Source organism: Magallana gigas, chromosome 3 (genome assembly GCF_963853765.1).
Source record: "Magallana gigas chromosome 3, xbMagGiga1.1, whole genome shotgun sequence".
Lineage (NCBI taxonomy): Eukaryota > Metazoa > Mollusca > Bivalvia > Ostreida > Ostreidae > Magallana > Magallana gigas.
In genome coordinates this window covers 12,012,740-12,143,826 of record NC_088855.1, presented here as the reverse complement: position 1 = coordinate 12,143,826, position 131,087 = coordinate 12,012,740, and the positions used below count along the sequence as shown (strand labels likewise).

General features: G+C 33.3%; 11 protein-coding genes across 15 annotated transcripts in view; 8 read left to right on the top strand and 3 right to left on the bottom strand.

The window, feature by feature from the left end:
- The window catches only part of LOC105332290 (uncharacterized), an 8,019-nt gene extending 895 nt beyond the window's left edge, over positions 1-7,124 (top strand). Inside the window, exons 2-7 of the mRNA XM_011434835.4 lie at positions 28-280; positions 626-885; positions 1,791-2,803; positions 2,982-3,104; positions 3,200-3,411; positions 3,755-7,124. Of these exons, the coding sequence (XP_011433137.2) occupies positions 160-280; positions 626-885; positions 1,791-2,803; positions 2,982-3,104; positions 3,200-3,411; positions 3,755-3,801 (1,776 nt within the window). The 5' untranslated portion in view covers positions 28-159 and the 3' untranslated portion in view covers positions 3,802-7,124. The remainder of the gene's footprint in view (positions 1-27; positions 281-625; positions 886-1,790; positions 2,804-2,981; positions 3,105-3,199; positions 3,412-3,754) is intronic.
- Positions 7,125-9,453: 2,329 nt separating this feature from the next.
- On the bottom strand, positions 9,454-23,433 carry LOC105332289 (twisted gastrulation protein homolog 1-B). 2 transcript variants are annotated; one of them, XM_066078510.1, is made up of 6 exons: positions 23,242-23,433; positions 22,119-22,343; positions 20,929-21,129; positions 12,898-13,093; positions 11,781-12,002; positions 9,454-10,633 (listed from the first exon to the last, which is right to left on the bottom strand). In XM_066078510.1, the coding sequence occupies exons 2-5, from the start codon at positions 22,333-22,335 to the stop codon at positions 11,804-11,806; spliced, it is 813 nt and encodes a 270-aa protein (XP_065934582.1). In that variant the 5' UTR covers positions 22,336-22,343; positions 23,242-23,433; the 3' UTR covers positions 9,454-10,633; positions 11,781-11,803. The 2 variants fall into 2 exon arrangements, with proteins under 2 accessions (XP_065934582.1, XP_065934583.1); XM_066078511.1 differs by lacking the exon at positions 23,242-23,433 and adding an exon at positions 22,910-23,066.
- Positions 23,434-26,039: 2,606 nt separating this feature from the next.
- On the top strand, positions 26,040-30,669 carry LOC105332288 (uncharacterized). The gene is made up of 4 exons (XM_011434833.3): positions 26,040-26,254; positions 27,973-28,041; positions 28,370-28,468; positions 29,161-30,669. The coding sequence occupies exons 1-4, from the start codon at positions 26,141-26,143 to the stop codon at positions 29,278-29,280; spliced, it is 402 nt and encodes a 133-aa protein (XP_011433135.1). The 5' UTR covers positions 26,040-26,140; the 3' UTR covers positions 29,281-30,669.
- Positions 30,670-35,526: 4,857 nt separating this feature from the next.
- Positions 35,527-37,700, bottom strand: LOC105332287 (glucose-fructose oxidoreductase domain-containing protein 1). Its single transcript, XM_011434832.4, has 3 exons — positions 37,390-37,700; positions 36,975-37,056; positions 35,527-36,842 (listed from the first exon to the last, which is right to left on the bottom strand). Exons 1-3 carry the CDS (start codon positions 37,567-37,569, stop codon positions 35,917-35,919), a joined length of 1,188 nt encoding a protein of 395 aa, XP_011433134.1. The 5' UTR covers positions 37,570-37,700; the 3' UTR covers positions 35,527-35,916.
- A 4-nt stretch (positions 37,701-37,704) lies between these two features.
- On the top strand, positions 37,705-40,763 carry LOC105332286 (peptide methionine sulfoxide reductase). The gene is made up of 5 exons (XM_066078509.1): positions 37,705-37,832; positions 37,966-38,148; positions 38,610-38,861; positions 39,324-39,468; positions 40,620-40,763. The coding sequence occupies exons 3-5, from the start codon at positions 38,728-38,730 to the stop codon at positions 40,695-40,697; spliced, it is 357 nt and encodes a 118-aa protein (XP_065934581.1). The 5' UTR covers positions 37,705-37,832; positions 37,966-38,148; positions 38,610-38,727; the 3' UTR covers positions 40,698-40,763.
- Positions 40,764-44,217: 3,454 nt separating this feature from the next.
- Positions 44,218-51,485, bottom strand: LOC105325356 (putative tyrosine carboxypeptidase MATCAP2). The gene is made up of 5 exons (XM_011424875.4): positions 51,378-51,485; positions 48,176-48,816; positions 47,770-48,046; positions 46,893-47,198; positions 44,218-45,546 (listed from the first exon to the last, which is right to left on the bottom strand). Exons 2-5 carry the CDS (start codon positions 48,692-48,694, stop codon positions 45,293-45,295), a joined length of 1,356 nt encoding a protein of 451 aa, XP_011423177.3. The 5' UTR covers positions 48,695-48,816; positions 51,378-51,485; the 3' UTR covers positions 44,218-45,292.
- Positions 51,486-51,667: 182 nt separating this feature from the next.
- LOC105325357 (metallophosphoesterase 1) lies at positions 51,668-55,792 on the top strand. Its single transcript, XM_011424876.4, has 8 exons — positions 51,668-52,265; positions 52,953-53,023; positions 53,165-53,306; positions 53,504-53,690; positions 53,897-53,983; positions 54,321-54,443; positions 54,974-55,114; positions 55,456-55,792. Exons 1-8 carry the CDS (start codon positions 51,997-51,999, stop codon positions 55,624-55,626), a joined length of 1,191 nt encoding a protein of 396 aa, XP_011423178.3. The 5' UTR covers positions 51,668-51,996; the 3' UTR covers positions 55,627-55,792.
- A 1,719-nt stretch (positions 55,793-57,511) lies between these two features.
- LOC105325358 (uncharacterized) lies at positions 57,512-64,366 on the top strand. 3 transcript variants are annotated; one of them, XM_011424879.4, is made up of 3 exons: positions 57,512-57,655; positions 58,001-58,056; positions 58,288-64,366. In XM_011424879.4, the coding sequence occupies exon 3, from the start codon at positions 58,290-58,292 to the stop codon at positions 63,426-63,428; it is 5,139 nt and encodes a 1,712-aa protein (XP_011423181.3). In that variant the 5' UTR covers positions 57,512-57,655; positions 58,001-58,056; positions 58,288-58,289; the 3' UTR covers positions 63,429-64,366. The 3 variants fall into 3 exon arrangements, with proteins under 3 accessions (XP_011423181.3, XP_011423179.3, XP_011423180.3); XM_011424877.4 differs by having other exon boundaries at positions 58,233-64,366; XM_011424878.4 differs by having other exon boundaries at positions 57,578-57,633; positions 58,233-64,366.
- Positions 64,367-71,387: 7,021 nt separating this feature from the next.
- On the top strand, positions 71,388-90,472 carry LOC105344246 (uncharacterized). The gene is made up of 3 exons (XM_011451966.4): positions 71,388-71,600; positions 75,651-75,724; positions 82,048-90,472. The coding sequence occupies exon 3, from the start codon at positions 82,060-82,062 to the stop codon at positions 90,097-90,099; it is 8,040 nt and encodes a 2,679-aa protein (XP_011450268.3). The 5' UTR covers positions 71,388-71,600; positions 75,651-75,724; positions 82,048-82,059; the 3' UTR covers positions 90,100-90,472.
- Positions 90,473-98,344: 7,872 nt separating this feature from the next.
- On the top strand, positions 98,345-110,108 carry LOC109617603 (uncharacterized). The gene is made up of 2 exons (XM_034482261.2): positions 98,345-98,491; positions 101,867-110,108. Exon 2 carries the CDS (start codon positions 103,444-103,446, stop codon positions 109,687-109,689), a length of 6,246 nt encoding a protein of 2,081 aa, XP_034338152.2. The 5' UTR covers positions 98,345-98,491; positions 101,867-103,443; the 3' UTR covers positions 109,690-110,108.
- Positions 110,109-123,865: 13,757 nt separating this feature from the next.
- The window catches only part of LOC105320011 (putative tyrosinase-like protein tyr-1), a 10,672-nt gene continuing 3,450 nt past the window's right edge, over positions 123,866-131,087 (top strand). The window contains exons 1-3 of one of the 2 annotated variants that reach the window (XM_011417765.4): positions 123,866-124,076; positions 130,178-130,423; positions 130,671-130,783. In XM_011417765.4, coding sequence (XP_011416067.1) covers positions 130,187-130,423; positions 130,671-130,783 — 350 coding nt within the window. In that variant the 5' untranslated portion in view covers positions 123,866-124,076; positions 130,178-130,186. Of the gene's footprint in view, positions 124,077-130,035; positions 130,075-130,177; positions 130,424-130,670; positions 130,784-131,087 lie in introns of those variants that run through there. The other variant, XM_066078508.1, reaches the window with a different exon arrangement.

Here is a 131,087-nt window from a genome sequence, read left to right as displayed (position 1 = left end):
TAATCATGCATTTGTCTTATTTTGTAGGAGTGCTGTTGTCTACACAACAGAGAATTGTTTTAATGCAGATGGTCTTACAGTTGGATTGAAAGTGATGAGTTTACGGGGAAATGAGGCCAAGGTTTTTCTATGCCCAGATTTTAGCAGAAAATCCTGAAGATGGACAGTCATAAAAGAAGTCTAAGAAATGGACGTAATTTCTCAGGAGACAACCAACCAAAATTACTTATGCAAAACCCAATGAAAACCATTTTGGAAACTGTGCAAAATTGCTATGAAGGTACAACATTAATTTAACACAAAATAGATTTCTGAGGGCTATACTAAAGGCATTGTGTTGCTCTACTTTACTTTAATGCTTTACTCCCACAACACCATTTAAACGATATTTTAATTTAAATTTACACAAAATTATCACGTATGGCTATTTGATCTACTCCACTCACTTTATATGTATGCAGAAGTGACACTGCCACTACAACTCGAGTGCAATATTGCCAATATTCTTTATGGAAATTTGGGATTAATCTTTCATGTAGGACTTTCTTATCTTTGTAAACTCTTATGCCATCTGGGCCCATACTATGAATGAAATTATTGTACATGTACCTGTACTGTCTTTTAGGGGTGGTGGAGTACATGGATGTGTGGAAGAAGTTTGATGGGGCCGGCACCCATCTAGTGGACTCCCTCTGTAACAGTCTGTGTGGCTCGGACTATCAGCATCTGGGGCTGGAGACCAGTCAAGCTTTCAATGTCATTTATGCCAGTAGCAATGGGATTGATCCATCAGGAAAACTTAGGGAAATAGAGAAGCTTTTAATTGGCCTCAGAAGTCATTTAGAGTCAGTGGAAAATGTTGAGAAAACGAATTCACATTTACAGGTAAATTTTGACTTCACTTTAACTCATGTTTTACAGTTATGCAAAAAATGTTATTATTTACATTTCTTTTCATATTATTTATCATGCTTATTGATTTAAAGTCTGGAACACTTTAATGAGTAATACTGACTACAGAAGTTTGTATGGACAAGAAATAAAATTATTCTAGAGTTGTCATACTTTCATTGATTTTTATTAACAGAAGAATCGGGATATTGTTATATTTTTGCTAAGCAAGTTAAGAATTCATAATGAGATATTTACTCTTGGGTTTAAAAAGGCATGGTCACGACTTTGGTCAAAAATTATTTTTCTGATTTTAATATTTACAATGCTTCAGAAAGGCATTTTTAATTGGCAACCAAAATTTGGTTTTCATTCATTAAGTTATAAGCAAGTTACAGAGCTTGCAATTCTTTGCATTGTAAACAAAGCTTTTTTTTTTTACATTTTGACTGTTGAAGTGAAAATTCCAATTTCAGACATAAAATGAATGTGTTAAATGTTAGGAACTGTTTATTTATGCTTAAAATGAATAAGAAGATAGACTAATCAGCTTGAAAAAGATTTTTAGTGGTATATTGAACCTATGTAAACAAAAACAGGGCACGAGCCTTGTTTACATGACAAAGAATTGTAAACCCTGTGTATTGTTTATAACTTTACGACTGACTCTCAAATTACATTTGATCATTAGAAATGCTTTCCTAAAGCACTGTAAATAATAAAAACAGAGAAATAAAATTTGACCAAAATCGTGACCATGCCCCTTTAACTGGTTTAGTTAGGGGAGATCTAGAGATGAAGTGATAGGAACATATCATGATCATTAACTGTAATAAAATAGGGACATTTGAAGTGTCTTTCATGTTGTAAGAAGTGGTACCATTATTTTTCTTTTACAGGTGCTATGCCAGTGTGTTCTCTTGTTCCTGAAGGTGCAGTCTGATTACCATCAGCTGTGTTCTGTAACCATCTCGTCCTTGCTCAGCAAACTAGTCCAAAATTACAAAACCACAGAAACCAAAGATGTTCTTCAGCAAATGACCGATCTCAACTTGGTGGTCAGAGAATCGCCTCCAAACCTGAATTTTTCACCCCAGAAGAGGAGTCCTTCTGCATCCCCAAAGCTTCAAGCAAAGCAAAATTTGAAATCCTCATTTTTGTCTTTGTTTGATAGAAAGAGCGCAGAAAATGACAGTAACAGTGCCTTCTATGTAGACTTAGATAAACCTAACTTAAAGGCTCCCCAAGGAGATGTTCATGTGCTAAACAAACCAGAAATTCTTGTACACATCGGTCTAGATCCTGTACAAGAAAATGAAAAACCAGACTGTATGCCAGCATCTATAGATGATAGTATTCTCTTGCCAGAAATCACCACACAAAACGTGATAGAAAGAAATCCACTTGCCACGGAAGAAGAGCTGGACTCTGTCGTGAACTTACTTTCAGGGATTGTTGCTCCCGGGACCGGTTCTCAGATGCAGACAATCCATGAAAATCACCTGACTGTGCCTTCTCTGTATTCCTCCAGGAACTCCTCGCCTGGACTCAGTCTCTCCTCTCGGTTTTCATCGCGCACTCCTTCCCCAGGCGGGAGCGATGACAGCACCAGACTCGGCCAGGTAGTGAAAGGACAGCGAAGGTCAGATGGAGCTTTGGATTTTTCTGGGATTCTGCGAGGAAACACTTGGCCTCACCGATCCAGTCTTCCGTCTAGTCAGTTCACTAGTTCCCATGAGTTAGGGGGTCAAAGTGCCACCATTCCTAGGCAGTATACAAAGGATGGAACCATGGGTGGTGGAAGACAATTGATGAACATGCATGCAGGCCATCCATCTTCAGGATATCCCTGGGGATACCCTGAACCTAAATATAGACCTTGGGTTACCAAGAGTTTGCCGTCCTCTCAAGGGTAAGTTTAAATATGACTCGATGATTTATAAGTTTTGATATGAAAGTTCTTTCCCCAAAAAAGCAAAATTTTCAAGTACATGTAGATTCCCTCAATTATCAAATTTCAATGTGATTTCAATTTTTCCTTTTGTTTAATGATATCTGAATATATTCATTTTTTTTTAATTTGTTAACAGCTCAGACATTTTACACAGCAGCTGGTCTGCCCTTCAGGACTCGGACGATCTTTCTGATGATTCATCTGGTGGGGAGCCATTCTTTGCCATGGGGCTGGACCTTGTGAATGCTTTAGAAGCAAAGTAACTACCATCTTCAACTCTTTATTCATTGCATTTACTGGATAAAATATAATTATAGCTTCTATGATATGCGCACATTTTTTTCCATTAAATAGTCCAGGAGGGAGCAGTGATGAGGAGACAGACAGTCAGAAAGATTCGAGTAAGTCTGACAAGCATTCAACAAATACTTGGCCCCCAAAACAGACGTGGTCACAAACAGCCCAGGGAGTGAAGCCTCACCCACAACCCCCAGAGAAGGTCCCTGTTCACCGCCCTGTATCCATGCAGTGGAGTGATCCTCTGGCCAACCGCTCACCTTGGTCTGGTTAGTATTGTTGTAATTCTTATTAACACATTAATATTCAAGAGAATTGATTTTTCGGAATGAGTAAAATTCATAGCTTCAAAGATGCATACCGGTAAATTTATGGGGAAAATGGTCTTAGCAGGGTATAGTGTCACATACCTGGTATATTTGATGAAAATTATTTTTTTTTGATTAAACCAAAAACAAAATTATCATTGAAAATTGGTGTTATATTTATTGAATTTATGGAGATCAATGCAAATCCAACAAGTTACTTACAGGACCAGTATTTGTAGTTTTGGCTTTTTAAAATATTTTTTATGCATGCCAAAATTTTTAACATTACATTTGTTTATTCCAGGTCTTGGGCCTTCACAAAGCTTGCATGGATTTGGTTCATCTAAGTGACAGGAGATCAATCTTGAGATGTCAGATGAGTGCATGAGTAAGAATTTGAACTATTGGGGGAAAACAGTCCATTTTTTTAAAAAATCCATTTCTAAGAAAACATTTGGATATACCCCTGGTACCAGAAATAACTTCAAACTGTCTTTAATCTTATGTGATTATCAGTATTATTTCAAATGCAGCAGGCAAGTGTATTCTGTTTACAAATGTGTCTTTACAAGTGATGTTTTTGCTGATATTAATTTGTTCAAATACAATGCAGGGCATTTTTTTTATGATTTTTAATGTTCTCCTGAGGGAGAATAACTGCAAGTCAGTGTTGTTCCGGTAAACCAAGATGTAAAAACCCAAAAACCAAGAAAAAGCTTGAATGAGAGAATGCCTTTGCTTTTGCCACATACTAAGCCATGAAAATATTTTATATTGCCTCATTATTTGCTCCTGAAATTTTGTTAGCTCAAAGGTCACACAGCTTACTTTTTGAACCATATTCAAAAAGTAAAAATTCTTCTTCAAATATTATTCTTGTATATCATGTATATGCAAATTTATTATAAATAAATTTCCTTCTACAGTTGTTTTTAAGAGAAAATATTGAAAGAAATTTTTAGTAGGTTTGTAAACCTAGAAAACTTTGTTTATTCGTATTAGCAGCAAATGCATTGTTCTTGCCAGTCATGCAGTGGTTAGCTAAGTAACTACAAACATTGTGCTTCAGGACTTTGATTATACATTGTGAAAAAGTGTACAATCATGTTGTTATATTTGGTAACAATCGACAATTCTTTTTAAAAGCTTCAGATTAGATAATTATGTACCATATGTTGAAAATAGTCCTTTAAATATGATATACAAATAGAGATCTACATGTATATGTATATAATTTCTGTGAATATAAAATACATTTCATTCATTGTCAAGAACAAAACATGTAAACCATAGTTTACAAAAAAAAAAAAGTACGTTCATTACCTAACATTTAAAAAGTTTAGGTTGACTTTGTAGTGTAATTAAACATTTAAGTAACTTAACAGTTATAATACATGTATATGAAGTTATTTTGAAATGTTAGTTTATCACTTCCAAAAAGTAGTGTATAGATGGAATATTGCATCCAAATCTATGTGATACTTTGGTATAATGTCTGGTAAACCTTGAATTGTATCTGTGATTTTTGATTTGTGAAAAAACCATTGGTTGTGTGCATTTGGGGCTATAGATTTATTTTTACTCTTTTCTCATTTAATTTAAAAGATTTATCTGTATCCATCACAATTCTATGTAGGTACTTGTATTTCTATTTGTAGTGGAAAAATATTGATATAAACAGATTTGAACATTGTGTTTGAGAGTATGCATCAAATTGAAACTGGTTAGTAGGATGCAGATATGAATATATCTTGGTAGGAAAATTTGGGTGGTCAGGACTGTCAACCTAAATGAAATGCATAAGCCAAAGACTGGTACAAGAGAGTTTTTGTTAGTGAATTATTTTTAGTTTATATACATGTTTATCATTATACATGGGTTGTATTATAAAATATATGCACATTTAATTTGATAGATAATGTATTGTAGTACAATTAGATATAGTTTCCTAAATTTATAAAATTAAAAGTTATCAAGTTATCTCTCTCTCTCTCTCTCTCTCTCTCTCTCTCTCTCTCTCTCTCTCTCTCTCTCTCTCTCTCTCAAGGTCTTTGCTATTTAAATCTTCACATAAAATATGTTGACTCATAAATTCTATTATACATCATTAATTGCCCATATAGATTCAATGGATATTTCGTTTTGAAATTTCCTGTGTATGAATGAACATAAATAAAATAATGAAGTCCATAAATTTTCTCGAGCATTGCAAAGGGGAGAAAAGGGTAATTTTTCCAAACTATTTACTTATGCTATTTAAATTGATGTAGCAATAAACTAACTCCAGAAAGTGATTTACATAAATTAATGCATCATGAATTTTAAGAGTACAAAGAAAGTGCTATAGTTAAGAATGCGGTGCATTAAAGTATTTTATTTATAAATAGGTCTTTTTTTAAATGAAAGGGTATAAATATGAAATTTTCATATTACCGGTATTCAGTCTCTAAATCAGTCACATTCACATTATGTATTAATTTTTTTTTTTTTATAATCCTTAAACATGATTCAGTTTTTTGTTTAAATATACATTTATACAATGTTAATGATAGTTTATTTGATTTTACTTTATAGTATCAGGATCAAATTCCATCACTTAATAGTCAATGCAAAACATTTTTTTCCAGTTTTCTATTTATGCCATGTTTATGTCATTGATTTTTTTAATCCAGGTAAATATAAGTCAAAAGACAGAGTGGTCGGCTGTCATTGGTTTGAATTTTTTAAGGTGCTCATAAAATCAGCTGTCTCAAACGTTTATATGTATATTGATATTTTTACAAATGTAGCTTCAGCTATATCCAATTAGTTCACACCAAGGTGCTGTACACATTCAAATGTTAACACAACTGGTGCCTTTTTGAGTTTCATTTTTCATTGTATTTTGTGACATATTCAGGGTGTATGTACCGGGTGCATGTACAAAGCTTTGCAGTTTCTGTGCATGATATGTACCAAGGGTATTGAATTCTGCCACAAGTGTCAGAGAGTAAAACCTTGTCTTCAGTTTGTGGCTTAGAATAAATCCACAGAACTTATCAATGGTGTATCATTTGAAACCAGATTTTCACAGGTATCAAAATGTAAACTTAATTTAGATTGATATCTTTAGTCAGGTATCTTTAAACCGTGGGCTGATTTGCAGAAGCTTTTACTAAGATGCACGGTGCCATGATTATTGGGTAATTTTTATGCAATCAATCTCTGCTATAGGAGGTAAACCAGGTTGTACCATTTAAAAAGCAATATATGATGTGTCAGTGTGTCATTTAATTAATGTATGTTGAAACCATATGGATATTAATTTTGTAACTCTAACACATTTGATATATGATGCAAGATTAATTTTTATATAATTATGTTATAAGCATTCATTTTTTTTCCCATTAAGATTGTCTCTTCAAAACCACTCAAGAAAGTGGTTTGTGTTATGTTGTGTTTTTTTTAAGGTCTAGATGACTCCACGTTTTTTTTCATTTTTTATTCAAAGATTTGAAAGATCGTCAAAACCTTATTGCTGGTACTTTACTGTCGAGCAAGATCATCTCGATTTTTTTTTTTATGTTTATACAGTTATAACATATGCAGGTCATAAGGTCATCATTTTATTTAAGGAGAGTTGAATATACATGTCATTATAAAAATATTAATAAAGTTGCTGTGCAAAACAAGAATGTAATGTTTTTCTTGTTCTTAAACAAACATGATTTTTAGAGAATTTATGAGAGTGAAACTGCTTTCTATTTCCTTTCATCAGACATAATAAACCTACAAGGTTTCTGGGCATTATCAATGCTTAAATTGGAGTTGGCTGCACTGGGAATTGTCAAAACTTCAAAGGGGTAAAAGGAACATATCATTTCAAAAGGAAACTAGTAACAAATGGAGGGAAAAATTCATTAAACATGCCCTTGAGTTAACCTGACACTGACATTAGAGATGGGCAGACAGACTACTCCGACTTTTGTTTCTATATAAACAATATTACATGTATAATGATATCACAAGGCATCTAACTCCTATTTATGTAAAGTAAGTTCCTTCAGTGAATTTCAATTATTGCGTGGACCTTGAGGTCCACGCAGAAAATATATAAGCGAGGTTAAACCGGATGCTATGGGGAAAATTCAGCCTGCGCATGAGTTAGCCTGGTTCCTTTGCGTAATGGGTAGCTCAGGGAACCAGGCTAGAACACGTTTATCTGAATCGGGATCGGAATTCCATGCCATTTGCACACATAAGTTCAAAGGCGCCGTAATTGTAAAGTTGTCGGTAAACAGTACAGAAACAAAGATTTCCTATTAAAGAAATGATCGGCATGTGATATGAACTCTCAGTATTATGAAATAAGGTAATATTATGCCGAAACTACAACTGGCTTCAAATAGCATAATTTGTTTTGTTGTTTTCCGAATACACATGTAGCTTAACTTTACTTTTACAGTAGGCGAAGCTAGAGTACTTAAACATTTTTAAGCTTGAGTTATTTTGTGACTGTATATGATAGATGATTGAATAATTATGTAACTGTATAAAAATTAAAATCTCAAGAAAAATGCATCAAAATAGGAAATTAATTTACACAAAGCTGTCACTGCATAGTTAACAAAGTAATGCGAAGCGTACTGTGTGCGCAAATAGTAGAATTCGCCGAATGCCTGATACTATACATGCAATCTTCATTTATATAGATTATAATTATTTTAGAAGTATAAACCCTTTAAACTCTTGAGATAAAAAGTCAGGGCTATACATGATACAACGTACAAATTAAGTGGTTAAAAGCAGGGGGTTAGAGTCGATGGAATCTCTGATAATCTTACGGCTTTCACGTTTTCGTTGGAAACACATATGCACATAGTCCACGTATTGTAGTCCTTTTTAAAGGGCAGCAACTTGTTTTCATATCAGAGGAGATATAGCGGAGGCACAGTATCATTCACCAACCAGTAGTGCATATTCTAATTGGTCCTTCTAATAGCCACAACGAAGCTTTGGTTTTACATAACTGCATTGTATTGTGAATTACAACATAATTTTGGAATAATTTTCAGTTGTGGATATCTTTTAAATACTAATTGCAGGCATCTTTGCAAGCCAAGTGTTTATGATCTATTCAGAATTCATACAAACAAAATTGATTGGCTGAAAGTGATGTTGTTCACATGTACCTAGAATCCCCAATCAAGAGGAGCAGAGCAAGTTTAGCTCTTGGCTAGCAAAGATGTATTGCCTGCTGAACAGGCTGTAAAATGATACAATTAAGGTCTGTCCATGCACCACACAACCAATACATGTATTAATTGTTAAACTTTGTCGTGATGAAACATGGAGAAAGGTGTTGCAGACAAAAATGCTGGTGAAAACGGCCTCACTCTTGAAATAACTTGGTTGTAATATACATGTATCATCCAAAACACTACTCCAAACCATGAGTAAGTTCCAGTGAACTATCTTAAACTGTGTTCATTTTCATTTAAAAAAATGAAATCCCTCTCTTCAATTTAACAAGGTCACATTATCAAATTTACTTCCAAAGTTTTTAAAATTATTGATTTAATATTGTAACAATAGGAACCTTTTAAATGAGTTCATGATACCAAAAAATATGTCCAGGTACATATCATATCAAGGACATGGTCAGAGCAATTGTTTAGGTATACTGTAGTTCCATTAATATTCAAGGGTATCAGTTTTCATGGATTAAGTGAAAATCACAGTTTCAAGAATATATAAATTCATGCTCATTGACCCTACCAATACAAAATGTTAATAGAAATTGCAGTTCGATGAACATGGATCAACTTAACAAAATCCAAGAAAATTGCTTTTCATGAATATTGATAACACCACAGTATACATGTACATAATTTTCTTTCTCTGCTCACTATTGATTTGCTTCTTGTTTTGATATATGTTTGTCTGACCTCATTAAGAAGAATTCTATCCCCTTAACTGTATGGTGCTTTATCCTATTCATTTAAAAAAGCAACTCAAGACTCGTTTAATGTTATTGCAAATTTACTTGGTCTTTGGTCCAATTTAAGCACTATCATTCATTTTACAAGAAGGAAATGCCCTGACAAATGGTCAATACAAAATAATAGTTAAATAATAAACCTAATGAATGACCATTGAGTCCAAGAACATTCCACTTATAATACGTAAAAAAAATCATTATAACATGTACAAAACTGTTTCGGCGGAGGTTAAATAAATGTTTCATAAAAAGGTGGGAAGGATTGTAGTTTCACTGACTAAATAAAAAAAATCATGTATAAATAAAACAACGGAAGAATGATAAATTGAACTCTATGAAAGTTATCAAAATGACAAGAGCATTGATACAATAATAAAACCCAAAACACATTTGTATAAGATCTGTAAATGGCCTTGGCGACTTTTAAAAGTCATAAAATACTTAATACCAACAAAACAACCTACCCATTTATCTTGAAAAAGTGTGTTATTATTACATGTCAACTTGCTGGAAGTGTAAGAATAATACACAAGTTATCTTAACAAAGAACTATTTCAAAAATAGCTTGCCGCTTTATTGAAGGTTCTTCAAAAGAAAAAAATGTGCCATCTGGCTTGGTCTGCTTCACTTAAACCTAATCAACCAAATATTTTCTTTGCTTTGAAATACAAAACATGCTTGTATTTTCATTTCTCTTGTATTTTAAATATTTTCACTTTTAAGTATCACTTTAACATTATTTAAAAAAAAACCTTTTTGGATAGTTAATTGACTTATTCATGAGATTAACAAATTAATTTTCAGACTCGACTAAGAACGCAATTGAATTCCATAACTCTGTTTTCTTAACATGATTAAAAAGCTACAGAGCTGAATATTTCATGGAATAAATATTGACAGAAGACATGTTTTTAGCATGATTCAGCATCAGTACATACCGGTATGTACTAATAGAAGACTATGAACAATCAACATCACTGTAGGCAATACTGTATTCATCTAATATAGGTTACAAAAACATTTTATATCGTGATAAATTAACAAAAATCATGTACAAAACATTCTTCAAAACATCATTTAACATAAAAATAATCAATAAGTCTATAAAATGAACAAAGTTCTGTCAAAATTGACAAGTTATGTCTCTTCAATAACAACCAATATCTATGACGATCGATGTATCACCCATATTCCCCTATCATACCGTAATGTCGCGTGTATAACACGCACTTTTTTTCAGCCAAAATTTGATAAAAAGTGGGGGGTGCGTGTTATACATAGGACCAAAATTGTACCCCATTTTTTCAAGCCGTGATTCTTGATACCACGGGAGTAGTGACTGCCGATATAGCGTGTTATGCAAATTGAATGAGTGTATACTAAATTTACTGCATCAGAAATACCTTATTCTTAATTTTTTTCCCCATGTATTGAAATATTTATCCTCTCTTAACACTATTTCTTGCATCAAACAAGTTTAAATATCGCCAGTGTATTCGCCATTACGTAAGCAGCCACCTGTTGACTCGGCGCGTGGTCAATGTTTGTTTAACAATTTCCGGTGTCAGAAGCATGCACCTCTCTGGTGTCGGACTTCACAGGGTGTTTTCAAGTGCATGTAGATAAGCAATTATTCTGATTTTATTAAACTTAATTACTTTGTGTCCCGTTATGCAGTTAAACGTTATTGCTTTACATAGACACTGCTAAAATTACATCGATCATTTGTACGACTTGATAATGACGATATACGACATACGAACGTTTCTTCACAATGTTTATTTAAACAACAATCATAGGGTTTGACTATAATTAATCAATTAAATAATTTCTGGTTTATGTCTGCAAACATTATTACTTTTAAGCACTAAGCTCGGTTGCCGTTCTTCTCTACGTATGATGATCTTCTACTTCTCCGATGTTGTAAGAAACTCTTTACGAAGTGTCAAATGATATTTGATACCGCCCATGTAAATCGTACCGTCCTTTTTAATTAAAAGTGTAAGAACTTTGACTCTAATTTCGCTTAGGCCATGTTCCGATCACGAAATTACAGTAATTACGCTTGGGTTAAAAAATCATCATTAAACATCGATAGTTATTTGGGAAAATGGCGGCCGTCGATTTTCATCGTCTGTGCTATGTTCCGATCTCAAAATGAAAGAAATTGCGCATGGATTATAAAATTAACATGAAACATCGATAGTTTGGGGGAAAATGGCGGCCGTTGATTTTACCATTTTTTGGGTGCGTGTTATACATAGGACCTGCTGTTTTTTCGCCATTTTTTGGTCAACTTTGGGGGTGCGTATTATACACGAGTGCGTATTATACACGAGACATTACGGTATGTCTGACTATCATTTCTGGTCATTAACCAACTGATTTCAATTCATTAATTCCCCTGTCCTCTTCTTCCTCCTCCTCCTCCTCATCCAATTCATCTTCATCTTCATCAAATTCTTCATCAAGGTCTTCTTCCTCATCAACAGTATTTTCAATTAACTTGTTCACTTCTTCCAGTTGGTTTTCTGCCTCATCCTCTTGGGGTGGACATTGCAAACATTTGGGACTAAAAAAATACCAGCAATATTTTAATAAGGTTTTGTGCCTGCATAGAACTTTAAAGGAGATATGCTAATGAAAGTGCACAGGTGCACGTCTGCAAAAGTGATAACAGCATCCACATGATTTGGAGCCAGAATGTTCCCAAGAAGATAAGCAATTAATCTCGTAATGGCATAAAGAATTTGCCAGACAAACCAACAGATGAACCATCCCTTCACATAAATATCTTCCTTTGTTTTAATTATACAATGTTGTAAGCATTTATCAGACAAAAGCTATAGGGCACTGTAACAAAACTGAATTATGGCTACGACATCATGATCACAATAACAATCTCTCTTTTTTTGGGATGAGTAAGCTAAGTTCAATTGTTCCATTAGCCAACTTTTTCCAATATTCAAAATCCCTACAAAACTCAGTCATGTCTGTGTAATCCAAGTTTCTTGAAATGAAAAAAAAAATCGAAGGGCCATTAAAAGATTTCTATTTCCTTTTGATTGTGGCTTGATTGAAAATCATTTACTGGCCACAAAGAAGCAAGGTGTAGCTAACACATTTCCTTTCAAACAAAATGAATCAGAATAGTGTCTACTTTACTGACAGAAGTCAAAACTGCCATACTAAGCAAGTGTTCACCTGAATAAGCCAAAAAAAATAATGGAACAAGTAACATGCTTTTTTATCATCTATTCTAAGTCTCCTAGTTCAAAAGAAATGACACGCAATTTATCGATAACTCTTAATCAATTATACAACTACATTTTTGTTAAAACAAAAACATAAAACTGTATACATTATTTGGAGTTTTTTTTTTTTTTTACTAAAAAAAAAGAAATAAAAATCATGCTTCTTGTCATTTCACAAAAATCCTCTGAAACACAAAATGCTTGCAATCCTACCTGTTGAGTCCGTAGCTAATGCAGGTGTCCCCGATACACTGACAGCAGCCCTGCTCATGGAACCAGCGGTAGCGGGCGGCCCCCATAGACTTGCACGACTCTTTACATTTCCGTAGGGAGTAACACTGTGACATGAAGGCCACCGTACAGTTAAGGTCGGCCCCATATGTGTCCTTGGTCACTTCCTGTCGCTTGTCTGTAAAACAAATAAAACACTTTGTGATACTGTATACAGAAAAATATTCGTCCCAGTTTTCTTTTCACCCATTTCACCCTCGTTGTCAGCGGGCGAATTTAAGACTGGGCGATCTCCCATGTCTCAAATTATTTCTCTCAAAACTCAACTGTGTTTGAGCGAATTCAAGACAGAGTGAAACTATTTGCAAGAGTAGAAGGGTGAAAATTACTCTGAGCAAAAATAACCCTATATACAGTACAGAGGTTTTCAAAATAAGATGGTACTTCATGCGCAAGGGGGGTACTTGGGATATTTCCGACAGCCAGCCGTCCAAACAATCCACCCCCACCCCTCTAAAATCTACGCATTTTCCTTATTTCTAGTAAATTATTAAATTAAAGTAACATTTCCTTCCAGCATTAATGCCTCTCAAAACCCCATATAGTTTGGAACAATGTATGGTACTGTGTTTGCAAATGTTTTCAGTTCATAATGTTGCCAAAGAAGTGATAAATCATTGATGACAGCTTCTCAATTTTCTATAATCAGTCAGTACATGCACTGAATGTTAATGCATACTGAACACAAATCAATGTCTGAAAGTACAAAGATCATATCAGACAGGAGGAAGTAGGGCAGAGGGGTTACGTTTGGGTGAAATATATCCACCTTATAAATACATAATTACTCATATCATTAAATGTTTAAAGTCTGGCAACACTTAACGTAAACAATAAAAATTTTTTTTTTACCAATGATAATGAATCTTTGAGAAGCCTTATGTGAAGATTTTTCTCAGATTATGTCACTGTAACACCTGTGTGAAATGCACCAGCTTGCTAATTACCATAATAAATAGATTATTTACATTTTTCCTTATTTCCGTGATGGCTAGATCGATGCAACCTTCCATCATTCTTGTATTAGAGCCTTGATATTTACATTTTTTAATATTTCATCCCTGATTTGTCAATTTTGATTCACTGCATTTCGAAAAATTGTCCCAAAACAAATGAAAGTCTAGCTGAAATTTTTGAAGTGACAGCATATGATTTATGGCTTGTCTTCTTATTATAGCCACAAAAAAATAATTATGGAGTCTTTAAATTTGGAATGACAATATGTCTTCCTGATGGGATCCTCCCTACAACATGATACTGTCATGGGGCATGTTTTAGAAATATTTAGTGTGAAAAGTCGTGTCAAAAAGCTTTTTCTCTCTTCATACTCAAGACCTCTTACTTGTGAGGTGAGAAATTCGGAGAATAATATACGCGACACCTGCATATTGTTATATGCTTTTAACACCCTCTTATGGTAAAGCATTATACAAGACTAGTGATTAATTATCCAGTTTTCAGTGAAAACTAAATCTTGCATATTTCAATTAAAAGCTTTGTACTGGTTTTGTACACATACTATGAATGTTGCACAATCGTAAATTATGAAGGTCTGCAGGGTGGGGGTAAAGGTTTAACTTTCCTACACAATAAAGGTTTTACATAGGCAAACAAAAAAGAAAAAATTTATCAGATATTGATCTGTAGGTATTTAATATGATCTAACACATAACTGCATGCTATACTATGATTCTTTAAAATTTGTATTTGTCTTTTATTCAATTGGATAATCCATGAAAATAACACAAACAATCCCAATTAAGTGTTGGAGAAAAAAAGAAAGAAAGAAAGAGAGAAAGAGTTATTCGTGTCTTGTGGCTTAAAATTGTGCAAATAATTTCCCTATCTGTGCAGGCACAAGGCCAAATCACTTTTACATGTGTGTTCCCTTTTTCACGGATATCAGAAAAAAAGCTGGCCTGTAATGAATAGAACTGAGAGATCATAATACAATGCAGAGAATTCCTTTCTGCTATCATGTTTAGATGTGAGTCAATCACTTCACTCCAAGATTAAACCAGAAGACTCCACAAAAGTCCAATAAAAAATCAACAAAATCCCCTGTCGAACACCTGTGATTCAGAATTTTCTCTCTGGTGTAAGATTTAGGTAAATACCTCCAGCACACCTGCACGATCTTTAAATCTCGAGATCTTTATCCACCTTTGAAAGCAGTGTTTGACAGAACTACAAACACTGAAGAATACCATTTCCTCTACAACCCCCTGAAAGCGATGTTACCATTTACATTGGGAGATCAGCACTGTACTACTCCCCAGGAATCTTGGCCAATCACGATGATCTTTTCTAAATTTACACAAATGCTACCTCTGCCCTTGCGATCAATCAAAAAATTAATCTTAATGTCACGAAAAAACCCAGATCTGTTGTTTTTATTCCACACTGTGATAAGAATATCAGGCTTGATTCGCCTCTAAACCTTAAAAACATTTTTGGTTAATTCTATCAATGTCAATATAAATGCATTTAAGGTACAAAGATTAAAAGCTAAAATTATCTTTTGCCACTTTAATCATCCTCCACCTTAAATTAAAAACTACCAGTAAATTGGGAAAATAATGCTTTGGCAAAAGGAGCATAAAAGACACCAAAGTCAAGATAATGGCAAAATTTCACAATAATTCATAGAAAAGCCTGCAGCCTTCATCTAAAATGCTGCTTAATGGGGATAAAGGTTGTTTTATGTTTGAGATGTTGGCAAATTAAGATTTCCTGCCTTGGCAAGTTATTTACAATTAATCCTTCATGTTTAGTCCTGAACCTTATTTCTGAGGAGGAGAGGGAGGATAAGAACATGGACGGAATCCAGAGAACCACTCATGTACACAATCAGCAACATAATTACACCCAAAGATCAAACCAGGCAGCTTAATCAGGTGTTCTGGCCTATCTCTCATTAAACGTGTCTATAATCTACAAGAGGATTGCACAGAGTCTTCAGGGTTCACAGCCTTGTTTTAACATGGAACCTACACAGTCTGAATCATGTCACTGGTGGCAAACTTTTTGAACAATTCAGATTTCTTATGGTTAAAATGGTGTCATGTCCATAGGTGTCTGAGCTATCTTAGAATGTTCTATTGTTAAAATAATACTGTCCTATAGACCTCATTTAGTAACGAGGGCTTGTTCCGGGACACAGATTATTTTAACTAGAGCAATCTCTAAGATAGTAAATTGCAGATATTTCATATTCATACTGTACTGTTATAATTTTTTTTTTTTTAAATTTAATTAAGCTTATTGATAGTTTCAATTATGTCATATGTATTATATTTAACTTAAAAATTAATCCTCAGAATTAGTATGGGAATGAAAAATTAAATTCCTTTTTTTCTTAAACAAATGCAACATTGAGTCATTGACTTTCCTTTGATCGATAATATGCCTCTTTGCATTATAAACATTGGATGTGAAATGTCAAAAAAATCCCAAAAGATCTATTATAATCATTTCATTATAACATGCAGTATGAGAGTTATATCTAAGTTACTACACCAATAAAGGAAATTTATACATGCATGTATTTACAATGGTTCAAATAGAGCAGACGTACACAGACCTAGAAGAATCGGAATTATTTGAACCATACACTGTAAGTAGAATTAATGACAAGTCACTCAGCTCAAGAAATCAGGAGGAACAAATAAAACTGACAACTAAACCTAATGAAAAAATAACAAACCATGTCTCTGCCACAAAAGGATACCACAAAAACATGATATATATCTAGGACCCACCAGACCGAAGCCTAAATCAAGTGTTTATCCTGGATCAAATTAGCAGCATGTGATTCATCAGGCAATCCTTAATAAGACAGCTAGGACTTCATTTACTAATGGACAAAGAAGAGCACTAATATACCACAGGTAACCTTTGCTGTTGGAAAAAGAGGAGAAGTTATATCGCGGTACCTCAAGTAGCCTTTTCCCGCTGGTGGTCTGCATAGCCCACATATTTAATATCATAGCTCATTCAAAGCTAATTGGAAAATCTTGATGTACAAAAATAATTGAAGTCAAAAAAGGCAGTAGGATATCATGGCTTTTTACTTTGAATTCAACATGAAAATGGTCATGTGGATCAAAATCTATATGTGTGGTCCTCATGGATAATGAATAATCTGAATGATTCAATCATGTAATTATGTAAAGCTCATATTCCAATGCTTTTAATTGCAGTAAAAATTTTAGTCAAAGGGAACTGAAAGTATATGCGTATCCCTTTGAAATTAATCGTTGATCAAAGAGATTGTCAGCTTTTGTGAAAGCTCAACCAAGAATAATACTTTTTTAAAATAGCTGCATAAACAGATGAACAGTACAATCATGTATAATAGCTGCAAGTTAACTTAATCATTGGTGAGAAATTTTCCTTCCATGCTATTTTCATTCAGTAAGAAAATTCATGCTTTTGTCCTATGTGACATGTAACAAGTAAGGACAATTCAACACCACAATTTAAACAGAGCAATAAACAACAGATTACCAGTACACACCCTCACCCTAGCTGTTTGGTTGGTTGCATTGCAATATCTTGATTACTATCAAAAGCTGCAATTGTATATCTTTAGAGATGAAACAATTAGATTGTTAAAAGAGGCACTTGGTCTTTGACCATGCAATACACAATATTTAGAGAGCTCTGACCTGATATGGGAGTCTATACTTATCTTAATACTGCGTCGCGCCGCGCGGTATTCAAAAATTACTGTAATTCCACCCTCTTTCTCAATTTTATAAAACTCCAAATAACTTCTATGGTAACTTATACTAATTATTGATCAATGTTGCAGAGAATATCAACAAATTTGCTCCCTATAATCTTTAAAAGAAGCATACAAAATATGCATACCATAAAAATTACTCCATCAAAATTCTCACAATGTGAAGGTTTATGGCTATGTAACATGCATGTGTAATATGGGTTGTGACAATCACTGTAAAACTGATAGGTTACTTGTCAGTACCTGGAGAATAGAAAAAGACGGCCACAGAGCATGAAGCAAATGTTCTCAAAAATCGTAACGGAAGTGTCATCCTTAACCCTGGATCAAGGAATATAGACCGCAACAATACGTTTTACCTTGTTATTAAGTTAATGTGGTTATCTGATGACAGGTACATCTTGTTTCAATAAAATAGCAATAAGATTTGTTTCAGCTGAATCACACATCAGAAAAAATGCCCTACAACAAATTTTCAGTTATTCTGACTCATTTGTTCCAAAATTTATGAATTTCTCTTTTTTAGTAAAATATTTGTGGTCTAGCTTACTTATCCTTGATTTAGTTATGTCTTTTGAAAGGCAAACAGAACAGTAAAAACCATTCATTTTGTCTATCCATGTTTGATAAACTGTGCTTATGTTTCTTTTCTATGCAGACACATTCGTTTCATTGGTGTCAGGTACGAAAATAAATTTTAAAACAACGGAGAAAACTTCCAAAATTCTGGGACAAGAGCCGGAAACCAACAAAGGCTTGATAAATTAGCGGGTGGAAACACATTAAAAACTGTGCTGACCTTCAAGTAATTTGGCATGCCACTGAAAGCTTTAAACTCATCTAGAATGTCCGCTTAATTTGGTTCTCTTAAGATATCGTTTTCAATGTTTGACATGCTGCACAACACTGCTGATTGTTCGAAATTGTGCAGATCACGACACAAGGCCTTGTAATACGTAAAAAGATAAGGAGTTACTCAAACAGTATACAGCACATTGTGCTCTGCTTCTGTATGTCAAAACCTCCTTTGTCTTTTTGTCACTCAGAGCTGTCGAATGCATTTCATGAAAAGTTGGACCCCTTTATTTTTTGGCCATATTTTTTCCCACAGTCACTCTTTTTTGACAAGAACGTAAAAAAATTCTGATATATAGAAAAACAACCATTATAATAGTTGATTTAAAAGTACACCAATTGTGGGCAATTCATTTTATGTATTATAGTTTGCTTCTATAAAAAGTATAATTATAGGAGGCCTCACAGGAACATTTAATTGCCTGTTTTTCTAATAGTCCATGAAATATTTCACGACTTTATTCTCTACAGTTGTCTTTGAACTTATAATCATAAATGAACAAATCAAAATAGCTCAAATCTGCAAAATCACACATCACAATGGTTGTTCGTAAATAAATTTTCAATCTACGTAGACCTCAATAAGACATTAAATTTCCAATCTATAAGCTATATCACTTCTTACCCACAAAAAAAAAATTCTCACTTTGCCTGTGGTGAAGAAGTAACGCTCAACCCATTCCTTAATTTTTGGCTTCAAAAGAGATATGTCTGGGAGAAGCAACAATGACTGTCCAATATTAGAAAATTCCACACAGTGATAAATACAGTCTAAAGAGTTTATATCTAACATAACACAACTGGCGACACTGGTACTTCCAGAATGTCGCCAATAGGACAATATCTCTGAATCCAACAAAAGAACTGCACCAGTCGACATTGGATGTCCTGCCATCTCGAGATATCAGTTATTTTGATATAAATGACATGTGGTTATACAATTGTAAGATTTTAAATAATTTGTTTGATATAGTATCTTTCCTTGACAATTGAATCATGGAATTATATTAATGAAAAGTCATTCAACAGCAATAGATTTGTACTCTTAAAGCATGTTACGGTAAGTGGGAGTTATTTGACAACACACAGCTAAATTAGTAACCTTTTACTTTATGCGAGTTTATGCGAGAAAATGTGGTAACATGATCTAAATGTATTTAAAGAGGAGATTTCTTTTTTAATTAAATATCAATGATTTATTACCTTTCATATGATATGTAATGAAATAGAAAAATATAATGTATATAGAAAGTGCGGTTTCATATTCAATCTTGCATTGCATTTTATTTTCGGTCTATAGGTGTTTCAAGAGGAAACCTTTAAAATTCAAGTCAGTTACAAGAACCAAACAGACTTAAGGAAAAATCAAATATTCAAGATTCTGCTATAGGCTGATGTCGCTCTTCTGACTAAAATGACCCATCCATCATACAAATTGTATAACATAAAAAGTTCCTTAAGTTTCTCAATTTCTGAAAAATGAGTCATATTGTCCATACATAAACTGACTGAGTGGTCATGTGATGCATAGATAATGATTTTTGTAAAACTTGCCAAAAATCAATTTCTTTACACAAATTAAATTTTTCACATCTAAAAGCTTGAACCTGTATTTAAATGCTGCTCTAACGATTTTCATGAATCTAATATTGCTTTTTAAAGTTTATGCACTGCTGAATTGAGCGTGTGTGGTTTTTCAAAAGGAGAGAGTCTTCTTACTAATTTATAGCCACAGGATTTGAAATTAATGAAAAACTGATAGCTTTGTGAAAACATTTTTGATTACTTGATTTCTTGTAATGTAAAACAATTGACATGGATAAGCAACTACAGATTTTTTTTTAATTAATGTGTAAGTGACACCCAACTCCACTACAATTTCACTAAAACATCTAAGAACACTAAATCATTTATTAACAAGTAATCTCATCACAGCAATATAAATAGTTAATGTATTCTTGATCCAATTAATAAGCTGTCATTCAAGATTAATGTATGAATGTGTTTTCATATTTGCTACAAAGGAATGTCTACCGGTATTTCTAAAGACTGCACAGTACAGATGTCAACATGGTACAATATCCCCTTACCATATTCAACTTTATCTAACTACCGTCTATTTAAAAAGCAATCCCCTCATCCCGATAACGTACTGATTCCCCGATAACGCAAAATCTCTCGTGAAAAATTTACAACCATCTCCTTGAACTTCTACATATAGCCATTTCACGGATACCTGGGTATTTGCGAAATCTTCCAACGAGATATATGGACCAAGAATCTTGAGCCTTGTTTATAAATCAGCTGTTATCTTCAACACTGATGGATGGCCATTATGTGACACACCTTACCTTTGGAGAGATCAAGAATTCCATGATTAGATTTGTGTGCGAGGACATCAAAGTGCACAGGCAATATGAATGTTGTCCATCTCTTTTCTATATCCTCTTGTTCTGTTAACACATTAAAGAGTTCTGGAATAGGGTCGTGTAAGTCCTCTATCGTGCTGCCATCTTGTAAATCGTCATCTGGATCTGGCTTTGGACACAAACCTATTATTTTCAACAAAAATTCAATTCCTGTTAGATGAACAATATCGTAGGTCTTAGAGAATTTGTTTTGACACAAATGTATATACAAATACTTGACATAATTGATATCTGTGTAACATGCATTTTATACAGTAAATGATTACCCCCGTAGTACTTGGTTGTATGAACATCCTAGCCAGTAAATAACTAAATTAACTGGTATATGTATAACTATAACTGCTGGGGCTTGTGCTCTGCATAGAATCTGACACCCAGTTTAAGACCTCTGTCAGAGATTTTAAGATTCTCTTACAACTTAAAGAGTTTTGCAGAAAATGTTAGAGAAATAAATTATTTTCAAGGTTGATTTCCTCCCAGAAAGCATCCACTCCCAAAATCTCACAATAATGTTGATTTCCTCCAACAAAACACACACTCCCCAAAATCCCACAACACTCTATCCCACCTCAAAAATTTTACTGCATGCTAATCCTTTGTAAATTTGGGTGTGTGTTTTTTTTAATCCTAGAACATGTATTTATTGACAAGGTTTGGTGTGTCTGTACTGGTAAGTCCTGGCTAACAATGCTTGCTCCGTGCTGCTAGTTATGTAACGTGGGGGATCAAAGGCAGAGAGCATGCCAGTTTCCTCCCCTGGAATGCTCACATGTGCAAGATGTCAAAAGATCTCATCTATAACCATTCACAACATAATGACAAAGATTCTTTTCGTTTTTACTACACTAACCATATCACCATTATAATTATGATTTTCTTCAAGCTATGTGGCTTTTAATATTCATCAAAATTGGTAAAATCTTTTACTATGTACAGTTAAATCTAATGGTGTATCTGAGGGAAAATTAGTTCATGTGTAATGATTTACATGTACCAAGAAACAATCGATTTGATATTAAATAAGAAAGGGTTAATCATTTAATGATTCAATAAACAGAATAAAAGAATATGCGCACTATGAAGCAGCATAAAGAAAAAGTGAAAATACCAACCGACACAGGAACAGCATTCCGTGTATAACTTGGACAAGCACAGTTGACAGTCTTTACAACACGTACAGTTCTTTAGACTGGTCATATCACAGTCACATGATTTGATTAAAAGACATTTGCTGACGATACTAACACATACGCCTTCATCACAACACACGGCCCACGAAACACACACCACAAGCACTATTGCACAGGCCAAGAATATTTTATTCCTCATCGTGGGATCTGAAATATTAAAATACACAAGATGTTATTATGCGAAAACAAGTAGAAATATTCGCACTTTGAAAGATGCTACAGTCTAGACTTTGTCATAATTATATACATGGATTGTCAAATTTAATTCATAATTATGCTGATGGTGTTAAAATGATATGAACGCTTATGAATTTTTTGTTTGCTGTGTCTGAAAAATAATAATCATACTTATGTATTCTTAAAAAAAAAATATTAATGTGTATGTATAATTTTTTTTAAAAATCACTTAAAATATTCAAATTTTGAAATAAAAGGTCTTCATGCTGATTTTTATTCATTTAATGATTAAAAATATAGTTATTTAACTATTTTGAGGACATTTAGTTATCAATGTTTTTTTTTTTAATTCAGTATCATACATTTCAATAAAAATGAATTTATAAACTTGATACAATCATTTTATAAATTTGAAGGAATAAAGATAAACATGTTTGAAAAACGACAAGATTGTCAGTATTTGTTGAGATTAATTCATTAGTAGGGTGATAAACATTGACACGAGGTTTTTTAATCTGGTGCACTAAAATACGTACATGTTCTGAAATGTTTGTAAACATTTAAAAAAAGTAGATCGGCTTTGTCAACTTCGAAGTTTTCCAGAGATTTGTGATGGGTATGTATTAATCTCCATTCCCAATCTTCAATTAAAGAGACCCCATTGTTAAGGTGTGAACAGTAAACACACCCTAAACTTTTCTTTGTATCAAGCCACAACAGAGATATTTACTACTATAAAAAAAAAGTTTCACATAACTCCAAAATCGAAGCTGCTCGGCAGTGCTTACATTTATCAACTACATGATCAACTTAATTATAAATGCTGCGGTGCCAATTTCAAGTGAATTATGAAGCCATAATTACATACCTGTGGCGTTTAAAATCTACATCACACACGCATGTAAAACATATCCCTCCTCGTAGCTCCACTAACAACAAATGTCCCGCACCTGTATCCCTTCCACTTCCGATTAGGCGCACGCAGTTATCTCCCGTACACGCTAAAGACTTTCCCACCTGCGCTGGCCAGCGAGAATAGTTATACGCCTTATCAGTTTCGTCATTACTCGTCCTAATCCTTGTTTATTGTCAGCGGAAAGATTTTTAATAGATTACCTGTGTGTCTCTTTTGAAAAGAACAAAATAGTGTTTTGTGTCCCTTTTATAAAGAGTCAGATAGACGATAAGATATGTGCAACAAAATTAATCTAACGTACCATCACTGCAGACATTTAAAAAAAAATGCTAGTTCTAATTAAAAAATAATGCCAGAACTTATTCTAAGAAATTATAGAAAGAAAAAAAAACATTTGAGTGTTGCTTTTTTCTTCCATAAAGCGTTGGCGCTACATGAATTTGTGCTCAGTAACCGCTTGGGGGGGGGGGGGGGGGGGGGGGGGATTCACGTGTCTAAAACGCACGCAAAAAAATTAATAATATTTTTTTAAGTCACTTTTTGATCCAGCAGTATGAATGATCATAGACTTTAAAAGTAAAAAATTCAGTCATACATCAAATTTTTATTATTAATCGTAATATATTAGATTGCCACTTAAACAGTTAAATTAGTTTTGTAATGTGTACACAAAGGTAGAAACAAGACAGGGCAATATATATTTAATATTTCTTGATAGCGTTTTACAAAAGAACTTGCGACTTACAATTGTACGACCAAATTTACACATGTATATGTATATGCTTATTCTTAAAAAGGTACCAACTATTTGAACTCGTCTTAACCCTAGTAAAACATTCTTACACTAATTGAAATTGTTTGCATAGTCTGACCTAAACCTACTAATTGAGACAACTTCACTAGCATGCATGGAATTTGATGACGATCGAGCAAAAAATTAACGAAAAGCTCACATTAAAAAAAGTGGGAAAAGGCACAAACAAACTCTTACCCCTTCCGCCACCAAATCTTGAGGTTGATTTTACATTTTTGAAACGTTGATTCTTTAAATTTGATCTGTTTCACCCAAGAGATGTTTTCTTTGTTGAGTTTCCCTTGTAAAAAAAAAGAAGAGAAGAAAAATTCCACAATCTGCATCAATAAATGCATATATAGAGTTGGCGGTTGATGTATAGTCCATGCGCCAACATATTCCAACATCTCCACCAAGAAATTATATATAGAATTTTTTTTAGATATGAACCTCTTATCAACTCATAATTTTTTTTATTTATCAATGATATGTTTGATTTAGAAGTATATTCATATATGATAATTATTGACGATATTGTTTAAACTAAAATTAAATCGATGAAGAAAAGTGATTATGTACATTTGTCAAACAAATCTATTATGGCATACTTTAATGTTCTTACAAAAATTAATACACACAACCTTCATATTCAAATAATGTTGATATTCAAAGAGAGAAAAAAAAAATCATATTACGTATATTTCTACATTTTTACAAAATATTTCAGTCTTTAAAGTGTGTATATATCATTTGTGAAATTGTACACGGGCGTCTGAAAGTATTTGGACAAGCGAGAGAAATGTTATACATGTAGGTTGAATCCCTTTTGGTCTGGGGAGGAAGGGGGTCTAAAAGGATGGCTCCCCCAATTTTTATGAATAGGGGAGGGGGACTAGTACTCTTTGCTTATTTTTTTAAAAAGGCTTTCTTTTTACCTAGACAAGGCTTCCACTCTGCAAAATGTTAAGAGTTTTCCCACAACCATATAAAGCGAAATAAAGCTTCAAACGCGTTCTCCGAAATAAATCAAGATTTATTTTTAGCATGAATAATTTAAGAAATGGTGTGAATGCGTTCCCTGTCTATTACATCTTTTTTGATTGATATATTTAACTTAACTTCTGACACGTTTTAGAGGCTAGCTTTCTACCGATTAAATAAAATATATATATATTTATTATTTCGATAGGGAGCCAATCTACAGTCCCTTTCCCCAAAATTTATCATCTTGGAGACTAAAAAAAGAAGAATAAGAAATCCGAAATTAAGGGGGGGGGGGGGGTAGAACTCTATCATTTGATATATCGTTTAATATAGATGAACATTTAAAAAATTATACCGATAAAAATATGAATAAAACATCAAAGGAACCTACCCCTACTTTCACCATACAATTCTGATTTTTTTTTTGGAGAGAGAGAGAGAGAGAGAGAGAGAGAGAGAGAGAGAGAGAGAGAGTTACTTTTCAGAGTCTTTGATGAATATCAGAGGTGCAAGTATTTCTTCATATGTGTTGATTTAACATCTGCTGGGTTAAGAACCTGCGTTATTCAAAAGTGAACGATATTCACTTCGTAGTTGTTAATAAAGAGGACACACAACATAAAGAGGACATACACTGGCATGTACAAATAAAAAATGATGTTCATCTTCAACATCAGTATTACAGAAATGAAGCTTATTGGAAATGGAAAAATTTAAGCATGTTGAATTTCAAATTTGTTAAAATTTTTGTTAACTTATTAATTGGCTGTAGAAAGAAATTTTTTACTTTACCTTTTTTCTTTAATATTTTTGATGAATATGTCCCTGAAAACCATATTTTCAAAATCATAAATAGATACTGTATTAATCAGCACGTGAACCAATAAGCCCCAAAATAACAAAGAATTGCATTCAGCCTAAAAAAAAAAAAGTCGCATTATCTTTTACTATGAATTGTTTATTGTACAACTTAACAAGTAACTGCACTTCCGGACTAGAACGCGCCATCTAGGATATTATCCAAAATTTCTCCAAGAGTCCTCTGGAAAAGGTGCTTTAGGCACAATATACAGCATGAACCCAAATTTTCAAAACATAGGAACAGCTTTTGTTACAGCCTACTATCAGGCTTTTGACAGTTGTGCTAACGGAGATGAAAGGGGAGCCAAAATTTCACAGTTTTATCATGTGAGCACGCACTTCTGTAAAGGATTTATATTTGTGGAACCTATACTTCTTTGGGCTATACGGATGGTTTTTATGTAGTTTTATATATAACGTGGAAATATTTCGTACCAGATGATATTTAGTTTTGTAATCAATAATGATTTTAAAGTTACTCCTTTTCCATTTCTTTTTTTGAATTATCTTCTTTCAATGACAACTTCTCTTAAAAAAAGATTGCATTCGCAATTATTTTCATCATATTAACATACAATATTCACAATAACTCAAGTGGTTTTGGTATGTCATATCTTTAGAGAATTCATTGTGGTATTGGTTTGTAAGTATTCAACTTTAACTTTTCAATCCACTTGCTCTTTGGGCAAGGGAACTCAAATTCTGACTTGTCTGAATGCAAAAAAATTGGTAGTCAGATAATAATTAAGAAGATCACCATATTAATTCATTTTATGGAGTTAATCACAATATGTCGACCAAATACTTTCTATATGGTAGGCTGAGTTTCTGATTAAAACATGGATGGACAGTGGTCAACAATTTTAGCATACAGTGCCCATGTCAATTATTTCTTTAAACTTGGGAGGACTATTAAACCTTATTGTACTCAATTATAAATGTCTTCCTAAATTTCAAAAAGCCGAAATCTCCACTTTAGAAGACTCAAGAGAGACCTAAACCTCTTTGCAAAACTGCATATTGTAGCCCTCAGATTCCCCCCCCCCCCCCCCTCCCCCCTTTACCCACACATACACCCACTTACACGAAAAGGAGAGGGCTCTTATTGGATAGAATTGGTAAAATTGTAAAATGAATTTAGGAAAAATAATAATATAATTAAATCTATGCTACTGATAGATTGTTTCATAAAATCAATTGCTACAGACATTTTTAAGTCTCCCAAACATAGTTTTGAATTTATCTACTGGTTCTTTCTATGAAAATTATTCTGCCTTTTCACCTTGACATCTCATGTTTACTTACAATTAATCTAGATAACAGTGACTTTATATTCCTGTGGAAAATTAAACATTGAATAAACTGGGTACTATAATTATTATTATTTAAGAATGATGAGAGTGTTAATGAGAAAGGCTGAGATTATAGTAAACAGATATAATTATTACGATATATTCAGAGGTATAATATGTTATGAGTTGTTTCCACAGATTGTGTTAAGAAATGAGGTTAACAAGCCCAAATGTAAAATTTTTGCAGATATAATTATTACGATATATTCAGAGGTATAATATGTTATGAGTTGTTTCCACAGATTGTGTTAAGAAATGAGGTTAACAAGCCCAAATCTAAAATTTTTGCAAGTTATTTGCTTGTACGAAACAGTATCTAAATGGGCTTTAATGGTGTATCAACTCATATTTTCACTGTTCTGCAGCAACAGCTCTAGCAATTATGTTTTGATCTTGAAGATTACTTTCACAACTGTGAAAATGCAGTTATAAACTACTATAGCAGAGGATAAATCTTTTGGATTGATATTTGGTTTTGGATTTGTTTAGTGCCTTTATTCAAAGTTGATAATTTGATAATTTTTTTTTTGGTTCAAGCATTGATTACTTCATGTATTGTAAGAATGGGGGACTTATGAAATATATTTCCTTTGATGTTTTCTTGAGTATTGTAAAATTGAATCTTTAAAACATAATTCTTTAGTCTATTGGTTACTGCTCTATAACACTGTTGATCTCGATTTTTGTTTCCAGCCTGATGCTCTATTAATATTTGAAGATGACCAGAAGCAAGGCAAAGATGCAATTTGTGAAAAAATCAGGGTATATAAATTATGCAATTTTAGATACATGTATTTTATAAGATAACTCAGAATTGTAAACCAGTGACTTGGTATTAGGTTATAAAAAACTGTATCAAACTTAATTTTTTAAATGCGTACCTTGTGTAAAAAACTGCAAAAATGGTCAGCGTATTAATTTCAATAACATGTTCTTCATTAGTGTGATTGAATATCTGCAAAGCTTCTTTTGTTATCTTATTAGAATATAATATTCATCATGTCATACATGATATGATAATTAATAAAAATCTTGATTCCTTGCTAATGTTGGTCACACTGTACTCAGTTTTCTCTGTCTTTTCTTGCAGAATTTACCTTTCCAACAGGTTCAGCATGTGATAACGAAAACAGATTGCCAACCAACATTGGATGGGGGAGTTTTAATAATGGTCTTAGGACAACTTCAGGTTAGCTTATGTTTGAATTTAGTGGACTGATTAAGATGATAGATACCAGTAGAAAGCTTTTTATCTTTAAAGGAAAAAAACCCACATGGATTTTGCATTATTTTTAATATTGACAAGAACGTATCAAAATCTGATGCATCTTGGGGGATATATGGTATGTCATGACCTAAAAGTAGGTCATTTCCATATTTTATGGCTAGTACCAGTACATATATTCAGATCTCAAAATATGTCAGGATTTCATCTTGTTCTCTGTTAGTAGATGGTGTTTAATAGTGAAAAAAATTTAAAATAGCAACTGTTGACTGTGACAAACCTTGTTATTATTATAGTAGAGGAAATAATCTCTCAATAAAAAGAAATATTTGTAATGTTAGTTGCCTGTGCATCAAACTTGGTACATATATATATGTATCCTTTAAGTAGTTGAGCACCTATATTGATTATGATTTCAGAAGGTCATAGGTTAAAGGTCAAATATCTAGACTTAGATTATTTCTTTCGTTAAGTATAAGACCTGTTTCAATATTGCCTCCTATCTTGTTTTAATGAATCAGATGTATAAGCTAAAGTATGATTTTAGTTAATACTACAGTTTATGCATGTACATGCACAAGTATTTATTAGTTTATGCATGTTTTAATTTAATTATCTAGATAAAAAATGTTAATACATATGTGTTATATTTACAGGCGGATCAAGACAAACCCTTAGGATTTTCTCATGTTTTTCAACTTCGTCCAGAAGCGGGAGGAGCGTTTTTTATCATGCATGAAATTTTCAGGCTAGCGGTCTTCAACTTTGCAGCTTAGAAAATGTAGATAGTAAAAGTAAGAAAAAATCCCAATCAAGTGTAAATGTACCAATTGCAAGAGTGACTTTGTGTATCCATACAGCCTTTGATACCAGTTTTCTTGGTATTCCTGCTTGTATTAGATTGTTTCTATTGTCCACCTTTTTTTTGTTGTTGAAAAACTATGAATGCAGAACTTTTGATTAATTTTTGCAAGAGAAAAAAATTGGAATGATTTTCTTTTATATTTATGGAAAGGTGTATAATTTTGTTAGTCATTGAATAAGATAATATAATGTTTCCTGTCGTTGGCTGTTTTACATGCCTTCTTCAATTCACAATGTGTCCAATTTGTCAATACACATGTGCTACAATGTGAGTTTGCACATACCAATGCACCACTCAATTTTCTAGACTCAAGATAGTTATATGGAGCGCTTGTACAGAAAACTAGTAACCAATTCCTTAATTTTACTCATGTGTGTTATAGATTATCAGAAACCCAAATTTAGCAAGGTGCCGCTTATGATAGAGACTTGTCGTGCTTCATGGATGATAATTTTTTTTATTTGAATGATAATTTAAATATATGTTCCAAGCTTACGTTAATGGGCTGTTTAAGAAATTTAAAATGCTTGCATGATCCTACTTTGTGTTTAGCATCCTATAGAGAGTTTCTAACTGAAAGTATTTTTGTCATGATTATTTGTCCAGTTGGCTGTAACAAATGTCCTTAATCCAGTGCTACAACAGGTGCAAGATATTGGTGCAAAGTAAGCTATGAATGAAAAATATCTGCAAGAAATATGTACATGTTCTTTGGTACCAGTTCTCATGTTAATTTTGTTGTTATTTTGTGTTGTATTCTGTTTCTGTAATAATAATTGTAGATAAAGATAAAATTTTACTAAAACTATTTTTTAAAGATACTAAACCCCAAAAGTAAGAAGTAAATGCTGAAAATTTCTTTAGGTAAACTTTCTTTCAAATTCTTCAAAAAACTAAATATGTAAATATTAGAAACCAAATTTACAACAACATCTCATTGGAAAGAAAAATATTAATTACTATGTTTTACTTTCTCTTTTTAAGTTGATATAATTTCATAAGTCATATTTGTCAAATAGGCCAATGTTTTCAAGGTAATATAAAATTGTTTAAAAAATTATAGGTTGTACTTTGGCAATTACTATTTTTTTGGTAAATTAACACTTTGACCTTTGCACTGGTTGTTGATGTATCATTGCTTCCGTTTCATGTTTATTTTAAAAATTAAGAGTAGCTGGGTCATTGATTTTGTACATCTTGTTCTGTAGATGATAACATTGTAATATAGATCGAATGTTTCTGGTACAAGTTCTATATGTATTGAGTGCACAGCTAAGTTAATAAACTGTACTAAAGTACCGCTCTGTGTTAGTAATGTATACATTTATGTGTTAAAACTCATATTATGATTCCACAAAATGAAATATTCATTGGTGGTTTCCTCATTGTTGCATTGAACACTAAATTTTAGATACTTTATGGAGGAGTCGATCCATGAAATTGACACAATTTTCATTAGATTTTAGCTCACCAAGACAAAGTCGGGAAAGCTTATGCTATGACCACAGCATCAGTGTTCGGACCAGGTTAAAGTTTTTGGAGCAGGTCTGAATCTAAGTTATTACTTATCCCACCTTCACCAAACTTGCATGGATGGTGCATCTGTAGGAGTTACTTATGGATTTAAAAGACTTGGATGCTGAATCTATGGCCTGAATTTCAGATGCTGGAGGAGGTTCAGTTTTTTGGAGCTGGTTAAAGTTTTTAAAGCAGGTGCCCTTTGATAGCCATATCTTAGTTACTGCTCGTCCTATCTTAAATAAACTTAAACGGATGGTGCATATGATACTTAGATTCATTTTAACAAAAGCTTGGACTTTGTGTAGTTGTGTCAAATAGCAATGCGATGTAGGCTTGTCTATTCCATTGCTGGCCACTCAGCTATGGCTCTTTGAAATCAACAAGATTTGTCTGGCTTCTGAGCTAAGACTACCAATCTCTGCATATTTTACTCGAAATTAACATCATTGTAACTTGTTTTGATGCAAGAAAAAGATAGTTAATCCTTCCAAAAGTTTAAGGTCTTGTTATTAATAAAATGGTTTTATGCACTTGACAGGCTTGAATCTAAGCCATAGGTGTCGGATGCTTGAGGAGGTTAAGGTTTTTGGAGCTGGTTAAAGTTTGCCCTTTGATGACTTCATGTATATCTTGCTTAGTATTATCTTCACCAAACTTACATGGATGGTGTGTTCTTGACAGGCTTGAATGCTGAATCTGAGCCATAGGTTTCGAATGCTGGAGGAGGTAAAGGTTTTTGGAGCACTGGTTCCCTTTGATGACTATATCTGCCTACTGGTCCTTACTTCAACTTGCATGGATGATGCATCTTATGAATCACTTATGCACCTGACAGCTTGAATGCTGAATCAGAGCCATAGATTTTGGATGCTGAATGAGATTAAGGGTTTTGGAGCTGGTTACAGTTTTTAGAGCAGGTGGTATTTCATTTTGCGTGCCTCGCATATGTTTATACTTGTGTTCAATACTGATGAGCTTTAAATGCTCAAAGTTGAAATAAATGATAATAAATAATTAGATAAAAAATGTTAATTATTATTAGATAAATTTTTACAAAATTTGGATTATGAATTAAGCATCTTGTGATATTGATGCATCACATATGATGGGAAGCTGAATCTAAGCCATAGGTTTCAGATGCTAGAGAGGTAAATGCAGGTTTGAATATTGGTAAAAATGCTGTCCTGACCAACTTTCATTCATGGTTCATGTAACTTTAATTTGGTTTTGAAACACAAGGCTAGCTTCAGATACTGAGCCTAATCTCCATTATCAAGGATGCTAAGAAAAAATGTCCTACCTCACTCAAACTTGCTTGATACATGTAGATGTGATTTTTGATATAACAATTCCTATTAATATTCCTATGGTATTGAATCATATGATTAATAATATTGTTTAAAATGATATTGTATTGTACAATACGATACTTCAGCATTGTATAATATTGCATTGTATTATATGATATTGTATCATGTTATTATTAAATATTTAATATGATATTATATAAAATCATGATATAATATTGTATTATATGAGGTGATATTTTTATATGAAATTGTATCACATGATAGGATTTAAATTGTATGATAAAATATTGTTTGATGTAATACAATATCATTTAACACAATACCATATGATACAATATCATATTACATGGTACAATATTGTATCATATAACATGGTACAGTATTTTATCATGTCTTATAATACATTATTGTATCATATTATATAAATAGTGCCTGTTTGGGAGGGTAACAGTTGAAATTGACACCCCGAGAAAACCGCTTCGCGTCGGTTGACAATGGTTTTCGAGGGGTGTCAATTTCAACTGTTATCCTCCCAAACAGGCACTATTTATTTTGTTATACTGAATGTTTTAATTTTTAAGAAAATTTTACTGCTTTTATATAGGAATAACGTAAATTCTACAGCAAACCGTACGCGCATAATTTTCGTGCATGTAACATTTTTTAATGTTACCCATTGCTAAGTGCGTTGCTAACGCTGAGGGTAATAGAAAATATTATTAACTGCGTCTTAACCAATCAGATTTCAGTATTTAACATGAAAGTATAACAAAAAACAATATCTTACCATATGATGCAATATCATATAAGATACGATTTCAAGTATTATACAATGTCATGACATATGCAATAATCATATATCATGACACTATATGATATTGGATTAAACCACAATGCAATATACATGTACAAAATGGTAATAAAGATCAGGAACTATGATTACCATAAAATATGAAAAAATCAACATAAATTGATGCCAACAAATATTGATGAAACCACAGTATGTCCAAACGCATATACACTGACCAGATAGTTTGATAACATATCATTAACAAAAGATGAGGAAAGATGGGTAATGATTACTAAAGGTCATTAGAGTGAATGGTGACCTTTGTCCCAGTTCATGACCTGTTTACGATTTAAGATTTACTGCACCACAAGTCTATAATAGCTCCTCCAGTGGATCAAGAGGAAATTAAAAAACATCAAAGAAGATAAATTAATTTATTTTCATTTCTGGCCTGACAACATAAACAGGAAATCCGAATAAAACTATGAGATACAGTTATGAAACAAGAAATTTATGCTACAAAGTAAATGAAACAATTCCAGTGTCAGGAAAGAGATTCTTAAAATGTACAAATATTGAACCTTTAAAAGTTATACAAAATTGAAAATTCCTCATATTTGAAAAATTTAAATTTAATGCAACAATTTTGGGATGTATATTAATTTGAACAAAATATTCGATTGGATCTACTGGTAAAGTTGAATAAGACTTACAGATATAATGTGTATATTTCTTCATTTTAATCATACAATTAACTACATTTTAGATCTTGAATAAATAAATAGCAAAGTTTTGTAAAATATCTAAAATAATGTGAACGATACATGATATTTACATGCTGGTATGTGTATACATGCTGTGCAACCTACAATATATATATTTCAGTAAAATTAACTGACAATTCAATATGGCAGCTACTGTGGGTTTCCTAAGTTAGCTGACAGAGGTTTTTGTGTCTATTTTGAGAAGTTCAAGATGTTCTGCATTTTTTTGTGTCATTGGTGTAAATTTAGTATCAATTGTCCATATGTAATTGTTAAGATTATTCCAAGTTCATACATAAAATTCTTTTGTATAATATTGTAGGCATTACACTTTTTTATCCAGGTACTTTAAGATTCAAACTGCTGAAAACGGTGAAATAAAAAGAACGGAAAACACAAACATGGCATATTTTTAATATATGCCATTCACAAACTATCGGCAGTAAAATTCAGATCTACAAAGCCATTAAATTATCCTTGTTGCCTCTGATTTGAGTAGATTTTTAAATAGGATATGATTGTACAATGTACACAGATTGCATCCTGCAGAGAAAAAATAGCCATTTATTCATGATAATGTCTCAATGACATATTTGTATGTACAACAATTAAAATTTCGGTATTGCCTTGGCAAAAAAAATGGATATATCACATTTGTCAAAAGAATGTACAGAGATTGTAAAGGTATATATGGGTGTCAATTAATGATTCTGATTTGAGAGAAACATGGAGAATATCATATTGTAGGGAACATGACAATACACTTGTAAATGGTCTACTTTGAGTTGTTACATTTGGTGAGGTACATATGATTATTGGCAGTGCTTGGTAAAGCTGTATATTATTACACATAAATACATCAAAAATATCATGCACACAAATTTGTGTGAGCACAAACTTTCTAAAAACCACATCTATTTTGCTCTAACGTGAAAAAAACCCACCAACACTGTGTGTGCATGTTTGTATGCATTAGCGGTGTCAAAGAGTCACCAGTTTTTCAAGTGCAAGTTAAGGTGGTACAAACCGTGGTATGGTACACCTGTCAATATTAATGTGGCTAAAAGAATCCGATAATCAAAATACCGGTACTTTCACCGTTTTAGAATATTTAAATCACAATAGCTAATGAAAAAATCAGTTTTGAAAATTTTTGGAAAGGTAAAAATTGTAAGAGCCCCTTGGATTCCTAATTTGACTCTTAGCTGATTTTACATGTTTTTTGATTTATATCCCAAATTACATGTCAGAACCACAAAGTACACTTTACGATTGTGATGATTGAAAAGTTTAGAATTTTTACTTTTTCTTGAATTACCAGGTTTTGGATAAAAAAGACTGGTGAATAACCATTTACTAAATATCAATCAATGTAAAAAAATACAGAAATTTTTTGTTCAGTTCTATTCACAGATTAACATATAACTACTATCTTTGACTTCAAAATCAAAGCTACAATTTCAGACAGTTTACAAATTAAACAAATATGAATAGCCAGGCATCATGATTATTTTGGTAGCTATGTTGTGATCAAGCTCTGTGTTGGCCGGGACGGTAAATAAATAAAGACTTATACAATAATGAGTACACAAACCGAGTAACACAATTGATACATGTATTATCACAGATTTTGACTAGACTAAACATACATGGACTACTGTAACAGTGAAGAGGAATAAAACAGTAATACAGTTAATGTGTGTAAATATGATTGACCAGTGTTCAGTAAATTAATACAAACAAAACAAACCAAAAAAGTCAAAATACTGCTTTGGAAAAAACACTCTATTAAAATAAAAATCAATGATGGGTCAAATCTAATGAAATTTAATATCATGTAGTCCTTAAGTTTGTTTCCCCATTAGAAATTGGTAAAAAGAGGAGAAATACTTTTTAAACACATGCATATGGAATGCAGGGTGAAGGAAGATGAGGGCATCAACTATCCCTCCTTCCATTTTGGTCAGACGAGAGAAATTATAGCCATTTTGACAGTAATAAGTATGGAACAAAAAGACAAATCACGCTAACATCTGAACTCTTGTTAAAAAAATTACTTTTTAAACCTGAGCTAATTTTTCAGTATTTTGCGTAGTTTCCATAAGTTGCTCATTGAACTGTGTAAACATTTTTCAGTATTTTGCGTAGTTTCCATAAGTTGCTCATTGAACTGTGTAAGCGCTACGTCGGAGAGAAGGCGACATAAAGTTGTTGGGATCAGGCTCTTCCTGTAAAACTTCCACCTTGATCCACTGTTTGGTTTTACTGGACTTGCGGATGGCTTCAACCACAGACTGCACATAGAGAGCATCTTCGAATGACGCTGCAGGTCTTACTGGGTCGGTGCAGTAGCTCTGTCTTTCTTCTTCTTTGTCAAATGCATCTTTTACGGCTTCGATGAACTTTATAATTCCCTTTAGGTAGGGAGTAGGAATAAAAGTGCGTGTTTTTTCAGACACTCCATGTCGCTCCTCCTCTTTAAAGTTTATAGGGTCAAAGTGCAACAACTCTTCTTTTGATTGGTCATTTTTTTGCCCATACAGATCAGCTCCTTTGACAGTCAGTCTGCCTTTATTCCCAATAACCATTATCTCTTGTTGAAATGGCCCTGCAATATGACCATTGATTGTTGCAGTTACACAGGACCCCTGGTCAAGTTCTATTTGGAAAGTACAAAAATCATCACTTGTTATCTCTCGAATTCCTTTTATTTTCTCAGTCTGCTTTGTGTATGTTTTCAGCATGCCATGTGCTTTTGTTGCCTTCTGTCCTGTTAGATAACCAATCACATCTATGATATCGCTGCCAATCTCATTCAAAAGACCGCCTCCCATGGTGCCATCACACATCCAATCAAACTGATCTCTTTTAATTTTTTCAAAGTGAACTTTGACCTCACAAATACTTATGTCTCCTACATAGCCATCCACAATCAGCTGCCTCATTTTGTCAATAGCAGGCAGGAATCGCAGTCCGTAGATTGTCAGGGACATCAGTCGTGGGTAGTATCTGGCTGCATTGACCATGCGGAGGGAGTCCACTTGGTTTGGCCCTGCTGGCGCACCACAGATAACATGTTTACCTATACCTATAAAAAAATAAAAATAAATCTTAAAAGATCATAGACATAATACATTTTTGATGGGAAGTCTGTATTTAAAATATGATGCGTATCTATTATATATGCTTGTCTGAAACTGAATTACATGTATTTGCATACCAAGGGCTTTGACTGCAATGGGAGCTTGCATATGTGGAGCACACGTCACTGCAACAATATCAACATCTTTGTTTAGCAAGACCTGAAATGATTCAAAGTTGATCACTGTTAATCACATTAAGCTCTAAACAGAAGTATTAAATGACAAAAATAGGGTTTCTTTATGTCCATATACCCCCTCCAATAAAAACGGTCATTTCAAAGTATTATTCAAGCATTTATTGCTTGTAATATGTTTTTTCCTTATTATTAGATCAGTAGTAAATAAAAGGTTCACCAATAAAGTTTAAAGAAAACCCCTGATCAGCAGTGATAAAAAATAAAATCAGAAACTAAAAGGTTACTGTGATCTGGTGATTTCAAGCATATGCGCAACTTGATCTGATTATACTATACCATAAAAAAGATTGTTTACCTCATCAACATTGCTGGAATGAAAAGGAATGTTGAGTTCCGCTGCAACTTTTGCAGCATCTTCTTTAGTTCTGCCCCAAAGAGCTACAACTTTAAAACCGTATGATCTCAAAAGTGGGACATACGCCCTGACCGAATTTGGAGTTCCCACGACACCAAAACCTGGCAGCATTTTCCTCATGTCTGCTGCTTACGCAGTGACCATCAAATCTTGTAGAAAAGACACATTAAAAAGGCCACCAAAATCCATAATATTCAAGGAAGTTTTTCTTAACTCAACGTTTTTAATGTTCTTGAATTTAAGAATGTTAATCGTGTCAGACACAAACGTTCTAGTGATAAAACTTCCGAATAGCTAAACTTTGTTCCGAATGTACTTTCGCTTTATCTTACATTACACAACACGGTCGGATTGCAGATAGAGCTCGAGTCAGTTTTGATTTGGTAAGATCTTTATAAAATACACGATTTATGCGTGAATTACAGCTTTGCGCATATAAGTACATTTTTATACTTATACATTATATATAGAGAGTGAGAATATATATTTTCATTGATCAAGTTTTAATCTTTATAGTACAGTCCCAAGGGAAAAAAAAAAGATGCCTGGAGGATCAGATATTGGCAGATTGTCAAGAGCGACTTTCGCCCTCAGCTGATTTTGGTTCCCAGAGTCCCAGTTTGGAGCTCTCCGTGGTGTTCTGAAAACTAGAGTGGGATTCAGTGGGGGAACCACCCAGAATCCTACTTATCGCACCATGTAAGCTATAATTGTTATTGTATAACCGATACTTTGTAAACATGGTACATGTAATAAATAAGGCAATAATCCTTACCTTAAGTTGTATATGGAACATGCATGATACATAGTACAAAGACAAGACAAGAACAGGTAGATGTGAACAGGTACGTGGTAGAGACTGGACTGACCACTCTGGAGTTCCAGTTGGGCATTGGACCAGGGTCAGAGGTCATTTACATATTTAACAGTACATGTATTAACAGAACAATGTAAAATTCATTACATTGATTTATTTAATGTTAAATGTCCACCTCAAGGAAGCACCTGTAATAATAAAAAAAATCTAAGTAATGAAAATTTTGAGATTTAAATAATTTGGTTTAAGGTGACCAAGCATCAGGGATGCATATATACTATATATATACTATGTTACATATGTCTCTGCCAAGCATAATTGATCTTTATTTGGTGATTTCTAGAGGGGATCATACAGAAACTGTGGACCTGGAATTTGACCCAAGTGTTGTTTCTTATGAGGAACTGTTAAACAAGTTCTGGAAAAGTCACAATCCTTGTTCCCAGCGTGGCACTCAGTATATGTCAGCCATCTTCTATCACAGTACCAAACAGAAAATGCTGGCTGAGCAGACTCGAGAGGAACAACAGAAAAACCATGTATCCCCCATTGTCACCAAAATTGTCCAGGCAGGACCTTTTTACAATGCTGAAAAGTGAGTCAATCTTTGATCATTCATGTAATATTAAGTGCAGTTTTACACATAATATATGTATAGTAGTTGGGGCTATATGGACAGCGGATATTGGCCTGGATAGCTAAGTGGTAGAGCTCCTGCTTAGAGTTGCAGGGGTCCTGGGTTCGATTCCCGGTCCAGCATAAGTTTTCAATGTATTTATATGCTCATTCCTCTTTTCCAATTACATATATGCTATATCAGTATCAATCAGCCTTTTTTATACTAGGACATTTCTTTCCCATTAATGAATTAGTTACATGTGATATCAAAAAAGCAGTGATTTATTTTAATCCATGTATTGAATTCATGTCATTGTAGAAAATATTGATGCCATTTGGAAAATTTATAACATGCACAGAAAGTTTGCATCTTTTGTCATTTAAAAAAGACAATATATACCTTCCTCGCATTGATATCACCAAATTTTCTTTTGAACAGTTACCACCAAAAATACATTCTGAGACAGCATAGGGATATTTTGGACACTTTGAACCTATCAGATGAAGAAATCATCTCCTCTGCACTAGCTTGCAAGTTGAATGGGTATCTCGGGGGCTATGGAGACTATGAAGATTTCCTAAAGGTAACAACTGGATTGTCTATCATTTTTATGAAATGGAAGTTGAAAATATACATTTGCCTACTTTAGGCTGACTTAAAGCGATACCCGGTGGATGAGTCTTAAGACATTGTATATGAATTGTTCATTAAAGAGATAATTATAATACATGTACACATAGGAATTAAATATTTAATAGTTTTTTAAGTAAAGTTTGATAGGAAAACGTAATCACTATGATTATTATCTCCCTCATGGCTCAAACTTTCGATGTACCAACTCTTTCTGCGGAGACACAGAGGACTATAGGGAGTATGCCTCATGCCATTGTTGAGATGTCTGATACCTCTTGTGCAGAGTTCATTCTTCTCCTGTTTTATTTTACTTGAACTTCACCCACAGATTTTCTTCATGTAAAGGGGTGTGCAGCAACCTCAAACAAATTTTCTGTATCAAATGACATTGTCAAAGATTACTGACAATTTTTAAGGGTGTGCATTGACTTTGAACCAAGATTTGAAGTCAGAACATCTCTATGATCTCTATGATTGAAAATGGTGGAGTATGTACTATGACCTAGATACATGTTTCAAGATCAGAGATCAATATCATTGCAAGACTCTACAAAATTTGGGCCGGGTGTTTGAAGCCTTTATTCTCTCCCCTTGGCCTTATTTGAATTTACGGTTTATAGGTAAATAGGTGCATGTTTCAAGATCAGAGATCAATGTCATTGCAGGACTCTACAAAATTTGGGCCGGGTGTTTGAAGCCTATATTCTCTCCACTTGGTCTTATTTGAATTTATGGTTTATAGGCAGTGAATTTGAACAATTTAAGTTTCTGAGCCTGGAGTCAAGGGGTTGGCTGATTTTGTTGCAAACTTCTTGTCCTGACCACATATTTTTTCAATTATCTTATCTGGTTTATACCTAAGACAAAAAATGCCCATGAGAAGAATATTTGCAGTGACTTTTGAACTAATTTTGAGGTCAAGTTAAGGTCAAGGCATGGTCCAATACCTGTCCCTTTCATCCTAATTTTACTTTACAAAATAATCACCATCTCTGTGATGTCTTGTTTCAAAATAAATAATATACTATTTATTGAAGTTATAGAATTGAACAAAAATGTTTATTTTTTGCCTGACATATATATTCTGCAATACAATTTCAGGACACAGAGGGTATGTCACTGACTAGAAAACAACTTGGTTACGTTGAACAGCAGCTGAAGAAAGCTCCACATTTCTAATAAATTCTACCTGAGAAGTTCTCATCATATGTTGACTGTTTTGTTTGTGATATTCTTTTATTCCACTTTTTCCACCCCTGTAGTTTTTAATCAGGTGATATATTTCTGTGATACAGTTTTAATGTTTTTCATGCTTGTGTAGATCAAATTTCGTTTCTTTCTGATGATTTTTCTTGATAAAAGGTAGATGTTTTCATCCTTCAAGAAAATGATGGTTTTAAAAAGAACTGGATTTCTGTACACAAATATAAAAAATTTTGAACTGCATGATATACATATAATTTGTGTTTAAAAAATAATTTAATTAGTTCAAATAAACATGCTAAAAATTTGAAAGAAGTCTGGTGTATTTTCTATGATTGTTTTCAGTGTTAACTATAGTTTACAGATGTGAAACATAGATTATCGCGTGAAATATAGATTAACGTCGGTATAACTATAGTTTACGATCCGTAAACTACAGTTGACTGTGAAACTATGTTTAGCTCATTTTTGTGAATTTGGCGTACCATATACATGCAATATTGATGCTCATGTCAGTCATAATCATAAATGCCGCTGTGCAACTCTCATGGTTCATTATTGAATATTTTACAGAATATGCTTACCACATTTTTTATTTCATCATTTCCAGTTGCAATGGGAAACCAAGAGTTGTCATTCGTTTACTCTACGATTTTCGTGGAAAAGAAGTCTTGAGTGCCCAACAGTGCTTTAAGACGGTCGATTACTTAGGCTATTTATTATATTTTCATGTAGTTTAATACAGGGGTTAAATGAAAAGTTTTTTTGATGCTATAAAATATACAGATCTAATAATTTTTATAATTTGTTCCAACGTTTGCCAAAAAAGTCGCTAGGACACATTTAAAAGTTAATAGACATGAATACGTATTATTTAACGTTATGCCAAAAAAATATAATAAAACACACAAAAAATCCCCATCTTCATGCCCTTCAGATTTAGATGCATTGAAACTGATATCAAAAGTTAAATTGAGTGCGACCGAGACACATTATTTTTATATTGTTTAATTCCAGTTTTTTTTTAACAACACACTGGCGTCGGAAGCAAATTGAAAGTGGGAGGGGGGGGGGGGGGCTAGATGGAAATACTGAGAGAAAAAAACCTAATTCCCAAAATCATGAAAATCCTAATCCGGTGGGGGGGGGTTGTATCCTATAGTTCCAATAAAAAAAAAAATCTTGCATACCAAATTTCTCTCTTTTTCGAAAATAACAATATTCCTAATCCGGGGGGGGGGGGGGGGGGGGGGGGGGGGGGGGGGGGGGGGGGGGAGCTAATATGCCTTTGACTCCAACTTCACAATCTTTCAAACTTACACTATGGAACAATTATGTTTCCTGCGAAAAAAAGTGGGGGGGGGGGGGGGGGGGGGGCTGAACCCTCTATTCTGCTATGTGCCTAATGGTTAGGTCTAACTTAGCAAAAAAAGTGGGGGGGCTAAGCCCCCCCAGTTCAGACGCCTATGCAACAAGAGTCAAGAGTTTCTATTATTCATTGATATTACTTTCATAAATGAGGACTTATGTCATCTAAGAACGCGCTATTTCAACCAAATAAAAAAAATAATAATAAAAATGAAAAATCCCCCCACCCCCCCCCCCCCCCCCCCAATAATGCAATGTGCATGTCCGTACCCCAGAAAATACATCGCCAAATACAAACAGTACAAAACATGCACCGTAACCCCTCCCCTTTTAAAAACACGATGTGTACTTTTACATAGACATGTGGGAGCGATGCTCCCAAGCATTAGTACAAATTTTCTGGATCCGCGCATGCATTACCGGCATTGAAAGTTATAGTTAATAATAATGTACAATCATTGCTGTAGTTGAAAAGAAAAATCGTTTTAAGCAATGAATGCTTATATCTTGGTACGTCGTTGGTCCCACATGTAACACACCAGGTCATGCAGACAAATTCAATCCCAGTCAAGTTTGGCTGAAATTGGCCTACTGTGGTTCTGGAGAAGAAGACTTTAAAACCATTCTTTTCCAATTATCTACCCTTTGCAAAGAGACTGGCCTTTCATTTGAACAAAATTAAAAGCCCTTCCTACAGGAGAGCTAAAAATGAAACGCAACACAATCAATAAACAAGTCTTAGATTTATTATCTATATTAGGCAACAAAATAAAAGAAGAGCTTTAAAAGCTTTTGCTTAAACAAATGAGTTGTCATATGCAATGAATAAAGGAAATGTTTGGCTAAAATATTTTACTCAAGATGTTACAAATCTAAAATTGAAAAAATTATTGTGTGCAGGCCGTAAATTAATTTTGATGATCAATAAGTCATCACCAAAAAATAATTAACACAATATTGCATGTACAAATGATTTAAACTAAATTAAGAAACTGGGTTCACTTGAAATAATTTTTTTGCTAAAATAGAAGCAATTTTAATAATATTAGTATCAACCTGTGTGTATCGATTTTGATGACTCTTAACCACTCACTCTTTTAATTAAATTATTATAGATTGTATTAGTTCAGACAGATGGTCCTCAGACAACCTAACTTCATCTAAAATGAGGGACGATGGATCGAATTATTTTTTAATCCTTTGAGTGTGATAAATTAACAGCACATGACAATTTAAGAAATATGCCATACCTGCATAATGTAATGAAAAAGCAAAAAAGACGTAAATTTACAATTTGCAAATTACCGCATGCATTAACTGTTCTTATGGTTCTGTAGAGTGGTTTTACTTTCCTCATCTTCAATTTTGCATTGCAAAACAAAATGCATGCATAAAAATATTCTCAAATTCAAAAGTCTTCCTAAAATGGCACTTTCTAGCAATCTTAAATTATCAATTAATGGAATCAATATTTCTACAGCACCTGGCACATCATATACCAACAGAAACAAATAACACATGATTACACTTGTACGGTAAAAATGCCCTATTTATGTCACACATATGGTCTAAAGTCTAAAAGTTCAACTGATATGAAAGAAAAATTGTCCTAGTGTGCACAAAAATGCATGGAGCTACTAACACAGAGTACTATACATTTACAAGTACCAAGATCTAATATATCACATCATTACTTGTAATTAATCTAGCTAGAGCTCAAACATTAACATCAATTATATCAATATCACAGCTTGAAGTGCCATTTTCCTACAATAGTCAATTTTTTTGCACTTGGAAATCATTCCTTGTTTCAAAATATGCATGAGAAAATCTTAATTGTCCTCGCATTTGACAAACAGATTGGTGTACTTGTTAAACTATGATTATCAAAAGAATTATAATTTCTATATCCATGAACATTGTTGATAGTAGGCCAGAAGTTATAGCTCTATGTGTATTAAGTTAGTTCATTAATGCAATACTTTACCTATCATTTAGAACATATCAAGTATTAATTCTAGGATTCACTAACACAAATTTAATTCTCAATTTTAAAAGCTTCCACACTGCCTTGAAAGTTCTTGTAAATGTATTCACTGTCATATCTAACAAGTTTTTTTTATACATGTACATGTATAATCAACAATTATTTTTAACAGCAAAATAATTAACTAAAATAATAATAATATGATTATCACAACCTCTATTGATTAAAAAAATCACAACCATAAAATAATGCTAAAATTTGAAGGTAATATATTGTAAAATAAAATGTACTTCAAGTACAAAAAAAGAAGAAACAAAATACCTACCGGTAATACTTTCACAACCAAAAAAGAATATTTCACTCCAGAAATATGCAACACATCTCACATAAAACTGGATAACAAAACTTGTATAAAGATAAATCTGTCCCCATCTTACTTTAAAAAAAACTTGTGGCAAACTAGGCAAGTACCTATATTGAAAATATAGTTATGGTGTTCCATACTATAAAACCCTAAAGGTTTCTCCTACAGTTGAATTAGATTCAAGCTAGGTATTATTATATCAGATAATCCTACCAATGTTTTTATCTGTGAAGTCAACATTTTCAATCTCATCAAATAGCACTTTTAATGATTGACAATAATGTTCCTGCTTCCAGCTTATCTAAACTACCTCAATACTGTATATTCCTTATTTTACGTGAGTACTTAATTCCCCGATTCAATGATTTTCCATCAAATCGCGAGAACATAAAATTGCGAATGCCAAAATTTTATCATAGTTTCATGTAGTTGACATGTGTCCCATAATTAAGAGCGAGATTTTAGAATTCGCAAGAGGGGATTCTCTCTTCTTCTTTTACGCGGATATTAATTCCTCGCGTTTAATTAGGAATTTACAGTAACAAACCAACAGTTACCCCAATATATATTAGGCAAAATATCATCTCCGTTTTGAAGAGCTGAAAATCATTTGGCAGACCCATCCTCTTCCCAAAGTACAATACACGTAATTGATATGCATATATATATATATATATATATATATATATACATATTTTACAATATCAAAACAATTAAAATAAAAAGCATAACATTAATAAAACCAAATGTTTGATGTAATTACGTGTACTATCACCATAAAAAAAAAATAATCAACAAGTTCTCTATAAATATTTGACACATGGATTTCAGCTGCAATCTTCACGGATTAGATCATATAGCCGTTAAGATTTCATCTGTTAGGCCATTGGCTTCCGCTATTCTGTCCAAGTGCTTCCTGTAGGCGGTCATGTCTTCCATGAAGAAAGGAACCTGGGTATCTTGTAGCTCAGCGTAAGGGCGCAGTATATCGATATCTTGCCAGGCAATCTTCCCTAGTCGGATCAACAACTGGAAGTCTATATGTCTTCTGTGCTTCAACAACTGCAGAGCTCCATCCAGATAAACTTGATCTTTGCAAAATGCACCTGAAAATTCATGTCGACTGAAAATTAATTCTGACTTATCCAAGTTCTCTTAATTTACTTGACATGTGCAGCGCTACATGTTTTTTGGAAATCCAGATAGTGCAGAGAGGAAAATAATAAATTTCATATATTTTACTAGTTTTGTCATGCCATTAAGTGCATGCATTGAGTAATAATTACGTTGTTGTCATAGATCATTTGAATAAAATGATCCAGAGGGCATTATTTTCTCCAAGAGAAACAAATTTAGCAAAAGTTATTTCCCTTTGGCTGCAATGTTGCATGCCAACTTGATTAAATCTATCATACTGCAGAGCTCTAATCATTTGATGATCTGGAACTAGTAAATTTTAGATTTGGGCCAGGGCTAGAGCACTGCTCTTCTGCTCAGTATTTTTTCCAGTCTTTTCCCTATACTGTTATATTGGTCCACTGACCAGTGTGGTGAAATAGTTGTAGTACATGTATAGTTGAAAGTCCAACAGTGCCATGACTGACTTAATGATAATTTCTAGCCCTGCATTCTAGCCAACTGTTTGTAATTATTGTTTCCTTATTTTAAACTTCATATATTGCATTCTTCTTTTCAGCATTTTGATTCCTAATAAATTTCTATTCATATTTAACATTTTTAACAATTCCTATCTCATGCAATTATAACATATGCAGTTATCAACTAACTAACTGACATGTTTACATGTACCATTATATCTGTCAATTGTCTACGTTGTGTACATTGTCACTTCTCATATACAGTACTGTTAGTACAAGTTTTGTTATGCAGAAGGAATAAATACTCGCTTATAATCTTTTAATATAGATTAGCAATATGTATACCATGATGCATAATAAACAAGTACTGTTGGATTCAGAATTCCTGCTTAACATTTTGAATTTGTTGGTCAAAACCTACGTACCACACATACCGGTACCACACGTACCGGTACAAATGATACAACATAGCAGCACAGGGAATAACTTGTTTAAAATCTAATTTTAAACACTAAAACAAGAGATGTTTGTGAAACACTTATGGCCCCCCTCCAAAGGAAACATCTGCGAAGAAAATGACCGGAAACTGCAAATAATTGGAATTTTTCTAAGTCCAAGGTGCATAACTCTGTCAAAAATTGCTTGATCATACCCAAAATAAAACTTGACCTAGATATTATTTAGATAAATCTGTATTCCATATTTCATTTCAAAATGTGCAACCTCAAATAAGAAATTGAACGGAAACTACAGTACTAGTGAACCAACCAACCAAAAGAGAGACAGAACGACAGCAGCAAAGCAATATGCCCTCCCTTCTTCGAAGAGGGGCATAAATATAAGACAGTATGTACCTGGTCTTGAAGTATCTGTCTGGCCTCTTTTGGCTCGTATACAGTAATCCCAGCGGACGTTCGGATCTTGCACATACTGACCCAGATCTTTGAACACCTCTTTCAGAGACATTTGTGAGGCTTTGTAAACGGTGTAATACAACACTGCCGCCCGCCACAGACATGGGTCTTTACGGAACAGAACACTGTGTAGGGATGCAAGTCCCTCCTCTGTTGGGTTCATGGATCGTAGCCCCATGTCCTTCCGTACCTTACAGTTACTCCATGGTTGATATCTGTTGTTTACACTTCTCAAATGGTGTGTACCTGCCACGTACAATAAAGAAACAGTGTTACCTAATATATACATACACAATTACTTGTATATAAATTATTACTTTTTCTGAAGACTTACCATTTCAGAGATTCTCCTAATTATACATTTATATGCTAGTACCTAACACTGCAAATAAATCTTTAACAAGTGTTGTTGTGTGTGTGTCTGTGACGCCTTGTGTCTAAATTTATGATTATGATGTTTCTAGCTCACATGGAGCAGCATTTCTAAATATTTTTGGACTAAAATTTAACAACATAAGTTAATAGTTTTCATTGTGATCTTTTCAATATTTGCTAGAACAGGCTAGATATCTACTACATAGACTTGCATGAAAAGAGAATGCAGTCTCCCCAATAAAAAGTGTTCTCTCTTTTCATCTTTTTTCTCATAAAGGTCACATGTATTTGATTGTAATTGTGTCAATAAAAGATGGAAATCCCATTCATCGTTTCTTTGCCTAATTAATTCTAGATTTTTTTAATCCTTTAGTTAGATACCTCTACATTTATTTCTGGCCCTAGCTGTTAAGTTTGAGATATTGAGGTTTGACTAACTCACCTAATTCATGGCGTAGTAGTCCCTCTACCCACATTTCTCTCAGGTTGACCGTCCTGACATTAAGCTGAGGTTTCCCCTTGTTTCTGGTCATTGATCCTCGGGACAAGAGCTCATCTGTCAGGTTCAGGATGATGTCATCCTCTAGCTCCTCACGCTTCAGGTACCTCTTGATGATATTCAATATCTGAGGTCTCCCTAAAACTTGTCCCCCTGTCTGCACCTCAAATTCCTCATAGGTTCCATATTTCTCTAGTGCATTTTCCATGATAAATATGGCCTGAAACATCCAAAAAATTGCCAAATTATTATGTGCAAAACTAGCATACCTGATGTTTGGATTGACTTAATATGACCGATTTACTTAAAAAAAAGAGTAAACCAGAAGACAAAAAATGAAATTTGTTACCTCATTTATAAAACGATCAGAGGGTTGACTACACTTTTCTAACACTTCAGGCTCAGCAGGAAATTTATACACAAAGTATGGATTATATAGAAAGTTGGCACGCATGAATCTCTCCTTCTCCGCTTTCTCGTTGTCTGGCTTTATGGCAGCTAAGAGTGGGAGTTTTTTCCTCCGCTCACAGGCGGTGGGGACACTGTTGACAGACAGAGCCGGCGGTGACCGATTTAAAGGAGTCAGTAACCGGGGACTAGGTGGCGTTCTACTGTAAATGAAGGGGAGTTTGGTGGAGCTCAAGCTGTCACATGTATTGGTTCTACTGAAGGACTTGTCCAATTTTAAGCCAATGTCTGATTTGGGTCGATCCAGCGACTTGATGGTGACAGTAACTTGCTGTGCCTTGTTTCTGGCATTCTTTTTCCGTTTTTTCTTCCTTCCTTTATCATAATGAGAGTTCACAGGAGCAAAGAAGGAAGAATAGGAAGTGGATGTTGCAATCTCTTTCACCAGTTTGGTAGGCATTTTTCAGGAATTTGATAAAACAATCTTCAAATCACTTGTCAATTTTCCACACTTTTTTCTGCAAGACACGTCATATCCAGGATTTTTACCTTTAATTCCAGTAATTTTCTTTCACTAAAATCCTGAAAGATATAAAACATAATGATATATAAATTGATATACACTGCTGCATATTGATTTTAAAGGAATCTGGATATAGAGACACATGTACCGTAATTGAATTTGATTTACAATCAACATGATCAATAAAACATTAGAAACACGACTTCTTCAGCTTGTGTTGCCACTGTTATGGGGATACAGTCAAGTTGAAATTGAATAAAATCCAAACTTTTATTGATAGTAAATTTCTATTTAAATATTTACTAGGGCGCCACTTAGAATGCACTTCAATAAAAGACCTAATGGAAAGCTTTACTAGTACATGTTTTTGTATGTACAAATCAAAGGCATCTTAGTTGATATAGTTAATCAAATAGTTTCAAAATAATGATTTATTTATATAACAACAGTTAGTAGCTTGTATTTCAGAAAATCTGTTGTGTTTACATAACAGTAATAATGAATACTCTAGGCTTATTTACTTACTTCTACATTTTCGGTAGTTAAATTAACAAAGGATTTTAAATCTACAGTATTTAAATTCATTTCTAGACTTCTTATTCAATGAAGAAGTAATTTCTTAAAATCAGAGTTTGAAGAAATACTAATGAAAGGGTAACGATTGTATTTGGTTCAAGGTGATATTTGCTCTTTATAAAAAAGAAGAAACATTGTTATAGGCTCTTTTTTTCAATCAGACAATCCCCCCATACATGGCATTATAAATGGATAAATAAATTGACTGTTGGATCCTGCATATTTGGATATATTATATACATATATTAATATATACATATATTATTTGGATCCTACATATTTACTCATTCTACTAAAATTCATTAGTTTATAGAAGAAATATATGCACTGAATATGCCTTAAAAATGCCAAGAAAATACACCCAACTGTATTAATTTACATCCATGTGCATTTCCCCAAAATCACTTGTAAAACAACCTCAATCAATCTCACAGTTATGTCCTTGCATCTATAAGTCTGCTATCAGGAATGTATGGAATATCATATATGTACTACACTCTGTCCTGAGTTTTTACTTCCTCCATTTTTCGCTTGATTATATTTTGATAATCATTAATACCTTTGTGCTCAAACTACGTTCATCCACTAATATAAAAAATGTCCAGATTATCTGTTTTGAAATGCCCCCTCCCCTTACTGCTTCAGCTTTCAATACACATCCAAAAATAGAAAGTCTACGGGGATTTTGTTTTGCATCAGCCATGAAATACTGGTAAAAGTTTGAAAAATTGTACGAGGTACTCCAAGAGATTTCGGAATATAGAAAGTATGTAAACATATTCCGTTATAAATCTTCGTAAGAAATTTGTCTTTGTTCCTATGAACTTTTATGAGTGAAGAATAATATATCTTTCAAAGGTATGTGTAATTCTATTAAATTATCAAAAAATGATGGAGGCAATAACTTGGGACAGACTATATATACATGTATAGTCATCATCCTTTTACTATATACTAGATTTTCTTGTTGAAAAGTTGCTTAAGGTAGTATGGGACACTTGACAATATTAATGTGGATAAAAGTAAACAATATCAAATTAAAATATGTTAAAATTTTATAAAGGTAAAAATTGAAAAGCACCAGCTGGATTTGACTGACAGATCTGTTTGTAATGCCCTCACCCACTGCGCTATGCTATTAGGTAAGGATTTCAGGAAAGAAGAAACTTTAATTATATAATCATTCTTGATTTTTATTGTTTTTTTTAATTTCCATCGGAAACACATCAAAATATGGAGGTGTCCCATATAACACCATAACTAAGTTACTCATTATCTTAAAATCAATTAATTCATTAATGACATTTACGATTTAATAAGAATATGCATGATCATCAACCTATGCAAAATATTTCAAGCACACCTCCACCATGTCATCATCATACTAGAGATAAATATATAAGCAAAGTTGTGAAGTGATTGCATAAAATCAATTAAGATTTTTATCACTGACATAATAGATTGATTTGTAATCTTACTTCATGATATTCTGTACAACTTTGCAAAGCATTAACAATCACACTAATAGCATTGCATTCTATTTAAAAAGTTTGTGACAATAGAATGGATTAATCCTTTACGAAAGGTTAACATTCTAGCACCTTAAATTAGTCCTAATAATTAAGGTGAAAACTATAGAGGCTTGCTTGCTATACAAATATGTTTCGAAAATAGAAATAAAGTATGATTGTCTTTCCTTTTGAAAATATGGAAGAAACTTCTATACACATTTTTTTAAAGGGGGGGGGGGGGGTTAAAAGCGATATTAAACAGTTCATTTTTAAAACGGTAATTGTGATATCATTTGTATAAATGAATTTCCAAATAAATGAATTCAAAGTTCCGATACAAAGAAAATTGTGTGTTAAAGTAGTACCAGAATTGATCTCTATAAAAAAGGAAAATATATGCAGTTTTTATGATAATATTGAGCATGTTGAGGAAAAGAAGAATAACTTTATCACATCAACATTATTGTAATTAGACGACAACAGATGATTTAATTGCTAAATATAAACATAAACTCAATGACAATTCATCTAACCTTGCAGTATTTGAAGACATGAATACACTACACTTGAAAACCTGCAAAGTAGGCTATATCAGTATATCCCCCATGACGCTTAACCCTGGCAATAACCCGGAAGTGAATGACTAAAAATCGAACATATTCTACCGCGTAGGCTACAAAAAATCGACATTAAAATAATGTCATAAACAGGACATTTATAATTGAAATTAAATAATTGAATTTTGCAAAGAATGATACATAAATGACAAAATTTAAACGTTTACAATAATTGTCCGGAACATAAACCCAACATGATTGACTTGTATATTTTATCCAACATGGCAGCCTCCATTGGTTTCTTTTCAGACTTTTGTCAGTTTTGATTTGTTTGAGCAGAGACGTATATACGTCCCTGGTTTGAGATTCTGCCGTTGCAATCATCATTTTAGAATACCGGTGATCAGGAATGAGAAAAATCGAACTCTATGTAGCACGGACAAACACAAACATATAGCACATCTTGAGAAAATTTATGGAGTAACCCTGCAGACAATAAATAGAACTGAATGTAGCCACATCTTTTCGTCAGTTCATTCTTTATGCAACGATATTTCATCAAGACTCAAATGTTTCTTTTAATCAATATGTAGCCATGGGTTGGATTATTGTTCAGATACCAGAACTATTCTGTTTCCTTTTGCGAACCCGAAGACTTTTTCGCTTTTTCTTTTTATTCATTTGTTTGTTGCTTTACTGTGAATTTTTCCATTACTTCATTGTTTTGTTATTCTGCAAATGGCCAATATTAGACGTGGATACTCTACAAGCTCCGTCAAAATCAAACCCGCTGAAAGTTATGATAATAGCTGACACTCACATACTTGGATGGAGAGAAGGACACTGGTTTGACAAGCTGAGAAGGTATGGGGAAACATTTGCCAATGACAGTTAACTGGCTACATTTCTCTAATCTTTCTATGGTTTTGTAATTTGTACCATCAATATATCGGTATTTACACAGCTATATGAAAAGTGTATCAAAAACCAATAATTTCAAGATCATACGAGGGTTGTTCGGAAATTATTGAGACAACTCAGATATTTCCCTTTCTAAGCTGAAATCAACATTATCCTATGGGTATTGATTCAGTATAACAGTATCATAAAACATGTTGAGTTTAGAGTTCATGGTATCACATATCCTGGTACCAGATGTAGTATGTATAATAGTTTGTAACAAAAGGAAGGTGGATTTGCTTATCTATTAGCTGAAAAATATTTTCATGCTCCAAGGCCTTATATGCCTTCATGTTGATATCATTGTTTTTGTATTGATATTAATAATTGCTATTACTATCATGTTGCTATATTGTTGATATCATTAGTACATAATTTTATACAAAAGTGAGCATATGTTTTTGTCAGTATTGTCTTTCTTTGGCAAGTTATAAAAGATAATCTGATACATATTGCATGAAATATCAGATCATTTTTTATATGGACTAAGCATTCCAGTGTCAGTCTACCTTACATACTTAATAAAAATGTTAAAGAGTGTAAAAAGCTGGATTATTGTTTCATTACTTGTTGCATGTAATGTATTTACAGAGAATGGCAAATGGAAAGGTCTTTCCAAACCAGCATGACTATACATAGGCCAGATGTAGTTTTTATATTAGGTAATTTGTATTGAGTTTGTATGTTCCATAGTATTAATACACCAAATCCTCCTCTATGCTATTTCAAATATCAAAATGAGTTTGGGTGTAAATCTTTATAAATGTAATTGTATAATGTTATATTCATATTAATATTTGCAGGTGATCTTCTAGATGAAGGGAAATGGTGTTCAAAAGCAGAGTTTAACTATCATGTTAAACGTTTTAAACAAATGTTTGCAACACCACCTGGTGTTGAAACTTATGCAGTCACTGGAAATCATGATGTAGGCTTCCATTACATGTAAGTAAATTTATTTGTAAAATAAAAGTCATACTGATAGAATTTTGTGTACATTCATTTTGCCATGGATTGCACCAACTTTATATTGTCAAACCATTGAGCAAATCTTGTTTCAATTAATATCGTGATGAATGCATGACATTGATTCAATTTCTATTTCACTGTATGCTAATGTGAACTCAATATGTACAATGCAGGATGACAGAGCAGAAACACAAGAGATTTGAAGAAGCCTTTTCTGCACCCTCTGTACAAATGGTGGAAATTCAGGGCAACATTTTTGTCTTGTTGAACAGCATGGCATTAGAAGGGGATGGCTGTAATCTGTGCTCAGAAGCTGTTTCAAAGCTGGAAAAAATATCCCTTCAGCTTAAGTGTTCCCGGGTAAGAAATAAAAATTGTGATCTTTCCAGTTACCTTCCATAGTTCATGTGCTCTGTTACAAGGGGATACCATGCTGTGTATTGTTTTTGTTATAATTTATTGTTTGATTATATAGTGTTTATAAGAAGATTTATGAATTGATTGCAGTTTCATTTGAAGGATTTTATTTAAAGATGCTCATTTTTGACTTTCACTTGTTTTGTCAGGAGCAACTCAAAAAAGAGAAATTGTCTCCTGCTTGCAAGAAAATAAGGAAGATTACTGGTACTTATACTCAACCCATACTCATGCAGGTGATATAAATATTAATACATCAGCTAACAGGGGGTATTGGCTTACACATATTTATGTGTAGAGCAAAACAAAACATTGGCCTCTTTGTCTAGAAATGTGTATTCATATTCTCTAAACTGTGGTTAAATACACTGTATTTTAAAACTTTTAAATCTTCCCAAGAAGGTACTCATTATATCGTTTTCTCAACCAATATTTATTCAGTTTAAATCATACTTGACATGTGAAAGTGTAAACAAGCCTTCTTGTTTAAAAGCATTACTATAGCAACAGTTAATACCAAGTAAATCAATTATATAAAGTTTTGCTGTAACAGTTAATTCTTTTTTTGAGTAGCATTTTCCCATGTTTCGATCATCAGATCACAACTGCTCAACGCCAGATGCAGCCCCTCCACAGGAGATTGATATTCCATTTCGTCCGAAGTTTGACTGTCTTTCTGAAGAAGCTACAAAGCAGGTACAACATGTGTTTGATTTCTGTAAAGCTACTGCAAACAAATTTAAATACTAGTATATCCAAAAATTCATTTCTTGATCAATATTTATATCTTATGTTCTATCATATGATTTGTAGTTTTTCAATTTAAAAAACATTACATAGAGTATTCCCGGTCATATAAATTATAAACTACAAAGAAATTTGTTAATTGAATTCCAAGATGTTGTTTTTTCTCTTTTTTGATTTGGACACCTTTGATTTTATTGGCAATGCATGCTTTTCAATATGTATATGCAAACAATTTATTATGAAATTGAAATATATATATTATAGTAACAATGATTCTGTAATATATATTTCAGTTTCACTATTGTTTGCATACTATCATCCTGTATGTATAGCTTGTTATGAGAATGAAGAATATTATTTCTTGACCAACTGTGTTTATTTAAAGAATATTAATGCTTTGCCATCCATTTTATCAGTCACTTTGATAGTTCAACATGTATAATATACAGACTGACTTTACTTTTCATTATCTGCCACAGGTTTTTAAATGGGTCAATCCGAGACTTGTTGTAAGTGGTCATACCCACCATGGATGTCACCGTATCCATGACAACGGCGTACCAGAGTGGACAGTAGCCTCATTCAGTTGGAGAAACAAAAAGGGACCAAGTTTTCTTTTGGTTTGTTTATTTATATCTTGGGTTTCTACTTTATCTGTGAATAGCAGTACTGCAAAAATGAGACAAATAGGAATACTGCTAACTTTTGGATTTGTTTGATCATTTAGTTGTGTACCTACCAGTATTTATCATTAGCATCAAATCTATGCTAACTTGTTGAAAAAGCATTTTCTGCTTTTTTGAATACCATACATGCAAAACACAGTACATTCAAAATTATATAAATCTATTAACTGTGCCTTCATAGATGTATAAGCAGATTTGTTTATAATGTATTCAATAATCAATCAAATACATGTACATGTATTTGTAATTCTGGATGTTTTTCCTTTTATTTTCAGGCGGTTGTATCACAGACAGACTTTAGTGTTAACCAATGCTTCCTTCCCAACGAAAATACAGTGTTTTCAGTCTACATCACTGGGTTCATTATAATTATTCTGTCGATGTTGTTACCAAGGAAACCTCATCATGTGACCAGCTGTGTTGACCTATCAGATAAATCAAGTTAACAGGTAATGGACTTTTGATTTCCTAAATTTGATTGCAAATGTCTTCCTACAAGATGAAATTGTCTTTCAAATTCCATGTAGATATGATTCAATCATACATTATTATGTTTAATGAAAGTTTATACTTACTGTCATGTATTTAAAAATTAAAAGAATGTTTATAAGAGCTGTACAGATTTTTTTAATGAAATAATCTATATATTTTTACATGATTTATACATGTGAAAGTATATTATGAATTTTTTGTTAAAAAACTCATTAAAATGAGTAGCATTAATTTGTAACCTTATATTTAGTTAAAAATCAATAAAAGCAGACATTTTTTCTCAATAAACATGATAAAAAACTCCAACACACAACATAGACAACCAGTACTCAATCTGGAGAAATCTTAATTTACTATGCAATATACTTGCACCCACTAAGTATGATTCTCTCTATTTTTTCTAAAATTGATTGTTATTAATTGATCTAAAGAAACTGACGGGAATGAAAGCTACAAAATCCAGTTCTAACAAGTTAACGATTGGTCGAAACCTCAGCAACCTAAGAAAATCGTGGACTGCACGAAATAATTATGATGACGTCAGACTCAAATACCTGTATTATTTAGACCAATCTGATTAAAATCAGATCCTCGATGCTCCCGTTTTAATGATGTTTCGCTGATGTAAAAAAAGTTGGCTTCTTTTTATGTATTGTTTAATATATTGTCAAATACTGGAATATATGAGAGTTACACATCATTAAAACGGGAGCATCGAGGATCTGGTTTTTAAAAATCAGATTGTATTTAGACGACTTTATAGCTGTTTCTTTTATCTGACATACTGATGTACATGAACAATTATTTAGCTACTTTTACTAACTCTTTACGATCAGTTCACCAATTTGCTAAAAGATGTAAAATTAAACAATTAAATGATTTTTTGATGGTTCATGCGGGCTATGAAGGTAGCAATCACTGCTGAAAAAAATACATAACCCGCTAACACAGATTTTGTATTTTTTCTGCAATGCCGCACGCCATGAATCACAAAAGAAAGAATTTTATTGTTTAACATACCAATAACTATTGAATTGACATTGTTGCTTTCCTTCATATGAATAAGATCTATTTCATAAGTTTGAAGCAACTCGTAATAATTCCATAATGCCTGATAATGGCAAGTCGTTTATTTGTTATTTATCTCAAAGAAAGGACCCTCTAATATTCAATGAGCAAGTGTTTATATATACAATTATATATATTAACACGTTCATGTTGACAATGCAAGCGTTGTGAAATACTGTCAATGTATTTTGTCTGCCTGGTGTTAGGAGGGGATACATATTCGAATTCTTATATCAAAGTTAGACTTATTACATGCATGCAAATTCATTATATGCGCGGAACAAGGGTTGCATGGGGGCGGACCCCGCTCAAAAATTCAAACGTGTTAAAATGACATAGTAAAGTTACCGACAATAGGTATTGGATCAAACCCCCAAATCCATCAATAGATAAAAAAAATCCTTTGAACCCCCACTCCTGGAAAAAAGAGTGTGTTTCACGCATGCACAATGCATCATTTTTGGCTAAAGTACTACTATAATAGGCATATAGCCATCTTTTTTTCTTTTGAGCTAGGTAAATAAATGATAACACCAGGCATAGAGAATCAAACATATTTTTCTTGAATTAGCATAGTAAAAAAATAAAATAAAATAAATTTTGAAGGCCCCCCCCCCTTCTTTTTTTTTTGCTGTCGGGTAAGTCTGCCCCCGACCTTCCAAACATGCCTGCATAAACACAATCCACACACAGTATTGGTTGAAGGTTATATCTAAATCTATATCGAAATTTAAAAAATATCTTATTCGAAGAAACTGTACAGAAAGTAAAAGTATAAAAAATAAAACCGAAAGAACTTTGCACACATGCATGTCTATGGAAAATCCAAGGGAGGCTTTTTATCATATACAGCTCATAGCCTCATTCTATGTATAATACTCCGCTTGTGTTGGGTATGTGATACATATTACTCAGGTAAGTGTAATGACATATCAGTAAAATACATTGACATAAATTATACATATTTAGATAACTTTGTCCCCCCCCCCCCTAAACCGTGATTTGACGTTTTGTAAATAATGATATAGTGATATCAGCTTTAATAGTAACCACGATGTAAAGCAATAATTGTTATATAAATTAATCCTAGTAAGAAGTATTTTGCTTTAAACATCCACCCCCAGGGTTATCTTATCAATTGTTGTTGATTTTTTTGGAACGTTTTAAAATTAGCTTGTGGTTTTCCCTGTGTATATTCTTAGGCACAATTCATCAGGTTTCCTATTTATAGCTTTGTTAAAAGTTGTTTTATTTATACAGGATGTAAAGCACAAGCAGTTCGGAAACAACACAAGTCCATGTTTAAAATATTAGCAGTAAGTATTTTTTGTAGATTTGCATGAGTATATAGTTAAAAGATGATGCTCTGTAACTGTTACTATTATTTTCTTTTTTTAAAAATCGATAATATCATTCAGTATAGCGAAAGTACGATCGAGACACAAGAAAATTAACAAATTACTAGCATCTGATTTGATTTCTCTTCATTTAGATGAGAGTTATATTCGAATGGAAATAAATTTAAAAAAACCCACTGGTATATTAAGATATGGCGGACAGGCATCCCAAGCGTCAAAATGCGGGCAAGGGAAAGGGAAACCAGGGACGGGGGAGAGGTACTGGTAGGAACTCTGGAGATCCGAGACGGAGGCAGCCAAGACAACCAGACCTGACAGAAAGAGGGGGGAATTCAAAGAAAGAGCTACATCAAAAGAATGAAAGGTTACTTACAAAACCAGGTCCAATGTTTAATTTAACAGTCCACCAACCGTTTAAAGAGGAAAATGAGTTTATGGCTTACTTGCGACAAAGAGAACTACCACCGGATCTGGACTTTGAGATTGACTCTTTTAAACCATCAGGATTTAGTACGTTAATTTCCATTCATTTTCCAAGCAATACCGCGTACAAAGACTTTATTACCTGGATTCGTGAAACCAGAAAAGTTGGATTTCTCACACATATTGAAAGAGTGGAAATCGCTAGAGCAAGTAAAGAATTTATTGAAAAAAATCTTCAGATCATTGAAGAAAAAAGTAATCATATCGTAGCTCTTCATCAAGAAAAAGTTCTGAAAACCAAAGAAGAACTATCCACTTTTTGTGGTACTGAACAAAATAAGAAAAAGACAAAATATATCCCTTTCCAAGAATATGAACGCAAAGAAATGCATAAAAATAAATTGGAAGAAAAGATTTCTGAATTGGAAGCGCAGCAAAGGGAATTTGAAAAGTCGGTTGCAAAAATCAAAAAGGAATTTGAAAAGCTCGAGGATCGCATGGTTAAACAAAAGGAAATCGACCAGTTACTTTTGGAATATGATATAGAGTATTCCCGACTTGAGCAAGCATTGCCAATATATGCACGTCGCACAGATATCGTCGAAACTGTCTTAGAAAACCAAGTATGTGTTCTTCTTGGCGAGACAGGGTCGGGAAAAAGTACACAATTGACCCAGTATCTTTTACAGTCCAAATTAGCCAAAGAGGGCCGGATTGTTTGCACACAACCAAGGAAAGTCGCAGCTGCAAGTCTTGCTCAACGTGTTGCCAGTGAGATGAAGTCAACAGTTGCTGACGTCATTGGTTATCAATGTGGAATTCAAACAAAAGTTTCAGCTGATACAAAGGTTGTGTATATGACTGACCATACACTCCTCAACGAATGTTTGAAAGACCAGTTAATGAAAGAGTACTCTTGCATCATAATCGACGAGTCACACGAGCGAAGCATATATACAGACATTTTGCTTGGAATGATAAAGAAATGCTTGCACCAAAGACCGAAATTGCGTGTCATTGTGACCTCTGCAACAATCAATCCTGACGTCTTTGTACAATATTTCAACGGTTGTCCGGTAATCAGGGTTTCAGGTAGAATGTATCCTGTCGATATTATTTGGAATTCATATTCTGAAGAAGATTTGGAAGATTTTGAAAGAAAAGCAGTTGAGAAAACATTGGAGATTCATGATAAGGAACCACCTGGTGACATTCTTCTTTTTTTAACAGGGCAGTTGGAAATCGAGCGATGCATCGAGACACTGCAGTGGGAACTGAAAGATAGATCGGATCATTGCATTCTACCATTACATGGAAAACTCCAAACAGAAGAACAGAACAAGATTTTTAAAGAAACACCTCAAGGGAAAAGAAAAATTGTTATTTCAACCAATGTGGCAGAGACTTCTGTCACAATTCCTGGAGTAAAGTACGTTGTTGACACGGGACTTGCCAAGGAAATGCGTTATGATCCCGATAAAAAAGTAAATTCATTAAAAGTGGTTAAAATAACCAAAAGCTCTGCTGATCAAAGAAAAGGAAGAGCTGGAAGAACTTCCCCAGGCAAATGTTTTCGGTTTTACTCCATAGAAGATTACAACAATATGAGTGCAGCGTCAGTTCCTGAAATTCTTAGAATTCACATAGGCCACGCCATTCTTAAATTATTACAACTTGACGTAAATCCCATTGCCTTTGATTTCGTAGAACCACCTCCAAACAATTCTATGGAAACAGCTTATCAGCAATTGGTAATGTTAGGGGCAGTCAAGGATGGAAAAATTACTAATCTTGGAAAATGGATTGCAAAGCTTCCTTTGGATCCGAACTTGGGAGTCCTTGTTTATAATGCTATTCAAAAGAAAATTGGGTTGGAAGCAATAATTATTGCGGCATCGTGCACAGTGAGTGGAAATCTTTTCTACAGAGCAGGAACACAGGAACAGAAAGATACGAGCGATAAACTCAAAATACAATTTTGTCACAGCAAAGGAGATCATTTCACGTTTCTTAACGTCTTTAAACGTTGGCATTACGTAGAAGAAAAAGAAAAAAGACAGTGGTGCTTAAATAACTCGATAAACGGAAGGGCTATGCGAAACATTCGAGATACGGTCAACGAAATCAGATTTATTCTTAATAAAGAAATGAAAATACCAATCAAATTTGAACTGAAAGATATTACTAGTAATGAGGAAACGTTACAAAAACTTTTATTCAAAGCTTTTCAAGCAAATCTCTGTTACTTTCTCGGACACGAAAAAGCTGGTTACCATTTTATTGACAAAGATCAACAAATGATTATTCATCCGTCGGCATCTTTTCAATCTCTTGCATTGTATCCAAAATGGGTAATTATAGAGAAAGTTTTGAACACTTCACGAGAATATGCTGTAAATATAACGGAAGTGAATGAAAAAGATGTCAATGAAGCTTTAGAGAAAGGAGAACTAAAATTTGATATCACCGATATTAAGAGGAAACGTCTACAACAAATTCATAAAGAATATGTGGGACAACAACTCCAAAGACAATTTGTTGGTCCAAGATGGAAGCATGCAAAAGACATTGAGAAGAAATTGAAGACTGAAAACAAAGATTCAGTATTTGTCATCGACGCTGATAGAGACAAAGGGGAAGTTGCGATATATGCACCAGAAGATAAAGTTAACGCCTCAAAGGAGGCACTGAAAAATTCACTGGATCCTATAAGGGAGAAAATGCGAAACGAAACGAAAAAAATCCCCATTTTCCCAAGATGTTATAAAGTATTAATAGGACCAGGTGGGGAAATAAAAGACTTATTGTCAGAAAATGATTTTAATTCCGTTTTGGTTTATTGCTCGGACAATGAATTCGATTGTGATGAAGAAATGTTAGATTGGCTGAATCAGTTTGGTGGGATTGACGAGTTTGTAAAAAAGTCCCCTGCTAATAAAAATAAGAGGTATAGAGGAGAAGTTATTTTTAAAAGTAGTAGTTCTGCGAAAAAGGCAGTTGCAGCTACGCGCGAAAAAACATCAAAACTTCAAGCAAAGCTACCTTTTTGGAAAATCGATGACTCGGGCTTATTTAAAGCCAAACTTCAGTGGTGTCGGAGAAAACCGCAACCGTACGGGTTTGTTCAGATTAAAAACGAAGACACATTGAACACAATTTTGACACTTTGTTCCATGGTTAAAGTGTCAGTGGGTGGAACGCAAGTTAGGATCAGTCGAAGTAGGGAAAAGATCGACGAATTATATGTTCAAGGCATCAATGATCTAGTCAACGAAGATATTTTGCGAGAAGGAATACTTGAAGCTTTTAATATATCAGATGAAGACGTCGGAAGAACTTTTATACCGCGGAAAAGAATACATGTATTTACAACTCCAGACATCCTGGATATTCACAGAAGACATTTAGAACAACAAATTGGTCAATATGTGGATAAAGAGAAGTTCCGAGTTTTTCTCCGCGACCCTGGTCCTCGTGACTTTGATTTTACAGGGTATGTCACCTTCAACGACCCAGAGGAAGGTAACGAAACCTGCACAAAACTTCACAATAAAATTACCATAAGTAATAACGTTGTCTCTGTAATTCCGGAGGTCCATTCACGTATGTACGTTTTGGAGCGTGTGTTCAAACGTGTTGAAAAGGAAATCAAAGATTTTTGCGGTAAAACAAGAAAAGAAGATAGAGTGACAATTGATATAAAACAAAATTCGACTGGAAATTATATTCTAGGGATAGATGCAGACAATGTTGACAAGATGATAAAAACAAGATATGATATTCAAAGTCTCCTTCAAGGTCAAACTTTAGATATGGAGGCTATTCCATCGTTGAGACGCATGTTTTCATGGGAAGGTAGAAGTAAAATTGATAAAATCATGGGAAAGACCCACACCCTGATAATTCTAAATGACAGAAATACGTCAATCTCCATCCATGGTAAAGAATCCGATCGCTCATTGGCTATTGAAAAAATTGAAAAGCACATCAATAAGCTGGTTTCCTCAAGGTCACGGGTAGTTGACCTTAAAGGCGAGCTGCAACCGCCAGGTTTGATGAAAAGAATAATTCAAATGCATGGTATAAATTTACAAGGATTGAAGAATAGTACACATCTTGTAAGTGTAGAACTTGATCACAGAAAACATAGAATAAAGCTTCTTGGATCGGAAGATGCCTTAGAAGTGGCAGTGAAGGACATTGAAGACATAACAAAAACTTTACTGAAAGCGAATCAAAACAATATGCCATCGAGTGATCCAGAGTGCGGAGTTTGCCTTAGTGTGGTTAGCGAAAGTAACTTATATAGACTAGAATCATGTGGACATCCGTATTGCAGAGAATGTGTAAAACTGCATCTCGATTCGGTACTGAGTACCAAAGATTTCCCTCTCCGATGCTGTCATAAAGGCTGTGAAATGCTATGGACATGGAGTGATATCAACAATATGAAAAACTTTGGATTTTGCACGTTGCAAACCTTGATAAATGCATCCGTTTCTTGTTATGTAGCAAAGAACCCAGACAAAGCAAAATATTGCATCACACCTGATTGCCAAATGGTCTACAAAGTATGCACGGAAGGAGGAAGTAGGTTTGTTTGCTTACTTTGTCAAGCAGTGATATGTAGTAGATGCCATGTAGAGTACCATACAGGTCAATCTTGTGCAGTGTACGAAAGAAAGAAGCAAATTGACGAGCATGGGCTTCAAGAATGGCTGGACCGTGATCGCCTAAATCGTGATCTCTGCCCGAAGTGTTACGTGTTAATCGAAAAACATGGTGGCTGTCTGCATATGCATTGCACAAAATGTAATATTCACATCTGTTGGTTGTGTAAGGCTATTTTTGAATCTAGTAATGAGTGCTATGCCCATATGTTGGAGAATCATGGGACTTTTATGTGATTTTAGCGTGTTGTTCTATCGATTGACACATCAGATAGATTTGCGGGAAATTGTCATGAATGAGAAAATGTGTTTTCCTTGGAGACACGTTTTAGTAAAGATTTACACCGATTTTTAAGGTTTTACTGTGAATTGTTTTCATGTATTTAAAAAAATGGGTTTTAAATTTGTTTTGCCAATACCGTGTCTACTTTTTGATTTACTTTTTAACCACATTTTTACACTGAATTTTATCCATAGCAACTGTCAATTTTAATTTATTTTTATTTGTTAAGTGGAACGTTACGGTATATCATATTCTGTATTGTTTAACAGCTCTATTCTATAATGAAGTTTTCAGATGATACACCATGTATATTATGGGTTGAAGTATGTTTTTTTCGTAGTTAAATATAAATGTTAATCCTGGTGTTATCAACTTTTTTTACTCTGTGTTGTTTACTATTTTAATTGTTTCCTGTACCTCATGAAATATTTTATACTTTCTTTATTCTAGACAGTGTATTTTTTGACATTTGTTTTAAATTACATCTATCGATTAATGGTTTATGTAAATTTAACCTTTTTGTACTTTGTTATTGCATTAGAAGTCTTAACTTGTAGCATGTTGCACTCGAACTTTTCAGGAAAAAACACACTCTAGGTCAATTTCGAAAGGATTGACCCATTAATTTTTTTTTTCGTGTCGATCCTGACAATAATAATTCCACTGATTTGTTTATATTGATGACCTATCTAGATCGCATACATTTTTTCCTGCTTCATCGCGATAGACCTTTCACTTTTGGTTTAGTGTCTTGAACATTCTTGGCTATTTCTATGAATTTATTCTGTTCGTTTTTTCATAATATTGAATATATCGTGTACCCAACTGCACTTTTCTTGCTCTGTTGTTCACCATGATGTAATTTTCTTGTGAATTGATAAATAAAACATTAAAAAAAACTATATTCCTATTGTTTCTTCAAGGCGTTGCTGACTTAATTATGTCTAGTGTCCAGATAATCATATGGAAACTCAATCGTAACTACTCGGCCATTTCCTTTGGCGAAAAAAAATTATTTTTCGCCAGCGGAAATGGCCGAGTAGTTACGATTGATGAAAACTAAGTACATGTAAATCTTGCTTTGATTACATGAGCAAGACGTTCATTGAGGAAACGATCTCAATAAATGAATATTTTTTATGCCTTAAACTAAGGTTCTACACTAAATTTTTGTCCGCCGACTGTATCATTAAAGACTAGATGCATTGTGGCAACGCACTTTGAAATTTTTTTTCAAAGTGTGTTAAATTTTTGACAAAATCAACGCACTTTGAAATTTTTTTTCAAAGTGCGTTAAATTTTGGACCAAGTTAACTCACTTTGAATTTTTTTTCAAAGTGCGTTTTGAACGTACCGACACTCTTAAATAATTTTTCTCAGCGAAATTTTTCCATAAATATAATACATAAGCATTTCCAAGAGAAACACTTTTATAAAGTTTGCCCAACTTTGAGCTTTGTTGCTACAAGTAATTTACCCAATACAAGTAACTAAATCCAAAATCTTCCAATGAGTCCAAGTTCATTTGCAATGAAATAGAACAACAGATTACGTTAAAGGTCGTTTATTCAATGAACCCAATTTGTATTGTATTAATTGAAAACAATAAATTAAAGAAGAAAAAAATCATTGAATAAATGACAAATTAATTTGCAAAGATGGGGTTAAAAACCGCTAATTCACAATAATTCAAATATACTCAATGAAAGTTAGAATAAAAAACAGATTACTTTGCAAAGGTGGGGTTAAAAACCGCCAACTCACAATAATTCAAAATCAATGAAAGTTAAAACAACATTTGACTATGTATAATGTGCGTGCATATGTAAAAGGTGTAGGTGGGTGGGTAAAACAAAGTTCATGGAAAAATTTACACCCAGCAGCAAAATCAGAGAAAATAAGAATGAGAGAATTTACATGTGCCAGGTTCTGATAAGGCAATAATGTATTACAAAAGATGATTGGATGCTGAACATTGCATGATTGATTGATCCAAGATGTTTAACAATCTTGAAACTACCCCCCATCCCCCCCCCCCCCCCCCCCCAGTGAACCTGTTGTGCACAAATGCAAATTACCATCTGTAACATGACAAAGTATTTTGACCATGGTTGTTAATGAGCACCCCCTTACAAACACACAAACATTATTTTACAAGCTTGACTTACAAAGAGATATTAATAAAACACACACAAGTATATTATTACAAAATTTGCTGCCAAAAATGATTTTATTTACAATAAAATTAGTTTTTTGTCAACCAAATTTTTCCATAAATATAATACATAAGCATTTCCAAGAGAAACTCTTTTCTTAATTTTGCCCAACTTTGAGCTTTGTTGCTACAAGTAATTTACCCAATACAAGTAACTAACACAAATTCTGGAACTGAATTTTTGATTGTATGATGATTTGTTAACACTCGTGAATCTAATTTACCGTATTTAAAACGGGGATGTGGATGGTGTGGGGGTTAACCAAAGATACAGGTCAAATACCAGTGCATCATTTAACTGATTACAAGAAGGTCCCCTTCCCCTCATATTTCCTTTCAAAACATATGATATTCAGCAACTTTGAATAAACATTTTAGATCGGAAAAAGAAATATGCTCTGTATAAGTACATGCAGTGTTATTGAAAAAACAAACTGGCCGAACAATAATTTCTCCATTGGTATGTTAAAGATTCTATGTGTTTCAACAGTTACTCTCTTTTCGTATTCTAATCAAATATAAATCACTTCAATAAAAGAATATTAACATTAACGAACATTCAGTTATTATAAACTTAAAAACAAGCATTAGGATGTGGGTTAATTTTCTCGCACTGATCTTCTAAAAGATCATGTAGTTTTTGATAAACAGAACTAAGGCATCCTTTTTTCACGTCATATTTGCATTAAGCCAGTTGAAATATATTGTACATTGATCTCCATTATTCATATATATACTAGTATATAAATCATATTCATTCGGGCATAGCCCAATATACCAGATAAGAGGTATAAATTTGCTGCATATTAAAAAAAAAGGGAAAATGCAGTTGCTAAGTGATGAAGTTTATGTCATATTTGGAAAATTCAAACCTCCCGAATATTTTTTTTCTGTGTAAATTGTCGATATTGTACATGTCTTATGAGAAAAGAAAAAAAAATTATCATCTAGAAAATATTTATCAAGTTAGCTGAGAATGCAATGAGTTATTTTATAACTATATCACATTAAGATAAACAAGGTTAAAACAATCATTTATTATATATAAAACTATCAACTATTTTCACAAAACCGTGAACATTTTTTTCAAAGTGCGTTAATATCGACGATATAATTTTTTTTTTTCAAAGTGCGTTGACTTGGTCCCAAAATTAACGCACTTTGAATTTTTTTTTTAAAGTGCGTAATTTTTCAAAGTGCGTTGTAACAATGCATGTATATTTTGGTAATTCGGTAATTGATAAAGAAACTTTATTAATGCTATGTAAAAATATTCGTATTCATATCGACAATTAACTTCATCAGGTTGATTTAAAAAATGCCTGCCATGTAAATTAGTTCATACTATAGTAAATGAAAATAAATTTGAGGCTTTGTATAATTTTTTCAAAGTCAAATACTATGCGAACTCAGTCTGACATTTTGAAAAAGACATAGTTTTTTTTAAACAATTGAAGGTCGAATATATTTGTGATTAAGTTGTCTTTCATGCAAAAACATATTGTTAGAATGATTCAAAATATAGCTATTAAAGATCGTTTTTAAAATTACAACGTGTCCGTAAATATAATTTTTCTCAAATATGAAGAGTGTCTGTCTTACGATTTTTGTCTTTCGTGATACCATACGCATAGCCCCCTAACTCCGTAACTACCCTAACTCCGTCACTTTTGGGAAACTCCTCGTCGTTTGAAATAAAGTACGATAATGACGTCATTTTTTACATGTCAAAAATCTTTAATCAATTGTCAACAATTTGCAACGGTTAAATTTAAGAATGTGTCAAAAAATAACAGAATTAAACCTTGTTCATTTTATGCACCATTAATTGAGTGAAATCAGCTAAAACTTTTTTACGGGTGCACTAAAATATCGATATTTCTGACATGCGGGCCCATTCGATCATTTACGGTCGTCAACCATTTTAAGAGAGGTCAAGATGAAACATTTCACATGTAATACATTTTTGATTAAGGTAATTAATACATTTTTTTCAGTCCGCAATAGCCTTTATGCACTATACTTGATTATAACGTCAAATCGCTCATGCCGATACTTTTGCCTTATACAGGGTATAGATATATCCGGTATATCTCTATTTAGAATATGGTACATTTCTAAAAATGTAATAAATAAATAATAATAAGTAATATATTAATTAATGATATAAAATATTTGAAATATGTAATGACAGAAATCAAACGGCATCCATACATTCTGAAAAGGCCATTGTGATAGTTGTTACATGGACCATTTTTTTATTCTGGCGATCATTTCATTTCGATGAAATGATATACAATTTAAATTGTATACACCGATTTTACTTATTATAACTTGGCCTAGATACAAGTTGAGTTTAAACTATATTGTTAATGTGTCTTCATTCCCTGCCATATCATAGAGCATGTGGGTGACGGAGTCAGGTTCATAAGATATCATAGGCATGCGTGATAAACGTCGTATTCAGAGGGCTTATTTGAATTAAACTAAAAATATTTTTGTTAATAGATTTATAAATTATATTGTTTCAGATTATATTTAGTGATTGCAAATGATAAAAACCACAAAAAATAATTTACAGAGAAACGCGGGAGGTTTTCTGCTTATGGTGACGAAGTTTGGGTACTCGGGGATATATCGCATAGCACCCTAACTCCGTCACTACCCTAACTCCGTCACTTTCGGGAAACTCCTCGCCGTTTGAAATCAAGTGCGATTATGACGTCATTTTTTGCATGTCAAAAATCCTCAATCAAATGTCAACAATTTACAACGTTTAAATTTAAGAATGTGTTCAAATATAACAAAATTACACCCTGTTCATTTTATGCACCAATAATTGTGTGAAATCAGCTAACACCTTTTTACGGGTGCACTAAAATAACGATATTTCTGACATGCGCGCCTATTTGATTATTTACTGTGGTCAGTCATTTTAAGAGAGGTCAAAATGAAACATTCACATGTAATTTATTTTTTATTAAGGTAATTAATACATTTTTTTCAGTCCTCAATAGCCTTTATGCACTACACTAATGATAACGTCAAATCGCTCATGCCGTAATTTTTGCCTTATACAGGGTTACAGATATATACGGTGTGTCGGTAATTATAGAATACGCTACATTTATTAAAAATGTAATAAATAAATAATATAATCATTAATATATTCATTATTGATATGATATATTTGAAACATGTAAGGACAGAAATCAAACGACATCCATACTTCTGAAAAGGTCATTGTGATTGTTGTTACAAGGACCAATTTTTTTTTATTCGGGCGTTCATTTCACTTTGATGAAATGATATACAATTTAAATTGTATACACCGATTTTACTTATTATAACTTGGCCTAGATACAAGTTGAGTTTAAACTAAATTGTTAATGTGTCTTCATTCCCTGGCGTATCATAGATCATGTGGGTGACGGAGTTAGGTTCATAAGTTATGATTGCACGTGTGATAAACGTCGTATTCAGAAGGCTTATTTGAATAATAATAAAAATATTTTTGTAAATAATTTTATAAATTGTAACGTTTCATGTTATATTTAGTGATTGCAAATGATAAAAACCGCAAAAAATAATTTGCAGAGAAACGCGGACTGTTTTCTGCATATGGTGACGGAGTTTGGGTACTCGCGATCGGGGATACTAGATGTCCCTCTGCGCAACTCAGTTGAAAGTAATAATATAACTGTCATTTCCCGACAAGAAAAAATATTAAGCAAGGGAATTTTTAATTAAGTGAAAGAATAGCGATACTTAGTGTGTGTATATATATATGAAAACAATCAGATTTCAGTACACGTGTTTTTTACAGAGAATTTCTTGAGAAACGCTAAAGCTTGCAAAGTTATCTTAAAGTGAGTCGAAGTATTCAACGAGTCTTTGTGCAATTCCATTTTATATGTACATGTGACACGATTGATTTATAGGAAGATCTTCTCGTTTTAGCAAGATGAGGGACTTTTCATACATGTACATGTAGCAACACAATGGACAGACCACACTAGTGCTTTTATTAACAGCCTTGATAACCTTGATAACATGTCTAAATGTTATATGAATTATAACATCATTACTAACTCAATTGATTATGCTACAGTTTTTGTAGATTTTCGCAGGGGTCTAATATGTGTACATGTACACAGTACAAAGTACAAAAAAATTATGCGTGTTATTCAGGAAATACAGTTAATGAACTTACAATACGAAGATGAAGAAATATTACAATCTGTAATATCAATCAAGAAATAGTTAATCTAGATAGTCACTCAGTATTTAGCAAAGCAATAAAGTGTAATATGAAAGCTGAAGAATGTTGTAAGCAGTTTGTCTTTCGTGTTACTTCAAGTTTGAAATAAGAAAAGGGACGTACGGTAAAAATAAGTACATTTGTAATTTTTTCTTGGCGTTGATCGGATCGATGACCATGAGAAATATAAGACACGCTATACTGTTGATTTAACATGTTATAGGACCTTTCTATAATCAGAATTGTCCTTGCTGTTGTCCTCGTTTTTTACGAATGTTGACAAACTTTTCGGTCTTCCGATGTAAAATAGTCCGTATCTATCGAATAAATCGATTAATTGCTTTTCTGATTTTTTGTGCTTTAATGCAGTTTTTACATCAGTCTTTACTATAAACATGTCTACATCAAAATACACGCATGAAAATATTGAACTCTTTTAGTATGCTTAAGTCAGAAATTTAAGAAATCTATCCAATTATGCGCAGATTTAGTAATTGTCCCTGAAGTGCCCGAAGAATAATTATTTTTTTTTTCAAGGAGGCGGTCAGCCTCCCTGAATGACACCCTATGATCCGTTCATTTCAAGGATTCATTGAAGGGGGAGGGGCAAAAGGCTGGGGTTTGGGCCGCCTTGCGATTACCAAGCGACCAGTTAAAAAAAAAATGCTTTTTAACTATTCTTGCAAAACTGGACATAATAAGATTTCAAGATCGAGATCGATGAATTGAAACATACAAACTGGTTTTCATTTTGATCACAGAGAGGGGGCACTAATCTAATTAAAATTACACAAGCACTGACCATTTACAACACAAAGAGCGAGATGAAAGGTCTAATTTTAATTAGATTGAGGTGGCACGCCCCTCTAAATCGGTCCATACCATGTGTGCAAAAGGAGGGTCCGTAGCGGCCGGAGGTCTGAGGGCCGCTTTGAGGCCCCCGGTGGATCCAGGGCAAAGCCCCCGAAAGCTGCCTGGGTTTCAGGTGCTTAGACACTTTTATGAGCTATATACATGTACATGTATATTATACATATACTCGACATATTCATAAAGAAAGATAAAAACAACAAAAACTGATTAGACGTTCTCTTTCTAAAGGTCTTATATATATTTATTTTTAAATTTGATCACAAAAGGAGGAGCTCTAAAATCGCCAGTGCAATATCTACATGTATTAAAATACGATGTGTGTCGCACGCATGCACGACCCGATGCCATATCGTATTTTAATGATCAAAACATCAGCCACAAACACACACAGACACTCTAGTTATTCGTATTAACATGAATATTCTCTATTATATAAAATAGAAAATAGCTTATCGATCTTAATTCCTAAAACACTTTCATTTACTTTAGATCATTTTCTGAAAAACCTTCCATTCGGCTATTCTCGGACGATTCCGTACTACAGGAATAATAAGGAATAATCCGAGGACAACCGAAGGCTAGGGTTCCACGTATAAATCGAAAGTAGGTTTTTCAGAATCAAGATAGTCACTGATAGTACAGATAAAAAGATATTTTTGGTAAGGATATGCTACTTGTGTTTTTACAACACAACTATAGATATCGGCATTAGGATAACACATTAGGATAACACAATTAGAGGGGAAAAGGAAGCGGAAGGAACGAATGATTCGAAAGGTGAGTATAAAACTTACACTACTTTTTTTAAAAGCATAATTTATGCAGTCATTAAAATAAGACCTTGCATCTCGCTGTTTTGGGTTATAAACCCACTTTTTATTGAATTTTTATTTAAAGACTTATATTAACTGATTAAAATAATTAAAACCACACTGAACCAGTTTCGCTTTTCAAACCCTTTTCTGGTAGCCAGGTAACAGAACAATCAATCCAAGATTCCTCTGACTCTAACCCCAGGGCTGCGTTCAAGATCGTAGCTGCTACGTAAGGCTATGTAGTTCAACGATTAACTAACCTAGCAGCTACGTAGATATTTTTAGCCTAAATATTTTATGCTAAGCATCAAAATACTGTAGTAGTTTGGTCTTTTACACTACTGTATATGAATATATTTTGACTTCGCGTTGTGTTTTTACATAATATTTAACCCAGATAATTTTGAGTCCGCCTGTTAAGGCTATTAACAAGAAGAAAAACAGAAGAATTTGATAATTATTCGTAATTAAACAATAATTAATTACGAGGAGGAGCTAGTGTACCTTAATTAGTGACCAAAATAAATAACGAAAATTTAAAGGAAAAAAATAATTTCCAAAATAAATATGGAATTTGAGTCAATTTAAAATTGCCACGAGGAGGGCGACTTCGTACCTTGATGCAAGGTTCAGAGAAGAAGCCCCGCGCACGAATGTGCTCGGGGTTATATACTTGTTAAACAATAGTGAACACTTTTAACAGAATTGGCCAATAAGAATTTACGTTTTATAATAGATGAAACAGAAAATGAATAACGAACCCGATGAATTTGTAAATAATTTAAGTAGGTACTACTACAATACAATATGGCCACCTTAGTAACCACTTTGTAAGTAAACAAATATGAAATCTATTTACTTACTGATATTTTGTTCATCTTTTAGGTTGTAATGAATTTAAACATGTATATTTCCGCTTGAAATTATCCAATTATATCGATGTAATAAGTCTTTAGTTGAATATTTCCAACTTCAAATCTGAGACCTAGCGGCTAATTTAACCTATAGTCTGTCCCGAGTTTTTGCTTCCACCACTTTTTGCTTGATATTTCAATAATAGTAAATACCTTTGTTCTCAAACTACATTAGGGATGGGACAATCCACCGATGCACCGGTGCATCGCGGTATTTATTTTGACGATATTTGGATCGATACATTTACCATTAATACAACGATACCTTACCGAACTTTTTTTATTTTTCAAAAATATCCGAGCTTCATATATCGGCTATTTTTAGTCCGCGCGCCTAATATGAAAGTACAAAGATGGCGGAAAACCTCGTAAAATTGTCAAAACTGTTAGGAAGCTAAATATAGAGTGTGGAAAACTTTTGGAGTACTTGTTTATGAAAAACTAGTGTACACGAGACTAAAGTAATTTGTAAATTGTGCAACGCTCATTATGAATATAACAAAATAACTTTGGACATGCGGTAATACATTGGCAGGTTGAATAAATTTTAAACTTTTATTCATGTTTTCATTTAATTGCAATGTATCGTGATATGTATCGTATCACATCTCATGTATCGTGATATGTACTGAATCGGCTCAGTACAGTATCGTCCCAGCCCTAAACTACGTTCATCCACTAATATGAAAAATGTCCAGATTATCTGTTTTGAAACGCCCCCTCTACAGCTTCAGGTTTCTATACACATCCAAAACTTGAAAGTCTATGGAGATTTTGCATTGCATCAGCCATTAATAAGCCCGGATGATAATGTTAAAAAATTGCGCGATGTATTCCGAATGGAGAAAAGATGTAAACATTTCCCATTACAAATCTCCGTAAGAAAATTGTTTTTGTTCCTGTGAAATTTTATGAGTGAAAAGGGATAATTGTTCAATGAAGATATCTTGGATATATTCCCTTTCATCGATTTCAATTGTATTTCTTTCACAGGTATGTGTATTTCTATTAAAAATCATCAAAAATTGATGGAAGCAATAACTTGGGACAGACTATAGCAGTCCATTCAATAGACCTAGATATCTACGACTTAGCGGCTAGGATAGCTGCTATGATCTTCAACGCAACCCAGGGCTGCGTTCAAAATCGTATAATATAATGATAATCACAAAAATTATATCATATGATAGTGTAAAATATATGTATTGTATAATATGATTTGATTATGTATAATATGATATTGCTTTATATAATATATAATTTTGTCACATGATATTGTATCATATGATGTTGCATACTATGATTAGATACATTATTGTTTCAAATTATATTGTATCATATGATACAATATCATATATTGTATCATATAATACAATATCACACAAAACATTATCATATGATACAATATCATAATTTAAAACATATTATATTAAATTTACTGACCATGTATAAACCATATTAGGTCAACGACAAACTAACGATTAGGCCTAAGAAAAAAAATTGTTTGTTTCCGCTTCCCGACCGACCCTAGCTTTTACCCCCCGACTCAAAACTTTTTTAAAGGATTTTTGATGGAAAATCGTTTATTTTCGTTTTTATCCGATTGGAAAAAAAATTACTCAAAATTTTGGTCACAAAAACGCTTGAAGCAGTTACTCTTGTCAAATCAGTGTAACTCAAACGTTTTGTTTCAAAATGGCTGTATGTTTCCATGTGTTGTAGATTTTAATAATGCTCTCATCGTTGGCAGAGGAAGAAACTGATATATAATATCATTTTTGTGTTTTCTTAAGACCAGCTTAATAGTCAGGAATGATATTAAAAGTATTTCTCATTTTATACCATTCAGCAGTGTCAGTACCTAACCGGCATGTATGGATACTGCAATATTTAAGGGAAAAAAAAATATTTGAAAAAATAAAAAAAATTCCGACCGACCGACCCTACTTTTTATCAGCATGAAAGCGGAAACAAACTATTTTTTTTGTTAGGCCTTATATTGTAACGATTATATCTTACCGACTGTCTTTTTTTAATGATAAAAGGTAAAATTAAACAATGGAAATCAAGCTTTTGTATTAATATTACAAGTTTCAATTTGAGTACGAAACTTTACGTCATTATGCTCTAAAATGACGACATAATGCTCAAAGGGGGTGACATTTTCTACTGACTATGTATGGAATATACATAGTCTCCATGTGACTGCTTTAAGCCAATGATTTTCTTACAATTTAGCCGGAGGTAAGATATAATATCATTCAAAACAATATCATATGATACAATATCATAATTTAAAACATTATATTAAATACAATATAATATTTTATGATACAAAATGTGTTGTTTATGTGATATTGTATCATATGATACTATATAATATAATGTTATGATAATGTATTATGTGATGAAATACAATGATTTTTAACATCATGATACAATACCATATATTTTATGATACAATAATATATTTTTAGACAGTATCATATAATTGTTTTATTTTAAATTACAGTGCTATATTGTATCATATGATATATCATTTGTCTAAATATTGTATAGTATCATAGGATGCAACATCAAATATTTTATCACTGTTTTGATTAGAATTATAATTTACAATACCATATGGAAATTAACGTGTGATTATCAAACAATATTTTAACAAATGATTTATGACATTGTGTCAGTGTAAAAACCACACAACAGTATCCATGAATATCCAAGATCATTAATTATGATTTTCATACAATATGATAAAGGTGGTCTCATAAAGGTGCTGCCCCCTTTTCTCTCATATGATTTATTTTGGGGTCAGCTGAAGTCCAGACATTTGGCTATTTTTGTTCAGGTTAGCAATATGGCCCCTGGGCCTCTTTTTTATGGTACAAGGCAAGCATTAATTTTGATATTTCTGTACGAAACTGTTTTATGTTTATTGTGAAAAAATAACTACAGTACAGTTCTTTTCCACAATTAACTGCAACAGTTAATATATTAATAATTCTTAACCTTCATGGTTGGATATGAAATTAAATGATTAATGGTATCTCTGATATCTTTATATATGATAAAGTAATAAACATGTCAAACATTTTCAGATATGAAGTCTGATTTATACTGGATAGCTGCAGTATCAAGGATCAAGGCTTGTCTGTGTTTGTATTTAAAATTGGTAAGTAAAGTTCAATGTTTTCCCGTTTAAAACAATGCAAAGTTAAATTTTAATAATACAACAGCAATTCTGGTATACCCTGACTAATTCATATGTTGGTTTTCTCGGACATCACAAATTTTGGTGCATACACAAGCTGACATTTCAACATATTAGCATTTAGTTTATATGCTATGCATGAACCTCGAAGTACATTCAGTGTTTAAAGAGTTTTATATCAGTCATGTGTTACCAGTGTTTAAGAAAAACAGAAATTGCAATTACTAGTATAGGAGTTAATTATGTTCAGTCTCCCTAAACCTTAACCAAAATCCAGATTGATATTTTATGGTTCCACACTAATCTTAGTTAGTCACAGACTAATAGATTCTATGTCAGACTAACAAAATTTGTCTAGTCAGTTCGGTCTTACTAATTATACCATGACAAACAGAGTTTAGGGGTATATTGGTTTCACCCAGTCCGTCTGTCTGTCTGTCTGTCTGTCTGTCTTTTTTGAGGGTAGACCTGTTTGGAGCTAGGTATTTTGAGGAAATGCCGTATCGCTTGCCCTTTTTATTGTGTTAGCTGATGAGATAGGTAACAAATAACATTTTCTCCGAATATTTTGTCATGAGGAATACAAACTGATTTTTAAGAATTTTTTCCCCTCTATAGTGCTATATAGTGAAAACAATTACCGGTGTGATACCTTGAAGGGCATTGATGTACCGTATTTTTCGAAAATTAGGTTGATACGGTTTATTGGGCGAAGGGGGCCGTTTTTAGCCAAAAAATAAAAAAAAGTAGAAATAGGTCGACCTCAAAGAATTGGTCGAAAAATTACCGCTAGTTCTAATGAATAAATGGTTTAAACCAATAACGTTATCATATAGTAGCCTTTAATCTTATTTCACAATTTTAAACAAAAGGGAAATAAAATGTATTTCTTTAAAACATCGTAAGAAAATGTCTGAAATTGCATCAACATTTTCAAACCAATTTATTCAGTACGGCCAGTTTTAATTTAAGATCGTTTTTTATTACTTCCCTGCCATGTGTACAAACTGGTGTTAACCGGGGGATAGTAACCTAGCCTGGAGGCATGACTACGGTAGCACATGCCACCCTGTGTCTCTGTGTGACTTTTTACTGTGTATATACACACGAGTCAACCTCTGATCTTATTGAAGCCTGCGGGCATGAGTAGCACGTGCCAAGAGTTCAACTGTGTATAAACAAAGAAGGCGCTACCCAGACTGATTTCAGAGACACCTTGCTAAAATTTCATCAAAAGTTTTATGCTGAATATACAGAAAAAAAACTTGTTCATGTATTCTATTATGAAAACAAATTGGTTTTTTTTTTTATTTCTACCAGACGATATTTTTCCCCCGTAATTACCCTTTGTACGGTTCTCATTTTACTTTTACCGCGCGAAATCGATTTCCTGTTTATCGTAAGCACATGATCAAAATGCATGACAGCATATAATAATGATCGAAAAATGATTCAGTCAGTGATATAAGTAAGAAATGTAAGAAGAAATAAATCTATTTACATTTAATTTTGTTTAAATGATAAATTACTACAGTATATTGATTAAAATCCATACGATTTTTACACAGAAATTCAAGCAGTATTAAGTAAACAGTTTTATTGGAGGGTTGCATAAATTTTAACAAAATTTCATATCAAATTTTCCAACCAAAAAAAAAACCATAAACTGGGCGAAGCAATGAATAGGGCGAGGTCCACGTGTCAGGAAAAAAAAGTATCGACCTAATTTCCGAAAAATACGGTAAATAAAATTCAAAATTATTGATATGATTTTAGTGTTTTGGAAATTTTAAATATTGTTTTCATATAATTTTAAATTTTCCTTTTTACATAGTATGCACTGTGCAAATTATGATAATGTTTTGGGAGTTTATCTAAGTTTAACAAGCTAATTAAAGAAAATCATAGTCCTATGGGATCAATTTTCTGAGATATACAGTTGCATTGTGCTATAGGAGAAAGTGAGGATTTATGTGTCACAAACCTTTATTATTCAATTATATATTTTAGTTTCTTTAATTGAATTCATATTAGTCCCTTTGAAATTAGCCTTGCTGGAGTGTTAGTCCCATTAGGACAGTTCTAGTTAAAAGTTCTGTTTAATAAATTTTATAGATTATTAATGTAAAACCATGACTGATTTTTTAATTGGGTTTTCCAAAAGAAAAAAGTGGTTATTGAAATGGTGAGAATGTTGGGCAGTCGAGTGGGTGGGCGGCTGCCAAAAGGGTACTCCTATTGTACAGATAACTCCTCCTACAGTTTTCAGGATAGGAAGTTGTTTTGCAGATCAATTGTACAGATATCAGAGATGTGCAAGATGTGCATATTACTTGAATTTTGATTTTTGATAATTTATGGAAAAATAGCACCTGTTGAACTTAGTTTTTCTTGGCAAAATATTGCAAATAGAGTACCTCATTTCTCTGGATAGGCAGTGTTTATTAATTCAGGGTTGACAAATGGATTATGGATACTGTTCACACAACAGAAAACCCGGTTTGCTGTCACATTGACAGCTTTTCTCTTGTTTATAGTATAGTATCTAGCATGATGCAAATTTATATGATACATTGCGGTGATTCTTGGAACTGCTCAATAGAGTTACTGAGCGAAAACAACAGGGGTATCCAGTATGGTATTGGCGACTTGATTTTTTCTTCGTCTCAATCGGATGTCGAAGAAAATAGGTGACAAGGGCACATGTTCACAACAATACCTTTAATAGGGACGCTTAGGTGATTAAAAAATAAGGGTCAAACGAATCTTCTGTGAGTTGTTTAATTTAAAAAAAATTGTGTTCAATTTATTTGTCATAGAGTGCTTAATAACATTTTTATAAACTGATTTTTAAAGAATGTTTATAATGAAAAGAACATGGTAGATCAAGGCTTATCTATTGCTCATATCTTTGTATAACGTCTGTAATGGTGGCATACACTGAGATTAAGTGAATACACAGCCCATTGCCATCTCCTAGATAGTATGATACTAAACCAGTGCTACACCTGTAAAAAAAAACATGTCAGAAACCAATTGTGGTGTATAAACCAATTGTGGTGTATAATATGCACCCTTTTCTCACAAAGAATAAATTCTAGTAAAAAAGTGTGTATTATATTAAGCAAAATATGGTGATGCATTTTAGTTTATTTTTGATGGACAAATAAAATTGCCTTTGGACTAGTTAAAGTACACAGGCTTTAGTCCGGCTGGACTGCTGTATAAAAAAGTCAGTGTCAACCCAGATTTTCAATGGTAAAATATTTTTACTTCTTTGTTGGCAGATTTACCGATACAATGTCTCATACAACACTGAACAATTATATATCTTACCTCCTGCTAAATTGTAAGAAAATCATTGGGGAATGAAAATCACTTCTCTGTAAGCGTCAATTCATTGTAAGCGTGTTCGCTATAACCGTGTTTTACTGTATATTTACCAAAACCTTACTTGTTTGAAAAAGCATCACCTTTCCGATCCTTTAGGTAGCTTTGTTTTTGAAGGGGTACTAATTATAACTCGAAACTTAATCGAAAAAATTTACGTAGCCAACTTAAAAAATGTACATGAATCTAACCTTGCTCTCCATATGTAATATTATACAATGATTAAACATAATTATAACCATGAAACTAGAACTTTTTTTTGTCTTCAACAAAAATTAAGGGCTTTTCGACAGCCCCATTATCCTTTTTTTATTCAAATTTTCAAAAAAATTAATCTCTAATTTTTTTTCAATTTTTTTTAACGCTTTGTTATAAACAGTTACTTAGATAGGAACTTATGAGTAGTGCAATGTGTAAAGAAAGATAACTCCAGAACTTTACAGGTAACTACACTTCTAATTTCAAGAGGAATATTTTCAAAAAATCATTTTAAAGTAAGTATTCATTCCTGGGACACAAAACTTGGTACACCTACAGTATTTATGCTCTTCATTCTTAGAGCAAAGCGAGATAACTCTTTCTTCATTTTTTTTTTAGATTTAGAAAAGTTATGATCTTTAGGCCTTTCAAACCCCTATAAGGAGTCAAAAAGTGGCCCCTCGGACCATAATTTGTAAATTGCACTCTTTATTCTTCACAAGAAACTGAAAAGATTTTTTAAATCGGATAAAAAGTAAAAAAGTTACAGCTAAAGGGCTGTTTTGAACGTTGGCCCCTGCAGATCCCTAATTTTTTCGAATTATCTACCCAAAACTTTTTCCAGTCTGTGCAATGTGTGTGTTATTGTACAGTTGAAATATTGTAGCATTGACTTGAATACCTTTTGAGAAAACGAATGACGCGTGATTTTAATTTAACACTGAAATTCCCATAGACAATTTTCACTGACCTGTAAAACCGGAAGTAGTCAACATTTTTAAATGAAACTTGATATATATGTTGATTACCTCTATGTAAATAATATTCAGGCGTCATATAAACTTTTAAAGGTCATTTGAATTTTTTTGTTTTTTCATCCCCCCTTTTCTAAAGTTTTGGGCTTTATATCTCAGAAACGGTAAGAGATAAAAAATTGCCTACGCTTACAATTTTGTACAACTAGTTATGATGAAGGTAGTTAAAAAATTTGAATGCTCTACATTAAAAAATAAACAAAGTATTGAGTTTCAATCAATTTTTGCAATTTTCCTTGTAAAAACCGGAAGTACGGGAACCAGAAATCAAAAAGCTTACATTTCATAGATTAATATATTTGCTGTCAGACCAATGTATACTTGTATCAATATTCCTTCCAGTTTTCAAAAAATCGCTGACAGAAATCTGTCTTAAAATAATAATAATAAAAAAAGACAAAAACAATAGGTCTTTTCGACCGAAAGTTGAAAAGCCCTAATAAAGGATATGGTATTAAGTTTTTATGTGCTAACATTAATATTAGGTTGCATTTACTGCTGTTACTCAGCATTGCTGATGTATATATCGGTAGCAGAAACAAAACATTAACTCTCACGTTATACTAAACTAAGTTGGAGGGTAAACAAACTATTGCTTAAACTAGCTTAATTTATATGATTCGTTAGGAAACTGTGACTATAAAACACAATGTATGAGATTTTGAAGCATTCAAAACTCCATAACAAATTTTAAAATAAGGTATTTGCGACAATATACATTTGTGGGTTTGGACAAAAGGTGCCTTTTCAGAAGAATTTAAGTGATATTTTGTACTGTTTATTGTACAGTTTTTGATGAGTAGTGTACAGTTTTTTCACCAAAATTCCAGTTTTTTATACAGCTCCTGTACATTTTTGTGGTTTTTAACTTATCACATGTATGAGCAAGATAAATAATGGAAAGGACAATATTTGCTGTTGATTCCTGTAGAAATTCCCATTTTTCCATGGTTTATCCCAAATTTTTTCATAGGAATATATATAAAAATCTTTAAATCTTTATCTAAAAAACATTTGCCTAGAAAAGCTGTTACTTTAGTGAAAGTAACTTCAGAAAATGTGGATTCAAATTTATTCAGTTAAAATATTTAGGAGTAGGGTGGGGCCACATTGGGGATCCAGTTGTACAAAGGAAAACATTTTGATTATTCTGAAAAACTGAAATGTAATTGCAGTGTATATATGCTTTTACTTATATGCAAGCAATTTTGCATATTGCTGATTCTTTCAGATTGTTTAAACTTTGGCTTCTGGACGATTATTTTGCCTCACAAGGGGTTTAGAGTTTGATATAGGTTTATATCCTGTATGTAAACTTTTGTTTAGGGTCTTTTTGAAAACTGCAATGCTGAACGTGATATGACTATAAACCCATCCTGTTAGAAAAGGAAATTGATTATAAATATAAGAATATCCAGAGGGAACCAGATTTTTTGAATACAGGATCTACATGTATTATACCACATTGTCCAGATATTTTGTATTTTGAGTCAATGAAGCTGATGTTATCATGCCTATTGTTGCTCATGTGAGCAATGTGGCTCATGGGCCTCTTGTATTATGAGTCTAATGACAAGACAAAAGTTAAGTAAAAACAAAAAATTATGTATTGAGAAAGCTAATATGTTCCCTTTATATGGCAACCCCACTTTCATATGAAATTGTTCTGTCAAAATAGGCCGAAATTTCTTTCTCTATGAGAAATGTAGACTTGTGAACTCTCTTTTTACTTTACAAGCTGTAAAAAAAGTTTATAAAACTTTATAAAAACTGTGAAATAGAAATAATAAGTCTGGCAGCTATGCTGAAAAAAGTAAAAAGTTTTAAAGATGAAAATAAAAATCAACAATCATAAACTTTTCCTTTTTCTTGTCATTGCAGAGGTAACAGAAGATGGGCCAAAGTCCTACTAAGGAGCCAGATCAGACAGAGAGAGTAGAAACCAGATCTATGACGACAGAAAGACAAAGAAGCCCTGATTATTCCATCAGAGAATTGTCAAGTTCTCGAATAAGTACTCCCATATCTCGCACCTCTGCGTCCAGCTCTGGAGAAGCAAATTATAAGTTGAGATACTATATGGAAGACCAAAATTTGGATCAGTTGTTGGTGGAGAAAACCAAATACAAACCAATTGATATCAATCAAACAAGAGAACACAAATTGATCACTAGTGTACCTTTAGATTTAAGCCATGAAAAAGGAAAAAGAAGATCTATGCTTGACAAAACTGTAGACGTGGGACAGAAAAAAGTTGAAAGAGGTTCTGTGAACTCCCAATACAGTGATGCAGATAAATTATCTTCCGTTAAGCAACTGAATTTAAAACCAGAAGAACATTCAGGTTTATCTCATTCCTCCACTAGTAACAAACAACATGTAATTGAAAAAGGCACAGATCTGAAGCAGAGAAATATTGCAAGTGTACCTCTAATAAAAAGAACCCCTGTTTCAAGGTACACAAATGTTCCAGATGAGATAATGCACTTGACACAAAACAATGCAGACTTCTTGCATTCTAAAGAACTGAAATCAAAGTCTAGTGGACCTTTAGCTGTATCCAAAAGTTCAACAGATAGCAAAACTGTGCTTGACAAAAGCACATGTTTAGAGCAGCAAAGGGCTACAAGACAATATACAGAGGAAAGACTACACATGCAAAGCGATACACATGTTTTAACACAAAAAATGTATCCCAGTCAAAGCAAGACTGATTCATTTCCTTCTCATGGAATAAAAGTAAAAAATGATGAACGTTTAATCCTTTTCAACGTGTCTAAAGGGGATCAACTTCAAGCAACAAACAGTAGCAGTGACATTACAATAACAAATGGAAAGGAATACAAAAGTCCCCATTATTACAAAGAGGGTGATTGTAAGCCAAAAAATGAAAAAGCTGAAGGACCAGCAGTTGACATAAAACTGGCATCAAAAGTTGCATGCAAAGAAAAACCTCCAGAGAAAATTTTAAAGGACTTAGTTAACCCCGGCAGTATGAGCAAAGGAAAAACAGTTCTAGTCATACCACCTGTGAATGAAACCTCAAAAAATATCTTGGATACTACTAAGAATAGGAAGATAGTTGAAAAAGGTTATGAAAATATGTTTTGGACTGAAAATAGCCAAAGAAATGAAAGTAGAGAGGTTTCAGATGTTTTTGAAAAAACTGATTCACAATTTTTTGAAAAAACAAAGGAAATAAAATGTTCTTTTGATCCAACTCAAAGGCATACAGATGGATTAGACTGTACCAGACGAACCAGGCAAAGAAGTGTAGATAGAGATGATTGTGATACACATCAGAAGGATCAGAAAGTGTCCGTTGAATTGTCAAGGCCAAAAGCAAAAACTCTCTCCCAAAAAGAAATTGACTTGAAGGAAAAGATTATGAATATTTCCAAAAAATTAGAAGATATAGCGGTTAAGGAAGTCTTTTCTTGTTCTGAAGGAAATTCTGTAGTTAAGAATGAGACAAAAGGGCTACCTGTAAAGTACAAAATGTCTGATGTTAAACTGGCAGAATCACAAGATATAAAAGATGAAAAAGGCAAATCAGGAAACAGTGTAAAGTCTAGAACTAATTACTCGACAACATTTAGAACTGATCACACCACCCTTAAAACAACAAAGAGAGAACCTATAACGATAAGGAGTAAAGATAAGATATGCCAGATGCAGAAGCCATTAATGGTAATGGAAAAGGAAAAAAAAAATGCAGACAAGTGCAAAGTCGATGATGAAGCCGCTGGTATAACTAAGGATGAGAAAGATTCAAAGACAGAAAAATATTATTATAGATTTGGAACAACAAGAAGCTCAAGAAAAGTGACAGAATGTGAAATTAGAGAGGCTGTAATCACAAGTCCTAGAGTTCTTCGTACAAATGAAGTTTGTGGAATTACTTCATCTGAAATGAGAGCTAATCTGTTGAATGATCAGGATCAAAACATCACTGTAAAAGATTTTGGACATGAAACCACCACATATGAAGAAGACGAGAAATGCTTTGGACTCTATAGCACTACAGAAAATGTAAGAAGCAGACAGGTCCAGCAAATAGAAAACAAACAAAATATCTGCAAAGATACCAGTTCCTTTAGAGAAAGAGACCACAAAACAAAGTCCCAGGGAAATAATTCAAAACAAATAGAGGAACTTGAGATTAAAAATACAATGGTTGAAACCACAAAATATTCTGCTATGAAAAAAGAAGAAGATGATATTGCCGTAAAGAATAAAAAATCAGGTATCGCTATAAGTAATGAGAAATTTGAAGTAATGAAATATAAGCTCGACCTGTCGCGTTTGGATAGGAGAAATCTGATATCAAGCAACCATGGATGCAGTTCTAGTCAACAAGAAGAAACAGGTTTTGATAATCAGGAAAAACCAAACATTAAAAGCAAGGACTTTGAAAAAGTAAATTGTGATGCTGTGAAGAAACTGAAAGATTCTTTGACTGCACAGAATGTGAAATCAAATACCACTACAGAGATGAAGGAAATTAAGGAACATGAGATAAAACATCCAGAAAGGAAGTCCAAACTGAGCGACACTCCAAAGAAATTTTTTCTACGTGATGACGATGCTCTCCATTACAAAACAGAAATTCTGACGAACATTGGCAAAAAAGATCGAGAGAAAATGCATCAAGATTGTAATGATCAACGAATGACAGATAGCAAAGATATTTCAAATCAGAAGCAGCTTTTGCCAGGAAAAATTGCATGTAAAGAAGTCACTGGAGTGGAATCAAATGTGGAATGTGTCAACTCTGAAATAACTGATAAGCCAAAGAATATTTGTGAAGAAAGCAGCAGAAAAAAATCAAGTAAACCAAGAAAAGTGAAAAAAGAACTAACAAGCGAAAAGAAAATGGATGATATGGTTCAGAGAAACAATCCAACGGTTAAAACGCCATTGCCCCATTCTGCTGATGATGACGAAAGAAACAAGGCAGAGGAAATGGATTTTTTAACATACACGCTGACTGTTTGGAAGCACATAGAGGAGGAAACGGATTTCCTTGCCCATTTTGTTGGTATTATTGCTGACATACGATTTCAAATAATTTCCATTAAAAACGATAACAGTACTAATACAACAACGGCCATGATTCGTTTCAAAAGTAACAGAGATGCGAAAAAGTTCCAGAGTTGTCTTAAAAGTAATAATGACAAAGTACCATATCGATACCATTTTCAAAGAGAAGGATTGTTCACAATGAAGTTTATGGTCATTACCAAAAAATCACAGTATATTCAAGAAAGAACTTTAAAAGTTTTAGGATCGCATCAAGAAAAACAGAGAGATGCTGAGAGAAAGTTATCTGCGCTATGCAAGGATACCAAGAAGAAATATATTGGATTAGCAGTTTATGAGCAACGAGAGGCACAAAAGAAAGCCTTTAGTGACAAACTAGAAGAACTGAAACGACAACAGAATGAGTTTCAACAGTGCTTGGTTGGGGTAATTCAACAGGTTGAATCATATAAAGCGGGAAATATCAAACAAAATGAATTTGATTCTGTAATGAACAAATTTGAAGTAGAGTGTTCGCGATTAGAACAGGCATTGCCAATTTATGCCAAAAGAACAGAAATTATCGACACAATTCTTCAAAACCAAGTTTCAATAATATTAGGAGAGACTGGATCTGGAAAAAGTACACAAATCACTCAGTACATCTTAGAGTCTGCTATAAGCTCTTCCGGAAAAATCATTTGTACGCAGCCTCGCAAAGTAGCAGCAATGAGTCTTGCACAAAGAGTTTCATCGGAATTGAAATCAAACGTAGGTGATCTTGTTGGATATCAAGTTGGTATGAAATCAAAGCTAAGCCACCACACAAAGGTGTTGTACATGACAGACCATATGCTTTTGAATGAGTGTTTAAAAGATCCATTGCTGATGAATTATTCCTGTGTAGTGATTGACGAGGCACATGAAAGAAGCGTGTACACAGATCTTTTGCTTGGTATGATAAAGAAATGTTTGCCCCAGCGACCAGAACTACGTGTTGTAGTTACGTCTGCAACCATTGATCCTGAAGTTTTTGTGCGATACTTTGGTGGACCAGATATATGTCCTGTCCTGAAGGTCTCAGGGCGTATGTTTCCTGTTGAGATTGAGTGGCTTAAGAATTCTTGTGGTCCTGAGGTAGCTGATGAATACGAAATAAAAGCTATTGAAAAAGCAGCAGAAATTCATAAATCAGAACCCTCTGGTGATATTTTGGTGTTTTTAACTTCACAAGTTGAAATTGAGCAATGTGCTGAGAAACTTGAAGCATTGCTTCGAGGAAAGAGGGATCATTGGATACTTCCACTACATGGAAAACTTCAAACAGATGAACAGAATTTGGTATTTAAGTGTGCTCCAAATGGAAGACGAAAAATTGTACTGGCTACTAATGTAGCAGAGACATCCGTGACAATTCCAGGAATAAAATATGTTGTCGATACTGGAGCTGTGAAGGAACTCTCTTATGACCCAAGGAAGAAAGTTAGTGCTTTGCGCATTGTAAAAGTCACCAAGAGTTCTGCAGACCAAAGAAAAGGAAGGGCAGGAAGAACAGGTCCAGGAAAATGTTACAGGATATATTCCAACGAAGATTATGAAGCAATGTTTCCAACTTCCATTCCAGAAATACAAAAGATACACTTAGGTCATGCGATCCTGAAGCTGTTGCAACTAGATGTTGACCCTTTAGAATTTGACTTCGTACAAGCACCAGAAAAAATTTCCATGGAAAATGCTTTTCAGCACCTTACCAAGCTTGGAGCGATCGAAGGGGGGAAAATTGCCCCATTAGGGAGATGGATTGCAAAGCTTCCTTTTGAGCCAAATCTAGGCGTACTTGTTCATGACTCAATCGACCACAATGTTGGATTGGAAGGAATAATAATAGCAGCGTCTTGCACAGTTTCAGGGTCCTTATTTTATCGGGGTGGTACAAAAATCCAAAAAGAAACGTCGGACAAACTTAAAGTTCCATTTTGTCATAAGCATGGAGATCATTTCACAAACCTTAATGTTTTTAAGGAATGGAACGCAGTTCATGAGAAACAAAAAGGAAAGTGGTGCAGAGATAATTCAATCAATGGAAAAGCTATGCGAAGCATTCGTGATTGTGCAAATGAAATTTTGCATATTTTGAAAAAAGACTTGGACATCCACATCAAATTTGAATTTACTGATTCCAGTGTTGAAAGGATTTTGCAGCGACTATTGTTCAGGTCATTTCAAAGCAACTTGTGTCATTATCTTGGTCACGAGAAAGCTGGATATTACTTCATAGACAAAAGTCAGCAAGTTATTATGCACCCTTCGTCTGCATTTCAATCATTAGCATCTTTTCCAAAATGGGTGATTGTGGAGAGAGTAATGCAAACATCGCGAGACTTTGCCTTAAATATAACAGCTGTGGCTGATGAAGATGTTGAGGAAGCGCTAGTTGAAGGTTCCTTAGATTTTGACATTGAAGACGTGGAAAGTAGACGTGTTGCCCCTATCTTAACAGAATATGTGGGAGTTCATGGCCACAGAGAATTTGTAGGTCCACGATACAGCAAAGTGAGAGCTATGCAGGAAAATCTTTCAGCACAGTGTACAGATTCTGTTTTTGTGATTGACGCAGATCGTGACAAAGGAGAAATTTCTATATTTGCACCAGTAAGTACTAAAGACATTTCAACTTCTACTCTGAAAACCGCCATAGACCCAATCAAAGAAAGAATTCGATCAGAAACTGTAGAGCACCCAGTGTTGCCAGATTTTCAAAATGTACGGATATCCATTGGTGCAGGAGGCCAAACTGAAGAATTGCTTTATCAGGAGGAATACAAAAATGTTTTCATTTTTGGTGATGCTGATGCCTTTGGTTCTGATGATGAAATAAAGCAATGGTTTGAAAGGTTTGGTACTATTCAGTCATTTATAAAGAAATCATTAAAGAACACTAATCCAAGCTACTTGGGTCAAATCATTTATGAAAAATCTGAATGCGCTCAAGCGGCAGTGAATGCAACTAGAAGAAAACGCTTTGAGTTTACTGCAAAACCACCAAAAGGGATCAATAAATCCGAAGAAGCTGATTTGCTGAAAGCAAGGCTTACTTGGTGTAGACGCAAGTCTCGTGGATTTGGATTTGTTGAAATTCACAATGAAGACTTAATGGATCAGATGATCATATCAAGTAAATTAAACAATCTAATTGTTGGAGGGAAACGTGTCAATATTAGACGAAACAAAAACGAACAAAATCCAAATACGTTGTTTGTGTCTGGACTTGGTGATCTAGTTAATGAAGACGTTTTGCAAGAGAGTTTGTTAAATCATTTTAACATTTCTGAAAATGATGTAGGGAAAGTGACTGTTATAAGACAAAAAGTTGATACAACTCGAGATATGTTGTCTACCTATAAAACTAGACTCGAGGTCTGTTTCAAAAACTACCTGAATCAAAACATGTTTTTTGTGACTGTAGTCGAACCAAAGCCAGCGGATTTTACCTATCAGGCGTTCGTCACATTTAAAGACCCGGAAGAAGGGTTTGAGGCGTGTTCAAATCTAAGAAATAATTTTTTCATAGGAGAGAACCCTGTTTCAATCATCCCAGAAATCCAGACCAGACTGTTTGTTTTGGCACCAGTCTATGTACGAGTACAAAAAGAAATTGAGGAATACTGTGAAAAAATAAAGAAAGAAGATGAAGGAAGAAGAGTTACAATAACGCATCTAAAGAACGACAACTTTGTTATCGACATTGACGCAGATAGCATTGAAAGTATGGTTCACACAAGGAACAAGATACAGAAAATGCTTGAAGGTGAAACAATTGACTTGGAACAGATTCCAACCCTTCGCTTTTTATTTACACGTGATGGTCAAGCAAAAGTATGTAAAATAATGAAGAAAACCAATGTACTAATTTTGTTGGATCACAGAAATACATCCCTTTCTGTCCATGGGAAACCCTTAGAAAGGGATATGGCCGTAAGGAAGATTCGAAAGTACATCGAAAAACTCTCCTCCTCAAAATTGAGAATCTACGAGTTAAAAGGAGAAACTAAGCCGCCTGGATTGATGAAAGCTGTAATATTGATGCATGGTGTGGATCTTAAAGGTTTAAAAGATTTGTCAAATTTGTCGACTGTAGAATTGGATCACAGGAGTCATAGGATTAGGATGTTAGGGTCTGATGAAGCAGTGGATAAAGCGGTAAAAGAAATCGATGAGTTAATGAATCAGCTGCGGGAAAAATGTTCTATACCAAACTCAAATCAGCCCGAATGTGGAATATGTCTTTGTGAAATAGCTGAAACGGAAATATATCGTTTAGAATCATGTGGGCATCCTTATTGCAGGGATTGCATAAAGATGAATATAGAATCAGCAATTCAAAGCAAAGACTTTCCTCTAAAATGCTGCCACGATGGGTGCGAGATGCTTTGGGCATGGACAGATTTTGTCAATATGACAAAACAAGGATTCTGCAGTCTTCAGAACATTATTAGTTCGTCATTATCTTGTTTTATTAGAGAAAATAAAGACAAAGCGCGATTTTGCATAACTCCAGATTGTCCTATGGTCTACAAGGTCAGTGCAAGTGGAGGAAGAATTGTTTGCGGAGTTTGTAGAGTTGGTGTGTGTAGCAAATGTCATGTTGAATACCATAACGGGATGTCATGTGCCATATACCAAATGGAAAATGGGAATGATGAGTCGGGTCTGCGAGAATGGATGCGGCGTGATCCAAATAACAGAAAACTCTGTCCAAATTGTTATGCAGGAATCGAGAAGACTGGTGGTTGTCAGCACATGGAGTGTCGAGACTGCAAGATGCACATTTGTTGGACATGTATGGCAGTTTTTAGCTCTGGACGAGAGTGTTATGGTCACATGGCTAAAGAGCATGCAAGTTTTGTGTAAAAGCTGCGCAGTTTGTTTTGCAGCGTAAATTTAATTTAATAGAATGATCTAACATCAGTCTAATAATAAAATCATTGTAAATGCATGCCCAGTTGTATTAGTAATTTATTTATATATAAGGAATTGCGGTTCATTATTTACATATATATTTGATGGTGGCTGGCAAGATGATGGCAAGGGTTACATAATAATTTGATATATTTACTTTCTTGTTATACTATCTTTTTTTGAAGAGAATCAATTTAGTCCAATGTTTATAACCATTTTGAATAGAAATGAAAAAAAAACGATGTAGAAATTGATTCGTAATAGCTGTTTGCGGGATGTTATAATGATAACTGCCACATACCGGGTATCTGAGTTGTTATAAAATGTGCCCTCGTGTGTTAACATTTGCTTGCTATTAATAAAAGTTTTGAAAAAAGACTTGACTTTGAATTGATTAGATAGTTGATTGAGACATGGTTTGGAAATGCAATTCACGTGTACATGTACAATAGTCTGTGTCAATATTTTATAGATTACTGTAAACGTACTTTATTTGACTGTATTCTTTTTAGCATTTTGCGCGGAAACCCGCTCGCGCCATATTATATATATATATATATATATATATATATATATATATATATATATATATATATATATATATAACACATTAGGCACATTCGGAAATAGTTATTTCAATTCCACGCTAGCTTGTTGAAAAATAAAAACTAGATGCTGTCATTATATAGTAATATCCACACCACTGTTTGCCCATAACTAACATTGTTTTGCGGATATTACTATCTAATGACAACATCTAGTTTTTATTTTATTAGTTTAATTAAAAATGAAGGCCACATGCAAGTAATTTAAAAATTATAATTTTCATAACTGAAGGATGAGATCCCTACCCATAATACACATGAGCAGCACTTTATATGCAATTTTGGGTTGAACTGTTTGCAGTGAATTTTCAGTTAATCAATAATCTTAACATTTCATGTCACAGAAAGTATAATGGTCTATATTATTATTACAAACAAAATTAAATAATGCCCCCTCCTCGTGGCGGTTGCCGGCTTTAGATTTGCTTCTGTGTGCCTAACGTTACATGTACGTCATCGTGTGCACAGATTTAGAGAAAGGGTGGGAGTGAGGGGTCCAGACCCCCCCCCCCCCCCCCCAAATAAAATTTCATATATATCAATAGTAAAATTACCAAAAATACACCTTTGACCCCAATGCTCTTACAGACATGTAAACGATCTAACCCATTGCGCTTCAATGTTAGGTAACATTATTTTGGGGGTAAAGAATATAATTATATTTTATTGTTTATTTCAATAGGAAGTATATATTACAATATGCAGGTGTCCTTCAAAACCATGAAGCTGTTATTTACCTAATAAAATAGTGCAATGGGGTTTTGAAGAATAGGTCATAAAAATACATGCATGTTACATATAACTGATCTTTGTCTGAAGTTACGTACACAACACAGGTCTGCAGGTCTCATTAGCGGGTACTAGTTTTACCCAGCTCTTCGATTAGATGGGTTTCACGTATACATGTACATGTGTTTTCCATATGCAGAAAAGGATTAGTTAACATGTATAAACATTCCTTTTGTGATGATTAGCTAAAGGAATTCATTATTGTGCTTTAATTGGATTGTCATTATGATGTTGACCAATATAGTTAAGCATAATACATGTAGTAGCACAATATAATGAGACGCCAGCATACATAAGTATTACTTTCACTTTCTAAATAAGTGATCTCCCTTTGACAGCATACTGTATCATCATCTTTTAATATTTAAATAACCTATCATCGTTACCTATCATATCGCATTTTTAGCTCACCGAGACGAAGTCAGGGGAAGCTTATGCTATACCCTCGGCGTCGGCGTCCGGACCTGGTTAACGTTTTTGTTGCAGGTCCTGTATCTAAGCTATTACTTGTCCCATCTTCACCAAACTTGCATGGATGATGCATCTGGACCTACTTATGGACTTGAAAGACTTGGATGCTGAATCTGAGTCCTAAATTTCAGATGCTGGAGGAGGTTAAGGTTGTTGGACCAGGTACTGTTAGACCGTGGCGCCGTTTGAAAGTGGCATATTACATGTATGATAATTATTGTTGTCGAAAATCCAAAGCCAGTATCTCATTCATGTACTTATACTTAACACTTACTCGCACAACTTGTCGTGAGTTTCCTACATGGATAATTCTGTGGAAATCGTAGTTGGGATCACAATCCACACTTTACAAATGTTGTGTCTCTTTATCGTCATCTTTTGGGGAAAACCCATAGATTTATCACAGTAGCCTTTGTAGTATAGAAGTTTGTATCTATATGTTTGTATCTAGATGTTTGTATGTAAATATGTTGACATTAAAACTCCGTTTTCGGTAATACATGTACTACATGTATGTATTTTGATTGCCCCAGAATGACTCATTAAATAGGTGGGTTGCCACCACATATTGAATGAATAAATCAAATCCAAAGCGATTTCATCACAGTACGCACAAATATTTGATTGTATAAAGAAGGGGATTTTTGGTTTTTTCCCTTTTGACCTTTGCGTTGCCCCGTAAAGGGGAACAACTTTTGAAAAGTGTGGATTGGATATAATAAATGGATAAAATACTTATCAGGTTTTTACTAATTATTTGGTAGACATGTATAGTATGTTTATTGTCCCTCTCGACAGCATTTTCCGTCAATTTCTTCACGGGGAAAAAGTTGTAGTCTTGTGGACCATCACACTTGCTTTTGTCCTCATAGTCAGTCAATACATTTAGGTGTAAAGAAAACGGAATGGTTTACAAGAACCTGTTTGATAAAACTGGTATTGCTTTTGGAATGCACGTCATCACGAAAGAAAAGAGTCAATCAATATTTTATCTTCGACTTATGTGGATTATTTCCATTTGCTCACAGCGAAAGTGAATAAAAATTTGAAAAAAAATATCATACAATATTCAGTCGCGCCAGTTTTATTAATCATTGTATTTAGCTATAGATTCATTCAAATCATTTAAATGGATTTGGGAAAGTCACATGTATATTCTATCGCTTCTCAGTACACTTTAACACGCATAATTTACTTGCTACATTAAACTCTTCTAGTAAACTTACAACAAATATTGATTAATTATTCAAGATTAGTTTAAAAAAACCCAAACAAACGAAATCCAAGTTGAACGCTTGTTTGTCTGACCGTAGAGCTGTGAATATAAATTTCATTCTATTCTTTGCATGTACTATAAACACTATATCTAGGGTTCGCAAACCCAACCAATATTTCCGGAAAGCTATAGTTCTGTAGCTAAGCAGAAAACTACAGTCATATATGAAGCACATTTTTTGCCTTCATGTTTCATTATTTATCGCAAATATAGCATGGATGTATACGCTACGGCTGATGTAGCATTTCGTTGAGTGATGACACTCTCTAACCGTTGTGAATTTCGATTGCGAGTCGCAACAAACTGGCGTATTTATATATTAGGCCTGCCTATTATGGAAACAAATGTCGAAGAAAGGTCAAATAGAGTTGTACTCGCGAGATAAAAATTATTTGAGAACAAAAGGGGCGATATTTACGTACATGTGTAATAATGTTATCTTTTAGTGAAAAATCCCCCCAAAACCAAAGAAAAGGTTCCGTTGACGGGTGCATATGGATTAAAGTCACAGATTGTACTTCTTTCATTAAATTGCGTTATTCAGTTTATTGTGAAAAAATTCGTCAGAAACTGTTTTGTGAACAAAATTATTATATCTTGCATTACCGTTCACAGTGTACCATAAATGAATATGGGATATTGCATGAGTTGAACCGATTGTTTTTTCTCACAAAAAAGCTAGCGTTTGCTGCAAATTATTTAGAGATACACGAGCTGACACGCCGTGAAATCCATAAGACTTTTTACAGCATATGTCTTTAATCCCTTATTTGCTTACAAAAAATCTGAACTGAAAATCTTTGAAACATCGTAAAATGTGGTTTGTTTATACATGTAAAATTGTAAAATGGCAACTCGATTTGCACATGAATTTTACAATCCGAGGTCGATCGATCAATCGGTCAAATTCAGTAGTAAATATTGTCTGATGAATATTGAGGTTCCTGTAATAAAATTAATGTTCCTACAGACTGAGTGGGTTACAACATAAGGTTCATGTAAATCACAGATCAGTCCAAAATTAAACACATTTGTATCATGTCAAGTTTTTTGTATGTTTGAAAACACATGCACACTTGTAGAAGAAAGTGTGCCATTGATCGGCTGAAGTTCAATAAAATGTAATTTATGTAATATTCATTGTCAGTATCTGTTGTGAATTCTTTGGAATAAGCTACAACAAAATAAATATTCTGCCTCAACTAAAATTAATGCGTTGAAAAATTGATGAAATATGAAATGGCAAACCTGTTTAAATAGTGTGTTTCTGACAATTGTTTACATCATAAAATTATCAGCAAATTACCGCAGTGATATAGTTTATGCAGCCCTGATACAGAGTTAAACGTCACAACTGGCAGTTGGTGCATAAATTATCGATACCGTGTAAGCAGACAGGGTAACGGCCAATTTACAATAAAACACAATTTCATAAATCATTTAAATATATGTACAAAATAATTAGCAGCTATAATGCTTAAAATATCTGATAAGATGAAAATGAGTTCTCATACTGAAATCGACACAGATAAAACATTATCTGTAACACTGCATACCTAACAGAGTTATCGTTCCTTACCCACTAGGGTCCCCGTGAGAAATACTCTTCCGGTCAGGACGGTAGCAATAGACATTTATAGCCACCGTCTAAAAATGAATTAAGCAATTTCCAAAATGTTAATGTGCATTAGGAGAGAAAAAGCAATCAAGAAATTATTTAAAAATTGCTATTGTACACATGTAAGAATGTAAGAAGACTGAATATTTAGAACCAGGTTTGATTTGGGGGGGGGGGGGGGGGGTGGATGTGCAGAATAAACATTTATAATTTGAATCATTCATTGTTATTAATTTCAACTTGTCAATGAATATTAGTTATTTATCCCAAGGTAGAAATATGACTTTTGATCATATCTCAATATGCAAGGTGTAATGTAATTTTTTTTCAAGAATAACATTTTTTACCAGTTCATAAAAGTATTTAGACCCCAAATTATATTTTTATTTTAAAAGATCATTCGTCAATTAAAGGGGGGGGGGGGGGCAACAGTTTACACTTGAGTTTGTTTGGTGGTGGGGGTTCCAAGTCATATATTTGACAATTTTTTAATGTAATTTAAAATAAGACTAAGTCATATTACAGTCATGAACATGAATTGAAGACCAAAACACAAACTAATACATGTATATATACATAGGAAGCATTACAAAACATAGGTCATTGATCTATATCTGGGTTCTTAGGTTGAATCATATATCATGAACATATATTATTGTTTCTTTGTTCAAAGCATTTCAGATGGTATGTAGGTCATGATCCCAAGTGCTCTTTCTAAAATTATCAAATATAAAAACCATTGAGATCCCCACCTTCATCCAAAGATATTATTCCTCCTTAGATCATGGCGCATCAGATCATTATGGCGTGTAAGTCATGGCCTTAAGGGGTCATCCTGACCCCCTTAGAATCAGAAACTGTCAATTATCTTTAAATTATTGATGTTTGATGATCCTATCTCTATTTAATCTTTATTCTTAAGTCTCCCGATTGAAATTTTTTTTTGTACGATTCTTATTTAATGTATTATTACATTCTTCGTCTTCTTTTTCTTCTTTCCCGCTCTGAACTTGTTTCTCAGAGATGGCTGAACAGAATTATACAAAACTCTAGGATACGAAAGGCCTGCATATATGTAGTTGTGCACCCTAGTTTGATTTTTCTCATTTTGGGTTAGACGACCACTTTTCAGGGGGGGGGGTCAAAAGGGTCTAACATTGAACCTTGTAGGAAGAATCGTAGACTCTATTGTAAATGGTAACTTGAAAACGGACAAAGATAATAATATAGGGTTTTCATGATCATATATATATATTGACTGTTATTGGCAATATATAGGGTTTATTAGATCTGACTCCTGGGATCATCCCCACCCCCAGGAATTGGAAATTATAATATATCTCAGAAAATGTTATAATCATGACCCCAAAACATATATATTCTTGTTTCTGATATCAAGGGGCATCACATGTTATGTCTGTCATGGGCCCTGTGGTTGGTCCTGACCCCCCCCCCCCCCCCCGAACAGCAAGTCCCTTAATATCTTCAAAACAGTTGAGATTCCCACCCTTAAACCATATATATACGTGTTCCTTGTGTCAAGGGGCATCAAACTGTATGTAGGTCATTGGCCCCAGGGGTGGTCGTAACCCACCTCGAACAGGAAGAGCGCAAATATCTCGAAAACGGTTGAAATCCCCACCCCTTAACCATATATTTTCTTGATCCGTAAAGGGCAACAAACGGTATATAGGTAATGGGCCTCAGGGTTAAATTTAATTTTTCAAAACCGTAATGCATATCTATAGAACAGTCCCTATCATATCCCAAGATATGATGTGTCTATCCATTAAATCATAAGAGGAGTTTTAGGATCTATGTTTTTGGAGTGATGAACATCAATTTTCTGCTACTTTTTGACTCCCTAGATGAAATTTAAATTTTTAAAACCTTACTGCACATCTATAGAACAGTCCCTATCATATCTCAAGATATGATGTGTCTATCCATTAAATCATAAGAGGATTTCTGGGATCTATGGGCTTTTTTTTTAGTGATAAATATCAATTTTCTGCTACTATTTGACTCCCTGGATGAAATTAAAATTTTTAAAACCTTATTGCACATCTATAGGACAGTCCCAATTACTTCCCAAGAGATTACGTAGCTACTCCAAAAGTTGTAAGAGGAGTTCTGGGAACCATACTTTTTTTGCAAAAAAACCCGTCATTTTTGTTGCCAACTGATCCCCTTAATAAAAAAAAACTTCTGGAACCTGATCACACTTCAGTATAACACCCCCAATCTTATTCTAGAAGATAATTTGGCTACTGCCAAAAAAAGGACGTTTTTGAAACCAGTTTTTGGTAAAAAAAAAAAAAAAAAAACAACCAAAAAAACCGTCATTTTTCAGCCATTTAATGATCCCCAGAACACAATTGAAATTTCGGAAACCTTAATTTCCAAGAGATGATTTGTCTACTGTTAAAAATGTAGGAGGAGTTCGAGGAAGAAGGTTTTTTGTGAAAAACGTCTTTTTTTACCAATTATTTGACCCCCAGGACTACCAGAGAATTTTTGAAACCTTTTTTACAAAACAACAAGACACCCAAAATCAAACTCCGAGAGTTCAGTTTGCTGGTTTATAAGATGTTAGAGCAGTTTCAGAAAGTAAAACGTGACAGACAGACGGACGGGCGGACGGAACAGGGTAACAACAATATACCCAAACTTTCTTTAGAAAGTGCGGGTATAATAACTTCCCGGTACACGCTTAATACAATACGTTTAGAGTGTTTTGTTTTTCTACGAGCGATGAATTAGAATGTGTTAATCTTAAATGGCAAAACAGATTCCCTATATTATTTGGAGAAAAAAATGTTGATTTATACAATAGCGTAACCAGGGTTTGACATTAAGTTTTTGATTTACTAGACCAGTCGGGCTACCTCATCAATGTTTCACTAGCCCTGACTCTTTAACTATTAGCCCTGACCAATTTTGACAAAAAGACTAAAAGTAACAACAAAAACCAAATATTATAGACTTTTTTCTGTTTAATTGTATTGGTTTATCTTTACCAATAATGAATCATTCAAACAATCTTGTCTTTATTTACACATATATTTTTAAAAGTTTTTCTTGATGTTTAAAAAAATAATACAAATCTTAGTAGTTTTTGTTCAATCGCTACTCAAAAATTCAAAAACTTACAAGGGGAAAACCTTGTTCCGTATTAACGTAACTATTTGAGAAGTTCCGAATAGAGATGTACGTAAAATCTATTAATAATACAATTTAGATAAAAAAAAATAAGATGTGATAGTGTAAATAGTCGTATCTTGAATCGGGTATTTTTTCCGTCAGTAGGTTTGAGAAAGAGAAGCAGCCAATCTTTTGAAGGTACACCAATTTTATGTAAATGAAGAAAAAAGCAAAGGTAGACAGTAAAGCTTCTTTATCGATTGATAATCCCTGTCCTATTTTCCGTAAATTGAAGAAACCGAAAGTAGACAGTTTTCGTCGAAGCGATAAAGTGCAACGCCAGCATAATATTTGCATATATGTTTGTCACGAGTATGGTTGCCACATTACTAGAAAGTAGATACGATATGTTTATAAATTTGAATGACTTTTTGAAATAAGGTAAGTGACAATTTTGTTGGTTACACACACGTATTTACCTCAACTGTCTTTACGTTCACTTTTATGATAGCTGACACAGGCAGGCAGCATCGTTCATAATGAATGGAGGAGGGGCCGTTGTACGTTTATTTTTTTTTTGTAGGTATAAGTAAAAGGTATAATTTTTCACAAAAGAGATTTCATGGGATGGAACAAATTTTATTGTTTATATAAAATTTATGTATAATATACAATGGGTTTATGCACAAGTTTAGTAACTTACCAGGTTATTACCCTAATAGTTACAATCTGTTGTCTAAACCATGTTATATTTTTTTGAACGCAAAAGTCAAGGGAAAATATTACTACAGTAAAATGTGAGAATTTGTAGCTATTTGCTGCATACCAGGGACAATTTCATTATACAAAGTTACCATTACCACAGAGAAGGATATGTGTGTTTGGTATACTGAATTCAGGTATTAAGCTCTTTAAATACAAATTCAAATATTTCGTTGGCACAAACACCACTACAATAATTGACAAAGAAAGAGGTATTTTTATTATTACACTCAAGTGTAAACGATGAGCATTATTAAATTTCTATTCACATGATAAGAAAAATTTTGACATTTAAAAAAGAGCACAGTTTCTGTGTGATATACAATTGTTGGATAATGTGTGATTTTTAAAAACACTTTTATAGCTTTACAATTAAAACAAAACAAAGCATTCAGTATTTTTGACATACTTTTGCAAACTTATTTCTGAAAATCGCTTTAAAATGATTATCCGAGGGTCAATAAAAATTTTACTTAACGTCATATTATTACTAAATTTAGTAGACATAATTTAGCAATCGTTTTCAAACAATTTGAAATCAAAATAGATAATATATTCCAGAATTATTTAGAATCTAATCCTACAAAATGAGGTCACGGCGCACGGTCAAACTTTGTGTTTTGTCAACAATAATAAATCATATGTTGAAAGTAATATCTCCATAAATTGGGCTTAAAACCAACTAATATTGAAACCTAAAATCAAATATTGTCATAATATTCGATGTACCACATAATGACGATATATATACAATAAATAAACATTTATTAGTAACTAAAGACATACAGTCCTTCAAAATTTACTAAAAACATTGACGTCGCCGGACGTCACGGCGCAACGAAAAAATATAGAGAATGGATCCTACTCGGTAAAAAGCCGATAAAAACTGAAAATGCTCAATGCTGGAAAAAAGTCAAAATTATTTGCACATTTGTGCTTAACTCTAACACATTTTGTTGGGTTGTAGTAAATTTCAAACATCAAACAATATATGGAAGGGAGATTAATATCTGTAGATATTTGATTAAAAATAAACAACGTCATCTAACATTCAGGGATTTTCTTGGTTAAAAGCACAAAAGACTCAAGATGATAGAAAGATTAGTAATTTCTATTAACTGTGCGTCTGTCATATTAACGTTTTGTTTTCAACGTTACCGTGCGCCATGGTGATAAAACATGTTGTTTTTAAAATCGGTAACAAAAATACCGTCTCATTTTCAAATAGAATGAAACTTCGTATATCAATAAACTAAGTATTGTTGCATAAATTAATCTGTTAGTTATTACTTAAAAATATGTGATAGACAGCTACATTGTATTTGTATTTTTTCATTGACCCTCGTATTTTAAACAGCTCAATTAAAAAATGAAATTCGTTTAAACAGTGTTTTTTGCATTCAAACATTTCATTATCATAAATCACACTTACATGTAATATTGACTTAAGGTATATATATATTATATATATATATATATATATATATATATATATATATATATATATATATATATATATATATATATATATATATATATATATATATCCGACATAGAATCAAATTGCATGCAAGGTTATTTTTCATTGCTAATACCGTATATCAGGTTTTTTCCGCGTGTATCCAATTTCCGCTCTGTTCGCGACGATTTCCGAATCGCAGAAAATATATCAGCGTATATATGAACTCTGTTCAGTAAGTTTTGAGTAGAAATTGCGGGATCGGAAGCAAGCGCAATATAATAGGTATGTAAGCCTCATAGTTTATTTAATAATCCATTGACAAGCTAATTAAAACGGTCGCTTTTCTTGCGTAAACCAATGTCTAATTATACCTGAGCTACTGGTATATGTAACGGTGCATAATCTACACATCATGTATTTATCTATGACTGTTTGCGTCTCTGAACATAATTATCGATAATTATTAAACATTAAGGAAATGGAATAAATGGTTTGTCCGAATTTTTTATTATAAAGAGCGGCAATTTAGATACTTTTACCCTCTTACTTCACAGGATTAAACATTCTTGAATTATATTTTCACTATGACTTTGAATTAGTGAAAATTTGATTCGCGTAAATTATATATACCGTTCTAGGTTCTAAATCGCGGAAAAAACATGACGCGGAAAAAACCTGATATACGGCTTTCCAAGCCTGTAGTAGTTCACCGTGAAACCTCTGAGCTGAGCAGTTCGTTGAATGACTGCATGTTATATTAACACTAGTAAACAAATCAAATTTGTCTATGCAAATAGCAGCTTTATGGTACGGATAAAAAAATCCAGATAGTTTAAAGTTATCGAACATTGCTGAGGATCAAAGATCTTAATTTTTAACGTGATCTTTCTTTAAACCGGATTCTTTTGTTTAATTAAGGAACAAGGAATCATTCTTTGAGTATTATGATGTGATTATTTTGGCCGGGGACGTGGTCAAATCCTGAAGGTTAAATTTATCATGCCCCGACATAAATCATCACCTCACAATGATTCCTTATATATATATATAACACTTTCAGCAATTGTAATATGAAACATTTGTATATGTGATTTTCATTTCTTTTCATCATCTAAACCCCGCTTGCGCCTCAACAGTACGTTATTTGAATTAAATAAAGTGTACCTTACAAAATCAATTTGTACTGTTATTAAACGCACTGAAATTTGTAAACATAATAGTTTAGATACGAGGTCTCGCGAACCTCGTAAATATTTCTCGCACGTTGCTTTATAGTATTCAATTGTTAGTTTCTTGAATTTATTACAACTGGCTGATCAAAACACAATTATAAAATTAGAGGTTCAAATTGTGCTAAGTATATTAATATCTATTTTTCAAAAAAGTAATTTCTGTTTAAACACAGGAAAAAGCAAAATACTGGAAAAGTGCGTTATACTTCTCTTTAAATATTTCTTTTTTTTGTCCAGTTAAAAAGGGAACTTGCCAGAAAGAACATATGACACGGTTATTTCCATAGAATTGATTTCAACTGTTCTTCGCTAATAAAAAGTGAATAAAACAACAATTTTTCAATTTCTTTTTCATTGTAGAGATAAGATGGGACAACGTGCAAGCAAACGGCCACAAAAAGCAGACAAAACTGAAACAAGACCTACTAGGACAACATCTGTGCATAGTTATTCTATCAACGAATCATGCAGTTACCACATAAATACACCAGTGTCAAAAACTTCAAGCCCTTATGTATCACTGCACCAGAAAAGAGAAAATATGTTGGACAAAAGTATGTTCAAACAACAAATACGAAAAACGGTAAATAATGGTGCCGGAGATAAATTTGTTAAGACGACTGATTTTGAATCAAATATTGTAGGACCTACTAGAAAACAGCAGTTAGGTACTATTGAACCATTAGTTATATCAACTCATTCAACTGGGAATAGAAGGTCTTTTAATAACTTCGATACGTGTATTGGAGAAGAAATTATTGAGAAAGAATCCTTTAAAGAAACAAACAATTTTTCAAAACACAGTTCTAGTTTCAAGTACTCCAACCACAGTAATTTTTCTGAATTATCTCCAACTAAGGAACTAAATAAAAAACCTAATAAAGTGTGTACACAATCAGTGCTTGATACATGTTCCACCACATATATGGAAACCGAAAATAGCTCAGGAGGATCTCCCATAAAAGCACCAAACGTATCAAGCTGTTCTACTGTCCCAATTAAAAAAATATGCCCAGAACAAATGAAATCACATTTATTGCAACTAAAGACTGATATACCTTTAGTACTTTCCAACGATATAAGGAATATTGAACCTGTGCTTGATAAGCTAAAAGTTGAAAAAGGACATCTAGAAGAATCAAGCGATATTCAAAATGATACAATTTCGATGAGAAATAAAAAAGAAAATTCTAAACAAAGCAATAAGAAAGTATTGCCTTCCAACAATCCAGTATCAAATATTGAAGGACCTCTAGTTCCAAACTTGGCCTCAAGTAATAAATTGCACGTGTTTGGAAATAATACTAATTCAGAACATACATCAGTAGACTGGGAACACCCATCAAAAGATGTCACCAAAATAAGGCACCCAGGAAATGTACTAAAGATTTGTAACATTGACTCTAAATATGTTTGCGAATGTAAGGACAGTACTGCAGTGCGAGGCGGAAAAAGAATCGGAAGCATGATATCGAGAGAAAATCATAAATCAAATGCGAAAGAATATGGATTAGGCATATTCCATGGAGGAGATTCACATTTTTGTGGAAAAACAAAGCCAACACAAATTTCTCTAGGTCTGGCGCAAAGGAGTGCAAATGAACAGGTGTGTGCCAAACTAATCAATCAAATTAGCGAAGAAAGAGATGGTTACTCTGTTTGTGAATTCAAACGTGAAAGTGAAGATCAATTGCAAACAAAGGGAATTGAAAGCGAGACAAATACATTAACTGCAAAATATGGGATGATGAATACGAAAATGGAAAATCCGGAAGGCAATATAGGTAGTCAAAACAAAACAGACAACAGTACGGAAGCTGTGAGAGAATCTACATTAAGTTGGATGCATCAAAGGTTTAGAATGCCATTGATAGAGGAAGATACTAAATTTATGAATAAATTTCCTGATAAAACCTCTAAAATGATTGACAATATTGATGGCCCAAATGACCAAAATCGTCACCCTAATTTTGAAACCAGAAGGAGAGAAAAAAATTACAATAAATGACTCGAAGGAGCAGATGGACACAAAAAGGAATCGCAGTTCTGTACCAGAGATGCATGAATGCATTTCATCTGAAATGAAAACACAGCTATTAAGTGATAAAGAGCAATGTTTCAATACAATGGATGTGATGCATGAAGCCGTTACAGAAAAGCAAGGCAAATCATGTTTGGGGTTTCCAGAGGATGATCTAAACAATATTTCAGAAGATGTCAAGATCAAGCTCTCTCAAATAAGAACAAACAGAGAATTTTCTTGTACAAATAAATGTGACTTAAAAAGAGAGAAAACAATTTTGCCTCAAGGAAATGGTTTTGTAAATTTCGAAATTCCAGATATGGTGTGTGAGAAAGTTAAAACAGCAAAATACACTGTATTGAAAAAACATACAAAAGATATTTCCATACAAATTGAAAATTCACATGACGAAGATGTTAAGGAAATGGTAAAATCTAGGCAAGAAATAAACCATCCCGATAAAAAGACATTCAAAGCAAATAATTATGCTCCTAAATCAAGTCAGACAGGAAACGCACTTTCTGGTTCAAACACAGTTTCTCATTCTAAAGCAAAACGAAGTTTTGAGTCAAAAACCACAGACGTTAAAAATGACGGAGACTATACTGCGAACAAATCAATTCAGAATCAAGTAGTCAATGTCAAATCAAATGTCACAGAGTTGGATAAAATTACAAAACGAGAAATGGAAGTTTTAGATAGAATGAAATCAAAGTTGACCAAACCTGCAAAAGAAACCAGAGAACAAGACAACTTCATTGTGAAATATGAACCAACACGCAATCAAGAAAGAGAAAAATTAAAGGAAAAAATAAATTTGAACCGAGATAGTAGAGAATTTGCCGAGGAAAAGCACAATGTTCCAGCAAATTGTAATTCGCACAAAAAGGAAATATCAAAAGGGAACTCAAAATATATATCTAATGCAACCACTAAAAGTGCATTAAATCCCGAATATATCAATTATTCGATTACTGAAGATGAGAAGAATATATGCAACGGAAGTAAGAAGAAGAGAAATCCAAAAAGAGAAAAAACAGAATCTAAATCTAATGAAAGGGAAGGGCAGGTACTATCTACAAAAAATAAAAGAGATAAAAAAATAAGCAGAGAGAAACAAACGGTTAAGCAGCCAACAGAAAAAATGCCACAGTTTAAAAATGTTGAAAGACACACGGAAGACAGGTTGAACTCTTTGACATATACGATGACCGTTTGGCCGCAGCTGAAAGAAATCGATTTGCTCTCTCATCTTGTTGGAATTATTGTTGACATAAGATTTCGAATAAAGTCCATGGAAAGTGATTCTGTAGGTAATGCAACGAAGGTCGTAATTATCTTTAAAAGTAACGCAGATGCCCAAAAATTTCAAAGTTGTCTGAGAGAAAGTGATCGAGGATTGCCTTTTCGATGCCAATTTGAAAGCGATGCTTTGTCTACGACAAAATATAAAAGCATTACAAAAACCTACCAATGTATAGAAGACAGAGCTGTAAAACTTTTAGAAATGCATGGAGATAAACAGAAAAATACCGAGGTCAAACTATCTGCATTAGGCAATTTTTCTCAAAAAAGATTTATTGATCTAACAGTTCACGAGGAACGAGAGGCACAGAGAAAGGCTTTAAATGACAAACTGGACGAACTGAAACAACAAAAGATCGAATTCCAGCTTTGCCAGTCCGAAGTAGATAAACAAGTTAAATCTTATAAAGAAGGGAATATAGAGTCTAAGGATATTGATTCTGTGATGAAAAGGTTTGAAGTCGAGTGCTCAAGATTGGAACAGGCATTGCCAATTTATGCAAAAAGAACAGAAATTGTCGATAAAATTCTTCAGAGTCAGGTTTCAATAGTATTAGGTGAGACTGGATCTGGAAAAAGTACACAAATTACTCAATATATCCTTGATTCCGCATTAGGCTCCTCAGGGAAAATTGTTTGTACACAACCACGAAAGGTTGCGGCAATGAGTCTTGCTCAACGAGTGGCATCAGAATTGAATTCAAACGTAGGCGATCTTGTTGGATATCAAGTAGGAATGAAGTCAAAGCTGAGTGAACATACTAAGATATTGTACATGACTGATCATATGCTCTTAAATGAGTGTTTAAAAGATCCATTGTTGATTAACTACTCGTGTGTAGTGATAGATGAGGCACATGAAAGAAGCGTGTATACAGATCTTTTGCTTGGAATGATCAAGAAATGTTTGCCGCAGCGACCGGAATTTCATGTTGTTGTTACGTCTGCAACCATTGATCCCGAAATTTTTGTGCATTATTTTGGAGGACCAGAAATGTGTCCTGTCCTGAAGGTTTCAGGGCGTATGTTTCCTGTTGAGATTGAGTGGATGAAGACTTCATATGGTTCAGAGATAGCTGATGAATACGAAATAAAAGCTATTGAAAAAGCGGCGGAGATTCACGGTCGAGAGCCGCCTGGTGATATTTTAGTTTTTCTAACTTCACAACTAGAAATTGAACAATGTGCTAAAAAACTCGAGATTTTGCTCAGAGGAATGAAAGATTACTGGATATTACCTTTACATGGAAAACTTCAAACAGACGAACAGAAATTGGTCTTTAAAGATTCTCCAATTGGAAGACGAAAAATTGTTTTGGCTACTAATGTCGCCGAGACTTCCGTGACAATTCCAGGAATAAAATATGTTGTCGATACTGGAGCTGTGAAAGAACTCTCATATGACCCAAGGAAGAAAGTTAGTGCGTTGCGAGTCGTTAAGATCACGAAAAGCTCTGCTGACCAAAGAAAGGGAAGGGCAGGAAGAACAAGTCCAGGAAAATGTTATAGAATATATTCTAAGCAAGATTATGATGCAATGTTATCCACGTCTATCCCTGAAATACAAAAAATACACTTAGGTCATGCAATCCTGAAGTTGCTGCAACTAGATGTTGACCCTCTTGAATTTGACTTCGTACAAGCGCCGGAAAGAATATCAATGGAAAATGCTTTTGAACACCTTAGTAAGCTTGGTGCAATTGAAGACGGAAAAATTTCTCAATTAGGAAAATGGATTGCGAAGCTTCCATTTGAACCAGCTTTAGGTGTTCTTGTTCACGATTCTGTTAACTGCAATGTTGGGTTAGAAGGTATTATTGTTGCAGCGTCATGCACAGTTTCTGGATGTCTATTTTATCGAGGTGGTACACAAAAGCAAAAAGAAACATCGGATAAACTTAAGGTTCCTTTTTGTCATAAACTAGGCGACCATTTCACCAATCTTTGCGTTTATAAGGAATGGCACGCAGTTCAAGAAAAACAAAAAGGAAAGTGGTGTAAAAATAATTCAGTTAATGGGAAAGCAATGCGTAGCATTCATGATTGTGCAGGTGAGATCCTTTATGTTTTAAGAAAGGACCTAAACTTAAGTATCAAATTTGAGTTCACTACTTCTTCCAATTTCGAGAGGATTTTGCAGAGGCTATTATTCAGATCATTTCAAAACAACTTGTGTCGTTATCTTGGTCATGAGAAAGCCGGATATTATTTCATAGACAAAAATCAGCAAGTTATTATGCACCCTTCATCTGCATTCCAGTCACTAGCATCTTTTCCGGAATGGGTAATTGTCGAAAGGGTTATGCAAACATCGCGTGATTTTGCCTTAAACATTACAGCTGTGGCAGATGAAGATGTCGAGGAAGCGCTAATTGAAGGTTCCTTAGATTTTGATATCGAAGACGTAGAAAGTAGAAGAGTTGCACATGTTTTAACAGAATATGTTGGTGTTCATGGTCACAGAGAATTTGTAGGTCCTCGGTATAGCAAAGTCAAAGCTATGCAAGAAAATCTTTCCGTGCAGTGTAAAGATTCAGTTTTTGTGATTGATGCAGATCGTGACAAGGGAAAAATATCTATTTTTGCACCTGTAAGCTCTACAGAAATTTCAACTTATACATTAAAAACGGCCATAGACCCAATCAAGGAAAGACTTAAGACTGAAACTTTTGAAATCCCTGTGTTGCCAGATTTTCACAACATACGAATTTCAATTGGTGCTGGGGGACAAACTAAGGAACTACTTTATCAAGATGAATACAGTAATGTGTTTATTTTTGGTGATGCTGATGCCTTTGGTTCGAATAATGAAATGATTAAATGGTTTGAACGGTTTGGTCGAATTCAGTCATTTATCAAAAAATCACCGAATAACACAAATCCACGTTACCTGGGTCAAATCATTTATGAAAATGCAGAAAACGCCCTAGCAGCAGTAAATGCGACTAAAAGAAATCAGTATGTTAGTGCAAAGCCCCCCAAAGGAATGGGAAGGTCTGAAGAAGCTGATTTACTAAAAGCTAGGCTTACTTGGTGTAGACGCAAATGCTCTGGCATTGGATTTGTTGAAATTCATAACCAACACAAAATGGATGAAATCATCAGATCAAGTACTTTTAGCAAACTTTCTGTTGGTGGAAAACGAGTAAAAATAACACGAAGTAGGAACAAAAGAAATCCAGATAAGAAAAACGAGGTATTTGTATCAGGTTTAGGGGAACTCGTTAATGAGGATGTTTTGCGTGAAAGTTTCTTCAACCACTTCAACATTTCAGTAAATGATATAGGAAAAGTCGTTGTCATTCGAGAAAAAATTAAAACGACGCCACAAATGATGTTTTCGTACAAAACTAGACTTGAATCTGGTTTTAAAAGGTACCTGAAGCAAAACATGTTTTGTGTGTCTTTAATTGAACCAAAACAAGCTGATTTTACCTACCAAGCATTTGTCACGTTTAAAGACCCCGAACAAGGTTTTGATGCATGTTCCAGGTTAAAAGATAACTTTTTTATTGGAGATAATGCTGTGTCAGTTACTCCTGAAATCCAAACCAGGCTCTTTGTATTGGCGCCAATTTACACACGAGTACAGAAAGAAATTGTAAAATACTGTGAGAAAGTTAAGAAGGAAAAAGGAGGAAGGCGGCTAACAATAACGCATCTGAAAAATGAAAACTTCGTTATCAATATTGACGCAGACAGCATTGAAAGTATGGTTCACACAAGAAACAAAATACAGAAAATGCTCGAAGGTGAAACAGTTGACATAGAACAGATTCCAACCCTCCGCTATATTTTCACTCGAGACGGACAGGCAAAATTAGAGAAAATAATGAACAAAACCGATACACTGATTTTGCTTGATCACAGAAATACATCTTTGACCGTTCATGGCAAAACTTTTGCAAGAGATATGGCTTTAAGAAAGATACATAAGTACTTAGAAAAACTGTCTTCTTCAAAATCGCGGGTGTATGACCTAAAAGGGGATTCAAAGCCACCTGGGTTGATGAAAGCTGTGATAATGATGCATGATGTAGATCTTCAAGGTCTAAAAGACTTATCAGATTTATCGACTGTAGAATTAGATCACAGAAATCATAGAATTAGAATGCTAGGGTCTGATAAAGCAGTGGACAAAGCAGTTGCTGAAATCGATGAATTAATGAATCGTCTTCGGAAACAATGTTCTATACCAAACTCAAATCAGCCCGAATGTGGAATATGTCTTTGTGAAATCTCCGAAACTGAGATTCATAGGTTAGAATCTTGTGGGCATCCTTATTGCAGGGATTGCATAAAGATGAATATAGAATCAACAATACAAAGCAAAGACTTTCCACTTAAATGCTACCAAGATGGGTGCGAGATGCTTTGGGCATGGAAAGATTTTGTCAATATGACAAAACAAAGATTCTGCAGCCTTCAGAACATAATAGATTCATCGTTATCTTGTTTTATTAGAGAAAATAAAGACAAAGCGCGATATTGCATAACTCCAGATTGTCCTATGGTCTACAAGGTCAGTGCAAATGGAGGAAGAATTGTTTGCGGAGTTTGTAGGGTTGGTATGTGTAGCAAATGTCATGTCGAATACCATAACGGGATGTCATGTGAAATATACCAAATAGAAAATGGAAATGATGAATCTGGTCTGCGGGAATGGATGCGGCGAGATCCAAATAACAGAAAACTCTGTCCAAATTGTTATGCAGGAATCGAGAAGGATGGTGGTTGTCAGCACATGGAATGTCGAGATTGCAAGATGCACATTTGTTGGACATGCATGAAATTTTTCAACTCTGGGCAAGAATGTTATGGTCATATGGCGAAAGTACATGGGAGTTTTATGTAAAGACAGGACACTTTGGTTTATAATATATATTTAATATACTAAAATTATTTAATAACGGTAAATGAAACCAGTGTGATTGCGTGCATATTTAAACATAAATTGTATATTTATATATAATGAATTGCGGTTCAGTATATACATGTTTATTTGATTGTGAGAAGGGTTACATTATGTGTAAGCATAATTATTTTTGTTTTTGTTTTACTCTGTGTTTTTTGTTTTGAATATTCTCTATTCAGTCTGATAAATTTGACCTTTTTGAATACATGTAGGTATTAATTTAAAAAAATGTGGAATTTGATTCATCGTAAATATTTACAGAATGTTCAAATAATTACAGCAACATATCTGAGTTATTATAAAATACGCCTTCCTGTGTTAATATTTGCTTGCTGTTGATTAAAGTTTTGGACAGTTTTTATCTAATCTTTTGAATAAACGTTCATTAGATAGTAGAAATTCATCGTTTTGAAAGATAATTTATGTACACATGTACAATATTCTGCGTCAGTATATATCTTATGAATTGTTTTCGCACTTCAATGCACGTTAAAGGACATATCGCATGATTTTCAATTTTCGAAATTTTTTAAATAAAATCATTCTATACTCATTAAAAATGAAGTTTATAAACGTTTTCATAAAATATTCTGCCTAATTCGTGAGTTTGAGAGCGATGAAATTCAAATGCCGCGATATGCATATTTTCTCTCTCGATCTACCCGCCATGATGTGTGACGTCATATGCGACCTCGAGCGAGAAGGTGCTGTCAGCCATCTTTGTAATTCGATTAGATTTAAACGACAATTAAACTAATTATCACCTATTAAATTGCCGATAACGGGACATGATGGTGTTTTGTGCCTCCTGTGGGTGTTCTAGCCGTCGGAAATTGGGATTTGGACTGTTGTTTTTTTAAGTTTCCCTTACGAAAGTATGCGGAAATCTTGCGACAAATAGTGGTCTATCTGTCGACGAGAGGATTTATAAATAAACATTCAATACATATATATCATTTAATATTTATTCGTTTGATGAGATATCGGCGCTTCTGATTGGTTGAAAAATTTCTTTGATACCTGCATCAATAAAAAAATTTCCGGATCTACTTTTCTCAACTGTTCTGATTTAACACTATTTATGGAATGGGAATTTCCAAGATAAACACTGTCAACAAAATGTAAAGTTGTGTCTGTTTTATTGTCAGCAAACAAAATGCAACCTTGTGAATATAAAAACTTGAAAGTTTAACCTTCAAAATTAAACAAAACACATTGTTTGATTCACGAAATAGAAAATTAAGCGTCTTCTCACGATTTCGTCTGCTTGAGATCAATCAACATTTACAGCGAGGCTGGCTGTTTCTTTTCCAGGAATATTATAACGAACAAATAGGCCTATAAACTTTCACGGTAACACTGCTGTTCAAATTTGGTAACGATAATTTTTTTAATTTACACACGTAGATGATCGGTCATCAGAATAAGCGTCGTAAAGAAAAGCTATGAGTACTCAGTAACTAATGCATCAACTCCTTCGGTGCATTCCAAGCGGCAGATATACCATTTAAGTACATCACTGGCTATCTAGTTACCACAACGTGTACAAAAGTCGCTTATACATACTGTTCTTTGTCGATAGATATATCAGCTATTTTCGTCCACGATCGCCTTTCCTTGGATGGTTATGTCCAGTTGCATATTTCAGCGATCTCACATGAAAACTAGTTTTATTACGAGTTTTTCTGCACAGTGAATAATATCACAAACTATCGCATGTATTTTCCTTTCGTTTTCAATTTAGCCGGTTCCGATTTTAACTCACTATTTGTGTTAAATCCATTAAATTCAGCACAATAGCTCTGCATCAGCTGAAGGCGCATCCATTTTGAATATTGTTGCTGTTGTTGTTTTGTATTCATACGCGCCGCTTCATTTACATTATTTACATTTCTGATCAATGACACTTCACATTTTTTTATTTGAAAATGTTTAATTAAATGATAAGAAATGAAGATAATAATTTTTCTATTGATCGACGTATCAAAGAAAAAATTGACCGGAAAACTTTTTCATCAATGCGCTACGCGCATTGATGAAGTTTTCCGGTCAATTTTTTCTTTGATACGTCGATCAATAGAAAAATTATTATCTTCATTTCTTAAATCATTAATTATATGGTATATTTTTGTAATCATAGTTTCATAAATAAATCGTATTCATTTCTCAAAAAGAAAAAATTGAAGTTTATGAACAGGGGCCTGTGTACAAAACGCAAGTTCATCAAGTTCATCGGAGAAAAATAACGAGAGGGGACGCCATTTTGGATACCGCCTCGCTTCATTAGCTGTTTTTCCATTGTTATTGTTAAACTATACGTTCATGTATGCGTCGGTTTTGTAAAAATGATTTCTTCATTCATACATGTAGCTCACCTCTGCAGAAATCATATTAATATCATCGGAAGGTGAGATTTCTGTGAGTTTTATTTTTTGTGGGAGAAGTCAAGGATCGAGTTGTCGATATTGAATGTTTATGCGAGAAATAGACAAAGTTTGTTGATATACATTTATACGTAAATGGATAAAAACATACGGAGATGGGATCTTACAGATATAAATTTGTGGGAGAAGTCAAGGATCGAGTTGTCGATATTGAATGTTTATGCGAGAAATAGACAAAGTTTGTTGATATACATTTATACGTAAATGGATAAAAACATACGGAGATGGGATCTTACAGAAATAAAGAATAATTAAGGAAAACGTTCTTGCCTGCTTTTACAATCCAGTGTAATATAGAGTAAACAACCTTATAGAAAGTTGTGACCAGTTACTGCCGAAGAAACAAACTTCTTGTGCACGACAGTTTTACAATAATGAACATTTTGAGTCGTTAGGAACGCCAAAAAACAAAACTGTTGTAGATTTTAATAAATAAACACCTTTAACCGATTTATTTCAGCTACAATCATTACTAAGTTGTGTTTACAATGTTTTCACGTCGATCAATCTGATCGCCATTGCCGACTTCATCGTCTCTTCTTCGGCAATATCATCGTTTTTTATCCGTACTGGTGGCTTAAACATGTACGACTGTATAATAAGATTTTTTTTAATTTAGTCAGCATGTAAAAAAAAAAACAACGTAAATGGTGAATAAATGTCAAAATTTAAAGAAGATAATGCTAATCCTACATATTTGTTTGTGACGTCACTGTACCACGTGACACGCTATCTAATTAACGAGTTTTTAAACGATCGGGGCTATAATTTAAATTGATATTATGGCTAATTACCGCTTTTATACTGTTAACAAACTGTTAGGAGTAATTATTAGATACACAAGGAAGCCAAAAAATGTAAAATGTCCCATACTTTAGAAACATGCGATATGTTCTTTAAGCATTGGCATTACAGATTAATATGAATACGTTTATCATTAACATATTTCCACTTTAATTTCATGATTATGTGTAAAATGTTATTGTAAAAAGTAAAAGTATCCACCAATTAACTCTTTGCCGGATAGTTATGCCAGTGATAAAGTAGAATGTTTACATCTGTTACAGTGGCTGGGTGATCAGAAGATTACCTATAAGATGTTCCTTAAATTTTAAGTAACTCTTTTAGCTATAATCAGTTTTTTAGTTACGAAAAAAAAGCTGTTCTTATATTGCCTTAAAAATTGGATGCTATATCTTTTGCACACATATTTATGGTCTAAAAAAAATTGCAGTGACAATTTAGTCCTGATAGCCTATTGCCATTAGAGTATATAAAAGCATATTTCTTCAACTAATATAAGAAAAGTTTTGTTAAACTCTAAGAATTGATCCTATCATATATCATAAAAGTGCATCTTAGTACTATGACACTGACATACTTGATATGAATGTAGAGAAAATACATAGAATAATATTATATCATTGACAATTTTGAATTTTGAGTCTATTAAAGAAACATATTTTGAATGATACATGTATAAACATCTATAGAAAGGGAAAAGTTTGAGAATATATATAGTTATAAAAAAAATGCATGATAATAAATGCAAAACTTTAATCGTACCTCTGGATAAAGTGTTGCTTTAACATTTTGCTGCTTGCGAATTTTCTCGATAAGCCTTCAAGTTGAATTAAAGAGGTGATCATTGCAGTTTGCCATTTAGCTGTTCTTGATCTGGTGGTATAGCAGTTAATTATAACTTTGTAAATCAGCGATTTTAGGTACATAAAAATACCGGTTTCTTTTCCAATTAACTTGCAGATAATTCTTTATGTGGGTTGCAGTGGTGCATATTTGGTAATTGATGTCTATAACTTATTTCATCTTAAATTCTCATTTTTTTTTCTTTGTATAATTGCGATACGATATCTTGATTAGACGTGCATACTAAGTCAAAATGCATTTTTCCTTTTATTTAATTGCATAAAATTTACTCGTTATCAGATAATTCTAGAGTCCGCGCGATCAATGTGCTAATTGTTGCAAATTCCAATTCATGCAGTTTTAATTTTCATGACACAAATATTCATAATTTAAGAAGGGAACGTGTTATAAATTATTGAATACCTCGTTGATTGGTGGAATATTTTTATTGACTGTTGTGCCGTTGGTGAAACCGCAATTTGCACCAGGCAGGTTTAATGATGTTAATGATTGAAATTACGTTAATATGATAGATATGATCATAATTAATTGGGATATTATACGCAACAACAGAAATTCGAAAGACTTTATCATAAGTGCATATACTATAACGTGAAGGTTTTTTTAAATCAAAATTCCACAATTCAGTGTAGAATGAAAGTTGAGTCCGTGATTTTAAGTACAAGGAACTTAGCAACCATTTTAATTTGAATTCAGCTCATGGTGGTCAGGAATCAACCCGTACATACAATACTGACAAACTGTCATAAATTACAAGAGGTTATGGTAAAACTATTTTAAAAGTACATCATTAATCAGCCGATTTGGTGATTTATGAACTAATGAGAGTAAATAAACTAAAACGCCTTCATTAGGATAAACCCTTGACGCACTTTATATCGATATCAAGTTATCTATATCATTTCATGCCATATCTGTTTCCTGTTCATGTACAATTTAACGTGTCAGGAATTGATTTATACCATAAAAAGAACAGATTTCGACTCATAAAATACATTCTTCCTTTTCTCAAGCATCATTAAAAGTACACTTTATCAGGTATTTTGCTATATTGTATTTTGTTTTAAATTTAAAAACATATGTTATTGAGAAATCAGATGGATTGTGTAAAAGGCAAAGCCTATGTAAGCCCTTTCCAAAAATGTGCTATATTGTTTTTTTTTTAAACATTTTTCGTGTATCGTAGTTTGATTTGAATTCAAAAAACCCATTTTAGAATACATATCTAGTTTTTACTCCTGCCTAGATAGTCTAGACTCACCAGGTTTGAATTTCAAGTTTGACAAGGCTTGCCGAACCATGACCTAATTTCTAATCATACACCGACTAGTCAAATTCCCCTAGTACCCAATACCACGGTGTACGTTTTGTTAAAACCTACTTCTGTCGGTATTTACCGTAGCTTGGTTTGTCAGTAAATTCGTTTTGAAATATAATTTGACCAAAAGATAAAAACTTCCTTGAGTTGCAAGGTGTTTTTATATATCAAATGAATTATTTTCCTGGATGTTGATTCAATATTTTACACTCTTTTTTACATTTTTTTGGTCAATCGATCGATGCATATTGCTGGTAATAAATGCTTCACATTTTATTAAATGACACGAGTAAAGTCTTCAGCTAGATGATGCAATGTCGAAAATTGCATTGTAGGGCGTTTTAAGAAATATTTTCTGTAAATGTATTTTAGCTTGTTTACTTCAATGATGTTACTAGGTCATGGAATTTTTATATTAGCCAGTCAGCCAAGAATAATTTAACAATGAGACATGTTGAAAAAGGCATGTTTAAAATATTGACAAAACCACAATTTTGTGTCGATGTAATTATCGAAATCGTTTTACTATTGTTTATCATGTTCATAAGCATTTCTCTTGGACCAAAATGTCGCACCAACATTGTTGGGACTTCTCTATTAACTAAAAATTCATAATTCCAAATTCTTTTGAATATGATTGCTTTATTTTTTGTATAATTTAATATTGAAAATATTTCACTCACTCGGTAAAAAAAACCCAATGGCAAATACTTATCCTTCGATTTTTCTCCTTTTAGATATAGTTGGAAAGGGGGTGCTACCAACTCAATAAGCGGAAAATATGAAGTCACAACTGCATTATAGTGTCAAAACATCATTAATTTGGTTAAATAATACATTCATTATTCATTTCATTATAATATTTTTATATTATACTCTTTTGAGCATTTTACTCGCCTTCTTCGTGTATAACACGACACAGCATAAACTGATCCCAAAACGCGAATGCTTTTCTTGAAACTTAATTGGGAATACATATGTACATTGTACTTGCTTACAGTTAACAAACATAAAAACCCGTTTACATCTGTTGTGAAAATGTTGTATTCAGTAATCTTTTCGTGAAACTAAAATGTTAAACAACTTTTTATAGCTCCAGTCGAATTTGCTTGAAAATAATTCGAACTTAATTTTTTATCATTGTGTATCTGAATTGCTTTTAAAAGAAGTGGTTTTTCCACCTTGCTTTTGAACGAAAAAATATTTTGGTCTGATCCTTTATACAAAAGTGTCATATTTATATAAATTCTATTATACGTCCATTTTTAATACCTTTTTCCTGTTTGACTAAATTATGTATGCCTATTTGTATCTATGTTTATTCTGTATATAAGTTCCTCATGTACCAAATCATTTGGTTTGAGTAAATAAACTGAACTTGAACCTAGATAGTCTCTGTTACGTAATTTTTAAAACTATTGATCATGTTAACGATGAACCTATTTGGCAACAAACACTTTATTGTTATTGATACGACCAATCACGCGGTGACGTATGTGCAAATGCAGCATGCATGCACGTTCACTATGGATGAGTTGGCAAAAACACTGTATAAATGCAACAAAATTGTCCAATCACCGCGCGAGTTCAAAGAAACATTTCCCCGATACTTTTGTCTTAAAGAACGCATGAACCTACAATATCCAACTCATTCTACGGCGTTCAAGTTAAGTTGATCAATATTTCAACTGGTTGTTTTAGTAGTTCAACTACAATTCATTTGAGAACCGCACGCAGCATTCTTATATCAAACTATATCACAGGGTACTAGTATAGTGCTTTATGAAATGTACATTGGAAGATCATTAAAAAAAATGTATGTTTTGTTGCAGAGGGTGTATGAACCTTAATACAAAAGGAAGTCCCTTACCGGTAAACCCAGAGGTGGTGGTTGGGAAAGGAAGTATGATAGTCTTGATCGCTGTCATTTAAGTCTGTCTTATTCCCTTTATTTGGTCCTTACTTTGTTTACCAGAGTTTACGTTATGGCTTCAAATTAAGGAGGCCGATTGTTTGGGGGGGGGGGGGGGTTTGGGGGGGGGGAAACTACATTAGTAAAATACTTCATTTTTTATGAATCTTATGAATGTTTACTTCAATGATGTTACTAGGTCATGGAATTTTTATATTAGCCAGTCAGCCAAGAATAATTTAACAGTGAGACATGTTGAAAAAGGCATGTTGAAAATATTGACAAAACCACAATTTTGTGTCGATGTAATTAGCGAAATCGTTGTACTATCGTTTAGCATGTTCATAAGCATTTCTCTTGGACCAAAATGTCGCACCAACATTGTTGGGACTTGCCTATTCACTAAAAATTCATAATTCCAAATTCTTTTGAATATGCATGATTGCTTTATTTTTTTTTATGATTTAATATTGAAAATATTTCACTCACTCGGTAAAAAAAAACTCAATGGCAAATACTTATCCTTCGATTTTTCTACTTTTAGATATAGTTGGAAAGAGGGTGCTACCAACTCAATAAGCGGAAAATATGAAGTATCAACTGCATTAAAGTGTCAAAACATGAATGTAAAATATTGAATTAACGTCCAGGAAAATAATTCATTTGATATATAAAAACACTTTTGCATTTGCAACTCAATGAAATTTTTATCTTTTGGTCAAATTATATTTCAAAACGAATTTACTGACAAACCAAGCTACGGTAAATACCGACAGAAGTAGGTTTTAACAAAACGTACACCGTACGCGTGGTATTGGGTACAAGGGGAATTTGACTATTATATTAGTATGTATATCTCTGACGATTTGTATTTATGTTTATTCTGTATATAATATGTTCCTCTTTTACCAAATTATTTAGTTTGAGTGAATAAACTGAACTTGAACCTAGATAGTGTCTGTTACGTAATTTTTAAAATAATTGATAATGTTAATGATGAACCTATTTGGCAACAAACACTTTATTGTTATTGATACGACCAATCACGTGGTGGCTTGTGTGCAAATGCAGATGCTTGCACGTTCACTTTGGATGAGTTAGCAAAAACAATGTATAAATGCAACAAAACTGCCCAATCACCGTTCGAGAAACATTCCCCGCGAGAACAAAGAAAACATTTCCCTGATGCTTTTGTCTTAAGGAACGCATGAACCTACAATATCCAACTCATTCTACAGCGTTCAAGTTAAGTTTATGAATATTTCAATTGGTTGTTTTTAGTAGTTCAGCTACAATTCATTTGAGAACCACGTGGCATTCATATATCAAACTATATCACAGGGTACTAGTATAGTGCTTTATGAAATGTACATTTGAAGATCATTAAAAAAATGTATGTTTTGTAGCAGAGGGTGTATGAACCTTAATACAAAAGGACGTCCCTTACCGGTAAACCCAGAGGTTTTTTAAGTCTGTTTCATTCTCTTCATTTGGTCCTTACTTTGTTTACCAGAGTTTGCGTACGTTATGGCTTCAAATTAAGGATGCCGATTGTTTGTGGCGTTTTTTGCGGAAAAACTACATTAGCAAAATTCTAATCTACACCAACTCTGGTTAATTAGCGAAGTTTCAAGAAAATAGACAATCTGGTTCTTTTTTAGGGATCACCTTTATTTTTTAGAATGCGCAAAAACATGTGCTATAAAAATTAAAGTTGGTCTCCTTACTAATGATGTAACTTGCTACACGCATGCAGCTTTACAATAAAAAAAACTATAAGTCAAGTATGATTGTTGGTAAGATTGAGTAAAGACGATGGAAAATTCCATTCAAGTGTTTGGATAATGGTAATCACTATTTATCACATTGTGGTAACGCAAACAACATTTTCTTCAACAGCGCAATAATCATTGCAATGGATGTTTTAGCAAGATAGCTTGCAATGAAATAAAATGAGAATCGAAATGCAAACAATCATTAAACTTAATTTGATATGCTTCTAAATCGTACAGCCAGGTAACGTGTAATTGTACATTTACATGCTATGCAAACGTATATTTATGTAAGAAATAATATTTATTCGTTAATTGTGGATTATATGTTTTTGAAAACTACATGTATATCTTTTCTGAGTTTTAGACATCGATATTATTTCTATTTTACTGCTTTCATTATGTTTAACACATGAATAAAAATTTACAATGTGAAAAGGAAAGATTTGTGGAGGTAAAACGATACTTAACATCATCATACATCCTCCTTTCTTTAAGTGACTGAAATTTATTTTAATTTGTCAAAATAATCTTAATATATAAAAAATGAATGTACAAATATCTCTCCGAATTTTGTTAAAAACTATCTAGCACACAAAACAACATTTCTTAAAAAAGGAAGTATCTGTACGTTACATGTACATGAATTTCTTATAAAATACTCTCAAAATACTCTTTTTATGTTGGAACTTTCTCGCGATTACGTAGTTCATGATAATATGCAGATGAAGAGTCGTATTTTTTATCATCTTATCTAGAATCTATTGTTAGCAGTAAATCAATTCCGTCTGTCAATCAAAGTCATAATCAAACTTTAATGATCGAAACTGTCAGAATTACTCCAAGTTCATCATTGCGGGCGTTACATTTCATTAATCAAATTCATTAACGTGCGTCTTCTGAGAAAAATGTTTATTCCGTATAATCTATATTGTTCTTGCATGGCAGTGATGTCTGACGACTACACATTCAGAACTGCGCACGCCGTTGCAAACAACTAACCACAGAATCAATCAAGAACATAAAAAGTTGACACCACTTTTTTTCCGGAAAAATCATTTGGAAAAATTATAAACAATTAACGAAAAAACTTTTTAACAATTTATCAGTCTCAGTTCATGAACTGTTGACCGTACAGAATATATTTTTGAAGAGATGAAAATTAATAACTTTTTTTTTTTTTTTTACAGAATTGCTTCGGAGTTAAATAGTATTCATTTTATTTTATAGTTACTTTTTAAAAAAAATAACAGGAGTTTTAGAATATTTTTTTTACCAACTTTGACCAACTACCAGATTGAAAACCTCTTTAGACTATACTATCATTCATGATACATGTATGCATATGAATTAAAGACAAACCAAAAATACAGTATATACACACATTGTAAATCAATTTCCTCAAGCGAGGGAAATACAAATTACATTTTATAGCTCAATCTTGATGTTAATAATTTTTTTTATGATATTTGTGTCGGTAATGATTTATGATATTCGACCGACATTTGAAATATAAACACAATTACAACAATTCAATGATTTTGATCTTATATATTGCAAAGAAAAAAAGAAATACTAAGGTTGATCCAAAAGTAATGTCACACTATTCCCCAAATTTCAATATTCATAAAATTGATAATTTTTTTTTGAAATGGATAAATATGTAATATATACATGTATTTGTGTTGTCTCAGGTTCCGTGGATTATGTGTGCACCCCTGTCCTAGGACTTTAAATTCTCAAAGATTATGAAACTTGATTTTGCGGCAATACTAACTATGATATTTTAATTTTATATTAAATTGATGTAAATGACTTACATAGATGAATACCTTACAATATAACATTATTAATCTATATTTATTTTAATAAAAATTTGATGAAAATAAGTGCGTCTTTTCTAGTTCTTTCGTTCAGTATCATTATGACACATCGTTTAATGAGGTGTATTCAACAATGAATTCATTAATTACATTTTAAGAGTCAATGACTGTCAGTCACACTTTCTGTAAATAGTATTCATTTTTGACCCCAAACACGGAGTGTATTTATTCACTTCGACCCCGGACATCTAATGTGTCATAATTGATAATGAAATTTTGATAGACACGCAGAGGACTTTAATTCTCAAAATGCATAGACATTGCACCACAGGAAAACAGTTTTAATCAGGAATTTCTCCTGAATAATTCCATAGTTTATATTGATATCGATAGGCATTTCTATGTAAAGTTTTAGAAGGCAGCACGCTTATAATTACCAGGGTAATTTACACATACAGGCTTATTCATTTTTTTTCAGTATTGAGATACATAGAGTAAGAAAGTATTGGTGGGATTCGTTCATGTTCTTCATGTTCCGAGGGATACATGTATACATAGAAACTCTTTCCATGTTTTTCCAACAATATACATAGAGCTAGTTTTATGTAAATAATAATTCATCGTACCTGTCTAAGATGTCTGACTCTAATGAATAAAATATCGGACACAAGACTGAAGGGCAATTTTATTTTAACTTGAAAAAAAGAATACATTCATGTTTTTCTGCCTCGGACCCGTATAAAATCAAATCCATTTGATATATTCCGTCTGTGCAAATAACCAAACGGACCAAAGAAGAGGTATCAATGATCTTGTGCTTTGTTTTTGAATACTTTTTACATTATTAGCATTGTTACATTGTACTGGATGTAGACCTATTTCATTATATAGAGCGAAGTGGTTCATAGTTACATGAACGAGAGATATCGGTATCCAATAATAATTGTTGTGATAGTAATGCTCATGGAAAAAGACAATTTATATTTCTCAAAAGCTGTAGTTCAATGTTTACGCAAAGACAAAATTTTCTGGAAATATATCCAAACCTTGTGCATGAACATATGTTTTGTTTTTTTGTTTTGTTTTTTTTTTGTTTGGTTTTTTTTTTGCCAAAATGGGATCTTTTAATTAAATATTAAATAAAAAATGGTTTATATAATTTAAAACCGATATTCCATTCCGTCATTGTAAATCCTATTTAAACATTTCTATATCGAAATTCTTTAGCTTAACGATTTTCTGTAAATTGTTCCTTCGATTTATGTCAAACAGGAAAATGCACTTCTCTGCGTATTGGTTTACAAATGTTTCGAACCTTTTCCTTCTGCAATGTCTGAATTTTCAGGGTATATTTCAAAATGTGTACACTATTATATTGTAAAATAGTATCTAGAAACAAGATGCAAGCACAGATCTACGTATGCCAGATTGATATGTCAATTAATAGGTAATGCATGGTCATGATGAAGCAACTTTCATTCAGTCGATTTATTCTTTATTTATTTATTCTAATAACTTCAGTCGAGTCATTGTAAAAAAAAAAAGAGCTACGGTAAATGTATATAGAACCTTATCCAAGGAAGAATTTAAGACAAGCAAAATAAAGAAAATCTTTCACGTCTTGCATGAAAACATTTCCAAGTAAGCCCAAAAAATGAGAAAAAATTCAGAATTGGAAAAATAACAATGTTGAAACATTCATTTCAACATGGATATATATCATCCCGGGTTCCGGGCTCGTCCTTTGTTGTACAAGGACCGTGACAAGACCTTTTTCATTTCCTAGTGCGTATTTACAGGTTTTCTTTCTTCTTTGTTACATGCATATTGCGTTCATTACTGGATGAACCTCCCGGCTGATCAAGTAGAGACAGGTGTATACCTGTGTGTACACATCGATACGACCTGCCCAACATCACCTGTACATCACCTGTACATAGACTGACCCTGTTGTAAATCCAGTGTCACTCAGGGTAGATATGTTACCAATGTTTGATAAATTTAGAAAGTCTCGACATTGCTTGCAAAACAAAGAAATAGATCCACGCATTTTTTCTAGCTATTTATATACATGTTTTATTAAAATAGAATGAAAATGTCTTTCTTGGTTGTTTTCATATCAAAAACAATGTATTCAGGTTTATTTTGAATTCAAAGTTAAATATATAGAATAAAAAGTTAGCATTGTCAAGAAATTGAAAATAAAAACTTATACATGCTTGATGTCCACACTGAAATAATAAATAACTCTTTCCAACTTCTAAATGAAAAGCTAAATTATATTTGATTCAAATAAATTATTGTTTTTTTATGATTAAGAGTAACATTTGCCGAGGATATGAGAAACTTCAGTAAAACTCAATATCTTTAATATATTTTGTTTTGTAAAAATCAAAACATGTTCTCAACCGGCCTGTCCAGACAAAGTCTAGATGCTTGTGTAAATAAATTAAAATACATATTTCTCAATAATATGTTTGCCAGAAAATATGAAGCTGGGGCCATGTAATCAAAATATGTATATTAACGTAAATGAAATTTTATCATTTTAATAGTATAGTAGTGAATTTTTTTTTTTCGTGTATATTCAATTTCAATTTACAAAAAAACCACATAGTTTGTTACTTCCACCAATAAATAGAATTTGTGAATTTGTGAGTGTTCGATTTGTAAGACAAACTAACGCAAATTAACACACAAATGTATATATATATGCACGAACGCACGCGCCCCTACCCTTCCCCCCTCTCTCTCTCTCCCCCCTCTCTCTCTCCCCCCCCTCTCTCTCTCTCTCTGGCAAAATTGAAGAGACCATTCCTGAATATCGAAAAACCGTTAATCATTTAACAAAACAAAGGTTTTCCACAAAAATTTTTGGAAAACACGAGCAAAAATAATTGCGGAATGTTCTTTTTTTTGCCTAGTAAATTTATTCAATGTCAAATGAAATCGAACGTGATCAGACAATTTTAAAACATGCATCAATATGACATAAAATTAAGCTGAACACAAAGCAAAAAATGAGCGATTTTGCAAATTTTATTAGATCTTCAAAGTCTGACCACTAAAAACAGCGATCAGGTTTTGAAGAGGTATAAAATTAGACAAGACATGTCCTCTTCCCAACTCATTTGACAGGTGTGATGACAAATGCGTTTAGGAGGATCACAGGCAAATGCTAGCTCTACCTGTAGCGCACTGGGCAGACGACACTACTACCGTTTAGGGGCTCTCTTGGCATGCAGTGGACTCGCTAGGACCAGTGCCGGCATGATGATATAAGGAATATTAACTCTACCCACGACAAACCAAAAGTTTTTTGCACCGAATTTGTTGTAGAAACTTTTCTAAGGATTTACTTTTAAGGAATACGCTTATAAAGACTTTAAGGTAGGTGTTTTTTTTATTAATGATATTAACATAAATGTATTCTCATTCATAAACTGTTGCGAGTTGGGTTTTTTCTTGCGAACGCAACGTAAACGAAAATTATTCTCTTCTCTTAAATTAGGTATGGAAACATGGCAACGTGAATTACATAAAAAATACGATGTTTTTAGAAGAAAAAAAATGAGGTGAAAACACCTTTAAAATGGAATCGCCTGAAAGTAAGGAACGTTTGTCAAGACCCAAACACCTGATTTATAGGCAGTAGTGCTAACAAATGTTTGCCTGTTGAAATATCAATTATTGTTTCAAATAAAGAGCAATCAATCATGTTTAACTTCAGTTTTTAATATAAACTCTCACAATAACACACTACAATTAATCAAAATTCACCAAAATGTCGTTAAGTGCTGTATCCAAGATGATTAATTTTTTATGTTTAGATCTTGTTTTTGAATTATTGTTTTGATGAAACATTTAAACGTGCATGCTAAATTACAGCAAGTTTTTTTTAAAACACTTCTTTTAAAAAGCCCTCATCGTAACTATATGCTTTTCTGTCTTTTGTGTTATTTAATTTCCTGAAAATCGTTCATATCTCTATCATACCATTAAATATGTTTGCAAACTACTCGGCATCATATAGGTCACATCTATATTCATAACGTATTCTTACGAACCAGGTCATGAAAAATTTATGAATATTATTTTGATAAGTGAATTGGGTAATGGAAAAGAAAAATAGGAGACGGATTCATAGCAATGGAAGATAGTGATAACTACTTAGAAGAAACCATCACCGGGTGATAACCGAAATGACATCACTACATTCATAACCTCAAAGAAGCCGTATGTAAACCATTATTGTTGGTCGTCTGCATTACGACATTGCGACACAATTAATCATTCAGGTGGACAAAACATGTGCTTTCTAAGCTCTAGACATTTCATTGTGTGTTTGACAACAATTTGGTCAGCAGAAACAAAAGTGACCGAGGTATAAATAACGGACAAAAATTCCCCCTAATTTCTTATTCACTAGGAACAAATATTTGCTGACTCACAGAAATGGCTATCATTTTTGCCAAACTTAGTCTTGGAGTCTATCACAGAATTCTTCATATAGAAAAATGCCCATTTCTTCTGGATTAATAAGGAAAAACATTTTGTTGCAACACTTAGTTGAAGTCAAAAAAACTACATCTGTGTACCAATAACAGAATATGCTAACATATTCCTATAATTTCCTATCATTCCTATTTGTGTCTACTCCATACGGTCTTTATGTAAGGTTTATTGCAATCAGCCGGGGAAATAAGAATATAGCATGATATCGCAGGTAAATCAATTGTCATTAAGACATAGAGAGTTTATGGTATATAATTTACAGGGAATTTTGCCTACTTTTACATGTACTTTATTGTAAATAGCTACATGTACCTATATACCTACATTATAAAAAAATTGAAAAATGTATTAAGGACCAGAACATATCAACAAAATCCATGCCTTTTCAAGAAATATATATTTTCTAGAACAAAAAAAAAATGGACTATGTTTAAAATTTTCTGTAGATTGTTTTTTTTAATACATGTAATCTACAAAATTGATAAAATGGGAATTGATTATTCGTAACTTTTGAATTATTTCCTTATCACTTGTAGTATCCGACTATGAGTCCCCGATTGATAATTTTGATTTAATAGTTTGCAATATTTTGCAAATTCCAAAAAGACCACATAAGCCAATTGGAATTTCTTTATTTTTACGGACGATTGCGCAATGCTAATCACGTGAAAATAGTTTATCCCGACCCTCCGATCCTACAATACACATTGTTCTGCAATATTGCGTTTTTATGGCGATATAACTCATACTGCACAATATCTCCGTTCTTCTGTTCAAGAAGGTAATAAAGGTGTCAAGAAATCAGTAGTGAAGGGTTTATCGGCGACTCGTACACGGCCACAATCCGGATCGCTCGGACGACTCCTAATCATAAAACACAACACACATACATCACTATTTCTTTGGCCACTTTTCTGTTCAACTAACTTGTTTTTTTCACTAATAAGTTCATCGAACAAATCAGAGAAAAATTTCCCCAAATTTCCCGTCCTATTTGCCACGAATTTTGTGACAGCCGAATGAAGATTTTAAGAAAAAATTAGTTGATCAAGGCATTAAATTTTTTTACGATATCGATAAATAATTCTTCAATGTAATTAACATGTTACAATGTCATTAGTTGTCACTTTAATAACTGAAATAGTAATTTTGTGTTGAAGTTGACACATTAAGCTGTTTATCTATTAACATTTGCACTAAAACACGTGAAAAACCCCTGCGGACCTTGTTATAACGAAAAACATCCTGACGAGCGCCAGAAACAAGCGGACAGTGTGGGGGTTATTGGGAATACAGTGGTAGCTTGTCCTCTATTTTTATTGATACGTATTACATGTTATTATGATTTGACATAAGTTCCTCTCCCGTAATCGAACTCTTGTGACGTTGTTTTATTTGTGCACACTATTGGATCTATAATATTTGATTTGAATATTCATTGAGAGGAGGGTGTAGAATATGGTCAATACCATAATGATATCCACATTAAAAAAAAAGAAATTATACATTTTTTTAGCTTGGAGTAAAATTGCCAAATTTTATAAAATGCCAGTGACTTAGATTTGACTCATCTTAGCGCATTGACCACACTTCATGCCCCTTTGAAGTAAATAAACTTTAACCAGACAAAACCAAAACAAATATCAAAGCCAGAGAAATTCGCACTCGTCAGGTAGTTCCATGAACTTGTTCCTTCGGATTTCTTCTCTGTCAATGATCTAAGTGGCAAAAAAAAATATGACAGATAAATTATGAAAAACGATAGCAAACGACAAGTGTCAAACCCATTACTGCATTCCTAGCCACGGGACTTTAAAGCGATATGCTTGTAGAGTTTTATATCATTTTTATCACCTATCATCACCGGAATTACGTATGAATTGGGGGATTTAATAATTAAAAGTAGAATAAAATAAACAAACAAGCGATGATACAAAGAAACCCACAGGGCATTTTTGTTCTTTTGTCTGTTTTTTTTATTCAATTTGTTTCTTTCAACGAGCATTGTTTCACTTGTAATACAAACTGGAATCTGATTAACAAGGAAATCTATCAATCCATTGATCCCACAACGGCATTCTGGGTAACAACTTTTATTTATACAACATTTAAGAAGTTTGTTTTGTTAATTTCATTTAATATGGTTATTTATTTATCAAAAGGGTTTTAATGGTTAATAAATAGATGATATTATCATGTTCATCAGCTGAAGAATTCAAATCGAGTTTCCATAAAATAAGTTAAAGAAAAAAACGGGGCGGAAAAGATGGCTATGTTTAACTTAATCAACAAAATGTTTTATTGAAAGACTGCAAGAGACACCGATTTTGTGTAACTCAAACTTAAACTTTTAAGATGATAAAAATCAACGTATGAACAATGGGTGGTCCACTAACTACATTGTACAAGTACAGTACCTATCTACCTAAGTATTTCGAATACGATTTTGCTGGCCATAATACAGTTTGAGAAATAAAAAGTAAACATTTTAGCTCTTTTCAGGGAGGTTAAAATGGTCCAAAATATCACGTGCCTATAATTTGAATCACCATGCTCCGATGTGTAGGGCTTGTTCTCGGCATCTAGTGAATGAAATGACAAATGTTGCCCTTGTTTTCGCCATTGCTTTGAAGTGATAAACTTGTGCCTATAAACTGTAGTATCTGAAGCGCAAGTAATGCAACAGACACGAAGGTTAAGGGGTTGGAGACAGGAAATTGCTGACTTAAGTTTCAAGCTATCATGTGCAGATCGTTGCCCATATCTTCTGTTCTTGTCAATTCTGTTAGTCCTTATAACCTAACTGTTGAACATGCTCTGAGATACATTTGTAATCAAATGACTTCATATCAATTTTTTCTTCATCATAAGATCTGCTTAAGCATTCGATGAATCATGAAATCTCTATGATACTTTCAGATAAAACATTGGAGGTTTTATAATTCAATTATTCGCACTTCTCTCACCACGGGCATACATTATTCATATAAACAAGGTGTTTTTCTTCATTAGTTGCCGGATGGACAACGTAATATTCCTGTGACGTCCGATTGTTAAAACAAAAAAAAACACGTTGTTTATTGAATAAAAAATACAAATCAGAACATCATATTCAAAGCAAATCTGACAGAACATGGAATAACAAGTTCTCGTGTGAATTATGATTGTGAGGTGTCTAAGGAGCTTCTCTGTTTTTTGAAGCCTCGTCTGTGATTTCTGATGATAACTTCCGGTAGCTGTCAGGGCTAAAGTTAATATAATTATATTGTACATGAAATGGGAGAGGACTAATCTTTGTCGTAATGAATGTATTATAGATCACATTATACATGTTTAATATTAGATAACTCACGATTTACGGTCTTGTAAGACCCATTTTGATAAACTTTAAAGTGTCTTTTATTTAATGCTATGATGTCTAAAACGATTGGTTTGGTCAACACTGTTCAATGTCATAAAGAAACCTTGACCAGTTTCTAAAGTACAGTGTATATCAATCGTAAAACCTGCTAAATTGCAGACTTGGAGAAGAGAGAGATTTAGAGACTATTTATTGGTATTTTCTCATTAGAAGATGATAAAAAATGAGAGAAATTCTCATCAATAGAACATATCCTGATCTGCTGGTCTGCCAGTATTTCTGTGGGGGTCTCATTTATCGTGACCAATCTGGTCTTCTTATAGTCTATTAGTCATCATTAAATGTTGGTTAACTCTTTTAAGGCGCACCTGTTCTATGGCTTAGAGTCTCCACGTTGATACCTTATCCTCTCCTTCTATCTATGATTCTAACCAAAAGTTGAAAAACCTTGATAACACACCACAGACCGAAAATAATTGAGTTCAATTTATATGACTGATATCTAAACTATCTCAGACTTATGTGATATTGAACTCAATTTTGTGTTTTTTATACATCATATCAGATTTATTAGCCTCTCTTATCGTATAATGGACGACACAAACGATACCATTAATAAACCCAGCCCCCCCCCCCCCCCCCCACACACACACACACAGGACTAGCATTAGTATAATATTTCTTGAATAAGCCTCTGAAGATTCAAGATACAATAATTTCTTTTCTTGAACAATCATAAAGTATTGAACTCAGCTTGACAACACAACAGTTGATGACTTTGAAAGTTAATTCATTGTATGTTTATGATCTTAAGTTAACAGGTTACACCAGATACAATTTAAGTAGGAGACGGCCTTATGAAAATTTTGGTTTGCTAACAGAAACAAGCTTTATCCTTGACCTGCTTCAATAAACAATGCATCATCTTTTTAACGCAAGAACTTAATATGAAGATGCATGGTTTGCTACTTATAGAAATCATGAAGTCTTGTTGGTGTTTCCAAAATAAGTGGTGAGCCGTCAACTTTTCAGTTCAGAGGAATACATTGTGACTTCCTTGCCTTTACTTATTAAAGATATGATAATTTAAAAACTTGTGGTGCATTATTTATCAACCTGGTTTTGATGAGAACAACGGCATATGCGTAATGGTATTATGTTAATGAAATTTTAAATACAGCTAGGGAAGAATTACCAAGTATCATTAAAAAAATAATGATCCTTCCATTATTCTAAAACCAAGAAGGTTGAAACACCCTTTGTAATTTTCAGTGTATTCCTTTCTGGCGCAACCGTAGGTCGTAAACCACATACAGTACACGTGTTTTGGGCACAGAACAATGTACATGTCAGATTTGTCAGAGTCGTATTTTTATTGTTTTCTTAGTGGCTACATTAATGAACTTCTCATCATAAGACGAAAAGCGTGTCCAACCATGAAAATGTAATGTCTGTACACGCGCACGTAAATCTCGAGCCTGCCAGCGGATGTATTTTTTGTTGTTGCTTGCAGTAATTTTTTTTGTGAAACTCTGAAGTCCATGCATTAAGTTTGTGAATTTATGATACACGAGTCATAAAACAATAACTTATTTTTTGTTTTTGCTATTTACAGTTTCAGACCATGCCGTCACTAATGTCCGTGCTGCACGTGCTTGTCCTGTTTCTGGCGATTTTTCCCATCAGTCGTCTGCAAATCAGAACGCAAACTAACGCCAACTCAAGATTTGTTCAATGGATGAATGGCCTTTTCTACCTTCCAAGAGGAAATGAACTGCGCGTGCGCAAAGAGTATCGTCTGCTGTCTGATGAAGAGCGACGAAGCTACCACCAAGCCATACTTCTTCTAAAGAACGACCGGGTACATACGATTTACAAAACTTAGAAATAAATATCATAGTTAAGCTTTAAGTACTTTAAATATCTTAAACATTTTCAAATTACACTAATAATTTTGTTTTTAAATGAGAAACAATTTCTTTCCGATCAAAACTTATGTATCATTGCAAAACTTCAAAAACTTTGATTTCTTTTAGCATTTTTTAATTGTACTGGCCAACTTAACAAAATAAAGTAATTAAGACTAATTGGAAACACTTTCTTTTCAGACTGTGTTGCCAAATAAGTTTGATGCCATCGCCTCTCTCCACCATCTCAATACAGCCTCGGGCGCCCACGGCGGCCCCGGATTTCTGGGATGGCACAGAATCTACCTTACACTGTAAGTTTTTTACTTGTACATGTATATTCTGTATTGTCTCCTCTGAAGGGCTGTGGCGTTTTGTTTCAGTCATCTGTGGTCGATGACAATGCAAAAGGGGACAATATCCTATTGGTTGTTGTTATTTCCTCCCCCCGTTTACATGTATATAAGGACGAATTTTTAAATGTCAGTTTATATTGTGCCCTAAATCAGCCCAAGGATACATGTGATACGAGTAACCGGTTGACAGGCGGGCTTGGTAGCCGATAAACAATGTTTTTGGAGGCTGACATGGTGGGAACTGAAATAAAACGCGACATGT

What these genes read in the sequence shown, in the direction of transcription:
- LOC105332287 (XM_011434832.4), bottom strand. Translation starts at nt 37,569, where the DNA reads ATGAGGAAAATGCTGCCAGGTTTTGGTGTCGTGGGAACTCCAAATTCG. An exon ending in ATTCCAGCAATGTTGATGAG is followed by an intron (nt 37,057 to 37,389) that starts GTAAACAATCTT and finishes GAATCATTTCAG; the next exon opens with GTCTTGCTAAACAAAGATGT. An exon ending in CATTGCAGTCAAAGCCCTTG is followed by an intron (nt 36,843 to 36,974) that starts GTATGCAAATAC and finishes ATTTTTTTATAG; the next exon opens with GTATAGGTAAACATGTTATC.
- LOC105332289 (XM_066078510.1), bottom strand. Translation starts at nt 22,335, where the DNA reads ATGAGGAATAAAATATTCTTGGCCTGTGCAATAGTGCTTGTGGTGTGT. An exon ending in GGAATGCTGTTCCTGTGTCG is followed by an intron (nt 21,130 to 22,118) that starts GTTGGTATTTTC and finishes TGAAAATAATAG; the next exon opens with GTTTGTGTCCAAAGCCAGAT. An exon ending in AATTCTTGATCTCTCCAAAG is followed by an intron (nt 13,094 to 20,928) that starts GTAAGGTGTGTC and finishes TTTGTTTTACAG; the next exon opens with ACAAGCGACAGGAAGTGACC.
- LOC105325357 (XM_011424876.4), top strand. Translation starts at nt 51,997, where the DNA reads ATGGGTTGGATTATTGTTCAGATACCAGAACTATTCTGTTTCCTTTTG. An exon ending in TGGTTTGACAAGCTGAGAAG is followed by an intron (nt 52,266 to 52,952) that starts GTATGGGGAAAC and finishes ATGTATTTACAG; the next exon opens with AGAATGGCAAATGGAAAGGT. An exon ending in AGATGTAGTTTTTATATTAG is followed by an intron (nt 53,024 to 53,164) that starts GTAATTTGTATT and finishes TAATATTTGCAG; the next exon opens with GTGATCTTCTAGATGAAGGG.
- LOC105344246 (XM_011451966.4), top strand. Translation starts at nt 82,060, where the DNA reads ATGGGCCAAAGTCCTACTAAGGAGCCAGATCAGACAGAGAGAGTAGAA.
- LOC105325356 (XM_011424875.4), bottom strand. Translation starts at nt 48,694, where the DNA reads ATGCCTACCAAACTGGTGAAAGAGATTGCAACATCCACTTCCTATTCT. An exon ending in CTGATCGTTTTATAAATGAG is followed by an intron (nt 48,047 to 48,175) that starts GTAACAAATTTC and finishes TGGATGTTTCAG; the next exon opens with GCCATATTTATCATGGAAAA. An exon ending in GACAGATACTTCAAGACCAG is followed by an intron (nt 45,547 to 46,892) that starts GTACATACTGTC and finishes ATGAATTTTCAG; the next exon opens with GTGCATTTTGCAAAGATCAA.
- LOC105332286 (XM_066078509.1), top strand. Translation starts at nt 38,728, where the DNA reads ATGTCAGCCATCTTCTATCACAGTACCAAACAGAAAATGCTGGCTGAG. An exon ending in CCTTTTTACAATGCTGAAAA is followed by an intron (nt 38,862 to 39,323) that starts GTGAGTCAATCT and finishes TCTTTTGAACAG; the next exon opens with TTACCACCAAAAATACATTC. An exon ending in ACTATGAAGATTTCCTAAAG is followed by an intron (nt 39,469 to 40,619) that starts GTAACAACTGGA and finishes ATACAATTTCAG; the next exon opens with GACACAGAGGGTATGTCACT.
- LOC109617603 (XM_034482261.2), top strand. Translation starts at nt 103,444, where the DNA reads ATGGCCCAAATGACCAAAATCGTCACCCTAATTTTGAAACCAGAAGGA.
- LOC105332288 (XM_011434833.3), top strand. Translation starts at nt 26,141, where the DNA reads ATGAACCCAAATTTTCAAAACATAGGAACAGCTTTTGTTACAGCCTAC. An exon ending in AAATTTCACAGTTTTATCAT is followed by an intron (nt 26,255 to 27,972) that starts GTGAGCACGCAC and finishes TTTTGTTTCCAG; the next exon opens with CCTGATGCTCTATTAATATT. An exon ending in TGGTCTTAGGACAACTTCAG is followed by an intron (nt 28,469 to 29,160) that starts GTTAGCTTATGT and finishes TTATATTTACAG; the next exon opens with GCGGATCAAGACAAACCCTT.
- LOC105325358 (XM_011424879.4), top strand. Translation starts at nt 58,290, where the DNA reads ATGGCGGACAGGCATCCCAAGCGTCAAAATGCGGGCAAGGGAAAGGGA.